This window comes from Miniopterus schreibersii, assembly GCF_964146895.1.
Source record: "Miniopterus schreibersii genome assembly, chromosome: 11".
Taxonomy (NCBI): Eukaryota; Metazoa; Chordata; class Mammalia; order Chiroptera; family Miniopteridae; genus Miniopterus; species Miniopterus schreibersii.
In genome coordinates, this window is record NC_138111.1 from 5,210,371 (window position 1) to 5,331,798 (window position 121,428).

The 121,428-nt window shown below is 55.9% G+C and overlaps 3 protein-coding genes across 12 annotated transcripts; all 3 read left to right on the plus strand.

Moving 5' to 3' along the window:
* Nucleotides 1-23,936: 23,936 nt before the first annotated feature.
* NOTCH1 (notch receptor 1) lies at nucleotides 23,937-68,691 on the plus strand. The gene is made up of 34 exons (XM_081152367.1): nucleotides 23,937-24,242; nucleotides 25,980-26,061; nucleotides 42,787-43,049; nucleotides 43,628-43,966; nucleotides 45,919-46,041; nucleotides 46,594-46,827; nucleotides 47,207-47,362; nucleotides 47,530-47,715; nucleotides 47,977-48,090; nucleotides 48,790-48,903; nucleotides 49,212-49,445; nucleotides 49,569-49,679; nucleotides 50,337-50,529; nucleotides 51,853-51,998; nucleotides 52,155-52,268; nucleotides 53,888-54,007; nucleotides 54,316-54,468; nucleotides 54,894-55,122; nucleotides 55,768-55,969; nucleotides 56,580-56,733; nucleotides 56,832-57,016; nucleotides 57,537-57,669; nucleotides 57,962-58,219; nucleotides 58,293-58,405; nucleotides 59,065-59,636; nucleotides 59,819-60,247; nucleotides 60,798-60,946; nucleotides 61,631-61,847; nucleotides 61,995-62,082; nucleotides 62,185-62,350; nucleotides 62,888-63,183; nucleotides 64,290-64,437; nucleotides 64,520-64,617; nucleotides 65,583-68,691. The coding sequence occupies exons 1-34, from the start codon at nucleotides 24,182-24,184 to the stop codon at nucleotides 67,065-67,067; spliced, it is 7,665 nt and encodes a 2,554-aa protein (XP_081008493.1). The 5' UTR covers nucleotides 23,937-24,181; the 3' UTR covers nucleotides 67,068-68,691.
* Nucleotides 68,692-75,814: 7,123 nt separating this feature from the next.
* On the plus strand, nucleotides 75,815-110,999 carry SEC16A (SEC16 homolog A, endoplasmic reticulum export factor). 8 transcript variants are annotated; one of them, XM_081150697.1, is made up of 32 exons: nucleotides 75,815-75,904; nucleotides 79,398-82,540; nucleotides 82,658-83,047; nucleotides 84,822-84,958; nucleotides 90,501-90,595; nucleotides 91,889-92,015; nucleotides 92,476-92,674; nucleotides 92,809-92,983; nucleotides 94,297-94,439; nucleotides 94,947-95,008; nucleotides 95,113-95,251; nucleotides 95,621-95,866; nucleotides 97,136-97,233; nucleotides 97,604-97,685; nucleotides 97,868-97,985; nucleotides 98,176-98,287; nucleotides 98,456-98,561; nucleotides 99,296-99,436; nucleotides 100,428-100,541; nucleotides 100,769-100,961; nucleotides 101,425-101,658; nucleotides 102,165-102,247; nucleotides 103,185-103,334; nucleotides 104,849-104,929; nucleotides 105,134-105,190; nucleotides 105,314-105,425; nucleotides 105,782-105,919; nucleotides 106,116-106,210; nucleotides 106,821-106,886; nucleotides 107,386-107,445; nucleotides 108,273-108,350; nucleotides 109,339-110,999. In XM_081150697.1, the coding sequence occupies exons 2-32, from the start codon at nucleotides 79,469-79,471 to the stop codon at nucleotides 109,405-109,407; spliced, it is 6,972 nt and encodes a 2,323-aa protein (XP_081006823.1). In that variant the 5' UTR covers nucleotides 75,815-75,904; nucleotides 79,398-79,468; the 3' UTR covers nucleotides 109,408-110,999. The 8 variants fall into 8 exon arrangements, with proteins under 8 accessions (XP_081006823.1, XP_081006825.1, XP_081006818.1 ...); XM_081150699.1 differs by having other exon boundaries at nucleotides 79,398-81,943; XM_081150692.1 differs by having other exon boundaries at nucleotides 79,398-83,047.
* A 505-nt stretch (nucleotides 111,000-111,504) lies between these two features.
* INPP5E (inositol polyphosphate-5-phosphatase E) lies at nucleotides 111,505-120,236 on the plus strand. 3 transcript variants are annotated; one of them, XM_081151437.1, is made up of 11 exons: nucleotides 111,505-111,577; nucleotides 112,367-113,445; nucleotides 114,343-114,466; nucleotides 115,896-115,993; nucleotides 116,773-116,897; nucleotides 117,024-117,143; nucleotides 117,441-117,548; nucleotides 117,726-117,887; nucleotides 118,007-118,122; nucleotides 118,714-118,850; nucleotides 119,194-120,236. In XM_081151437.1, the coding sequence occupies exons 2-11, from the start codon at nucleotides 112,595-112,597 to the stop codon at nucleotides 119,324-119,326; spliced, it is 1,974 nt and encodes a 657-aa protein (XP_081007563.1). In that variant the 5' UTR covers nucleotides 111,505-111,577; nucleotides 112,367-112,594; the 3' UTR covers nucleotides 119,327-120,236. The 3 variants fall into 3 exon arrangements, with proteins under 3 accessions (XP_081007563.1, XP_081007564.1, XP_081007565.1); XM_081151438.1 differs by having other exon boundaries at nucleotides 111,573-111,643; XM_081151439.1 differs by lacking the exons at nucleotides 111,505-111,577; nucleotides 117,024-117,143 and having other exon boundaries at nucleotides 112,503-113,445.
* Nucleotides 120,237-121,428: the final 1,192 nt, after the last annotated feature.

Below are 121,428 nucleotides of genomic sequence, written 5' to 3' on the forward strand. Positions count from 1 at the left end.
TTCCCCCCTCAGTTCTTCTGGCTGGCGGAATAATTCATGACACGCAGCAGATGAACAGGAGAAAGTCAGAATTTAACGCGTGCTCGCCGGGATTCACGTAAGCGTGGAGATTCCCAAGACAGTGGGGCAAAGCGAGCGTCCCTGTCATTTTGGACTAAGGATGGGGAAGTGGGAAGTCACAGGCAGAGGAAAAAGCAAACGTTCAGCAGACAAATTCTACAGGCCACCTAGAAACAGCGGGACGCAGCTGGGAATCCAGGGAAGAGATTTTTGCTGGGCTCTGGCGGCCACACTTCATTCATAAGCGCAGGTGCCCAGGTCGTGCCCGCTCCTTCCTGGAGCAGGTTTCCGTCTGAATCTCTGCGGGCGGCGCAGGGGAGGCAGCAAACTCCTCCCGAGAGTGTGGGCCTTTCATTGTTTCCAGCTGGCCAGGGGGCCAGTCCGGGGGAGACCCGCTGCCACCCCTGTTATACATTATAGACTTCAGTGCCAGGGGATATGACTTCTGTCACCGAGAAGGAGTCCTTTAGAATCTTTATTTTACTTGTCCCCAAAACAGTGTTTATACAGAGCGCGGCCCCTGCCTCCTAGGCAGTAAGGGTGCCCCCGGCGCTCGGCCTGCGGCGGCGGGATGCCCAGCATTGCAGCCCACGGTGAAGGTGGCTCAGGCGTGTGCTGTGACTTCACAGAGCTTCCCCGAGCAATCCCCAGAGGGTGGGGTGGCAGAGGGCCCTGAGCCTGGCTCGGTGCCCGGGGGCCCCCAGACCCAGCAGGGATCAGTGGAAGGGTGCTGTGCAGGTGCGTGGTACCTGGGAGGCCGCTGTGCCAAAGCAACGGTGTCATTATTCTGATTTATAGAGAGAAACACTCACCCTGCCACGACACCCCTGTCTTCGCCCAAGCCCCTTGGTTCCACTCTGGGTTGGAACCCTCAGAAGTGGCTGGTGTCACCTGCTGTCCTAAAACCCCCCAGCATAGCCTTTGTTCCTCTGTGGGTTTCCGCTTGGTTTGTGATCATTTCTTTAGGTGCACTCTGAACTGGTCCACTTGTCTTCTGGGAGACTGTGGACATTTTTATGAATATTGAAACCTAACAGACCTGACGGGATGCCACCAGCTTCCTCTAGCCTCTTCAGCCCTGGGTCATCAGCTCATTGGGTATCTTTGTTTTAATCTTACCCTTCATGTATTCGCCCATTGATTGTGTTTGTGTCCTGCAAACGTTATGAAGAGAGCGCCCACCGATGGCCAGGCGCCATTCTGGGCAGTGGGGACAGCAGTGAGAGAGAGAAAAGGCCGAAGGTCTCTGCCTGCGTGGGGCCTGGCAGGGCAGGCAGGGCACAGGGAGAAACTCGAGCTTCAGGTGGAGCTTGTGCTCAGGAAGTGGCATCTGGCAGGGCCACATGTGAAGGCGGTTAGGGGACCAGTCAGGCAGGCGTGTAGGAAAGGGCATTCTAGTCAAAGGGAACAGCAAGTGCAAAGTGCAGAGGCAGGACTGGAGCAGAGTGAGGGTGGGGGTGGAGGGAGTGAGGTCCGAGGGGGAGTGGGCTTATGGAGCCCGGGGGCCACGGACACGACTCTGCTGCTCCTCAGAGTGCAATGGGACTGCCCAAGGCACTACACTTGGCACCCAGTAGGTGCTCAGTAAATGCTGGTGCCCACGGTGGTTGTATTGACTCCTCTGTCTTCTGTGCACACCGATCACTCTGTCACTCTGTGCCTCCATTTCCCCATCTGCACCACCGAATATTCTCAGGTCGTTCTGGGACAGCAAAGCTCTGCAGTTGGTGCTCATCAGCAGCTGGATTGTGCATGAGACGCTCAGTGGAGGCCTGGCATGACATCCTCCAACAGGCCCAACACACCACTTAGCTGGGTCTTTGGAAAAGTAGGAAGGTGCAAAGACCCCAAATAAATAGTGAGATGTGGGGACCAAGCACATGCAGAGGAAATCTTAGCACCACTTTGCTCAGTTATGTGCAAATGGATTTGAAAAACTTGGATAAAGTGGACTATTTTAACCAAACGTACACTAAAAGACACCGAAAATCTAAGCATATCAATGACCAGAGAAGAAAGTGACCAGTGCTTCTCGCCTGCCTCCCACCACAGCCCTGGGCACAAGTGGAAAGCTGCCAAAAAATGGTCAGGGAGGAGGTCCCCAAATCTCACACCCACTGAAGCTGCTGCAGCCACGAGGGGAGGGGGAACGAGGGGAGAAACGTTTTCCATTTTGTGTTATGAAAATAGCACAGTATAAATACCAAACCCAATGAAAATCGCACTAAAATAGACAAAAACTGCAAAGTTCCCTTTTGAAAGTCAGTGCAAATGTCCTAGGAACACATTGGCTGGCAGAACCCAGCAGTGCGGGGGTGGGGGGTGGGGGTGAAGACCTTCCTCTCTTACTCTCACTGGGCTTTGGGAGGTGTGACTCTGGCTCCCAATCCCACGGACTCTGCCACCAAGGCATAGGCAGGCAGGGCTGGGGCGTTGGCTCTGTCACCTCCTCTCCTGCGGGCAGGGGGCTCAGCCAAGGGTCTTGACCAAGGGTCATACCTGTGGGGCATCATCTCTTCAGGTTCCCACACTCACCTGTCCTCCCACTTCAGGCCTGGGGCTCATATGGCCCTGGGCCTGCACTCCCCTTGATGTCCCTAATCCCTGCCCACACCTTTGTAAACAGTCCCTTTACTAAATCTCCAATTACCTCGTTTGAGTAGACCATCTGTGCTTTTTGCACCCTGAGTTATAGGATTATACTCTACCTTTATTAGCTCAAAAGAAAAAAACCCAAATATTCATCTCCATGGATGCCCAAAAGGCATTTGACAAAATTTGACAAAATTCTTGATTAAAGAAAAGTCATAATAAAATATGAGAAGATAAATACTTCCTTAACTTGATAAAATATCTATCTTAACCCCAAAACAACTTAATGTGAAAGTTCTAGAAGCATATCTACTAAAGTCAGTGACAGGACAGCGGTGTCCACCAGTAGCTTACATTGATTGTTCTGGAGGTACAACCAGTGCAATCAAACAAGAGAAAGAAATAAAGATATAACTTCTGGGAAAAGAAGAGATAATATCGGCAGACGATTTTATTAAATACCTGAAAAACTGAAAGTGTCACACAATAAAACAATTCCTTAAGATGGCTGGGAGCAAAATAAATACAGGAATCTCCATGTATAAAGCTGGATCTCACACTTCATACCAAAATAAACTCCAGAGAGGTGAGAGATGTCAAGGTGAAAATAAAACCACAAGGGCTAGAAAAAAGACATAGAGGAAATTTCTTTGTAAACTTGAGGTGAGACCTTCCCAAGCATGACACAGAATATAAAAACCAAATACACACAAAAATTTTTTGACAAGTGTCTAATCACCATATTGTGCACCTGAAACTAATATAGCGTATGGCGCCCGTAATTGAAAAATAAAAATTAAAAAACAATCTTTTTTGATAAAGTCAAAAACATAAAATAAAATTTCTGCATCACAAAAACCACCTGAAGCCAAGTCATGGTCTGCTGCTCAGCAACGTGGGGAACATACCTGCCAAGGATATCACACAGACACAGGGCTTGTTCCTCTCATATATAAAGAGTGCCAACAAATCAATGTAAAAGGTTAATAAGTCAGTCAGGGGGACAAAGGAAAAAGCAAAAGAAATGAACAGGGAGTTCATGCTGGAGGAAATGCCATTGGTTCGTGAGCACTCACTCCTAGTAACAGAAACACAGATGAAACAGCTAATGGCATGGACGCCTATCAGTCTACCAGCGCCATCGACCACACATTGTTGGCAGCACTGTGAGGACAAGGGGACGCACACATATTATTGTAAAGGGTCACCACCCCAGCAGGGGGCAATTTGGTAAAATCTCTCAGAGTTACGAACCCACATCCTTTGAACCAGCAGTTGGTCCCCCTTCTAGGAAGGCTTCCTGCTCAGGGCCCAGGTCACTGCAGCAGGTTCCCGAGCCAGCCAGAAAAATCCCGAATGAATGTGCATCAGTAGAGTGTACACCCCACAGCACAGCCAAGGCGAGGAAGGGGGCTTTCGGGATCAGCCATTTCTAAGAGGTGTGAGTGAAGACGCGATGCCCAGCGGTGTGTGGAGTGAGCGCTGATCCTGTCAGAGCACAGAGAGGTAAAGAAATCCTGTCTGGGGAAGGACGCACAGGAACGGCTGCCCGGTTGCCTTCGGGCCGGGGTAGCGGGGAGCTTTCCTCACACACTCTGGGTCCTGGTGACTTGTGAACACGCGGCCGAATTCCTACTCAGAGCACAAGGGCAGGCGGAAGGGGAGGGGGCGAACGACCAGCTGGGATCCCGCCAAAGCCAGGCCACCTGCTCCAGGCCTGGGTCAGGGCTCGGGTGTGTGGGAGCAGGTGGGGAAGGATACCTCGCTCATCAAACACAGCTGTGCTGGCCCCCGAGCTTGGCCCTGACCGAGTAGGCCCTGTCCTCTCAAATCTGACCTTGGCAGAGGCCACTGGGTGGCAGCATGGGTGGGATGACAACCTATTGTGACGAGGACCATGCTGTGGAGGGGCACCTACTAGGCTGGGGTCCCAGACAGAGGGCAGGGAATGAGGGAGGCCAAGGCGGAGGGAGGACCGATGAGATGAGCGATGAGCTGCCCTCTCAGTTCTCAGCCCAGAGATGGGCGTGGGGGCGAGGGGGCAGGTCAGCCCCTCCCTCTGGGCTTTGGTGGGGGCAGCTCACTGGACCCGCTTTCTGGGGAGTCCTGGCCTGGGTTCATCAGCATCTCATTTGCATGGCCATTCATCTTCGACCAGCATTCCCAGCACCCCCCAGAAACCCCCTCCTGCCCTGGAGAAAGGGATCGGCCTGGGTCCCCCTCTCCGTGGCCCCCCCACGGTCCCCCCCAGAGGGAAGGACAATGGGGGTGGGAGGAGGTGGAGGAGGGGTCTGGCTGGGCCGGACGGGCTGGCGGGAACCATGTGTGTGAGGCCCTGAGTGTTTGCATAGCAAGTGCCTTGGCTGCTGAATGGAGCGGAAGCATCCCAAGAATGCTGCCCGAGCCCCTGAGGGGCCTGCTCCCCAGCACTCGGCCAGCCCCACATCCTTGCTAAGATTCTGAGTCCTCCTGTCGTTCACACCTGGTGGCAGAGTGTGGAGAGGGATGAGACTGGCCAGGCACCAGGAGGGAGTGACCAAGGGCTGCCAAGCACAGCAGCGCAGGCTGTGCACCAAACATCAGGTGCGCCATGCACCTGGGCAGCCGCCACTCCCGGTAACCCTGCAGCCTCCCCGCTGACCTCAGTGGTCTCAGCAGTAAAATGGGGCAGGAGACCCCTGCCCTGAGAGGGTGTCTGCTCTCAGCCCAAGGCAGCAAGGGGCACTGGGACAATGGGAAGAGGAGATGGGGCAGAGGAGAGGGAGGGAGGGAGGAGACCTACTAAGGCTGTGAGAAGGGAAAGGCTTCTTGTCTGACAGGCTGTGGGTCACGCAGAGTGTGAGAGGCTGCTGTAGGCGTCATGGGGTCCCAGACACTGGGGGAGTCCATTCTGCAGACCCAGGGTGACTGGCAGCTCGGAGGTTACCACATGTGTCCCTGCAGGCCGAGATCTTGCCCCTGCTCATATCTGTGAAATGGGATGCAGGAGGCTGGTGGAGTCAGCACCCCAGAAATCACAGCCAGTCTGATTGCCACTGTCCCAGACAAGGTCCTGGGCTGTGCTTTCAGGAGCAGGGAGGGGATAGGAAGGGTGCACCTGGCAGGGGAACTTCCCTGGCAAAGGCCAGGAGGCTTGCAGGCCAAAGGAGGACAAGGGAAGAGGCCACTGAAGAGGCCATTGAGGGGAAAGGAGGCAGGGAGGGCAGCCAGGAGGCCCAGGGGGCAGTGGGCCCGTCCCTCTCTCTGCCCCAGCTGTGGGACATCACACTGTCCCCAAAGCAGTGGAAGCCATAGAGAGGTTGAGGGGTTTGCAGGGCCCTGACTGGCCCTGACCTGGCTTTTATGGCCCCAGCAAGGGGACACTGACAGGCAGCATGCCAGCCAGGACCAGGATGTCTATCAGGCTAGGATCCCTGGGTGGCTGAGCTTGGGGCAGCTCTTCCTTCGTTTTTCAGTGTGAGGCAGGGCTGGGCCTGGCTGGCTTCCTGGGGACTGGACAGAGAGAGGACATTCTCATCTACCTTGAGAGGCACGACTACTGTTCTCACCGTAGGGCTGAGTGAGGCTCTGGGTCTCTGGCTCCATGGAGTTGGCGCACTGGTTCCTGTCAGTGTCAAAACAAACAAGGAGGGTTCCCTGACAGAGGCAGCACTGGGAGTGGAAATGTGGCCAAGGGCAAGTGGGACAGGGTCCCTGGTGCTGGGAGGGCCAAGTTCTCATTGCGAGGATGGGGAAACTGAGGTGCAAGGAGGGGCAGGGGCTTGCCACGTACACTGATTGAGGGAGGGAGGACCCTCTGGGGGATAATATAGGGCCTGAGCTGTGTGGAGGTGGGGGCAGGTAGGGGCCCCAGCTCTTCCCAGGTTTCCAGCAAGTGGCTAGAACACTCAGAGTCAGCACAGAGAGGGATCTGTGCCAGGCCCCCCACATGCCCTGCTAAGGTGAGCCCCACCGTGGGCAGCGGTGCTGGGCACCTATCTTCCCATTTTGGGGCCTGATAGAAAGTCAGCTCTGGCCCCTGACGTGGGGCCCTGGCTCAGCTCCTGGGCTCCAGCTGGGCCCTGGGTGACAGCAGGGTGAAGGGGAGGCCTGGTTGGGTGAAGGGCCGGAGGGACAGGAAGGGCAGGGGTAGGAGCTGTATATTCACAGGGTCAGACCCAGATTCAGGCCATCTGCCACCCCGGATGTGGAGCAGAGGGCTGACCATGAGGGCCTGCTCCCCTACCTGTCCTCAGGCCTGGCCCAGCCTTTTCCTGCCTCCAATGATGCCTCTAGGGACAGAGGCCCTTGGCCCCAGAACTGGACCTCCCCTTCCCCATATCCCAGGTCTGCTTCTGAAGGAGAAACTGAGTCAGGCTGCTTCCTCTGCACATCTGCTTTGCAGTCAGAGACCTGGGTTCGTACCCCACCCACCACGTGTGCTCTTGGCCAGGTCACCTCCCCTCCTGAGTAGAGCCCGCTCACCTGGGAAGGTGGACAGCGCCAGGGGGGGCCTGCTACCTGGATCCCACCCCCTACTCATTCTTTTATTTTATTCTGTTGAAGTGAAATTCACACAACGTCAACTTGGGCACATTAAAGTGGGTAATTCAGTGGCGTTTAGCACTTCCCTGCGCAGTGCAAGCGTTGCCTCTGTCTAGTCCCAGGACACCCTCCTCCCCCAGAGGAAACTGTACCTGTGAGTGCTCACTCCAGGCAGCCACTCATCTCCTCGCCTTAGATAAGTCTCTGTGGACATCTCAGCAGACATTTCATGTCAATGGGATCCCGGGACATGCGCCCTTCCTGTCTTGTTTCTTTCATGGACACAATGTTTGAGGCTTATCACATTGTAGCACATGTCAGGTCTCCATTCCCTTCATTCATCCATTCATTCATTCATTCATTCATTCATTCATGCTGAGGGAGGAGCCTCAGCCTGTCCCCACGAGGTCACGTGTCCCTATGAAGACCCTAATGTCCCATCCCCCTCACACAGCTTCAAGGAAGGGAGCCCTGCCCCATTTTCAGGTGCAAAAGCCAAGGCCCAGGGAGGTTAGACATCTAAAGTCACAGAGCAGGTCCCTGGGGCTTTTCCCCCTCTGGGAGGTGGAGGGTGTGCATCCAGACTGGGACATGGCAGAGGGACCAGGCTGCGGCTCCCGTGTGGGAGCCAAGCTTCCTTACCTCCCGGAGGGGGTGGGGGGCCTGCACCCCCGCGTGAGGCTTGTTTGGGCCCAACCCAACTGCACTCTCCAGCAGGGCAAAAGAAATCGCCCACTTAGCCTGGTAATTACGTGTGTCTCGTTCCAGTATCGAGATGATTAATGGTGAGAGAGCCGGCTGTGCTGTCCTGGTGCGTTGGTCCCCGAGGTGCCCGGTCTTTTCCAGCCTGGTTGCCTTCCCAATCGCTCTGAAACCGCCAGGTTGCTCCCAGCCACTCATCAGGTCTCGGGGCCATTTTCCAGACCAGTGGGGGTGGGGATTGGCCCAACCTCCAGGCCCTGGGGCTCTGCTTCCACTTCTCCTTGGGAGACTAAGGGACAAGGGACCCTCAAGTCCAAGGCTCCTCTGGGTAAGGGGAGCCCCAGCTCTGTGTGTGGGACCCTGAGCCTGGCCCTTCACCTCTGCGTGGTCCCAAGGGCTTTGGGGGTCTGGTGGAGGCTCAGGCCCTCTCCCCAGGAAAACCGAAGCTCAAAATTGTGCATAAAACTCGAGTGGCCTCAGAACTAGAAACAGGCACTCTGGCGGCAGCAGGTGGCCTGGATCCAATCATGCCTCTGCCTTTCCCTCACCACATGACTCCGTTTCCCCATCTTTAAATGGACCTACCTCACGGGGTTATGATAACACATTAGAAAAAATACCAGTGGTGTCCACTGAGATAAACATGGGCTATTGTTGTCCATCACCCCACCCCCAACACCTACAAGAGCCCTACCTGCCCAGCCCCTAGGATCCCCTGCCACCTGGGGAAAGACGGACTGTCCACGGTCACCTGAATGTGAGGTGAGGAGCATGGTGCCCACTACACTGAGGCTGGAGCTGCTGAGGGCAGCCTTCCGGCCCTGGCAGGCCCAGGTGCAGCTGGCCAGAGGGGGCTGTTCCCCAGACCTGGTGTCCTTGGGTATCCCCCTAAGGTCCTGTGCTCCCTTGGACCCAGGTTTTTGACCCCACACACTCCCCATGAGGGTGTCTCACCCCAGGGTCTGCACTTGGTTTTGGGTGGGATGTGTTCACCCTCCCACTGTTGAATTCCTGACTATCCATCCTCTATTCGTGAGACCCGCTGTGCCCAGTCCCGCAGCAGCCCTGTACCCGGCCAGGCGGACAGAGGCTAAAACTCGCTGCCAGGAGCTCAAGGCAGTGCCCGAGGTGCCCCCACCAGGGCTTGGAATTCGTGCTTCTTCCCCTGGGGGTCAGCCCAGCCCTGGTATCTTCGTCCTCAGAGAAGCCCTCTCTGATTCTCCAGGGGCAGGGAAGCCAGCTAAATCCAGTCCATACCCTCTTTAAGACCCCCCATAGTCGTGGGGAAGAGGTGGCAGCTGGTGGTGGGGCACCAGTGTAGACTCGCTGGGAAGGAACCCCTTATTCGGTGCATCCCAATGGTCTGGGGCTCAAAAACCACTCCTGGGGGTGCAGATCCCAAAGGGGGTAACGCAGCAGTGAGAACTGGCCTGTCCTCTAGCACCCATTCACCCCAACCTACGCAGGGGCCCCCCTGTAGGACAGGGAGGTGGTCCAGCACATTCCCTCCCAATGCCCCTCCCGAGGCCCCACTGCAGATGCTGACCCAAGGACAGACCCTGGGTCCCAGGCCCAGGGGCCGGGCAGAGGCTCTCTGAGCTGCCGGAGGGTTGAGCCGTGACACACGGTTTTGTAAGCAGGTCCCCGCCATAGACCATTACCCAGAGCAGAAAAACGCAGGAACCAAACCACCACTGTTCTCAACCACCCGGAACCTGGCAAACGTTGGGGTGCGGTTCCTCCCGCGTGCGTGCATCTCAAATTCAAGGCTTTGGTCCGCTTTGCCCGGCTGAAATCCTGGCGAAGACAACACCGTTTCCTGCCTTTCCCCCTCCCATTCCATAACAAGCATTTCCCACGTTGTTGGAACTTCCACAGACATGACTTTACCAACTGCATATTATTCAATTAGACAGACGTGCGCTGGTTTCTGAGCGGCCTCCCTGTGCATTTGGGCTGTGTCCAGGTTCCCGTTGTAAATAACTCGGCCCGAGGGATGTCCAAGCAGCAGGCCATCTGGGCTCCACATTATTTCCTCTGCATAAATTCCCAGAAGTAGAATCGGGTCAAAAATATGAACATTGGATGAGTCTAGTCTCGCTGCACACTGACATCAGGATGAACCTGGATTCCGTCTGAGATGGAGACGGACCCTCTGCTGAGCCATGGCTCCCACCACATCCCAGAGGCTCTGGCCACGCAGGACCACCTCACGCTGTGCGGGGCCGTACACTGTGTGGCTTACCTAATTTCAAATAGTTCTCACACTCAGAAATGCACAGGGCCAGGCTTCCATTTGGGGGGTTGACTCAGAAGGTCCTGGAGCGTCTTCACAAGGCTCTACTGATGGAGATGCTCTTGTCTGAGAGAGGCAGCCTGCAACCAAGGTCAGGCCACCAGACTTGGAGGCAGAGACTGGCTACTGACTCTCAGGCTGACCTTAGGCCACCTCTTCCCCCCAGGTCTCAGTTTCCCAGGCATAGCTCCAGCTGGGGAGCCCAGGCCGGCCGTCCAAAGTCACAGCTGAGGTAGCAGACCAGAGGACCTGGAGGGATGGGGTGGGAGGGTTAAGCCGCAGAGGGCCTCACCAGCGGGCTGGGGAGCCTGGGCTTCATCTGGGACGTTGAGCAGGCACCAATCTCAGCCCAGGCTGTGAGCTCCCTGAAAGTCACACATGTGGGGGCCCTGGTGACGAGACTTTAGCCTGAGAGCTGGCTCAGCAATGCGGGGGGTGAGGGGGGTGGACACAGACACTGAGAAGTCATCATTTCCTGCCCATTCCAAACATTCTGCAAAGCTCTTTGACCCGGCCCTTTCCTCTCTCACTGGGGCTCCAGCCCCCCGTGGATTTTCCTGTTTACTGCACCCCAGAGGCTGGCCTTGACCTGGCTCTGCTGGGGATAGTTCCCAAAAGGACTGTCAGATTCCATTTATAGCCTCAGGCCCCAGGTTCTGGGCAGCTGGTGGGGCGGGGTCTGCACCCCACAGCCAGGTCTGACTCCAGGCCCTGTTTGTTGCCCCGCACTAACCCTGTCCTTTAAGTCCCTCCCTGCTTTTCCAGTTGGCCAATCCTGCTCTGGTCCCTCCTGCAGGAAGTTGTCCCCAGGCCCCACAGAGACAGCAGAAGAGGGACCTCCTTCTGTCATGGGCCTTCCCCTGAAGTGTGACTGGTTGTCTACCTGTACTTGCCCATAAGGCCAAAACACAGTGCCCAGATCCCTGGTGGGGTTGAGCTCAGGGTGCATTCACTAAATGCTAAGTCTGAATCTAATCCAAAGACCTTGGAGCCTGGAACCCTAGGAGGACCCACTCACATTTCCAAGTGGTCAGGTTGGTTTGGGAGCAGGGTAGTGACCCTCACCTTCCAAATTCCAGGAAGATCCCAGACTAGGGGATGGTGCTGAGGAGGAGCCACTCAGTGTCTTGGGGATAGAGTGCTGCAGGGAAGGGTTCCATGCAATAGTATAAACAGACTGTAAAGTGTCTCCCTTGCTTTGTGAATTACCTTAAGCCCAATGCACCTTCCGGCTGATGCTTCCCAAGGTGGTCTGGGGTCCTGAGCAGTGCAGATAGCTTGACTGGGAAGAGTCTAAACTTTTCATAATTCACCCAGCATTTTCACTCCATGTTACCTTTTCCATCCCTGGCCAACCTGAAGGGTGAGTGGGTAGCAAGAAATATCCCCATTTTCTGGAGGAGAAAAGTAAGGCTCAGAAAGTCAGGTGGCTTGTCCATGATCACAAAGCTGGTGAGTTACAGAATGAAGCCCAAACCCAGGCCTTTCCTGTCAATAAAGGAGGGGGACAGTCGCTGCAGGGGCGGACATTACCCACCCTGGCAGGTCTGGCCTTCTTGGGGTGAGGCAGGAGGCTCAAGGGACCCCCTGTGGACAGCTGGCCCAAGACCCCAGTACCTGGCCAGGCTCCTACTCAGGAGCAGGGTGCTCCTCCCAGGTGAGACCCCCAGACGATGCCCCACCTCCTCAGCCTGCGTCAGCAGTGGCACCTTCTGCTGTAACCTGAGTGTGTTCCTGCTCTAAACTGCCTGCTGGGCTGATGCTGGGGGCAGGGTCTGGGCCACTCCTCTAACGTTGTCCCTGTCTCCCTCCCCTGCGTGTCTCACTGCAGCTTTGTGTGTTGGGGGGGTCTTGGGCCCCACTTTACAGGTGGGAAGGAGAGCTGGACCTGCCTGAGAAATAGTGAGGATGTGTGGCTCCCAGCCAGACACCGAACCCCTCGTGAGCTCAGAATGGAAAGGAGACTTGCCCCACTAGGGCCAGGCTGGTCTGGCCGGTTCCTGGTTGGCTCGTGGGCTGAACCCAGGGCTGGGCAGAACCCCAGGTGGTCTCAGGAGTACACATTGCAGCTCAGCTCCTGCCAAGGTGGATGGAAACCTTTTTCTAAAGTAAACTGTGGCCTGGTGCGGGGGTGGTCTCTGGGAGCCTCTGATTCCCGCTGCGAGGCTCTGAGGTCCCCTGAGCACCTGGGTGCGGAAACACCTGCTCAACCCTGGGATGAGAGCAGCGGGTGCAACTTAGCACACTGAGAACATCAGGGCCGGGCCACTTCCCAAGTGGAGCTGACGCCTCCCCTCCATGGTTACCTGGCCAGATGGCCCCCCTGGGATCTGTTTGAGGAAGTGGGCATGGGGACAAACGGAGGGGCCTCGGCTGGAGGGAGAGTGCCCATTGCTGGGTCCAAGTGGGAAGGGGGCTCTGGGACCCAGGTGGCAGGTGGTGCCACCTCAACTGGGCAGCAGAGACCTGGGAAGGAAGTGAGTGGATCAGCATGTGCTGTGACAGGCTTTGGGCCAAGGGGTCTGATCCAAACCCTGAGGTCGCCAGCCACAGGGGCTTTTCTCAGGCTGGCTTGGCAGCCGCACAAGAAAAGTGAGGGTGGCAGGCAGGCGTCTTGGAGGGGTTGCCTGCTGCTGTTTGGCAGCCAGGACTCCGCAGCCTGGACTTCTCAGCCTGGGAAGCCCTGTGCGATCATTCACACACCAGCTCAGGCAGGCAGCAACTTGCCCCAGCCCGGGGGCTTGCGGAGGGGTCTGGGGAGGGAGACAGGCCTGGGCTCTCATCCTGGTTCTGCCTACAACTCCCTCTGCACCCTGAATGCTGTCTTTCCCTCTCAGGCCTCAGTGTCCCGATGGTCCCCTTCAATCCTCTCCTTCTCCCCTAGCTGAGCATCTACATTGCACCCTGGTGAGAGATTGTCCGCCCTGTGGCTTCTACTAAAGAGAAGGGAAGTCCTCTGTTTCACATAAAACTTGGCCTTTGCTGGGATTACAGGCGATGTGACTTCCTCCTCTGCACTTTGGTTCTGCTTGAATGTTTGTTTTTTTAAATCTTCACCCGAGGATATTTTTTCCATTGCTTTTCAGAGAGAGTAGAAGGGAGAGAGAGAGGGAGAGAGGGAGGGAAACATCTATGTGAAAGAGACACATCGATTGCTTGCCTCCCGCACGTGCCCCGACTTGGGCTGGGGAACGAGCCTGCAACTGAGGTTCATGCCCTTGGCAGGAACCGAACATGGGACCCTTCAGTCCACAGGCCGACGCTCTAACCACTGAGCAAACCAGCTAGGGTTCTGTTTGAATGTTTATAATAGGGGTTGGGGAGCTAAAAATAAAGACTTTTCCTTCCATCTTCTAAGTTCTAGCTGGGCTAACAGAGACAGGCTAACAGGAGAAAATAAAAATTTAATACACCCACATGGGAAATTCACGTACGCACAATTCCAAAGACAGTGAGGCAGCATTGGGTATATGAGACTTTTTGGACAAAGGAGAAAGGAGGTAGGGCATTAGATTTCAGAAGTGAAAGTGGGCCATTTACAGGGAGTTGAGGAGGAGCGGAACTTACTAGCAGGAGAATCCTTGTGGAGACAGAGGAGCCGCAGAGACAATGGGACACAGGGGGTGCCTAGCTAACACCCAGTCTGAAGCCCTCTACTTACCATACTTAATTCAAATTAGGCTAAGGTGACATCCCAAGCTTCCCTTCCTGGAGGAGGTTTCTGTGTCTGAATCTCTTGGGCAGGAAGGGGGAAGGTCAAATGCTCTTTCTGAGTCTTTTGTCTCTTAATAAAGAGCTTAGAATCAATATCCCAAAAAAGCAGCTTCAGGTGGCAAAACTTTGGTTCCCTTGGGGGAGGGAGAGAGGGAGGGAGGGAGGGAGGGAGGGGGAAAGCCATTTTTATTTGGGTAAAAAAATGTAACCAGTAAACACAAACTTGTTTGTTTTTCCTAAATTCGCCTTGATGTAAAAAAAAATAAGCGCTGCTCCCTGAATCTCACAGCACCTTCCTTCCTGAGGGCCTCTTAGGACACAGGCCACATCTGTGTCACCCCAGGGCCTAGCTCGGGGCTGGGCCAAACGTGTGGGTGTGGGTGTGGGGTGGGGGTAGACCAGTGGTGTGGAGGGTTGACCAGTGCCCCCGGGAAACCAGTCTGGCTCCTCCCCATCTGTCTAGTGGGCAGCTGGTCTGAGCCTTCTGCCTGCCTGCCCTGGTGTCCTTGGAGCTGTTGCCAATCTTGATTGTGTGTGGCAGGGGCTGAGGGTCCAGAAACATGATTCACCACCCCTGAGTCCTGTCCACCTTTCTTCCAGAACCTGCTCTTTGTGGGGCCACCCCCTACCCAAGGGTGTCCTCAGTGGCCCTGAACACAGGCACCATTCTGACATAGAAGGGAACCTTGGAATGCTGCGACTGCTCGGCCAAGGCCCAAGGTCTCCTTGTGCCCGTCTCCCGTCCCGCCCGCTCACTGGGCTGGGAGACTGGTCTCAGCAGGGCAAGCCCGTGGCCTTCCCACCTGGAGTCTAACTGAGGAATCAACTAGGAACGCACAGATATCAGATCAGCCTGGGGGCAGGGCAGAGTAGGGGGGTACAGCTGCATGGCCCAGGTTGCATTTTCAGGGACCTGGGTCACGAACACTCAAGAAAGCGACATCCATGGTTGCTGTCACCTTTGTTCCATGTGTTTTCCGGAAGCCTGGACTTCCTGCCTCAATCCCAGGGTTGGGCCAGTTGGAGTCTGTTTGGGGAGAGAGCACATTCAAGTGGAGTCTCATCATGGTCGCATTCTTGCAGAATGTTGGCCCTGACGGGGATGGGCATGTCATCTCTTGTCCCTCTGTGTGGCCTGAAGCAGATCAGTTCGGCTCCATGGACCAGCCAGGACACAGAACATGAGCCCTTTAGCCACTGGAGAGTCTGGGGCCAGAGCGGCAGTCTCTCCGTTCCCTGTGACAAGCTGAGTCCCACTTTATAATTTAACAGACAGAAAGGCATCTCATTGTGTGGTTCCATCCAAAGAGGGGCCTGATGTAGCCACGTGCCAGCAGGTGGGCCAGAGGCAAGTGACCGCACCTCTGTTCTCTCCACCCCTGCAGGGAACAGGCTCTTGCCCCTCAGGACCTGACCTCCTGTGAATTCCTCACTTACTCTTGCCACCCCCTAGTCTTGTAAAAAGCTCCTGAAATTAAAAACCAGCTTTTTTTTGCATTAAAATACCTCTACCTCTGTGTTAGTCTCTTGGGGCCACACTAATAGTGACCATAAACTCAGAAGCTTCAGACAACAGAACTTCGTCCCTTCCCAGCTATGAGGCCAAAAGTCTGAAATCCAGGTGTCTACAGGGCATGCTCCCTCCAGAGGCTCCAGGGAGCATCGCTCCTGCCTCCCCCAGCTTCTGTCAGTTGTTGCAATCCTGGCTTTCCTGGGCCTGTGGCCACAGCACCCCCATCTCTGCCTCTGTATCAGTGTCCAAATGTCCTTCTTCTCAGGACATCAGTCACTGGATGAGAGCTCACCCTACCCCAGTCTGACCTCATCTTAACTTGATCACATCTGCAAAGACCCTATTTCCAAATAAGGTCACATTTCATAGGTTCCAGGGAACCCATCTAACATATCTTTGGGGGACATAATTCAACTCATAACACCCCATGGGCAACACATGACACAGCTAGAATCACTTCCTGGCAGGCAGTCAAGCACGGTGAGGGAAATAGGGTGTGTGGACAGAGTTGAATTCGACCCAATTTTAATGGAAGGACCCACCCACACAGCTAAAGGCACGGCCAGGGCTGGCAGTGATGGAGGCCTGGCCTCCGGGCTCAGTCCCTGTGGAAGCAGAGATGCAGGGCGAGGCCACAGAGGAGAGTGCTGGCCGCCTCTGCAGGAAGGTTCTTCCCAGATACCTGCAGGGCCCACTCTATCACTCCCTTGGGTCTCACCTCCTGAGGGAAGGCTCCTATGCTGACTCCCAGTGTGCTGACTCCCATCTGAATGACGCCCAGCACTCTGCAACCCGGCCCGGCCCAGCCCGATCACCCCCAGACACAGTGCCACCAAGAAGGCCCTAGTCTTGGTCACTGTCCTATCCCAGCACCTAGCACAGCCCCAGCCAGGGCACCCTGTGACTCCTAGCACACCGCATCAGGTTCCCGGGGACCTGTGGGCCCTCTGCAGCAGCCTGGGTCTGGGCGTTGGAGGGACGAGGTGCCTCCCGCTCCCGGGCGGTGCGGAGTGGAGCGAGGGCGACTCGACGCTGACCCGTTGGCTTTGCTTCAGGTTCTTCTGCAGTTAACTCTGAGGCTCGAGGTTCGGAGTGAGGAGGAGCCGTTAGTACAACCACACTCAGGATCCAGCGTGGGGAAAGGAAAACAGACACCCCCACCAGTGAGGGCCCCGGGGCAGGGGGAGGGGCGCGTGTCACATCTGTACCAGGCAGTTAGACGTGAGCAGAGCAAGGAGGATGGGCCAGGTACAGAAGGTCACCGGGACACAAAGCCCTGGGTGCCTAGCAAAGGGAAAAACGGGGAAAACAAGGCCCTGGCCCCCAGGGTGACCTCTCCTCCCCTAGCATATCACTGGTCATGCGGTTTAGACCCCAGTGACCTTTCATATCGCTGGTCACGTGGCCCGGACCCTTCCCTGACCTTTCCTCCCCTGGCATGTTGCTAGCCATGCAATAGACCCCTTTGAAAGAGGGACAAGGGGCCGAAGAGTGGCCTCATGCGACTCCCATGCAGGCCCTTGCATCACCACCCCCTTAGGCCATTAACCCTTAGGGATAACATCTAGGCCTCAGTTGGGTTTCAGCTGCAGGCCCAGAAAAGCGGCAAAACCAGACAAGCGACACCATGGCTGACATTAGGACCCACTGCACTGACTAACGACCCCCTGCCCTGGCGCTGACCAACCAGTGGAGACCACGACCCTGAAAGGACGCACCTGGAAAGCTGCTGAATATTCTATTGAGACCCTCCCCTGAGACTCCCACCTGCTACCCTCAACCCAAAGGACCCCACTCGAGTGTGCTCTCCCCCAGGGCAGCACGCCCACACCATCTCTTTCACCCCCTCTTCTTCCCCCTAAGGGACCCCATGAGACTTGCAATGGGCAGCGGCAGCTCATCCCAGGCGTACCCCCTGAAGCTGTCTCCGAGGCCCTCTTTTCTCTGACTTCCCAGTGAGCCAGAGCAGCCTGGCTTAGGCTCTCCCGTTACCTCTGTGCCCTTCTACGCCCAAGGGGTAGTGGCAGAGGGGGAACTCCCCATACCTGCACACCCGCCCGGCACCAGCAGAGCCCTGGCCAGGCACCCCTTCCCAGCCCCGCCCTCAGGCAATGGGAACCAGCTTTCCTTGGATGCCTGGGAACCACAGAGTGAAAAAAACAGTGAGGCCCTTCCCCCCCCCAGCTTCATGGGTCAGCCGTGGGAGTGAGGTGCCTGCAGGGTGGGTGCTCAGCCCACAGCCATCACCCCCGGCTCAGGACACCACCTTAAATGTGGGTCTCGCGTGTGGGTCACTTGGCTGAGCACCAGCATCCTGGGCAAGGAGGCGTAGTGACAGTAGGTCCCCATGTCTGCCAGCCACAGAGTGGGTCCTCTGGGGCCGGCCTCCTCCTGAGAGCCCCTGGGAACATGCAACCTAATCCCATACGGCCCACTGGCTTTCACATCCCTCACTGCAAGTATTTCTACCCTCCACCCCAGTGATAGCCCGTCTGATTTATGTTGTGCAAAGACCCTCGAGTGGCTGAAGCACCCTCCGAGCCAGGCCTTTCCTCCAGCTGCAGCGCCGCAGTCCTGGCCACGTGAAAGACCTGACCTTCCTTGCTGATTTTTAAAAATTATTGCACCAAATGTTTCCCAGGGAGACGTTGATTGCGATGATAAGGAGGCTGAAGAGGCCAAGAAAAAAGAGATGAGGAAGGGAGATTACGAACCCGGTTCCCGGCTGCAGAAGCTCCGAGGGCAGGCATGTCCCACTGGCAGTAGCCACCAAAGTGCCTGTTTTTATTTAAATGGCCCAGAGCAAGTCTCTGACTAAACTAACATTCCCACGCTAACACTCAGCAGCGCCTCTGGTTTTTGGCAAATTTTTTCCTGAGCTGTCAAGGCAGAAATATAGAAGAATGCTGGTCTTACTTAAGGGTTGCTGGGATTTTTTTCCCTTCCCCCTGGAGACATGAAAATAGCTCGCAGATGTGCCGTACCTGCTGGCGCTCGCGATCGCAACTTCAGGAACAGAATTCCCTGGGCTCCCTGTAACCCAAACCCCGCTTCCAGGCCCGGTTTCTTTCTCACAGTGGGCCTGGCGGGGTGGGGGGACCGAAGTTCTGAACATGTTTAAATGTGTCTGGAGCAAATGGGAGAGCCCCGTGAGGGCTCAGAGTTCCTGCAGGCGGATGGCGGAGGCCAAGGACAGCAAGCCTCACCTGGGGGACAGGCAGGGGACATGGGGGGGGGGCAGCGACCGGAGCTCCTGGACCCTCTTCTGCAATTCCCGCTGGCGCAGAAGGGTTCTGCTGTGGGGAGCCTATTATCTTCCCTGGGAAAATAAAAGTGGACTTTTTTTAAAAAAAGGAAATTTCCAGCTATTTTTAACCCCAGAAAGGAGAAAAAGGAAGGAAGATAGAGAAGGAGGGAGGGAGGAGGAAGGGAGGAGATAGACAGAGGAGGAGAGACTCAGCCGGGCTGGCTTTTCCGTGAGTGACTCAGGCCTATGGAGGCTTGGTTTGTACCAAAGCCCAGGGGGTGGGGCCCAGCAGTTTCGTCCCCTGAGGCCCTTTCTTTTTGGAGAAAGTTCTGAGCTACAGCTTGGAGGGCCAGACGGGTGGAAGCTCCCCAGAGCCATCCAGATCCTCCCTGGAGGGCCAACCCCCAGCAGGCTCTGCAGGGGTCCCAGTATCTGTGGGGCTGGGGGCTGGTGTGGGCAGACCCTGGTGCCAGGCTGGCCTCCACAATCCCACTGGGAGCATCACTGACCAGTCCATAAAATGGGCATGGTGACATCGTCCCCGTTGTCGGGGGTAGGACTGTGGGGGGATTCAGCCTGGAGGAGTCAGCTCTGAGCTCTGAGCTCCAACAACATCTCTGAGCCCACACCCCCACCATGTCCCTCCTCCATGCAGCCCCCCGATTTGTTCAGGCCCAGCCCACTTCTCAGCACCTCCCAAACACCCCCAACTGGCAAGGTGCCCTGGAGTCCCCAGTCAGGCCTTTCCTCTTCTGAGGCTGCCTGTCTCCCTGGGGCACCCAGAGGTGACCACTGAACCCCGAGTGACCCAACCCCAGGCCCAACTTAGCCCAAGCTCTGTGGGCAGCTGAGGAGATCTGAGGGACTAAATAGGGGCCCTTCCTTCTCAGGACTTGGGAGGCCTATCCAGGGCCACCTGATGTTGGGGTCTGTACACTGAATAGTCCAGGGGCTGCTGGGAAGAGGCAGGTGGTCTCTGAGCCCTGAGCTGCCAAGAAAGGACGGGCAGGTGGTCTCTCTCAGGGACTGCACTGCTCTGGCCACCCCTCAGCCATTTTCTCAAAAGACAAGTACCAGGTTGGCCCCATGGGCCAGCTTTGCGTCCCTCGGAGCCCGTACCAGCCAGGCCTCATCAACTTACCTAATGGGGAGGTAGGCTACCTGTCGGGGACTTGCCCGGGCAACACACTCCCCAGGCTCCGTGCCTGCTTCTGGGGTGCTGACCTTCCTTCACGGGCCTTGTGGGCAGCAGGGGAACTCACGTCAACTCCTGCCAAGGCCCTGAGCTGCCGAGAAGCCTTGGGACTCCCAGGTAGTGACTGCTGTGGGACATAGGTGAACAGGATCCCCAGCAGGGCCAGGGACATAGGTAGAGTCCCACATTTGTTGAGCCCTCCATTAGTCACAGGTCAGTCTGCATTGTGGGGTAGGCAGGAACACACAATGACAGGTTCCTGCATCAGGGACTGCACGCCCCTCTGGAATACCATATGACCAGTGTTGGGAGTGGAGAGGCCCAGAGCTCTGCATGGCTTCCTGAGGAGGTGAAGGCTGAGGAGGTGGGGGACGTTTCAGCAGAGGGCAAAACGCACAGAAAGTAGAGCAGGAAACTGACCCAACGCAGACGGCCTGAGGTTCAGGGCACGAGGGGGCCTCCTCCATCAGGCCTGATGCTGGCTCAGGGTACACACTGGGCCTGGGTGACAGTGGATCCTTGCATGGGGGGCGAGGGGCAGACAGGAAAGCAAGCTGGAGACCCCAGCCTCCTACTGAGAATGAGGGGGAGTCCTAGAGCCTGAGCCCCCCATGCCTGTCCTGCTTGGAGGCACTATGCTCACAGCTGAGTGGCCAGCACAGGGGATGGATACCAGCCTGGCCAGTCCACCTGAAACAACACACAGCCATTAAAACCACGTCTCAGAAAAATGCTCAAGCCTCTGAGAATTGATCCAGGTTGGTTGTAAGTGCGGAAAAGGCAGAGAGGACTTTAGAAATCACTTCACAGAGGGGGAAACTGAGGCCCAGGAGGCAGCGATGGTCCCTCGGTGCTGGGCTGGGTCCGGCTGTGGTGGACAGGGGTGAGGTTAAGAGGCTGGACACTCTCAGGCTCTAGGTTCTCTCTTTGCAAACAGGTCAGATCTGTTTTACAATCAACTTCAAAAGGTGGAAGAGCACTATACCCTTGTCTGTGTTCTGGGGTCTTCCCGCAGCTGCCCCAGCTGACACCCCCCACCCAGGCCAGGCCATTGCACCCTCATAGGCCACCCCCACCCTCAGCCCAGCCACCAGCCCTTGTCCCTGCCCCAACACCCTGCCCTTGCTCCAGGGCCACTGTAACCTACATGCAGCAGACCTGTGCCTGCACCCTAAGTCCAGCCTGCTCCCCAGCACTTTGTGAAGCAGTGAGGCAGCAGCACATCCAGCCCTGCTGTGCGCACACACCACCCACCCCGGCCTTCAGGGGCCCACCTGCCTGATAAAGACCCACACCCAGGCTGGCCTGGCCTGAGTCAGGAAGATTGGGAGCCTTGTGCTATCCCCACCCTTGGTCTGTGGGGTCAGGGCAGCACCTACAGTGCCATGAGGAATCCGTACAGGAAGAAGGGGACAGAGCCCCAGGACTGGGATTCTCAGGCCTGGCTGCGCCTGAGACTCCTGGGACCTTTAAACACATTGTCCCCTCTAAGAGGACAAGTCATGCTGGACACCCCCACCCCCCGCAGGAGGGGGCTGGGATGGGTTTTATTTGGGGAATGGGAATGGACCAATGTCAGCATGGCCTCCCCAGCCCACCCTGACCATGGCACCTCGGTATCTGTGGAGGCAAGAGAAAGGGGAACTGACCCCAGGGCAGTGGGCCTGGGGGTGGGGGGCAGAGCGTGAGGACTTTCTCCCCTTCGGGGCCTGGGGAAATGTCCCGTACCTGAGGTGGCCCCTAGAGAAGAAAGTGGCTGCTGGACGCTTGTCCCTCTCCTCTGCAAGCCGGGCCTGCAGCCTCACCGCCACTGGTTCCAGGTTCCTCAGCCTTCACTGAGCGGCCTGTGCAGGGACTGCTCTGCCAACCTTGTCTCAGCCCCCACATAAGCAGGGAAGGCAGCCCAAAGTGACTGCACATTGCTGTCCCCCAATTCAGCTTCTTGCCGTCCACCATCCAAGGCTCCCTACCCCCTAAGAGAACGTCTCCAGGTCCTAGGCCATCAGAACCCCCATTCCTCCTCCCCCTCAAGACCCCTGGCCTGGAACAGTTCAGAAAGAGAGACCAGAAGGGGAGCCAGAAATCTCCCCTCATTTGTGAATGAAAAAATGCTTCTTCTCACCCACTTGCCAGACCCCTTCCCCAGCCTGTCCTAGCCCCAGCCACTTCTGGCTTTCCTGGGGTCTCCTCCTTGGCCCCAGTTGCCCCAGGTGGCACAGGGGTTGGAAGCCTGGGAGGCCTGGTTGCCTTGTCTGTTATGTAGGTTAATGAGAGCACCCATCTCTTAGGTGGAGGCCCAGAATAGAGTTGGCACAGCAGGGCAGACCCCAGTATACTCCCCCTTTCCTCTTCCAGTGCCCCACCTCTTGTGCCCCCCATCCTCCCAGTTCTGCTCCTTGGCGGAAGGGTAAGAACTTGCTCCCACACCAGAGCTGGACAGTGTTTACTTTGGGTCTGGGGCCTGTTGGCAGAGACACCAGGCTCCAGTGGAGGGTACACAGGCAGTGGCTCCCAGAGGAGGGCTGGCTTGAGGCCTTCAGACCCTGCCCTGGAGAAGAGGGGCATGTGGTGGGCAGAGCCCTGAGTCTGTGAGCTGGGGTGGGGGCAGGGGAGGGACTTTGCAGCCCCTTCTTCCTTCTATAAAATCTGTTCCTCGGGGCTGCTGCTATTGTATAAACATCTCTGCTGCCTCCAGGCGCCTGGTCTCCCAGCACTGACCCAGAGACAAGCTACCCCAGACTCGGAGAAGTGCTGCCAGCTTCTGGGAGGAGGCAGGCGAGGGAGGCTCCCTGAAGCAGCTGCCCAGGGCCTGGACTAGCTGTCCCTCTAGTGCTCACAACAGCATCCCAGCTGCTACCAGAGCCCGCAACACGTGGGCCAAGGAGGGCTGGCCCGGGTCAGGTGTGCATTCTGCTGCTACTGCCCCGGACTCTGCCCACCTCTCAGGGCCTCCTTGGTAAGGGCTGCTTCTCTGTCAGCCTCCGGGTTTTCTGCACCTGGCTAGGTCCCTCTCCATCTTTAAGGGTCCCCTCTGGCATCCGCCTACTCCGGGAAGGCCTCCAGGATGCCAGACTGGTAGACACTCCTCCTGTCGCTGTGCTCAGCGCCCTGTGTTGGGATGGGGCAGGCTGTCTGTCCCCAGTGAGAGACCGTGAACTCTCATTTCCTAGGGCTATGGTAGGCATTTTGGTCGCTCAGAGCTTTGCCCGCTTTGGCACAGGCTACCGAAATCTGGCATGGGCGCGGAGAAATAAATCATCCGGAAGGAGCACGTGGGAGGACCCAAGGCTGCACGGGCGCTAGCAGCGGGTCTGCTTGACCCGCACGCTTTGCGGGGCATCAGCGGCGGGGAGGCGCCAGAAGGGGAAGGACAGTGAAGTAGCCAAGGAGAGACTAGAAGCGGGTCCCTCCTGGGGGAGCGGGTGCGCAATCCGTCCAGCCAGGCGTTGGCCATAGTCTGTTCCCTTGGGGCACTCGGAGCCTCCTTTCCAGAGGCTGCCGCCGAGGCGCCACCATCTCTCTGGGTCAAGTGCCCCAGCAGTCAAAGCCAGGGGTGTCTAGCCTTGGTCTCCCGGAAACTTAAAGCTGTGACCATGGGGCTCCTCTCCACGAGGCCCTGGGCCAGGGTCTCCCAAACTTGGCTTCGGCCGCTCCTCCCCCCTTTCGGGGCTCAGCTCCCCGCCGGGCACAGATCCCCGCAGGCTTCCCCTTTCCCTAAACCCTCGCCTCCTCTGCCATTGAGATGCAAATGGTTGCCAATTGTCGCTGAACCCAGCACAGCCAGAGCTGGATCCTTCCGCAGCCTAGACCAAACTTTTGGCCTCTGAAAACTTTTCGAACGAGAAATAGTCCCTAGGGCCGATCCCCGAGCCCCCGCACCTCTGCGGTCTCAACCCCGTAGGATCCGGGCTCCGGACGCGCGCCCTGGCCCGAGAAGGTGCAAAGCTGGTGGCCGCGCGCGGAGGGGCGCGGCCAGGCGGGGACGGGGGAGGGCTGCGGAGGGATCGGCGGGGGCGGGGCCCTGAGGGGCGGGACCCTGGGGGCGGGGGCGGAGAGCGCGGCCGCCTTGCACCTCACTAGTGCCTCGGCCGCGGGAGGGAACGCAGGGGCGTGGGTAGCGGGCGCCGGCTCGGCTCAGCGAAGGGACCAGCCGGGGCGCAGAGCCCGGGCCGAGTGGCCGCGAGAGCCCAACGCCAAGCACCAGCCAAGAAGGAGAGGGCAGTAGCGGGCCTGCGCCCCCACCCGTGGGATCTCCTGGTGCGCGCGCGTGTGCGCCCGAACCCCGCCGGCCGGTGCAGGAGGCCGCCACCGGACGCAGCGGGCAGCGGGCGGGCAGGCATGCCACCGCTCCCGGCGTCCCTGCTCTGCCTGGTGCTGCTGCCCGCTCTAGGCGCACGAGGTAGGCGCCCTCCCACCGCGAGCCCGCAACTTTCCGCGCCCTGCGGAAACTTTGGCTGCGCCCTACGCGCGCGCCCCGGCTGTCTGGGAGCGGGCGGCCAGGGTGGGAAGAAAGGGGGACCGGGCGCGCTGGCGCGGGGGTGGAAGGAGGGGGAACAACGGGAGTCTGGGGCTGGGGAAGAAGGACTGACTCTCCGCCGCGCTGCCCCCCCACCCCCGTCGGGGTGGACTCGCGCCGCCTGCTTCTGGAACCGGGTTTGAAGTCGGCTTTGAAGCCCGGCGTGGGGCGCGGGGAGTCCCCGGAGGCCCAGTCCTGGGCTCGCGCCCTTCGCTAGCTGCGCGTGGGGCTCGCCGCCGGGGCGGGTGAACTGCCTACCACTTTTCGATTTGAATCGAGTCGGTTTTGGTTTCCTGTTGCTTCGGGGGCCATTTATCTTTTTTCTTCGTCTCTGGCCCGCGCCACGGGCGGATGTTGGGGCACGGAGTGTGGGGTCCGGGGTGAGGCATTCGCCTTTATCGAGCCGCGCGGCCCGGCCGGGTTCGGGGCGTGGTGGGCAGCAGGCGTGAAATGGGCCGGGTCTACCCACCCAGTTAACAGAGTTCGCGCAAAGCCGGGGAAAGGGGCGCTGACCCAGGACCCAAGGGCCCCTGGGCTCCTGGCCACCCTGCCCCCCAATGTCCCCTCCCCACTCCAGGTCGCTACTCCTATCCTGGTTCACAGTTTGGGGGTGTGTGAAAGACTCAGCTGCTGCTGGGGGGACTTTCACATTTTGGAGTTCAAGTTTGGAAATCTTGCCGGAGTGGGGAGGGGGCGCTCATTCCTCTCTCCACTTCACTTGGAGGGGATCTCTGAGGAATCTTGTGGTGATTAATTGAGTTCCCTTAAAAATTGGAGGAAAGACTTAGCTCCCCACTTCCAGAAGTTAGGGTTCAACGTCTCTCCCCGTCCCAGCTTCGGTGAGGGGCTTAATTTACACAGCCCTGGTAAGATGGGGAGGGAGGGGCTTGATTAATTAATCTCTTCTCGGGAATGGCGTCAGATTCCTTCCAAATGGGGCATCTTCATCTTCCCTGGGTATGTAGGGGGTGCAGCCCTGAAGATACCCAAGGGAGCCGGTATTGGGTGTCCTTGGAGGCGGGGCCAGGTCCCCAGGGTACAGTCCTGGTGCCCCAGGAGGCGGCCCTGGCACGACAATGGGCTGCTCTGATTCCTCGGCCGGCGGGCGCTTTGTTGGCGGGCGGGGCGGCTGGCCTTGCAGCTGTCGCATTTTCCCACGATCGGGGTAGCCCAGTGTGGCCACCCCCCAGCGCCGCCCCCTCGCAGAACGTGTTTGAACAGCAAGACAATCCTGGTGGCTGGATAGGGGCCCCAGCCCAGCCAGGCTTCCCAGTGAAGGTGGTGTGGGAGTGTAAAGTTTGGGATAGTGCCCAGGGCCCTCTCAGCTTTTCTCCACTGCTCTCCAGGTGGCATTTCAGGCCACTCTGCCCCACTTTGAGCATGACCTGTACACCTGCCACCTAGCCAACCTGTTCCCCCTGCCCCCCATTTCAACATTCTGGGCAGAATATTGAAGTCCCTTGGGATCATTCAAGGGCTTGCTGGGGCCTCCTGCCCCCAGCAACCCCATTATACCAGCAGATGAGGTTAGGGGTGGGTGATGCTCCTTGGGGTGGGTCCTTCCCAGGGCCCACAGCTCTGGTGCCTGGGAGGCTGACCTCTCCTCTTGCCCCTCCCCAGGCCTGCGATGTTCCCAGCCCGGCGAGACCTGCTTGAATGGCGGGAAGTGTGAAGTGTTCCTCAACGGCACGGAGGCCTGTGTGTGAGTACGACTGTGCGCCCCTGCGGGACCTGTTGCTTTGTGGGAGCAGAGCCCCTGCCTCTGCAGCAGGGCGGGCAGGGACAGAACACTAGGCCATTGTCTTCTGGAGATGGCCCAGAAGGCTGGGCATAGTCACGTGCTACTTTTATTGGACAAAGTCTGGCAATTACTTAATCACCCGCAATTATGCTGCGTGTGGAGCTGGTCTGGCCTCTGGAGGTTTGAGCACTCTTTTGTGGGCTACCTCAGGCTCCTGGGGTGCTAAGTGGGAATTCCTAGTACCCGATTTCTTCCTAAAGTCCCTGAGACACAATTGACCTGCCAGGGAGGGTATCGACCATTTATAGAGAAGCCCAGTCCCCACCACCCTGCCAACCCAGGAGCACCTCTTCTGGGCAGGTGAGCATCTCCAGGGAGGTGAGCACCTCCTCCAGGCAGGCTAGCACCTCCTCTAGGCAGGCCATGGCTCTCAGCAAGAAATAGATTACTTCAAAGCCAAACCCACCCTTCTTGGCCCAGCTTGCTCTTCTGGCGTCAGGTGAGGCTGGGGGATAAAAGTTGGAACCAGTCATATTGGCTGTGCCCATTTCTTCAGGTTTGGGGGTGGGTGAATGGGAAGAGCTGCTGAAAGTTTGGTTTCTGTCCAGGCATCTGCAGCTCTGATCTGTCCCCTAACTGCCTGGCCCTTCACCCTCCCAAGCCTTGGGTTCTCAGCTGTGAAATGGGCATGTGTTGGGGAGGGGGGTGCACGCCTGCAATCTGCCCGCCTAGGAGTCCCAGTCAGTCTCGGGAAGTTTTTCTTCTGTGGCAGATGCCCTTCAACTTGAAATCATCCCTAATGGGAATAATGAGGAGGTGCTTGCTGGGTGGAGGGAGGCCCCCTCCTCCCCCTGGAGGCTTCCGAGGAAGAAGCCGCTCCCCAGCCCCGCCATCCGGCGCACCCTCATTCCAAGTGCTGAGGGCCCATTCCCTTGACAACCCTCAGCCAGTGGGCAAGCAGCCCCCTCCTCCCAGCTCCCACCCTGCCCACACTGAAGCCAATTAAGCAGGCCTGTGAGCAGTTTAATGGACAAAGCGGATTGTGTCTTTGTCAGATGCTAATGAATGCACACTACTTTTTTTTTTTCTTTTTTGGGGGCCTTTTTCTCCTCCTGCAGAAGCCTCACCGACGCTTGATGCCCTAAATCTTGTTTCCTTTCATTCAGAGACCGACAGCTGGGACTCAGTGGAAGTGCAATGGCTATTGTTGGGGGAGGCGGATTAATGCTGTGTGATTAATTATGCGTGGCTTCCCAGAATGCACAGCTCCTCCCGCCAGCCCGCTCCTGTGTTGGTGGGGGTGGTATAGTGAGAGTCTCCATGCGTCTGGGGAAGGTTTGGGGAAGACAGGAGGGGTGCTGTGCTGGGGAAGGTGGGGGTAGTGTCTTCTCAGTGCCACCAGGCAGAAGGGACAGCCTGGCCCAGAGGAAGCTGAGGTCACCCTGGGCCGAAGTTTGTGCTGCATGCTGCCTGGGCCAAAAAGGGGGTGCCTTGGGATACAGGCTGCTGCATCCCCTCATTGACATCAGGATGAGACATTGGGGACAAAGCCATAGTGCAGTGTGCCCTCCCATCCCCAAGCCTGGGCTCCTTGGGAACCCTGCCAACCCAAGCCAGGCCACTGATCAGGGTGCCGGCCTTGTCTCTGCCCTGGGGCCTGCTCCCCCCCCCCTTTGGCGGGAAGCCTGCCTCAGTCTGGCCTGGCAATCAGCCGAGCTCAGCCCACAGAGACCCTATTGTGCACACCCCACAGATCCACTTGGAAGATGAACGGAAGCGGCGTCCTCAGAGGCCCCACCTCTGGGCAGCACAGTATTGGAGGTGAGGGACCAGAGCAGGGTCGGGCTCCCAGCCAGGTCCAGGTGTGGAGAGGCACAGGTCCAGACTCACTGTGCAGTTTGGGGGTGTTGCGGCCACTCGGGAGCAGGCCCTGGACTCTTTCCACTTCTGGGACCTGTGCCTTCCCACTTGCCCCCATGCCCCACTGTTTCCCAGAGACCCCAGGAGGTCTGCTAGTGTGGGAGAGGCCCATCTTGTGTGGCTGAAGGGGAAATTGCCCACTTTCCTTGAAGCTGCCAGGGTGCAGGCTTCCAGAGCCTGCCGACCTAGGACCCTCTGAAAATTCTTTGTGCCGGTTTGCTGGCTCCCTTATGGACAGTGCGTGGGAATCAGTGATGTGTCAGTGCCAGACATGTCAGTACCTGGTGAATCATCTATTTCCACCCCAAAGAGGAGGAACCTTCCCCAGAAGCCACTGTCAGGTGGCTGCAGGGCTCAGGGTCGGAAAAAGAGGTGCAAATGTCTTCCCAGGAAGTCCTAGCGGCCCCTGGGCCAGTCGCCAGGAGGAAAAGCTTTGCACGTCCCTGTGTATCCCTATGTGTCCCTGTGTGTGGAGCTGTCTCTGCACAGCTGCTGTGTGCTGTGGCCACAGGGGCTGTGGTGGAAGGCCGGTGGCCTGTTGGCAGGCCAAGAGAAGGTCATGGCAGCTATCTACCCTTCTCCAGCCTCTTAGCTGGCCCCCTGAGGGGGGATACTGTAGTGGGGATACTGAAGTGGGCTCCTCTCTTCTTTTGTTTGGGGCAGGAAGAAGATCTGTAGGAACTGTTGTCCTTTGGGTGGGCATGCTTTCTTGGTCTAAAAGGCTTATGGGGGCTGCCCAGTTCCAGTCTGGGAGCTGAGGCCCCAGGATGATGAAGATACTCCCCCTGCCTGTGAGAAAGTCAGAATTTTGCTGGGTGGCTTCCAGGTGATCACAGAGGTGGGGTGAGCTGCCATGCCCAGAGTCCTGGGAGGAGAGTCCAGCTGGCTGACAAGTGGCGGGCTTTAGCTTTGGACCCTTCTGTATTTGATGCCTGGCCCCACTGCCCCAGTTCTGTGACCTTGGGTCACTGGGCCACCTGAACTCAGATGGCCCGTCTGTAACATGGGTCTCATACATGATCTCTCAGTGGTGTGTAAGGGTTGTGTAAGGGCTGCACGCAGCAGACACGGGGTGGGTCTGTTTTCTCCTGCCTTCTCCTTTTGAGCTGACAGAGCTGGTTTCAGGATCCTCATTCTCAAGTGTTTAGTTGGCTAATGAGTTAATTCAGAGAACCCAAGAGGTGCTGCCTGGTAGGTCCAGCCAGGGAGCAGCCTGGGAAGGGTTTTTGTCACCCATGATGGCTTTACTCAGAAGCCCTCTGTGCTTCCTTCTGCAGACACTTTGGGGCGCCTGCTGTGTGCTGGGTTCTGCTCTAGGCATTGGCACGGCGGGCTCAGGTCAGGCAGCTTCTGCCTGCATGGAGTTGACTTTCTCATGTAGGGACAGGAGAGGCGAGAGCATGGGCGTGACTGTCCGGCAGAGGTGAGCGCCGAGGGTGGGGCAGCTCCCAGCCACCCCCCAGCACCCGTGGATCAGGCAGGGGAAAGTGGGCGGGGCAAGGAGAAGCCTGTGCTTGGCCCCTGGTCACACGGTGCAGACAAGTGTCTGGCCCTGCCTCTCTTTTCTGTGTTCCTAACCACTGCCTCATCCTGCCCCGCTGCCCTGGTCCTCCCTGGCCACTCCTCGAGGAAGCAGGGCTGAGACCACGACTTCCCTTTAGAAGAGGAGGTTCGGAGGTTCAGGCAGGAAGTGGCTTGGGTGGGAAGGGACTGGGCCAACCACCTGGCTTCGAGGGATGAACGTTATGCATCTCTGTCACCTGGTCTGGCTGTTTCCATTGAGTCACTTGCAAGTCTTGGGCGAGGCCCGGGGGAGGCACAGGTTAATGCTCATGCTCACCCTTAGCCTGCGAGCAGAAAGGCTGCTGCTATAGGACTTCCTCTGTTTACAAGTGCCTGCGCTTCAAGGACGGACACAGGGTTAGAAAAACACCTTAGCGCACAGCGTCAACTAGAAAGTCTCACTGACTTCCACTGTGGGGAGACATCAAAGAACACGCCTTCATTAAAGAAAGGTACCTTCCTGGGCCAGGCCCCGCCTCTGAACAGCGGCCAACATTTTTTCCATTGAAAAGATCATTATAATATTTTTTAGAAAGAGAAAGAGAACTGCTCTTAGCAGGAAGGGGATGGGGGCAGGGCAAACAGTTGACCAAGGGGCAGCTCAACAGGGTGGAGAAGCTGGGTGCTGGGGCCCCAGAAGCTAGGGTGGCAGAGGAGGGGGTCCCAGGGAGTGACTGCTCCGCTCCCCAAGTGCCAGGTCACAGCCCAAAGGCCCTCATTTGCTGTACCTTTGATGGGCAGCAGTGGCCATCACCAGCAGATGGGGCCACTGGGCAGTGCCAGGCTGGGCCTAGGGGTTTCGCCCTCCTGGGGTGGGAAGGACACCTTTCCTGTTTCAAGTCTTGTCTATAAATAGTGAAAGGATGTGGCTTTGCAAAGTTGATTGAGTGTCTGAATTGCTTTCCTTAATAATGGGACCATAACAACTCCACGCACAGACAGTGGCTTTTATCTGGCATCATAAAACCCCTGGCAGACATGGTGTTCAACTGGCTCCCACCCCTTCAGGTGGTGGCTGTCTCTGCCTTTTTTTATGCCCAGTTTACAGGTGGGAAAAACTGAGGCTAAGCATGGGTGGGGACCCGAGGCCAGCTTGTGGCAGCCTTGGCCTGTCTGTGCAGGCATATTCAGAACTTTCCAGCACCTTCCCAGAGGCTTTAACGAGCGACTGGCTTCGGGGCATCCTGTGGGTCAGGATGTGCTTGGTCCTGATGGATCCTGGCAGGACTGGGGCTTGGCTGTCTCTGGGGGGCCATGTAGGCCCCAGCCCATTCCCCAACATGGAGGGTCTAGAATATTCAAAGCCAGCCTGGCTCTGCTTAGCTGCGCTCCACCTCAGACATGTGTCTCTTCCCTGGGCCTCAGTTTCCCCCTCTGAATGTGAGGTGCTTGGGTTAGGTAGTCCCCGAAGCTCCCATCCAGCTGCATCCCGGCAGGACCATGGAATGGGCCTGAAGATGCCTGGGTGGTGGCAATGGGCAACAGAGTCATGGGAGCAGAGGTGCCAGGGAGTCAGGTCTGGCCATGTGGCAAGGCAGGTTCTGCCAGTCTGGGGCCAGCTTTGGCCTCTGGTGTTCTCACCACCTGGCCTGCTGGGGAGCAGGCAGTGATTGACAGGCACTCTGGAGGAGGGGGGGCCAGCAGAGGAGTGTCCTTTCCCCGAAGTGGCCTTCTCTTCCTGGCACCTCCTCTAGGCCTCCCCCCACCCTGCCCCATCCTCACAACTGGATTTGGGGGAGAATGGATATACAGATAGGTAGGTGCCTTTGTGGCACAGTACACATATAAATTTTTCCATTTTAGCCATTTAAAGTGTACAATTCAGTGGCATTTGGTACGTTCACAAGGTTGTGCAACCATCACATTACCTAGTTCCAGGACTTTCCTTACCCGAGACAGACCTCACCCCCACTGGGCGGGCACTCCCGTTTTCTGTCCCTCTGGCCAGCCCTCCTCTGCTTTCTGCCTCAGTTGCTTGTTCTGGACAGTTCGTATGGATGGGCTCATACAACGTGGCTGCTTGTGTTCGGCTTCCTCACTCAGCATGTATCAAAGGCTCATCCGTGCTCTAGTGGGTGTTAGGGCTTCACTCCAAAGCACGGGCTTTTCCTGCCTTTACCCACCTGAGACCAGCAGGGATTGGCCTGTGGCGGGCACCAGCATACAGTCTTGGACATAAGTCCAGAGGAGGTGGGTATTGGGGGTGGCAGATGCCTGGAAGGCTTCCTAGAAGAATTGGTGCTCATTTCTGGGCCTCTGTGGCTGCCTACCCGGCAGGCACAGAGCTCCCTTGAGTGGGGCCTGATGTGTCCCAGGGTGAGTCAGGATGGCCTGCCCCTGGACTGCTCAGGGCTCCATGCCATCTCAAGGGCATGAGACAGTTGGGAGCTGGGGAGCTGGCCCCTTCTGCTTGGACATAGACGGGGTCCCCTCCAAGCTGCCCTTAGACTCAGGGAGGCTCCTTGTCTCCTGTAGGGCAGCAAAGTGGCCTAGGGACCCTTGACAGTGATCCCTCTGGTCAGGTAGCCACTGAATGTTAGCATTAGGGGGTTAGATGGTCCCCCAGCACAGGTTGCTTTCTGTGCATCTGTGACCTGTGGAATCCTGGGAACAGAAACACCCCCTCCCTGATGTTTTACCCGAGTGGTCCCTTCTAGCTGTGGGCCTCCCCCGCTGCCCCTGCTGCCCTGGGACAGAAGTATGCAGGGGAATGCAGCCCCCTAACCCTCCTCCTCCATGTCCCCCATGCTCAGGGAACATTGTGACTTCTGAGTGAATGAGGTAAAGTGTTGCCTTCTCCCTGCTGCAAAGCTGCTGCTTTGAGTGGGTGCCTACCCATCGGGTGGGCCTGGCCCTTCCTGCCAGGAGGCCCACCGTCCCTGAGCCGCAGCGGTTGGGCTCTCCTGAGGTGGGGTTGTGGCGGGAAGCCCCTTCCACCTGAGCAGTGGAGGCAGCCTTGGGCTCAAACCTTCCTGGAAGGAGTACCTGGGGTCCTGGTTTTACGTGGACCTTGGGGGGTACACTGGGGAGGCCTGGCCTCTGATATCCATACCTGCGGTTCCCAAATCTGAGAACGGCTGCCAGGCCCCACCTGGTCTCTGTCTGCGGGTCTCATGCAGCAAGCGCCTGGGTGTCTCAAAATCAGGCCAGGCCCTGGTGCTGCTCATCCCCAAGGTGGAGCCCCTGACCACAGGGCACTCTCGACTCACCTGGCCCTACCTGCGCAGGGCTGCCCAGGGGTAGGTGGGCACAGGTGGGAGCTGCTCTCACCAGTGGAAGGTCAGGCTGAATCCTAGGTTGGTCATTAAGATTTTCCCCAAACAAGTGACCGTGTTATGACTTGCACAGTGCCAGGTCTGAGGCTGTGACACAGGCTGGCCTTGCTCCAGTTAGTGGATGAGAGAGTTCGTCCCCGGCCTGTGCTGCTCGTCCTGTCACTGGGCTAGGTGTCTGTGTCTCTGAAGTGCTTGAATCGGTTGTGCTTTTAAGCTGCTTTAAAACGGTCCCCTTGTCACTCTGTTGACACTGTTGATTTGCTGAGCAAACTCTTGGGCCACAGGTAGCTCCAAAGGCAGCCTTACCCAGCCCACGCCAGAACCTCCGGCAGGCAGGTCCTGCGTCGTCAGATCTGTCTTAGTGTTAAGTGCAGCAGGCCCAGGAGAGGGCTGAGGTTTGAGAGGTGGCCACTAAACATCTGAGACACCCTGCCTTGGACCAAGGGGGCCACGCAGCTAGAGGCTGTGGAAACCTGACTATGGTCCTTGTGCCAAGCTGACACTTGGGCACTTGGCTGTGGAATGAGGTAGCATCTCGGCTCCTGAGTCACAGCTGAGCCACAGGTGTCTGCCCTGGGGGCCACAGCAGGAGTGGGGCAGCTAGACCTGTTATAGATCTGGAGGTGCCTAGAGTTACTGAGTGTGCTCAGAGGTCCAGGCTCCCGGGAGGTGCTATCACCCCATTTGCCAGCAGACACTCACCTGGCCAACTCTCCCAGGCCACTGCGCGCCCCGGCAGGGCCAAGGCTGCTGCAGGATGGATTCATGTGAGAGAAGGTGGGCGGCCTCTGGAAAGATCTGTCCCTGTCTGAGCAGCAGGGATGGGGGACAGGTCGTGGGCCTTGGGGACCTACCTCCCACCATTTCCTCTCGGTTTCGGTTGCTAATGAACGGAAACTACAGTTACTGGAAATGAGAGGTTTGGGGGAGAAGCCAGAGTTTTGAGAATGTGTTTTTCCCTGACAGCTTTTCAGTAAGAGGTGCTGAGCTAAGGCTGGGCCGCGGGGAGGGTGCTCAGGCCCACGGAGAACACAGGTGGGGGCTGTGGCCACACTTCCGCCCCTAGGGGCCTCTGTCTCTTCCTCCTTCCACAGAAGGCCTGGGTGATATGAGTACCTCTGGGCCTTCTGGGTCAACCTGAAGGTCCCTCCACCCTACCAGCCAGGCTGGTCCTCCTGGGGGTGGCCCCAATGGTCAGAATGAGGGAGGTCTCAGCCGTCTGAGAGCCAGATGGAGGAGGCCAGGTAGAACTGTATGTCCTGTCCACATGTGGCAGGGGCTCAGACCTTGGTGGCTTTCTGGACCCAGGGTCTAGCACAGCATAGGTGCTCAGCAGGTGTCTCTGGTGTGCACACCTGTGCCTAGGGCAGTGATGGGGAAAGGCTGGCTTCCAGCCCACAGGGAGACACAGTCCAGGCCAGTAGTGCTCCAGGCTTTCCCTGTTCCAGGACGCTGCTTCTGCCAGGCCCAGATGGTGCCGTGGTCAATGGCACAGGCTGTGGAATCCACCCTTCCTTCCACTTGGTATGTGACCTCTCTGAGCTCCCCTTGCTCCTGAGAGGATGGTGACCCAGCATGGGAAGCACCCCTCAGCATCCTGATAGACAAAGGTGTGTCCTCACTGCCTGTATTGTTATTTTTAACTCTGCGTCTTATTTTGAGATGACTGTTGATTCACACTGATGTAGAAGTAAGACAGATTGATCCCCTGTGCCTCACTCTCCATTTCTCCTGAGTAACATCCAAGTTTTACTCCTAGAGCTCCTTCTTGCTCCCCGGCCTCATCCAGAAAGCTCTTCCAGAGACCAGACCAGCTCCTGGATTTGGGCAAAGTCATGCAAGGGCAGAGGGTGAAGTCCAGCCCAAGAACCTTTCACTTTCCCTATATGGAAAAGCCCCCAGATAGCCCTCGACCCATGCCTACTGGCCTACCCCCCAGGGTGTGACATGTAGGCCCCTCCTTCATTGGGCCCACCCCAGCCTGGGTGCAGATGGCTGGATTCTGCCTTCTAGCATTTGCTTTGTTCATAGGCACCTTGGTGGCTATGCAGGGCCTGGGGTGAGATAGAGGGCTGGGTGTGGATAGCTAGTTATGTAGTGGGCTATATGCAAGCCTAGGGGGTGCAGGGGCCTGGTGGTTTGCCCAGCAGGGGGTGGGGGGTGGGGGTGGGGGTGGGGGGTGGGGGCTGGGGAGGACTTGGCTGGTGTAAGCTGGAAGAGAAGGCCAGAGAGAAAATGGGGCTGGTGACCCCAGCAGGGTGCTGGTGATTTCAGGCACCACCACTGAAGCCTGTGGCCCATGCAGTTGGCCCTGCCAGGGTCCCGCTGCCCAAAGTTAGGGGGTGTCCTGGGAGCAATGGAGGAATGCCCAGTGGACTGCCAGGTGTGGGTTCCATCCCCTCGTCCCCAGTGCCAGCAGACAGCGCTGGCACTGGGGATGAGGGTGGTGACAGGTGTCCAGCGCTGGTGTGACCCTCCTGTTGGATAGAAGGGGTATGGAAGAGCTGAGGCCTAGAGAAGCTGGCTGGGAGGCTCCCCAATTCCCAGGCCTCTCACCAAGAACACCCCCACCCGGGTTTTGTATTTCAGCCAAGCTTGTGAGGATGTAAGAATGCATTGTCTGCTCAGCCCTCCCCGCAGGTCTGGGAGATCAGGTGGTGAGGGGAAAGAGCCAGGTGCCCAGGCAGGGCAGTTGGGGTGCACACCCTCCCTTTGCCCATGGAGCTCTTGCTGGCCCCTTAGCTGCCTCTGGGGGGCGGCCCTCTTCTGATTGTCCAGTCCCCCCCACCCCCCAAAACCCCATTTACTCCCCTCCAAGTCTGGCCACCATCGGGGACAGGAAAGGTTAAGGGATGCATTCAAATCCAGGAGGTACCATGGGCATAACTTGTGTGGGCCCAGTTTTCTCGTCTAAAATGGGCCCAGTATGTACCTGCAGGGCTGCTGCGAGAATCCAATGAGATAAAGCGTCTCAGTGCAGGTGGGGGTGGCCTCCATCTCTTCATTCTGGGACCCATGTAAGGGAGTCCTTGGTGTCCTCACCCTGAGTTCTTAAGACACTGGACCCGGAGCCAGGGCTGCCCCTGAATGCCTGCCTGCCTGGCCAGGGAGGACAGACCTCCCCCCCCCCCCCCCCACGGCATCTGCTCTTGGGAGCAGAGGCAGGAAATTGCCAGAATTGTTTCTGGCTTTGGAGCAGAGCTCAGCCAGCAATTGCCGACTTAATTAATTGAGTTTGGGATTGAGTCCTCCCTGCGCGCCTGGCCTCAGAGCCCATCGATCCTGCACTACATCGGGCTCCACTCTACTGGGGAACAGAGACCCTTGGCAGTTCTAGGGGTTCCTGGCCTCCCTGGCACTGGGGGCTCCACAGGCTCTTCTGTGTGGCTCTCAAGGGGCCATTTGGGGTGGTGGGTGTTCAGGAGAGCCCAAGGGTGGACACACATTCCAACCTTGTCTCCAGCTTGGGGCTCTCTGTCTTTTGGGAACCAGGTAGAAGTTCCTCCCAGTGAAAGGGACAGCAGGCTTTGCTCCCTCAGCCCACAGCCCATGGGGTTCCCTTATGACAGTGGTTCACGGGAGACCCTGTGCTTGCTGCCTTGTGTGGCACCGGAAGGGGCCGCCCACCAGCGGCCCTGCGCACCCCATGGGCGGCCTGTGTTGCTCTGGCTGTTGCAGCTGGGCCATGTCCGGGAAGCTGCTTGACCTCTGCATCGGTCTTTCTGTCCCTTCACACGGCACAGCACTTCCCACGTCGGGGGGTGGGGCAGCTGCGGGACAATGAGCGGCGGGGCCATTGTTTTCCCTGCAGTGGGAAAGCTAGCTTGCAGGGAGGACAGGACAGGCCCGACCCCTACACAAAGGGCTTCCCCGGAGCCAGGACGGAAGACGTTGCTTTTCCTGCTCTTCCTCTTTCCAGCATATTTCAAACCATCCAAAGACACAGCTTGGGAAAAAGAGTCAAGACAAGAGCAGAGCGCTGTGAACAGCTGTTAGGGCTGGCAAGCAGGGCCCATGGGCACGCTCCACACCCCTGCCCCGCCCCAGACCATGTCCCCCGCTGCCGTTCTGGTCTGAGGGGCAACTGATGTTTAGGTTTGGGGTCTGTCAGCATCAGATCTGGCTGTCCCCTTTTCTGGGCCCCCAGCCTTCCTGCCCCTTCCCTCCTTCCTGAGGCCCGAGGCAGCCTTGAAAGCCCCTTGGCTGCAAAGACCGGTAGGCGGCAGCAGCCCTCGAACCCCTGCTGGGCTGCCCCAGGAACACCCACCTGACCCCCACCCTGTGCCCCTCAGTGCTTGTCCAGGTGGGGAAGGGGGCTGGAAGCAGAAAAGGTAGAAGACTAGGAATTCCAGGCCTCGGAGCACGGCAGTCACTGGTCTGGGGCCTGGCCCATCCCTCAGACAGGTGTCTGGACAAAGGCTCCTGCAAGTTTGAAAGGAACCTGGGATCTTCTGTGCTGTGGCTCTTTGTCCTGGGGACTTTGAGAGGTGAGGGTAAGGGTCCAGGAGCAGTTAATTACCTGGCACCATTCACCCCGGTTCTCACGTCTCCCTGGGCCTTTGTTCCAGAGGAGCTGAGCTGTCCTGCTTTTCCCATCGGGAGGTGGTGGGAGGCCAGCAGAGGTCCCCAAGACCCTGCCTAGCCTGCCCCTGTGTCCAGCCTTCCCTGAGCACATCACCCCTTAGCAGTCCTTCCTTTTTGGAAGGCTGTGTGTGCATGTGTGTGCTAGGATGTGGGACCACTGGACGCTCTGCCCAGGGACCGGCCAAGGTCCTAGGTCCTCAGCCTTGGCCAGGGACAGAGTTGGGCTTGTTGACCACCACTTCTAGAGCAGGAGTCTAGGGACCCAGAGTCTGGTGCCCTTCAGTCCTTTGCTTCCCTGGCCTCAGTCTCCCACAGGTGCCCCATTTTCTGGGCTGGGACAGGGGCTGTTCTGTTCCCCTAGGACACGGGTTTCAGAACCTCCTGAACAAGCTGTCCAGGGGCAGGTGGCCTGCGTGCAGGTGGCCTACCTGCCTGGCGTGGCCCCTGGTTTTGTGCCCATCTCCGTGGTTTGGGTGGGGAGCTGAGGGCCTTTGTGGGTCTTTGCTTAGCACCACAGGATAGGGAGGGCTGCATCAAGCCATCCATGCTCCCCAGCCTCTCATCAGCAGTGGGTTCTGATGATGCTGAGTTGGTTGGAGCACACAGAGCAGGAGCCCAAGGACCCCAGACTCCTTCCTGGGCAGAAAGCCTGTGAGGGGAGGCAGTGCTGGTGTGGGGAGGGGTTAGGGGCTTTGAGGCAGGCACCCTGTAGGCAGAGCCCTGCCAGGTGGGGCTTAGGGAGTGTATGGGGTGGGAGGGGCCTCTGGCTGCGGAAAAGCAGGACCGCCAGGCAGGCAGGACCTTTATTGCCCATGAATAACTGCAGTCAAGGGTGACTTTGGACTTTGAGGGTGGCGGGAAGATGGGCTGAGGGGGAGGCCAGTGGGGTGGAATCTGGCCTTCACTGCTACACCTGGGGCAGTTCTGCTCAGGACAGGTGGAGCTGGTTAAGGACAGGAAGGTGGCAGCCAGGACTGGACGGCTAATTATAGCCAAGTGGCTCCTTCCATAGTTACCCATGCAGGCTGCCCGGCTCAGTGTGCGAGGGTCCAGGGACCTGCAGGGCTGTCCCTTATTGCAATTGGAGTCTTGGCTCCTGCCACCTTTGGGGTAGAGGCCCCAGGCCCTGCAGACATGACCTCTAGCCAGTGTTCTGCTGCAGGTCCTTGTCCCCGGGTAGGGCGGGGCTCTGTGCCAGGAAAGCCCTTGTGACCCCCATGCTGCCCATGAGCAGATGTGCCTCCCCTGGTGCAGTTGGTAAATGCAGAGAATCAAGTTCAGCGTTGGCCAGAGCATGAGTCCCCTCTGCCTCAGTGGTCAGGTCACCTGTGGATAACTCAGATGTGCAGGAGGGCCTTCTGAGCACATGCACTTCCCCCGATCCCCCACTGGTAAACTAAATCCCAGGCAGGCAGTGCCATATAGTAGGTGGCCCCCCAAAAGTTCCCCCGGCGGTGCTACATGTCACCCACCCATCAGTGGAGCCCCCAGGAAGCACCTCCCCTGGGTGTCTCTGGTTCCTCCTGTGGATGGCTCCCACCTGGCCAGGGAACAGGGTCCTCCTCACCTCTGGACCAGAAACTCCTTGAGGGCAGAACTGAATCTGTGGGCTCCATACTCCTTAGTGGCTCCCCCTTTACTCGTTTGGGATAGAGGGAGCTGTCATCTGTTCCCTGGGGATGGCAGATGGCCGCTTAGCTTAGAAAGGAAAACAGCACAATTTAGAATTAGTCCCGGGTGAAAGGTCGCGGCAACATCTGCCTCCGGATGCTTTCTGGGGTCGCATTTCTGTGGAGTGCGGAGTACGCCGGGGAGGAGGGGGGCCTCGCACAGTGGAAACATTGAGGCCGGGAACAAAGCGCTGGCCGGGCTGTGGGACAACAGGCACGGCAGCCATTTGGCACTCCTCTGGGTGGGCAGGCAGGCGGCTGCCGGAAGCCCAGCCCCTCCAAAGCCCGGATTCCGGAGCCCCCAGCCCCACCTGTCACTCACCTGCTGCCTGCCAGGAAGAGTCACCCGGGCCAGGGCTGCGTGTGGGATGGGAGAGAAGGCGAGTGGAGGAGCAGACGCTGGAGTGACTTCCTTCAGGAGGGAGCAAGGAAGGGACAGCTGTGCAAGGCCACCCAGCGTGGGCCCCAGGGTGCCGGGAGCTGGGCAGTACGGTGGACTGGGCTGTTCTCCAGGCTGTGCCCAACAGGAGAGGCCTGGGCCAGCAGGAGGTGTGGTTTGGGTCACTGAAGCTCTGGCGTGGGCCACTCTTGGAAGTCCCTGAATCTAGGCATGCATTGCGTATAATTTCCCTTGCTAACCCTGGGCATCTGTCCCCCCACAAGGAACTTACACTGACCCACTAGAATAGGCATCGAGGAAAGAATGGCCACAAGGGGCTTGGTCACCCGCTCTGTGGCCTTGGCTGTGTCTGAGTAGGGGCCTTGCAGTCCCTCCCACCTTCTTAGGGAAGTCGTCACTGTGGGCAAAGGAGGTGACAGGTGTTTGTCCCTGGGAATATCAGCATTATGGCCAGGCTGGGAGACAGGTGCAGAGGAGAGAGCTGGCACAGGCTGGAGGCCACCCAGAGCTGGAGTCCAGGGGTCAGGGCAGGAGTGGCCCTTGTGACTGGCCCATGCCTGGGCCCAGACCCTGCTCACCTAGCATCCTACCTCCCTGGCTGCACCTCGCACCCAGCCCTTCCCCACAAAGCACCTGCCTCGGCTGTCCAGGGGCTGCTTCTCCCTTGTGGCCCTGCCTGCCCCATAGCTGGGGTGCTGGTGGTGGATGGGGGCTGTGCCCAGCCCCAGCCCCAGGATGGGCAACATGCCTTCACTGCGTGTCCGGCAGGCCTGGGCAGGAGTGGAGAGACAATGGGCTCCCTCAGCTGCTGTTCCCCCAAGGAGGAGCCTCCCTGGCTCCTGCCCCGCCCGTGAGGGTTGGCTGCCCACTGAGCCTGGCTGGGAGCAGCTGCCGCCTGCGTCCCCTGCCACAGGCACACCTGCTCCCCAGCCGCCCTTTGTCCATGCTGCTGACGCCTGATTTATTGGGCATATTCTCCCTCTCACCAGCCCAGCATAATACTGACTGTGATGTGCCCGGTCCGATGCATTTCCCCACAGTACTCCACCTTGGGTCCCCATTCGGGATGGGGTGGCAAGAAGGCTGAGGAGGAGAGGCGTTCAGTAGGACACTGCCCCGGGGCTAGAGGGTTCAGAGTCATATCTAGGCAGGGCTTTCTGGTTCATTTGGGGACACCCAATGTCCTGACACATTAGGGTGCTGAGCAGGGGATTGCCTTAGTGGCAGGGGTCCCCAAGGTGTCCTGGCCTAGCTAACACAAAGTAGGGCACCGGGCAGCCTGCCTTCCCCTTGGAGCTGGTGAGGCAGGAGCGCAGAGAGCGAGAGGGAGGCGTGGACTGGGCAGCCTCCCACCCTGCTTTGATGAGCAATGCCCTCTGTCCAGTGCCCACCGCCTGCCCACTCTGTCAGCCGCTGGGAAAGAAAAAAGAGCCTTTTCTCCAAGTGGGGACTGTAGCCAGCTCCTGCTTGACAATGGAGGGCATTGAATGGGTTGGGGGAGGTGCTGCCTCTGCCCCCCCCAACCCTGCTCTGTTCCCAGTGAGCTCTGGCCAGGACCAGGCGGCCTGTAACTGGATCCACGTGCAGTAGGGGCCTGAGCTGCCTTCCCCAGACCCGGGGAGTGTGGCCTTGCAGGAGCCCCAGCACTGGGTGCCTGAGCACAGGAGCTCCCCCCCCCCCCCCCCCCCGGGTCTGTGCCCCGGAGGAGGAGCCAGCTCCATCCCACCCCCAATCCGGAGGAGCGGGAGCCATGGCCCAGGCCTGAGTTAGCTCTGCGCCCTCTCAGAGAGGGCAGCTTGTTTTCTTTAAGCCAGTTGGTTTGGGACTTTGGGCTTCTGGCAACAGATGGTTGGCTGGAGTGGCCATTTTGTGTCCTCCCTGTCCTGTCCGCTCTGCCCAAGCCCAAGCTGCAGCCACAGATAAAAGCCTTCAGGGAGACAGATGCCTCTGGGCCTCGGGGACAGGGGAAGAGCCCAGTTGCTGACGCCTCGGCCCCCAAACCATCCCTGTTGCCTCTCTAAGATAGAGCTTCTCCTGGGGCCACCCTGCTCATTTGGGGGGGGCGGGTCAGGGGACTAGAAGGGGAGGGAGTGAGGACTGGACAGCTGGCATTTATGTGGCCACAGCTTCAGGTGCTGGTACCGGGGGCAGCCCCCTCCTGGGTGGTCTCTGGAAGGCAGACGGTTCAGTGCCCAGGAGAGCTGAGAGCCCCGTTTATCCAGGGGACTCCCTGGCTACCTGCCAACTCCCCCACCCCATATAAGGCCCCACCTACCCAGTGCCCAGAGCTGTGGGTGCAGCACCGGGGCTGCCTTCCCAGGCCGCCGCGGGCGGGCACGTTCTGCCTCAGAGGCTTTGCCTCTGGGAAGAGCAATGCCTGACTGGTCCCAGAGCCTCTGCTGAGCTTTCCTGCAAGAGCAAGGCCATGAGGTGACCTCGGCTGGCAGTTTATGGCCCAAGCTCTAGAAGCTGGGTCAACAGGTGGAGGGAGGCAGGACACCCCCTCCCAGCTCCCTTGCTCCTGAGGTGCCTGCACAGTGTGTTCTGGGGGTGGGGCACAGATCTACACACGAGGCAGCCTGATCCTGGCTAATGTTGCCTGGACATCGTGTGAAAACTGGATCCCGAAAGGAATAAGCCCTGCCTGGTGCTAGGTGGTGCAGGTGGGAGTGAAGCGCCAACCGGAGTCCCAGCAAAATCCCCGTCAGGGAAGGACGGCCCCTGACAAGAAGAAGTCCAGGTCACACTTGCTGTTGTGTGGATACTGAAAGAAGAAAAAACTGAGCTTTTTATTACTCAAGGCATACTCATCGTAGAACTTTATAGAGCTCTCCTTCCCTCTCCACAGTGGCTGTGACTGGTCTGCGTGGCCCCTTCTTGGTGGTTTGCAGAGGTGCAGCCACAGACGCTTGCATGTGTTTTGAAATCTAAGCCAGGCCCTGCCGAAGCTTCTGGTCTCTAGTGTGTTCCCCCGGTTAACATAATTTTTTTTTATGGAGGTGAAATTCACGTAATGTAAAATTAGCTACTTTACAGTGTACAGTTCAGTGGCATTTGGCACATTCACGATGTTGTGCAGTCACACCCCTGGTCCCAGAACACATCCACGGCCCCTGGAGGAGCCCTGGTTGCAGCCTGCTCCGTTGTGCCCGCTGCTTGCGTGAGGCTGGCAGCTGCTGGTGCTCCCCTAGGGGCAGCAGTGGCCCTGACAGACGTGGTGCTGGGGGGTGCAGCTGGTGCAACTGACCGCTCTGGTGTGTCTTGTCTGTCACAGCTGCAGTGGGGCCTTTGTGGGCCAGCGATGCCAGGCGCAAAGCCCCTGTCTCAGCGCCCCCTGCAAGAATGGCGGGACATGCCACATGGTGGATCACGGCGGCGTGGCAGACTACACCTGCAGCTGCCGCCTGGGATTCTCCGGACCCCTCTGCCTGACGCCCCAAGACAACGCCTGCCTTTCCAACCCCTGCCGCAACGGTGGCACCTGCAACCTGCTCACACTCACAGACTACAAGTGTCTCTGTCCTCCAGGCTGGTCAGGTGAGAGTGGTTGCAGCTGGGCCCCGAGGACCCTTGGTCCTCATGAGGGGTGGTCTGACCCTGCCCTGCCCCAGCCCAGCCCAGCCCATCTGTGTGGCTGGAGGAGAGCCCTGGGCTTTCCTTGGGCCTTTGGGGTCTGTGATCCAGAAACAGCTCCAAGCCTCCACCCTAGATAGAGTCCCCATTCCAGCCCTGGACTCGTCAGGTTCTGGCTGCCCTGCTCCAGGGTCCCCACCCTTCCCTGCCTCCTGCAGCCCAGGGATGCAGGGGCCCTTGATCAGGAGCTCTGGTGCTAGAATGAAGTTTCTAGGAGTGTGGGCTCTGAAGGCACAGACCCCATCAGATCTGGGAGCTGCCTCTGGTGCCTGTGTCCTGGGATGGTGACTCAGCCTCTGGAACCTTGGTCCCTCCTCTGCAGAAAGATGGCTGTGTTGTGCAGAGGGGGGTGGGGGGGTCCTCGGGGTTAAAGAGATGATGCCATTGGGTCCATCCCAGGCCATCACCTCCGTGGTGCTGGGGGAGGCCCCGGTGGGGAGCAGGGCGACAAGAGTGACCCTCTTACCCTCCTCACCCACCAGGGAAGATGTGCCAGCAGGCTGATCCATGTGCCTCCAACCCCTGTGCCAACGGTGGCCAGTGTCTGCCCTTTGAGGCCTCATACATCTGTGGCTGCCCACCTGGCTTCCATGGCTCCACCTGCAGGCAGGACGTGAATGAGTGCAGCCAGAACCCTGGGCTCTGCCACAACGGCGGCACCTGTCTCAACGAAGTCGGCTCCTACCGCTGCGCATGCCGCGCCACCCACACTGGCCCCCACTGCGAGCTGCCCTATGTGCCCTGCAGCCCCTCCCCTTGCCAGAATGGGGGCACCTGCCGCCCCACGGGGGACACCACCCACGAGTGCGCCTGCCTGCCAGGTACTGCTTGCTGGTCGCAGGCACGTGTTCTCCTTTGCCAGGAGAGTGGGGCTCGCAGGAATGGGGTGCCCAGTGTGAAAGGGGGCGGGCCAGGTTGGACAGGGTGTGTGCCCTTGAGTACAAATTAGAAGGCGGCCCTGGGTGTGGCACGGGGGTAGGTCTGGAATAAGGATATTGTTAGGACTGTGTAGGGTTCAGGTGCCACCCCAGTTCCCCACCTGCCTATTTCTGACTAGGGTAGGGTTTGCTGTGACTGGACAGCTGGGCCCAGCACCCCCCCCATGCCAGGGACCCAGGACCCCTGCAGCCCCCAGGAGGGGCTTCTTGGTGAGGCCTGGCTGGGTGCCTTCTTGGCCATTCCCTTCCAAGGCACCTGGTCCCTGCTCTGAGCCTCCTGGGGCAGCGGACACAAGCCACTCACAAGTCCCCCTCATCTTGGGTTCCCTGGAGCCCATGTGCAAGTTGCAGAACTCTCACCTCTGCAGAGAGCACCTTTCCTGTGTAACTCCGGGGCTTCCCCTGGTTCCCGGGGGTGGGGCCGGCCCCGGACTGGCATCATCACTCACCCCCCCACCCCACCCTTAGTGGCCCTTCCCTTCCTCCTGTCTCTGCCTGTCTCCCATGGGTTGGGTGGGGGCAACAGCAGGCACAGCTCCCTCCCGCACCCCGTCCCCCCAGCAGCCCCACTGCACCAGTTGTTCATACTGGTCTTTCCATTATAGGTTTTGTTTAAATCTTGTTGCTGATGACCTAAAAATAATAACGACGCGGAAGTTTCAAACCCCTCCGTCTGTCAGCTGCACACCGGCGGGGAGTGGGAATGATGGGGAGTGAGCGGGGTATGGGTGCTGGAGGACACAGCACCTGGCTGACCCGAAGGTGACCTGGGGGTTGTCCCAGCCCCCACGCCACCTGGCTCGGCCCAGCCCCTGCAAAGAGGAAGTGTTCTCTTGGCCATCGAGCCCAGGCCGTCACTGTCACCGTCACCGCAGCGCTGCCTCTGCGTGCAGACGCGAGGCTTGTGCACTTCCTGCATGTCACTGGGTTCTCCCGCTGCCCGCCTGCCTTCCTGGCTGCTCTGCAGTCTCTGGGGAGCTGAGGACTGAGCCCTCTGGCCAGGCCTGCCCCCAGGCTCTCAGTTCAAATGTCTTCTTGGTAGCTATGTGGCCTGGAGCCTGGGACCGGTGGGGTGAGCCCCTGGCGAGGGTGAGCCCAGCTCTCCAGCCGCACCCACTTTAGAAGGAGATCCTGTGAGGCACAGGGGGGACCCCAACATAGTGGGAAGTGGAACACGGGCCCCTGACTCTGAGGTGCTCCCCAAACCACTCTGATTTTCATTTGGCTTTTCCTAGCCACCTGCTTTTGCTCCAGGGCGGCTGCGGGAGGGGGTCTCCAAGGGCAAGGGGATGTTCAAAGGCGCCCGAGAGGAACGTTAATTAGTAACTGGTTGCAGGTTTGGCTGTTGCCAGACACACCTCTCTGGGCTGATCATTGAACCAGCGGGAGTTGAATGGATTAATAGCTGATTGGCAAGGAGGCCGAAGCAGAGGTTGGCCCTGGGCGGGGGAGGAGCTGGGCACAAGTCTGTTCCTGGGAAGAGGAGAGCTGCAGCTCTGCACTCTCCCAGGACTGCCCACCTGGTCCTCCCTTCACCGCTGCCCAGCTTGGAGACGCCCCAGCCCTGTGCAGCCCCTGTCAGATGGGATATCCGTGGCCGAGCACCCCCAGTATAGCTCCTGGCCTGGAGGCAGTGCCCAGTTACTGGAGCCACTGGGAGCTCCGTGCCACAGAAGGGTTTCTGTGACGTCCTCGGAACCTGTGTGCATGAGTCTGTTCCTTGGAGAGAAACATGTTTCTTGGTCACAGGAATGGGGAGGGGAGGGGTACGGCCCCCAAGGCAGTGGGCCTTGAAGGGCAAGGGCTGACCAGGCCCTTGGCTCCTCCTGTCTCAGGCTTTACCGGCCAGAACTGCGAAGAAAATATTGATGACTGTCCAGGAAACAGCTGCCAGAACGGGGGCACCTGTGTGGACGGCGTGAACACCTACAACTGCCGCTGCCCACCGGAGTGGACAGGCACGTACTCAGGGAAGCAGCCGGGCCGGGCCACCACCCACTTGTCACACTGCTCCCCCAGAGGGGGGGTGAGGGGCCCGAGGGCCTGGGCCAAGTCAGGAAGGATGGTATGACCTGGGGCAGCCCCTCTGCCCACAACCAGAGTCTGAGGCCCCACCCCAGGGGTCAGCACAGACATGGGCCTTTGGCAGCCTGGGGCCATGCAGCCCTGTGCCAGAATCAGGTCCCTAGTTTGAGCCTAGCTTGTTGGGTAAGACAGGGACGCTGATCAGCTGGATGCAGTCCCTGCCGTCAGGGCTCACTCACTGGTGGAGATGACAGACAAGTGTGGATCCCAATTCACCTGTGTCCACAGTCAGGGCAGAAACAAAAGCCCCCTCTGGTGCTGGTGGTGAAGGGGAAAATGTGATTCAGGCTGGTGTTGAGTGGAAGAGTACTCCCAGGAAGGCTTCCTGGTGGAGGCAGACCCTGCATCTGTAGGATTGTGGTCTCAACCTGTGACTGAGGGGTCTGGAGGCAGCCGCTCAACCCAATAGTCCTGTTGCCCCACAGGTCAGTACTGCACCAAGGACATGGACGAGTGCCAGCTCATGCCCAATGCCTGCCAGAATGGTGGGACCTGCCACAACACCCTCGGCGGCTACAACTGCGTGTGTGTCAATGGCTGGACGGGTGAGGACTGCAGCGAAAACATTGACGACTGCGCCAGTGCTGCCTGCTTCCACGGTGCCACCTGCCATGACCGAGTGGCCTCCTTCTACTGCGAGTGTCCCCATGGCCGCACAGGTGAGGGCAGGGGTGCCCCGAGGGGGTGAGTTCTAATGGTTTTCACTGCCCTTGACTGAGGGTCCCCAGGGCCATGCGGGAACTTAAGTGCCACCTGCCTCAGTGGCCTCTCTCAGGCCAGGCCTGGCACAGGTCACCTCAGATGCACAGGCTGGTTTTTCAGGGTCCCCGAGGACAACCCCAAGGGGCCTTTCTGGGGTGAAGAGGAGCATGGGGTGCCCATGGTCAGGCCAGCTGGTGATTGGCCTCCTGGAATAACTTGAGTGTCCTGGTCACTCAATAGCATCACAGTGTGAGGCCCCTTCTCGATGCATCTGGATGGGATGGGGCCAGGCTGGGGAGGGGCAGTGCCCACTGACTGCTAACGCTTTCTGCCCAGGTCTTCTGTGTCACCTCAATGACGCCTGCATCAGCAACCCCTGCAATGAGGGCTCCAACTGTGACACCAACCCTGTCAATGGCAAGGCCATCTGCACCTGTCCCTCGGGGTACACAGGGCCAGCCTGCAGCCAGGATGTGGATGAGTGCTCTCTGGGTATGTCCCAGGCAGGGCATGCAGCGATGGGGGGACAGCCAGGGGCTGGGGAAGCTGGTGGAAATGTACCCTCGTAGGGTCCCCAATCTGATGGGGGAGGCAGGCAGGTCCCAGACGGTTCAAGGCTGGGGTGCTGGGAGCAGCCCCTTACCATGCTGCACCCCCAGGTGCCAACCCCTGCGAGCACAAGGGCAAGTGCATCAACACACAGGGCTCCTTCGAGTGCCGGTGTCTGCAGGGCTACACTGGCCCGCGCTGCGAGATTGACGTCAATGAATGTGTCTCGAACCCGTGTCAGAATGATGCCACCTGCCTGGACCAGATCGGGGAGTTCCAGTGTATCTGCATGCCTGGTGCGTGGGGACCGGCTAGGGAAACCAAGTTGGGGCAGACAGACCCCAGCCTCCATGCCCACCAGGTGACAGACTCTGTCAGCATCTGAGGAAACAGAAGGAGGCCCAGCCCACAAGGCATAGCCGAGAATGGGGTTACCGTGGGTGGGTGGGTCAGCCCTGGGAGGCCAGTGGGCTGCAGATCAGGTGTGGAAGTTGCTGGGCACCTCTTTCTGGGCAAAGACCTTTCATGGCCCCTGCTCTCCCCCGGCCCCCACCCAGGCTACGAGGGTGTACACTGTGAAGTGAACAGAGACGAGTGTGCCAGCAGCCCCTGCCTGCAGAACGGCCGCTGCCTGGACAAGATCAACGAGTTCGTGTGCGAGTGTCCCACAGGTGCGGCCCAGCCCAGCCTGCAGGGCTGTTCCCCAGCCCCCCACACGCTCCATCCCTCCGGTTCAGGCACAGAACCCTAACTTTTCACTATGGGTGTGTCCAGGCTGGGCAGGGTGTACTGGCCCCTTGCCTTGCTTGCCCTGGCTGGGGGAGCCCAGGGCCCAGAGATGCTCTTCCTTGTTGCTGGGGTTTTCTGGAGGAGAGGGCACCCTGGGAGCAGCAGTAGGCTCCTGGGACCCCTGAAGGTTTGGGTGGAGGAAGGCACCGGCCTGGCTCTTTGAGAGCTGCTCATAGCTGGGGTGGGGCGGGGAGCCGGCCTGCGGTGAACATGAGAGCTTGGGGAGCTCCCTGGGGGGCCGAGTCTGTCCCATGGAGGCGTTGTAGGTCAGAGCCTTGGGCTCCTGAGATGTAAATCAGCTACCCCGGACACTAAGGGGAACCCCAATCTCACCCTGACTGGGCTGTAGCCAAGTCAACCACGGTCACTCGGGAAAGGCCCTTCTGTGAGGGCGCCGGCAGAGGCTGACCTAAAGGTTGGGAGTTGAAATGAGAGAAATCTGGGTGGGGTATGCCCAGCGCCCGCCGAAACACACTAGGGGAAAGCCTATTTCGGGAACCCCTGCTGTGGTCTAGCCGAGGCTCGGCCACGGGGCCATGGGGCCTGTCTCATGTAACAGCCGCCCTTCTGTTGGGCCGCAGGCTTCACTGGGAACCTGTGCCAGTATGACGTGGACGAGTGCGCGAGCACTCCCTGCAAAAACGGCGCCAAGTGTCTGGACGGGCCCAATACCTACACCTGCGTGTGCACGGAAGGTGAGGGGCCGCCACTGGCAGGCTGAGTGGAGGGAGGAAAGGCAGGCCTGCAGGGTTCAGCAGAGGGGACAGTAAGAGCTGAGGTGGGGAAGGTGACAGGTCCCCTCAGTATGGGACCTCTAGTCCAGGGGCTGAGAGTGAGACTCAGCTCTGACCCTGGCAGTGGGAGTGTCACTCGATAAAAGACAAACCCCCAGTCCTCTCCTGCCGGGACACAAGTGACCTGGGTCTGGTTGCAGAGTCCCAGGGCGGGGGATGGCCTCGTGCTTAGGGAGCAGCCACCCTGAGCCCCATCCCCCACCCTGTAGGCTACACGGGGCCTCACTGTGAGGTGGACATCGATGAGTGTGACCCCGACCCCTGCCACTACGGGTCCTGCAAGGATGGTGTCGCCGCCTTCACCTGCCTGTGCCGGCCAGGCTACACGGGCCACCACTGTGAGACCAACATCAACGAGTGCCACAGCCAGCCCTGCCGCCACGGAGGCACCTGCCAGGACCGAGACAACGCCTACCTCTGTATCTGCCTCAAGGGGACCACAGGTGCCTGACCGGGGCTCTGCAGGGGGTGGGGTTGGGGGGCTCACAGGTGCCTGACTGGGGCTCTGCAGGGGGCGGGGTTGGGGAGGCTCAGGAGCTAACCACTATGTGCCACCCACCCTCCAGGACCCAACTGTGAAATCAACCTAGACGATTGTGCCAGCAACCCCTGCGACTCTGGCACTTGTTTGGACAAGATTGATGGCTACGAGTGTGCATGCGAGCCAGGCTATACAGGTGAGCAGCCCTAGAGGTCAGGAACCCCACAGGCTTGCCACAGGCTAAGGCTGTGCTCAGAGGTCAAAGTCATCAATGGCCTCTGGGCCCTGAATGGGCCAGGTCTGGGCAAGCCCCAGGGTAGGATGGTGCAGGTCGCTGCCTAGGGCCCAGCTATCAGGCTGCTAGCCTTGGCCAACTGCACCAGAGACCACGGGGGGACTGAGGCCCCAGCCAGCACCAGGTATCCTCAGGCATCCTCAGCCAGCCCAGCAGGCCAAGAACAGAGCCAGGGTCCAGGGCACCATCTGCCTCTGCTGCCACTGTCTGTCCCCAAGCAAGTGCTGACTCTCTGGGCTTCAGGTGCTCCCTCAGCCACGGGATAGTGCAAGCTCTGCCCCGGGGCCGCTGGGAAAGGGACTTTCAAGTGCCCATGAGTGCCCAGCACAGAGCACTGGGCCAGGCTGGCTGGTGACGCATGTGACACTCATGTAAAACGCCTGCTTGGCCGATACACACCGGAAGTACCCAGGTGGAGGGGTTGGTTATCATTCCTGGTTTAATGCAGAAACTGAGGCTCAGGCCAGAACCTGCTTACCAAGAACCCCCCCCTCCTCATCTTCTGGGGAGCCCTGGCATGGGAGCTAAACCCCTTCTCCCCCCAACCCCTGCCTGCAGGGAGCATGTGCAACATCAACATCGACGAGTGTGCCAGCAGCCCCTGTCATAACGGGGGCACCTGTGAGGATGGCATCAACAGCTTCACCTGCCGCTGCCCCGAGGGCTACCATGACCCCACGTGCCTGTCCGAGGTCAACGAGTGCAACAGCAACCCCTGCATCCATGGCGCCTGCCGGGACAGCCTCAATGGGTACGGGGCGCAGGGCAGGGTTATGGGGGCACGTCCACCCCACATTCTGTAGCAACATGAGCTGTGCCACCAGGCCGGGAAGGTGCCCGTGCAAAGCTCCAGACAAGCCAAATGTTGGCGCTGGGCTGGGTGGGTGGGTGGCTGGCAATGCCCCCAAGGACAGATATGCTGTCTATGCCCCATGTAGGCACCTGCTTAGCCCTGGTCTGTGCCCAGCACTTACCCCAGCCATGTGTCACAGTGGGCCACATGTCATCACAGGCCACAATACTGGCTCAGGAGGCAGGTCTTCAGTGATCCCCGAGACACGATGTAGCAGCAGCATTTCTGTGGTTATTGAGATGTAATAAGAAGTGAATACTTTGGCTTTTGTCCTGGCTCCTGAAGCGGCTCCTCAGGTCTATAAAAGTGGAAGGAGCATCTTTTATTATTCATAACAAGCCCCTTTCAACCACACCTGAGTTTATGTTGATGAGGTGGCTAAGGTAACCTAAGGGTGGGGGCTGGGTGCCAGGAACCAAGCCTGTCATTAGAGGGTGGGACCTTTCAGTCCCAACCTGCAGAGTGTGGAGAGGAGCCAGTGAAAGAGCCTGTGCAGCGGAGCCTCTCACTGCTCCCTGAGGGGTTCAGAGGGCTTCCAGGCTGGGAACACATCCCGGCACAGGGAGAGTGGCCCCCCACAGAGGGTGTGGAAGCTCCTCGCCCTTCCCCAGCCCTTGCCCTGTGCGTCTCTTCTATCTGGCTGTTCTGAGTTTAATCTTTTATAACAAGCCACTAATCTAATAAGTAAACTCTCCCTGAGTTCTAAGAGCTGTTCTAGCAAATTACCAAACTTGAGAGGAATGAACCCCTATTTATGGATGGTTGGTCAGAAACACAGGTGACACTCTGGGACTTGTGATTGGTGTCTGATGTGGGGGCAGTCTTGTAGGACCAAGCCCTTCACCCCCCTTTGGTGTCAGAAGTATTAAGGTGTAGAAAGGAAGAGGAAACTCTGATATCCATTATATACCCGCACCGCTGTCCAGATGGGGCCATTGACGTGGGCAGGGGCCCTGTGCTCTCATTTTGCACAAAGGGGGTAAGCACTGTTCAAGGCCACACAGCCAGCGGTGGAAAACCTTCTGATCACTGCCCTGTAACCAAACTGTTGCCAGTCTGTCAGGTAGGGTGGGTGCCATTGCCCCACTTCAAAGGACTGAGGGTCAGAGGGGATTGCCACCTCATGCCATCAGACTAGGAGAGTGTTAATGCCGGGAATGCCCACAGCCCAGGGCCGCACATCTTGGCCACCCCTGAGCTACAGTGTGGTCACTTCTGCAGGTACAAATGTGACTGTGACCCTGGGTGGAGTGGGGCAAACTGTGACATCAACAACAATGAGTGTGAGTCGAACCCCTGTGTCAATGGTGGTACCTGCAAGGACATGACCAGTGGCTACGTGTGCACCTGCCGGGAAGGTTTCAGTGGTGAGTGTATGGGGGGGGGCACTCCTGGTGCAGAGTGGGCCTCCAGGGGGACGTGGGACCAGTGGTGCAGACCTGCAGGGGTTGGCTTCAGGCCTGCAGCCCAGTGCAGGGCACAACGCAGTGATGGATTCACTCGCTGCTGTCCCCTCTCTCCAGGCCCCAACTGCCAGACCAACATCAATGAGTGCGCGTCCAACCCGTGTCTGAACCAGGGCACTTGTATTGATGATGTGGCAGGGTACAAGTGCAACTGCCTGCTGCCCTACACAGGTGAGGGCTCTGTGAGCGTGGGGCCTGGGCGGCTGGAGGGATGAGGTGGCCGAGGGTGCAGTGGGGGCCATGGGGCTGGTCTTGTCTGCTCGACAGCCATTCTCAAAGGTTCTGCTCTGTACTTAGAGCCTTAGGCCGGCTGTATTTGGGCCTCGCCCTGCGGATACCATTGCCAGATGAGCACACAAAAAATACAGGATGCCTGGGAGAAAATTTTAGTATAAGTATGTCCCAAATATTTCATCTGGCAAGCCTGTTCAGGAGGTGAGAATATAGTACCCTCGGCAGCAGAAGCAGGGGCTGGGCCTGGGTTGTCGGCCTCCAGGGGCCCGGGTGCACGCTGCCGAGGGCCCTGGGGGCCAGGCTGCCTTTCCCATCCGCAGGCCAGGCGCGGGATTCCTTTGACGGGAGGCCTTCTTTGTGTAGGCGAACAAGGAGCCTCTGTTCCCGCTGAGCAGGGACGGGAGACGGTTCCCTGGGTGTCCTAGTCTCTGTTCTTGTCCCAGCCAAGGGGATCACAGGGACTGTCCCCTGCCTAGAAGAGTTATGCAAAGAGTTAAAAATCAAAAGTCCACAACCACTGGGCTTCTGAGGGTGGGGTGGGCCGAGGGTACTGTCCCTGGAAGTCCTGAGATGGCCCTGCCTGGCGGGCGGGCAGAGGCGGGGCCATGCCTGTGGTTCCCATGACATCGGGCGGCCCGAGGCCAGAGCAGTGTTTTCTTTGACCAGAGCTAGGGACCTGGATTTTCTCTCCTGAATCAGTGAGGAAGGCCGGTGGCCGCCCAGGCCTCCACACCCTGGCGCGCCCAGCCCCTTTCAGCAGGTTGCTATCGGAGCCGGAGGCCTGGCGGGAGGAGCGGCCTGTGCTGCCCCGCTTCCCGCCTGCCCGCTTCCTGCTTCCCTTCGCACAATTGTCGGAAACTCTGGCGAATTTCCTGCCTGCCCAGGTCACCGTGGAAACCGAAAGAAAGAAAGGCCCTGGAAAATCGCAGCGGCAGGCCAGGGAGATAATGGGGAACGAGGAAGATTACGCTTCCTTGCTTCCTCGGGAATCGGCCTTACTGGCCGTAAACAGGAAGACTCTCCCTGGGCCCGGCGTGCACCAAGCTCTAGCCAGGCTCCCTGCTTTGTCCCAGAGGTCCTGATGCCGCCCAGGGCTCCCCTGATAAGTAGGGCTGGGGCAGGCACGTTCCGCCGACCGTGGATGGCTTATTCCCTGCTGTCACAGCCTCTGTTCAGTGGCCTACCTTGATGGGCGCTTCCTGCCTGTGACATGAGAGGCTGGGAGCAGGCCTGTGGCCCCTGTGATGTTGTGGAGGGGTCCCAGTCCTTACTGCCAGGCGCTCCTCGTGGGGTGAGGCCCAGGCTGTCCTGTAGCCCGTGGGGGAGCCAGGCATTCATGTGGCTTGTGTTCAGTCCCCAGTTCGGGTCCTGACTCAGCCAGAAGCTCACACGGGGCCTTAAGTACAGCCCCATTTGCCCCCCTCGGGGCCAGCCCTGTGTGCTCTGATAGTGGAAGGACCAGCAGGTAGTGGCCACAATGGGCTGTTGATGCTGTGGGGTGTTGACCCTCTGGGCCAGGGCTCCCTGGGCCTCATCATCTAACCCTCTTCCCTCAGGAGCCACATGTGAGGTGGTGCTGGCCCCGTGTGCCCCTAGTCCCTGCAGAAACGGTGGCGAGTGCAAGGCGTCCGAGGACTATGAGAGCTTTTCCTGCGTCTGCCCCACAGGCTGGCAGGGTGAGGACAGCCTGCTCCCTGCATCCCTGGCTTGGCAGAGTTCTAGGAGGGACTGGGACTGGGAAGGAGGGAGGTCCCCAGGGCTCCGGCAGCTCCAAGATGGTAGGGAGTGAGCTCCCCATCTTTGGAGATGAGCTAGGGGGTTCTGAGCCACCTGCAAGGGGTGCATGAATTGAAGCATGAATTGACCTCGCCCTTCCTGGGCATCCCCAAGGACCACCCTGGGGCTGAGGAGACCCCATACCTGGGTGGACAGGGGAGAAGCCTAGAGTTGGGCTGAAGTGACAGTTTCCTGCTCCTCCCCCCAGGGCAGACCTGCGAGGTTGACATCAACGAGTGCGTGAAGAGCCCGTGCCGCCACAGCGCCTCCTGCCAGAACACCAACGGTAGCTACCGCTGCCACTGCCAGGCAGGCTACACGGGGCGCAACTGCGAGACGGACATCGATGACTGCCGGCCGAGTGAGTGGGCCAGCCAGCGTGTTCACGTCTGAGATGGGCGGGGAGCTTGTTGAGGTCTAAGGGGAGAATGGATGTGGAGGTGGCTGGGTGCAGGAGCAGCACTGGTCATACCAACTGTCACTCCCAGAGAGACCAACCTTGCCCAGTCCATCTGGGCATGGTCGGAGGGAGCCAGGTTGGTCCTGCAGGAAGTGTTCAGGCGTTGCACAGACTGAGCTGATGTGCTTTCGGTTGGTTCCAGAAGGCTCTGGAGCAAGACTGCCTGGCTACAAGCCCATCCAACATCTCCCGGTTGGTTTCCAGCAGCTCCTCCAGTGAAAGCACCTGGCCCCGTGGCCTTATTAGCCCTTGTCGTGACTCACGAAGAACAGTCTTAGGCCCCCACCCTGCCTGCCTCTCAGGCCTGCTCTCCTGTCCCTCCCCAGACCCGTGCCACAATGGTGGCTCCTGCACAGATGGCATCAACGCGGCCTTCTGCGACTGCCTGCCTGGCTTCCAGGGTGCCTTCTGCGAGGAGGACATCAATGAGTGTGCCAGCAACCCCTGCCGCCATGGTGGCAACTGTACCGACTGCGTAGCCAGCTACACGTGCACCTGCCCCACAGGCTTCAGTGGGATCCACTGTGAGAACAACACACCCGACTGCACAGAGAGGTGGGTGGGGCCACGGCCCACAGGCGGGGACGCTGTACCGGGGCTAAAGTGGGAAGGGAAATGGGCCATGTGGGTCATGTCCAGTGTCTGGCAACCTGGCCCACCAAGCAGGTGTCCACCTGGTCAGACTCAGAGCTAGCTGAGTGGAGTAAGACGTTCATTGTAGTGTGGTGTTTCTCCTAGGAGGGCCATTGTCAGTTGACAAGGAGGGAACCGGGAACCCTGGTAGTTTAAGAACTGGTGTGCCTTGTAACCCAAGGAGAACTTGTAACCCATCTTGTTACCTTTTTTGCCTTGGCTGCCAGGAAGCTCAGCATTATATATCCTCATCCCTATTTTCTGACGTGATTATCTTCGACATTATCTATACAAGTTCACGTGTCTCCCTTGTTTTCATAGCCTATGTGCATTAGAAAGCTCCTCTCAGGATCAGTTACAAGGAAAGACAGAGGAAAGGGAGGGAGTGTGATGTGGTTTGAGAATCTGAGGCCCGGCCTGTGTTGGGGGGGCCGTTGGTCTCCCTGAGGTCGGTCAGGCTACTTTGGCCACAGTCTGAGCCGAGGAGGAGGTGCCAGTGTGGAGGTGCCTGCTTGTCAGGGTCCTGCGCTCCCACTCACCCTGTCCCCTGCTGCCTGCTGCCTCCAGCTCCTGCTTCAATGGCGGCACCTGCGTGGATGGCATCAACTCCTTCACCTGTCTGTGTCCACCTGGCTTCACGGGCAGCTACTGCGAGCACGACATCAATGAGTGTGACTCACGACCCTGTCTGCACGGCGGCACCTGCCAAGACAGCTACGGCACCTACAAGTGCACCTGCCCGCTGGGCTACACTGGCCTCAACTGCCAGGTGAGTTAGTGAGCTGCAGGGCCTGGCTGGAGGTGGTCTCGGTGGTACACCAGCCTGTGGCACATCATAGCAGTCTCCTGCTGGTCCCACTTCAGTTGACCCGGAGTAGAGAAGAGCCAGGCTCAGAGGGTGGGGGTGGCCTCAGTCACATGCTCCTGGGGGTCTGGATGGCCAGCCTGGCCCCAGCCTGGGCTGTGCTGCCACCTGAGGAGTCAGTTGCTGGACGGGACAGCCATCCAGGTCCAGTAGCAGAGGTTCACGGAATAAGAGCAAAGACTAGGTAATTTGGGCGAAGATTGTTACAAACTGATGTTTTTACAGGAAGTATACAAAAGTATTAAAGATTGATCTTCCTGGGAGATGTTCACATAAAACATCAATTACAAACACTTCCAACGAAATTGTTTACTTCTGAAGAAAGATCCTTTGAGAAAAGGTGGTCTGGATTTGCTGAGGGCCCAGAGAGAGATTCCTGCCCAGCCACAGGCTGCTCCAGGCAGTGGGAGCCCACGGACCCGTTTCCACCCATGCGGGGTGGGTGGGCGAGGTTCTTAGGTGTATGTTCTGCGTGGCCGGGTGGGGAGTGTGAGGGCTCATCTGCTTTCCCCAGAACCTTGTGCGCTGGTGTGACTCGTCTCCCTGTAAGAACGGCGGCAAGTGCTGGCAGACCAATATCCTGTACCGCTGCGAGTGCCACAGCGGCTGGACTGGCCTCTACTGTGACGTGCCCAGCGTGTCCTGCGAGGCGGCCGCACGTCAGCGAGGTAACCAGCATGTCCCTCCCTAGCCCAGGCTTTCCTAGCAGTCGTCCCCCAAGAGGGACGCCCAGGCCTCACACTCCCTGCCCCGTCGTCCTCTGCAGGCATCGACGTGACCCACCTGTGCCGGAACGGAGGGCTCTGCATGGACGCGGGCAACACACACCACTGCCGCTGCCAGCCGGGGTACACGGGCAGCTACTGCGAGGACCAGGTGGATGAGTGCTCGCCCAGCCCCTGCCAGAACGGGGCCACGTGCACGGACTATCCTGGCGGCTACTCCTGCGAGGTGGGGACCCGTCCTGAGTTGGGGTGTGTGTATCTGGCGTGTCACTGAGTTCTGGGCTCTGGACTGGGAGCCAGTAGAGTAGGGAAGACTAAGCCCGGCAGATGCAGACACCTTTCAGTCCCATTAAGGGAGAGCCAGGATAATCAGGGGAGACCGCCTGGAGGAGGTATCCTGTGGGGGAGCCTGCAAGAATAATAATACACTGAGAAATTGGACAGGGTCTCCCCTCCCGTAGGGTTTATTTCTCTTGCTCATCTGATACCCACCCTGAGACCCCCACATCTATCTCAGGAGATAGGGTCTGGCTCCTGCTCTGGGCAGTGACTCTTAGCTTATTAGGGCCCCTCTCAGGGTTGGCTCAACAAGAGTCTCCCTCTGGGTCAGCCAAATGTGAGGAACCCAAGGCTTCGCTAGGCAAGAGGTTCAGGTTGTGTGACTCTGTCAGCAGAGGGGTGGCAGGTGGCACCATGGTTCCCCACCGAGCCACAGCCCCCTACCTCTTCTCTGTCTCCCTGCACAGTGTGTGGCCGGCTACCATGGAGTGAACTGCTCCGAGGAGATCAATGAGTGCCTGTCCCACCCGTGCCAAAATGGGGGCACCTGCATCGACCTCACCAACACGTACAAGTGTTCCTGTCCCCGGGGCACACAGGGTAAGGCTTGCCATACCCAGGGCTGAGATCCAGGAGAAAGTGGGCAGTCGGGTACCCTGTGACCAACCAGAGGCATCCTGGACCCAGCCAGAACCTCGTGAGGGCAAAAAGCAGGTGCAGGGCTAAGGGAGCCTGGCCAGGCGACTGGCACATGGCAGCCACCCTATGCCAGCTTCCTGTCCTGAGCATCTGTATGGTCCCCATCCTCACCGTTTGTCCAGGGGCACCTCGGGAGGGAACGGGGACCAGCGCGCAGCCAGCACAAGTCCCTGACTTGCCCGTGCCCCTGTAGGGGTACACTGTGAAATCAACATGGATGACTGCAACCCCCCTATTGACCCCGTCTCCCGCGGCCCCAAGTGCTTTAACAATGGCACCTGCGTGGACCAGGTGGGTGGCTACAGCTGCACCTGCTTGCCCGGCTTTGTGGGCGAGCGCTGCGAGGGTGACGTCAACGAATGCCTCTCCAACCCTTGCGACTCCCGTGGCACCCAGAACTGTGTGCAGCGCATCAATGACTTCCACTGCGAGTGTCGCCCTGGCCACACTGGTGGGTGCAGCAGGCCTGATGGGCGGGGACTGGGTCTGGGCTGGGCAGGCCTCACACCTACTCTCGTCCCCAGGGCGCCGCTGTGAGTCAGTCATCAATGGCTGCAAAGGGAAGCCCTGCAAGAACGGTGGCACGTGTGCCGTGGCCTCCAACACTGCCCGCGGATTCATCTGCAAATGCCCAGCGGTAGGTGCAGCTGCTAGGGTGGGCGTGGGAGGGCTCCTTGGTCTGAAGGTGGCAGCTGAACCCCCCCTGTACCGCAGGCCTGGCCCTGCACACGTCTGCCAGAGGGCTCCACCGTCCCCATGCCCCTCGAGATCATCTTTTGTATCAGTACACTTTATTTTTAGAGCAGTTTTAGATTTATAGAAAAATTGTGGGGAAAGTAGAGTTCCCATCTCTCTCCTCCCAGCCACATTCCCAGGTTCCCTTATTAGCGTCTTGTTTTCCTGTGGTCCATTGTTACTATTGACATTACTATTGACTCGCTGACATCAATACATTGTTATTAAGTCAGGTCTGTAGTAGTGTTATTTCCCAAGGGTGTTGGGGTTGCTCCTGGCGTTGTGCTGCATGCTTTGGGTTCCGACAATGCATATAGTGTGACAGGTCCGCTCACAGCATCATGTGGAGTTTTTTAGTGCCCTGAAAACACCGTGTTCAACCTATGCATCCTCTCTCCCTCCCTGCCAACCCCTGAGCTTTTTATGTTCACAAAATATCTAAAGGGTTCTGCTGCTCAGGGAAAGGCAGCCGGCCCCTCTCCTGGGTGGGGGCCCGGCCGGGCCTCGTGGTGTCTGGGGAACCAGCCCATTCTGATTCTCCCGTCTACCCTCTCCTGGCAGGGCTTCGAGGGCGCCACGTGTGAGAATGACGCGCGCACCTGCGGCAGCCTGCGATGCCTGAATGGCGGCACCTGCATCTCAGGTCCACGCAGCCCCACCTGCCTGTGCCTGGGCCCCTTCACGGGCCCTGAGTGCCAGTTCCCGGCCAGCAGCCCCTGTGTGGGTGGCAACCCCTGCTACAACCAGGGCACCTGCGAGCCCACGTCCGAGAGCCCGTACTACCGCTGCCTGTGTCCTGCCAAGTTCAACGGGCTCCTGTGCCACATCCTGGACTACAGCTTCAGGGGTGGTGTGGGCCTGGACATCACCCCACCGCAGATTGAGGAGGCCTGTGAGCTCCCCGAGTGCCGCGAGGAGGCCGGTAACAAGGTCTGCAGCCTGCGGTGCAACAACCACGCGTGTGGCTGGGACGGTGGCGACTGCTCCCTCAACTTCAACGACCCGTGGCAGAACTGCACGCAGTCACTGGAGTGCTGGAAGTACTTCAGCAACGGCCACTGTGACAGCCAGTGCAACTCGGCTGGCTGCCTCTTCGACGGCTTCGACTGCCAGCGTGCAGACGGCCAGTGCAAGTAAGCCAGTGGGGTGGCTGCCCCTCAGTGCCATGCCCGGGCTCCCGGTGCAGGCAGAGTGGGCAGAGGACCCCCAAGCTCAAATGCTGAGCAGCGTGGGGCCAGACACTAGTGAGGGGTTCCCCCTATGGGCAGGGTGGGCCTCAGATAGAGGGAGGCTTGAGTGCACCTTGTGCCCACAGCCCCCTGTATGACCAGTACTGCAAGGACCACTTCAGCGACGGGCACTGCGACCAGGGCTGCAACAGAGCGGAGTGCGAGTGGGACGGGCTGGACTGTGCGGAGCACGTGCCAGAGCGGCTGGCAGCCGGCACGCTGGTGGTGGTGGTGCTCATGCCACCTGAGCAGCTGCGCAACGACTCGTTTCACTTCCTGCGGGAGCTCAGCCGCCTGCTCCACACCAACGTGGTCTTTAAGCGAGATGCCAATGGCCAGCAGATGATCTTCCCCTACTATGGCCGAGAAGAGGAGCTGCGCAAGCACCCCATCAAACGCTCTGTGGATGCCTGGGCTGCCCCCGGGGCCCTGCTCGGCCAGGTGAAGGCCACACTGCTCCCGGGCAGCGGGGGCGGGCGCTGGCGCAGGGAGCTGGACCCCATGGACATCCGCGGGTGAGTGAGCTGCAACGCACCAGTCAAGCCCTGCATGACCCTCAGGGTTATCCCTAGAGCACTATTCCCCCCACTTGATGGTAAAAGAGACCGAGGTTCCGGGGGCATTGAGGACCTGGGATATTCAGGGCCTGCCACAGGCAAGGGGCAGAGGCAGCATTCCCACCTATGGCTCTTGACCCCTAGGCTCATGCCCTGGGTTCTGGGGTTAGCTCCCTGGAGGGGACCGGGCTTGAGACTCTGTTCTGCTGAGATGAGGAAAAGAGGTACTTTTGGCACCCAAGGGAACCACAGTGGGTGGCAGACCTGAGGTGGGCGGGCACTTTGAGGGGTGTCTGTGAGAGACACCGTTTTCCTCCAGAGTTGTTCCTGTCCAGACCCGGCTCCCTGTCACCCCAGACTGGCCCATCCTTGAGTTCTGGGAGCACCTGTCTCCCCAGGGACCCATTGGGGTGATACCACTAGGGCCACATCTAGTCCCCAGAGTCCACTTGCTGGGCAGGCATGGGGAGAAAGCCTGTGACCGAGCCCTGACCCTCGTTTTCCCCAGGTCCATCGTATACCTGGAGATAGACAATCGGCAGTGCGTCCAGTCGTCCTCACAGTGCTTCCAGAGTGCCACCGACGTGGCCGCCTTCTTGGGGGCGCTCGCCTCACTGGGCAGCCTGAACATCCCCTACAAGATCGAGGCCGTGCAGAGTGAGTGCTCACCCGCCGTCGAGCTCGAGGCCCCCCGGGAGGGGTCAGGTCCCAGCTTCCCCCCCCAAGATGCGCTTGCTCTTTGTGTCAGTTGCCACCCATGGGCTTGTGCCGTGCCATCCAGAGTTTGGGGAGCACTTTTCTGGAAATTTCTGCCTGGCACATCCTTTCTACCATAGTGACAGCTGCCGGGGGAGCTTGCCCTGGGGACAAGCCCATCCGCTAGAAAGTGGGAGCTTTTTTCTCTCCCCACCCCTTCCCCCCGATTTTTCTTTGTTGGGTATTATTTCAAAATCATTACAGCTTTTTAAAAAGGAGAGAGAGAGAGAGAAGAATTGATCGATGTCATGTGAAGAGTTGAAGTTTGTATCTCGAAAATCCCCGTAAATCCTTTGTCTTAACAGCTCAGTGTGAGCGCAGCGATTTCAAGTTGGCTAATCCTCCTTAAAGGAGAGAAAAGTAAAAGCCGCCTCCAGATACTCAGCTGGTGCAGGAGAGAATTTAGCGATAGTTTGCAATTCTGATTAATCGCGTAGAAATGACCTTATTTTGGGGGGCGGGATGGAGGAGAGCGGGTGAGGAGGCTCCCGGCCGAGGAACCAGTCCACTGCCCCCCGGCCGCCAGCCTGCCACGTAGCCACAGCCTGATGCCCGGGTGCCCACCACCGGCCCCTGTGCCCGCAGGTGAGACGGTGGAGCCGCCCCCGCCTCCTCCGCTGCACTTCATGTATGTGGCCTTGGCCGCCTTTGTCCTGCTCTTCTTCGGGGGCTGCGGGGTGCTCCTGTCCCGCAGGCGCCGGCGGCAGCATGGCCAGCTCTGGTTCCCTGAGGGCTTCAAGGTGTCAGAGGCCAGCAAGAAGAAGCGGCGGGAGCCCCTCGGCGAGGACTCTGTGGGTCTCAGGTTAGTGGATGCTGCTGTGGCCTCCTGGGGGTTTGCGGGAGGCGGGGCCCCTGCAGACCCGCCGAGCACGGTCAGGGCATCAAAGGCCGCCTCGGGGGTCTCCTGGGGAACCCTGTTCAATCTTTCTCTCTCCCCTCCTTCCCCCAGGCCCCTGAAGAACTCCTCGGATGGCGCCCTTATGGATGACAATCAGAATGAGTGGGGCGACGAGGACCTGGAGACCAAGAAGTTCCGGGTGAGTCTGGGGCTCCAGGGCTTCCCCGGGTGTCCCCTGCTCCCTGCTCCCCCACTTGCCTGACATGACATGCATGGCTCTCTGCTTGGTCCCCTTCTTCAGTTCGAGGAGCCAGTGGTCCTTCCTGACCCGGATGACCAGACAGACCACCGGCAGTGGACCCAACAACACCTGGACGCCGCCGACCTGCGAGTGTCTGCCATGGCCCCCACCCCACCCCAGGGCGAGGCTGACACCGACTGCATGGACGTCAACGTCCGCGGGCCTGGTAAGCGTGCACGGGCCCACAGGGGCCCTCTGGCCAGGGTCGCTCTCATTTGGAAGCCTGTGCTTCCCTGACCCCGTAGCCCACCTGCCTTGCCTCCCCGAGCCTAGGGGTCACTATTCTGAGAGCTGAGTAGGGGTGGGGGCATTCCCTGGCTTCCTCCTGGCTGGTTCCCCCAGCCTGCTCTGTCCTGTAAATTGATTTCTTCTCCCACAATGCTTCCTTTGAGGTATCTGAAGTGTTGGTTTCCTGACTGCATTTTACATCATCTTTTTTCCGGGGGTGGAGGGTAGTCGGCGAAGATCTCACAGGGTTTTAGGTCTTATTGCCCATGGGTCCGTTGGCCACTGGACTTAGCTCTGTCCCTTGGGAAGCTTAGATTGATTTTGGTGGCCCCCAGTCCTGGTGTTCAGGACCACAACGGGCTGGGCCACGTGTTCTCACAGGCTGTCCACCAAGTCAGGGCCGTTGTCACACTGCCCAGAGCTGCTGCTGGGGGCCGGCCTTCCTGACTGTGCCCCGCCCCTGTCCTCACTGCAGACGGCTTCACACCCCTCATGATCGCCTCCTGCAGCGGAGGGGGCCTGGAGACGGGCAACAGCGAAGAGGAGGAAGATGCACCAGCCGTCATCTCAGACTTCATCTACCAGGGCGCCAGCCTGCACAACCAGACGGACCGCACAGGGGAGACTGCCCTGCACCTGGCTGCTCGCTACTCACGTTCGGACGCAGCCAAGCGCCTGCTGGAGGCCAGCGCTGACGCCAACATCCAGGACAACATGGGACGCACTCCGCTGCACGCGGCTGTGTCTGCTGATGCACAGGGTGTCTTCCAGGTGGGCAGCTGCTGCCAGGCCCCGACTCGCCTACCGTCCTGGTCTGGGCCAATGCTACACGTGGACACTGGAGCCCTGATCCCAAGCATAGCCTAAGCAGGGACAGCTGGTGTCTTTATCCCAAGCAAGGCACCAGGCTGGGAAGGGCTCCAAACCCCACAAGTTGTCCTCGTAGGGAAGCCAGGCTGGAAAAAGTCCAGCAGGAGCCCTGAGGGGCCTGCTGCGGGCAGGGCCTTTTCACCCCAACCCAGACAGGCTCCCATCCCACTGTGGTGGCCCCTCACACCTCACTCCTCCCTCTCAGCCATGGCCAGAGGTGTAGCAGGTGGCACAGTGTGAAGGGTTTAGAGACTACTGCTTGCTGCCTGCAAACCTGGAAGGTGGCCTTGCTGGGGAGCCCAAGATGGGTGGATTTAGGGATTTGGATGCCTGGGTGTCTGGGGAATGTCCCTGACAGAGGCTCCTTCTATAAGTTGCTCGCTGGTCTCCCTGCTGCAAGGCCCCAGGCTCTGGGCAGCCCTGCCCTGCATGGATGGGCAGGTGAGATGGGCAGAACCCAGGGGAATCACTATAGAGCTTCTGATTTCGTAATTTTTAGCGTATTTCTCTATGGAAATCAGAAATGCAGAATTGAGGTTAGTTGAAAGAAGACAATGTAAATGAGCCCTGGAGGCAGGCTCTGGCCGCAGGTGCAGTGGCAGCCTTTCTGGCAGATAGAGACAAAATTTCACAGGTACTTTGCAGGAATGAGGTTGGTCCTGCACATTGCTTGGTGCCCAGCTTTTTTCACCTACTAGCAAACAGTGATCACCCTTCTGGCCTGTGACCCAGGGTTAGCAGCATCTAAAGGGCTGCCTGCACTGTCCTATGTGCCTGGCTGGATGCAGCAGAGCTCGGCAGTTTGGAGTGTGGCTCTAGCCTCTGGAGCCAGGGCCAAGGGGCTGGCTGGTCTTTGGGCAGCATGCTCTCTGGCCTGGCTGTCCCCAGCAGCAGCTGGCAGAGTCCTGCCCTCCCTGCCTTTCACTCCAGTCTTGCTGGGGCCACTCAGACCCCAGGAGGGTGTTGGGCTCCGTTTTGCCAAGCCTGAGACCTTCCCTGTCACCCAGATCCTGATCCGGAACCGAGCCACAGACCTGGACGCCCGCATGCATGATGGCACGACTCCGCTGATCCTGGCTGCCCGCCTGGCTGTGGAAGGCATGCTGGAAGACCTCATCAACTCGCACGCCGACGTCAACGCCGTTGATGACCTAGGTAAGCTGGGCCACAGCTCAGTCCACGGGGGACGGGCCGCTGCCACCCGCTCTGCCCAACCAACCCTCTGCCTACCACACAGGCAAATCTGCCTTGCACTGGGCCGCCGCCGTGAACAACGTGGAGGCTGCTGTTGTGCTCCTGAAGAACGGTGCCAACAAGGACATGCAGAACAACAAGGTGGGACCCTGGGCCGGGCCACAGGCCCCTCCTCTAGTGCCACTCATTTCTGACCGTGGGCCCCCAAACCAGTAACCTACATTCCAGGGCCTTGGCTTCCTGACCGGTGGAGTGCCGCTTAGAACTGGGCACACGGATGGATGCAGACCCTGCAGCTTGGTGCCCGTGTGTTGTTAGCAGCCCTTCCTTCATCCAACCTGTGCTTATTGGTCCCTTCCCAAGAATAGGGCTGCTACCGCAACAGGACATTCCTCCTAGTATAGGGAGTGACCTGGACCTTACAGGTCTCTCTCCCTCCTGGGTGAGGGGACCCAGCTGTGTTGGGCGCTAGGGGGCACTGTTGGACACAGCTCCTGAGTCCCTGAGGGGGCATTGGGCCAACTGGGCCTCAGACACAGGGACTGGTCAAGGCATTAAGGCATTAAGTCATTGCCAATGCCTTATGTGAGCCAGGTTGGCATCATCAGGCCTCACCCCCAGTGTGGCAGCCTGGCAGGACATGTGGCATGTCAACTGTACTGATGAGAAAACCAAGGCTCAGAGAACGAGCTGAAATGTCAGAGCAATTTGGGGACCATCAGGATGCGGACTCCCACCCTGGTGCTCATGCATACACTTCAGGGATCCGCAAGCCCCTGAATTTGCTGCCACGTTTATATCTGTACAGCTTTCGGGGAAGAGAGGCCATAGTTCGTTAGATTTCCCGTGGGGTCCATGACCCCACGAAGGTAAATCCTCCTGATTCAGAATATAGAATCCCGTAGACCACCTGAGGCGGGTCTCAGAAGATGCATTTAACGCTTTTGTTTTTAAGAAGACTTGGTGAGGTTAGGTCATTGTGGGATGCTGGGTCAGGTCAAAGGCACTTTATCCTGTGGCGGGGTTGGTGGAGTCAAACCGCTGGTCCCTCTGGTGATCGGGCGTTGGTGAGGGTGACCCTACCTGTCCCTTGCCTGTGTCCTCAGGAGGAGACACCTCTGTTCCTGGCCGCCCGGGAGGGCAGCTACGAGACCGCCAAGGTACTGCTGGACCACTTTGCCAACCGGGACATCACGGACCACATGGACCGCCTGCCCCGGGACATCGCGCAGGAGCGTATGCATCATGACATTGTGCGGCTGCTGGACGAGTACAGCCTGGTGCGCAGCCCCCAGCTGCACGGCACCGCCCTGACCGGTACACCCACCCTATCACCCCCGCTGTGTTCGCCCAATGGCTACCTGGGCAATCTCAAGCCTACCGTGCAGGGCAAGAAGGCCCGCAAGCCCAGCACCAAGGGCCTTGCTGGTGGTGGCAAGGAGGCCAGGGACCTCAAAGCACGGAGGAAGAAGTCGCAGGACGGCAAGGGCTGCCTGCTGGACAGCGCGAGTGTGCTGTCGCCCGTGGACTCCCTCGAGTCACCCCACGGCTACCTGTCAGATGTGGCCTCACCGCCCCTCCTGCCTTCTCCGTTCCAGCAGTCTCCATCTGTGCCCCTCAACCACCTGCCTGGCATGCCTGACGCCCACCTTGGCATCAGCCACTTAAGTGTGGCGGCCAAGCCCGAGATGGCAGCGCTGGGCGGGGGTGGCCGGCTGGCTTTCGAGGCGGGGCCGCCACGCCTCTCCCACCTGCCTGTGGCCTCCAGCACCGGCACAGTCCTGGGCACCGGCAGTGGCAGCGGGGCTGTGAATTTCACCGTGGGTGGGACCACGGGCTTGAACGGCCAGTGCGAGTGGCTGTCCAGGCTGCAGAACGGCCTGGTGCCAAATCAGTACAACCCTCTGCGGGGGAACGTGGCGCCAGGCGCACTGAGCACACAGGCCTCGGCCCTCCAGCACGGCATGATGGGCCCGCTGCATGGTGGCCTCTCTGCCACCACCCTGTCCCAGATGCTGAGCTACCAGGCCCTGCCCAACACCCGGCTGGCCACCCAGCCTCACCTGGTGCAGACCCAGCAGGTGCAGCAGCCGCCGCAGCAAAACTTACAGATGCAACAGCAGCCAAGCATCCAGCAGCAGCAGAACCTACAGCCGCCGCCGCCCCAGCCACACCTCGGCGTGGGCTCGGCCACCAGTGGCCACCTGGGCCGGAGCTTCCTGGGCGGAGAGCCAAGCCAGGCAGACGTGCAGCCGCTGGGCCCCAGCAGCCTGGCAGTGCACACCATCTTGCCGCAGGACAGCCAGGTCCTGCCCACGTCCCTGCCATCCTCCCTGGTCCCTCCCATGACCACTGCCCAGTTCCTTACGCCACCTTCACAGCACAGCTGCTCCTCCTCGCCTGTGGACAACACCCCCAGCCACCAGCTGCAGGTGCCCGAGCACCCCTTCCTCACCCCGTCCCCCGAGTCTCCCGACCAGTGGTCCAGCTCGTCCCCACATTCCAACATCTCTGATTGGTCCGAGGGCATCTCCAGCCCGCCCACCAGCATGCAGTCCCAGATCGCCCACATTCCAGAGGCCTTCAAGTAGCCGCTGGCCGCGGGACCACACTTCCTTCCCCAGGCCTTGCCGGGGTGTTCACCCCGGCACTCCATGGATGCCAGGCCGACCAAAGGAGGTTTTTTTTTTTTTAAAGAAACATGTTTTTATACAAAATAAGAGGACACATTTGGGATTTTTTTTTTTAGTATTTATTTATGTACTTTTATTTTACATGAAAACACTGCCTTTTTATTTATATGTACTGTTTTCTATGGCACCAGGTAGAAAATTTTCTGTTCCAGGAAACTAAGTAGTTCTCAACCATGACTTTTTTACTTAGGATAAAGATTGTTACATATTTGTAAAAAATATAAACAAAGATTCATGATTTATAAATGTCATTTATTTATTATTTTTTGTCAAAATCCAAAAAGAAATAATGTTGGAGAAGGGAGGTTTGAGCCAGCGTTGTCCAAAAAGCTCTCCCGGGTGCCCGGGCTGGCTGCAATTTCCCCAAAACCCCCCACACCCCCCAGCATCTAGAGATAAAGAGGCAAAACCTCCACACCTTTGGCACGTGGATTAATTTGCATCTAAACAGGAAAGTGAAAAGATGTGGGTTATACGTTTGGGTGTTTTTGAGTGGTTTTTTGAGCAAGTGCTTCTGACAGTGTGTTCTCGGGGTGTCAAGTGCATTTGGGGTACCGATCATGAATCTTTGTTTCAGGGTCAGTGTTATGTAGTCATTCATTGGTCTTGCCAGGTCTTGTTCCTTCTGGAAGCTCCTCTGCCCCCACCCTGGCCTTGATATTTCAGCATTGTATAGCGTGAGAAATCAGGTGTGGCTGTGTGACACCCACCTTGACCCACGTGGGAATCCTACCCTTTTCTGGGGAAAGACACTGCCTGGGTTGCCCCGCCGGATGCCCCAGCACCTCAACTTGCACAGAGTCTTCCAAGTTCAGCAGAAGGTGGGCTAGTGCTCGGATCACAGGCCGTTTTTTATAGACTTGCCAGAGCCCTACATCAAGGTTTTGGAAAATCATGGCTGGGTCTGGCCTTGATGTGCAGAGGCCTTTGGTCCTGGGGCCTGGTGGAATGAAGCTGAGGCAGTGGCCATTGGGATGGTAGGAGCTTACTCTTGGGACACTCCTCCTAATTTGGGGGGGTTTCATGTGCCCAGGGAAGGAACAGATTCTTGCAATATCAAGTATAAGCCTGTGGCAAAATAAATGTCTGTAAATACATTTTTAAAGGTGGATTTTGTTTAAAAAATCTGAATGAACACGTCTGTCAGAGGTCATGCTGATGGGGGGGTGTCAGAATGGGTCCCACTCACAAGCCTGGCCTCGGGACCTACAGCTGCCACCGCAGCTCCTAAGCGAACCCAGGAAGGGTCTGCCCGCGTGCTCGGGCAGTATCCGCCTCCTTGGCAGCTTCTCCGGCCTCGCCAGGGGCGATGTTGTACCATCCCTTGTGGGTATGACCGGACACATCCTAAGATGTTGATTCTTACTGTGTTTTATAAAATAGAGTGTAGTTTACAGAAAAACCTTTTGTAAAAGTTAACTACATGCGAAACTGTAGGTAATGAAAATTATGTATTTTTCCCCCATCTTTTTTGTTAACTGATTTGCAATAAAAATGATACTGATGCCATCCAGGTTTTGCTAAACTTGGCCATAGTGTTGACTCCCTTTTAGGAAGGGAGGGAGGAAGGGAGGGACAGGAACCAGGAATCCCTCTGCGTCTTCTGACAGGAGAGTGATGGAGAGACCACCCAGCCCTGGCCTGTGTCCCTGCTATCTCCAGAAGTCCCACAGGTGTCACTGCATCTGCCAGGCCAACCCCCTCCCCCCCACCAGGGAGAGCGGGGACATGGCAGAGAGCATGGCACTTGCAGCCCCATCGAGGGGGACTGGGGTGACATTAGGCTGTAGGTTCTCCCGTCCTTCTGAGCCACAGAGGAGCGAAGGCACCGCTTACCCAGCCTAGGGACAGCAGGCAGGAAACACTGTGGGGTGACGCAGTGAGCTGGGAAGGTTCTGTGAACCCAAGAGGGTGCTGACTCAGTAGCACTGTTTACTTGGGAATACTAAGCAGGACCATGGGCCTCCCCTTCTTCCTCTCCACCTGGCCCTAGCCCCAGGTAGGTGGATTCAAACCAGATTAGCAGCATGTGATGGCCCCTCCTGCTGAGTGGCCTGCCTCCTGTCCCCTGCCTACCTACCCAAGCGCAAGTGTGAGCCCAGGGTTTCCTGACTGCATTTGGATGGCACTGAGATACGTGGATGGGACAAGAGTTTCCAGGAAATGAAATATGGTTACATGGCTCACCTTTCAGAGAGAAAGGCTCAGCCTGAATTCTGCCCAAAGCACTCTCAGCACCCAGTAATTCCACTGCTAGGTATACACCCGAAAGAAGTGAAAATGGACTCAAGTCCATGGTCATCCACGTTCACAGCAGCACCATTCACATGGGCCAGGAGGTGGGACCAGCCTTAGTGCCCATCAGCTGATGGTGGATGAACAGAATGTGATCCATCCACACAGTGAGGGTTAATTTTGTGTCAACTTGGCTGGGCCATTTGATCGAACGTGAGGGAGTCTCTGGATGAGATTCACATTTGAACGGGTGGACTGAGCAAAGCAGATGGCCCTCCCCAGTGTGGGTGGGCTTTGTCCAATCAGGTGAAGATCTAAATAGAACAAAAAGGCTAAGTAAGAGGGGGTTCCTCCGGCCGGATCACTTGAGCTTGACATCAGATCAGCCTTTCCTGCCTCTGGATTTGGACTGAAACATCAGCTCTCCTGGGTCTCCAGCTGCTGCCACAGATCTTGGGACTTCTCAGTGTCCATCATTGCGTGGGCCAATTCCTTATAATAAACCTCTTTAATGTATATATTATGTATACATCCTGTTGGTTCTGTTTCTCTGCAGAACCCAGACTAATACAAAGCAATGTTTTTCAGCCATGAAAAGGCTCCACCTCGAAAACCTTTACATTGTACTATAGCTCTCATCACTCCATTTTAGAGGACAAGTCCCAGAAAAGGGAGTGATTCTCGGTAAGTTACTCACCATTTCCTCATCTGAAAAATGAAGGAGAAAAGGACACTGACACTCTCCCTGGCCACACCTGGCTGAGGACCTCACAGTCACCAGAGCCCCTGGTGGGTGCAGGGTGAGGCTGACTGGCTATCCTTACCAGCCCTCATAGTGGAGCATTAAATCACTGAGCACAGAGCTTGAAAAGTACCCGTTCTCTGTTCCAGTAAATCAACTTGGAGCATTTATGGAGCACTGGCTTTCAGCAGACCCCCTGCCCCCCATCCCCAGAGAGTCCAGAGATGAATGCTCCCCCAGAGGGCGCAGTTAGGAGGTAATGGGGGAAGGTAAAAACCTTCCTCTGCTGCACTGGGGCCTGATCCTGAACAAGCCTGGGTGTTCCTGATGCCAGCACCCCAGAGCCGCCAACAGCTCGCCCACTCGGAGGTAGTGCTCTGCCTCCCCCTGCTGGCAGTGCCCAGCAAGTGCCCCTCTGGCAAGCAGGTGGTCCTTCCACCTAACCAGGTGAGTCTCCACCTCCTGCAACAGCACTGTTATCCCATTGGACAGATGAGGAAACTGAGGCTCAGAGAGGTAGGTGACTTCCCCAAATTCACCCAATTCAAGCCAGGGCCCAGTGACTCCCAGGTTCATATTCTCACAATCATTTGAGGGGTCACCTCCCCTTGGAGGACTGGGAGGGGGGCTATGCCACTCAGCCTGTCACTTTTCAGACAAGAAAACATGCTCAGGGAGGGACTTGCCAAGGTTACTGCCAGGAGTTAATGTCACAGCCAGCCTGGCACTTGGCAACCCGCAGATGTTGGCGTTATTCCAGCTCCAACCAGGCCCTTTCCTCTTCCCAAATAAACCACAGCCTCCAAGTCCATGCCTATAACTTAAGTCTCCACTGATGCTCAGGACTCAGCTTCCTCTCCTATTTGTCCTCTGGGCCGATGCGTGTGGAGCACCTGTGCTGGGCTGGGCTGGGGGCTGCGGATGTAGCTGGCAGTAGAGTCCTCCAGGATTTGGTCTCCCCACCAGTCTGGCCTCTGCAGCCTTGCCACTTGTCGAGGGGCCTCAAGGCCCCTGGCTCCTGGCTCTTGCTAGTGCCTTGCAGAGAGCCTGGGGGAGGCCTAGCTGATGGTGGCAGTCCTGGTTGAAAAACCTCCGAAAACTTCCTTTGCTTTCAGAAGTCAAATCCCCTTGCAGGCCTGCAGGGCTCCCGCAGTGCAAACCCATCAGCCATGTCCCACTTTCTGGGTTTCTGCCTCTTGCCACTGCAGAAACTTCTGTTTGCTTTGGCCACAAATGCTCCTCTTCCATCACTGCCCCTATCCCACATGCACAGCAAGTGGGATCCAGGCATTTGCAGCTGTCTGGTGTCCATGCTCCTCAAATATAAAGGCCAGGGCTGTCTGTCCCACAGCCACAGCACCAGTTCTAGGAGTACCTGGCACATGAATGTCTACATAGTTTGGGGAAAGAGCTCTCCGGAGACCCCACTGCAGCTACGAGGCCACCAAGCAGTTTTCCTGCAGCTCCCTGTGGGTGCAGAATCAGCATCTTCCTTCTGCCTCCACTTCATCCCACTGCTTATTTATCTACTTAGATGCTGAGTCCTCAGCACAGTGATTCAGAAAGTAAGTCCCCTCAGATGGCTAGGTGCCAGGCCCATTTCCGGAAGAGAGGCTGCAAAGGAGACAGTGCCATGCTCGCACTAATGGCAACATGGGTGATGGTGACATTTGTCAAGCCTGGCTGTGTCCGAGCTTGCTTGCCCAGTGTGGATTTGCTCTGGCAAGCCCCCAGGAGCCGCGATAGCTTCACGGTGCTGGCCTTCCACCCTGGTCTGCACACTCCTCTCACAGTCAGCCTGGATGCGCACCACATGTGTCCACACACTGACAGGCCAATGCACGGATCCACAAAACACACTACCCCTAACCCACCTCCACCTCCAGACCAGGGGTCCTAGCTCCCACTCCTGCCTCTCCAACCATTCCTGTCCTCAGCTCTTACCGCCTCCTCCAAAGCCCTCCCTGCCAGCTCACCCACTCTGAAACCTACACGTTTCCGCCTGGACCATTCAGCCTGCCCTGTCTCAGGGAAGCTGCCCCTTCCTCTCCAGGCAGGCCTCCCTCCCACCCCACAGCCTCAGTGCCCAGGACTGAAGGTACATGTCAGGGGCTGAAGAGAATGCCTGGCATGGAGCAGGCCTGCCTCACAAACATCTACAAACCACACTTAATGCAGCTACTTTATGCCAGGAGAGTGAAGGGCAGAAGTGTATGGCCTCTGAGGCTATAGCTCCACCCCTGAGGGCTTCTTGGAGGACTGCCAGGCTGGTGGGTGGTCAAGAGAGAGCCAGCTCCACAACTGAAAGGCTACAAGCCACAGGCTAGGATGCTGAGTGGGGGTCCCTGACCCCCTTCCCCAATGTGCTTGCCATCTAGACCCGCACTGTCCAGTGGAACTACAATGCCAGCCACTATGGAACTTTTAACTTTCAAGTAGCTACATTTTAAGTCAATATATCCAAAATATTATCATTTCAACATGTAATCAAAATTTATTGATGAGATAATGGCACACCAGCATGTGCTCTGTGCTTGGAACCCATCACGGTTCTGGTCAGCCCCGTCAAGTGCTCAGTGGCAGTCTCTTTGGACAGATGGACCAATGGGAGAGGCTGGCTGGTGTAATCATGGAAAGGACAGCCGGGTTCTCTGACATGGCCTCTGCCTGTTTTACTGGCAAGTGTGCAGCCCTGTGTGCTCTGGGTAATGTGACAATAACTGTGTCATGGAATTTTGCATGAGGAGCTACAACTTTGCCCCGATTCAGCTACAACTTTGCAGCTGATTCTAGCCCAGCTAGGAGAGCTTCAGGGAGGTGGTGACATTTCTATTGAGGAATGGACATTGCAGGCAAAGGGAAGGAAGCCTGGTCAAGAATAACAATGGCTCTCATGGCAGCACACCTCCTAGGCACAGGTCCGGGTGTTCTGCATCCATAGTCACCCTACATCCCAGTCTGCCCAAACAGTTCCAGTTCCTGCCTATTGTCCCAGGATATGTATCAACATATCAACAGCACCCCTTTCCAGTTCCCAAATTGTCCACATGCTCACCTTGCCTGAACTCCAGCCTTTCCTGAGCCCCAGGTTGATGATGAGGGAGGTTAAGGAAGCTGACAAAGGGCACACAGCATCTAGGTAGCAGGCTGGGCTTTAAAATAGAGGCTCTGTGACTCAGAGCCCTGGCCTTCATGGTCCAGAGGCTTTACGGCTAGGCCTTGAGCCCCAGAGCCCTCTCCCCCACACAAGGCTACAAACAGCTGAGAAACTGAGAAGGCCTCCATTCAGAGGCTCAGCAGGAAGAAGGGGGGAGGGGAAGAAAGCCCAAGTAAGGCCCTTGCATGTCAACTTTGGGTCACAGCTTTCCTTAAAGTGACCATGTAGGAGTCAACACAATGCTGCCTCTAACATCCCTGCCTCAGGGTCCTGATGTCTTTCATTTGCCCAGGATGGGTTGGTTTCAGCAGCTTATGGTCTCTCCCAGTTAGATTTTGCCAATGCCAACCACTGGGCTCCTAAGAACACCAGAGGGGCAAGTCTGGGCTCCAGCTCTTGGGCTTTTTGAATTCAAGAGCAAAGAGCAGCCAGCCCAGAGCCTGGGATAGTCAGTGCTTTTCCCTCTGCTTTCCCCTTTCAGGAGGAGGTCTAACAATGACATCTCTCTCTGCCAAGTGGTTTATAGGGACAAAGTCACTGCAGTAACCACCAGGAAGAAGTAGATGTATCAAGGGCATAAGGCCCAAGGCTGAGTTCTACCAGGAGTTCCCCAACTCTGTGTTGAAATAGGCTGGGAACCCAATTTCTGCAAGGCAAATGTTAGCTTAGCAAAGTGGCCACGTCAGATGGGCTGAAACTCTCCCTGCACCCACCTGGGGCTCTGACAGCGTGGCTGCTCCCTTGCCAGCGACACAGCAAACAAATAGCCAAACCACACTCCTTCCTTCTTCCCTGGCCTCTAGGTCCCACTAGTGACGAGGGTGCCTTCCCATCCCAGGTCGTGCACCTCAGCCACTGTGGCAGTAGCAGCAGCCGCCACTGAGAGCTTGGCTACCAGGCGAGGTCAGACAGGTATACTTGCCTCCCTTCCTGCCTTCTGGAAGAAGTGGTCAAGTGGGGCGGACTGCTGCTCTTACCCATCCCTGCCAGGCAAGTGCGCAGGTGAGTGGGCCCGGCCTTCCTTTTCTCATCGGGAAAAGGAAGATACAAATGGCAGCACCCCCTTCGTCCCTAAGATCCTCCATGGGAGGGCTCAGTGGGTGCCTACCGGGTGGGTGCCAGGACGAGGCAGCAGCCATGGGGAGGAGCAGGAGACAGGCCCAGCAGCCTAACCTGTCACACGGTATCTCGGGGGTCCTGCTTATTCAACACAAATATCCATTCAACAAAGGTTGGAGCCTCCGTCCACGGTGCTCCGCGGTTTAGGGGACCCGAATGGGCCCTTGAGCGGTATTAGGGCAGACAAGAGAGGAGCTGAGGACTGCGTGTCCCATGCCCGGCGGAGGGAAAGGACCGGACGGAATGCGTGCATTGGGGCCGGCGCAGAGCAGCTGCCGGAGGTGACCGCCGCGCGGGGAGGACGCGCTGTGGGCGAAGCGGGCGGCGCGGCTGGGAGCGGACAGGACGACCTCCAGGGCACGCACAGGTCGGCAGTGGGGCTTCCACGACACCTGTGGACGGGGGGCCGGAGGCGCCTGCCCCCTCCAGGGCTCTGTGGAGCAGACGAGCACTGCTTCCCGGGAGCTAGGCGTGGACAGAAACCAACTTCCCAGGCAGAACTGGAAAAGGGAGACGCGAAGAGCCGTAACCAGGCAACTGGAGGGCGCCTCGCTGTGCGCACGCGCACTCAGCCGGGCGAGCGGCGCATGCGCAGTCGCCTCCCGCCCGTCTATCAGCCTTCGAGTACAACGATCGAATGGGAGGAATGCGCCTGCGCCTGAGTGCCGCTCGGGTTCTCAGCTCAGCAGTAGCAGTTCTCGGCGGGGGCACCTGCTGGCATCGGTCATTCAGGACTGGTACTTCCCTTGAGTCTGATTGATGAATCCCTACGCTTCTCACATCCTCAAACGAAAAACGGCTGCGAGAAAGAGCCAGCGTAACCGAGGCGACGTATAGAGGCGTCTCCCCGCGCGTCCTGCGGGGCAGGTGGGCTAGGGGCGGAGCCAAGGGATAGGCGTTGAAGGACTGGACGAGGCGGGGGGCGGGGCCAAGGGATGGGACTAAGGGATGAGGCGTTGAAGGATTGGACCCCGGCGGGGGTGGGGCTAAGGATGCGGCAGTGAAGGATTGGACGAAGGTAGGGCGGGGCCAAGGATGGGCCTAAGAAGGTTGCGAGTAAGGGGCGGGGTTTTAGCACAGGGCGGGGCCAAGGGGTGGGCGGGACAAGGAGCCGAACGAAGAGACTGGGAGCGGTGAAGGACTGAAGGCGGAGAGGGGCGGGCCAGAAGGCGGAGCGGAACGTCACCTGAGCAGCTTCTAGGGGCGGGGTGGGGCGCCCGGGGAACAGCTGTGAGGGGCGGGGCTGGCTGGCGTGGAGGGCAGGCGTGGCGCGCGCTGACGTCGTGGCCGGACACGTCGGCGGCGCGGCCGCCGCGGCGACCGGAGCCGGATGTGCCAAGATGGCTGCAGCGGCTGCCGCATCTAATCTCGTTTTAACTGCCGGGCCGGCTTCCGCCCGCGGCTCCTGAGGGGCTGGCACCCGGGATTGCGGAGGGGCCGGGCGGGAACCGGCGCGGGCTTCGGCCGCCCTGAGCGGTGCCGGTGAGGACAGAGATCGGGGTGGAGGGAGGCGGGCGGGCGAGCGGGCCGGGCCCAGCCCCGAGCGGGCGGTGCGTCTCCGGGGTGCTGCGGGAGGGTTGGCGGGGCGCCGGGGCCGGTGGGCCGGGGAGTCGCGCGCCTGCAGCCCTGCGCACCTCGTTGCCCGCCTGTCAGACTGACGCGGACCCCACAGGTTTGGCCGGGTGCTTGGCAAGTGCCTGTGGACTCAGCTGCGTTGACACTTGGCTCAGCTGTGGCGGCCTTGGTTTGGGGTCTTATTCGAATGGAAGATAGGCCAGACCTGCAACTTTTTAAAGAGTACACGTAGGAAATTTCTTAGGGTGCCCTTGGCTTCGAAGGTCCTGAAGTTGTTTTGTCCTCATTGGTTGAAAGATTCGTACCGAGCCACGCAGGTTATGAGATAGATTTACATTTGAACTGCGGAGCAGCATTGCTGTTCGGTAACTTCGTGGCAAGGTGACTAAGATGTTGCAACGAAGGTCGAGCGCTTGTGTTTCATATCAAGGGTTAGAGGTTATGTGTAAACCAGCTTTGCCCTTTTTGTGATGGAAGTATTACAGTACAGAGTCTGGACACATCACAGCCATTTAAAATCAGATTCTGCCGCTTCACTTTTAAATGGCTTGGAGATTGGGCATGAGTTGCTTGTTAAGATTTTGTTTTCAGTATATGTGATGGCAGGTGTTAACTAGAGAGGTATTTCGTACCCCCCCACCCCGCATATGGCAAGAAGCAAACTGAGTCACAAACCATTCCTAAGTGACACTTTTGTAAGTTTGAGCACAGCCACCCTCCCTGCAGTTGTTTTTTTACCCCCATGCCCTTTCTTAGGGTTATGGGTGCTGTTATCTTACAAAGATAAGACAAGAGGCAAAATAGCTTATTTCTTATTCCTTGTGACTCATTCACCTTTAGTAGCAGTTTAAAATTGTACTGAGAGTTTTCTTTAGGGCATTGTGTAAACTTTAACACGATTCCTTCTTGCTTCCGTAAACATCTTTCCTTAGTGTCCTTTTGGATCTTCTGTCATTTTTAGCAATGTTTAGACTCCCCCCCCCCTTTTTTTTTTTTTTTTTTTACCATCTAAATGTCTTTGATTCTGTACTTAGAAAAGTTGGAGTCTATGGTGTTTTGGGGTCAAGTGTTCTACAGCTTGGCAGGGAGTTCGTAGCAGGTGAGACTGTAGGCAGAGGAGTAGACTCAGGTGCTCCTTGGCACTCCTGTTGGTTTACACACTCGGCTGGAGGCAGCAGCTCTGGAAGGGGAGGGGTGTGCTTTAGCTATCTCAGTTCCTGGTCTCGCCAGGAATCTACGTTGAAAATACATTGTGCTTAAGTATTTCACATAAATACAGGCAGTTTAATTGAAGAGCTAGGTTTACAAATAATGCATCTTTAAGATCTGCTGGTCTCTTTGAAACAGTCTTAGATGATTTGAGGCTACAGAATGATTTTCTGGACAGAATAAAATTCCCTATAGTCATGAGATAAATATATGCAGCTGCATTGTTTTTTCCTGGTAAATAGAGAAAAAAGATCAAAAGGATAAGATTCTTCAGGATTGTTTCAAATGAAATTTGTGTATTGCTAGAAAATTCTCAATATATGTGAGGGAAGTAGGCGATGCTACTTTATGAGGAAGTGATAGTGTTTGTTTCTAAAACAGTTCTTAGTCCAGGAGTTGAGAAGATAATTTTAAGAGTTTCTGCAAGGAAAATGTTTAAATACAAACCTGTGAAATTTAAGGTGTGATAAGATTTCCCTATTAAACAGTGGTAGGGGTTAGGGTATCCCAGAATCCACTTCAAGTAGAATTTCATAAGATTAAGCCCAGAAGGGACCCGAGAAATCACCATATTAATTCTCTCACTTTATAGATAAAGAAACTGAGTTGCAAAAAGTAGTGTGCCTGAGCCACTCAGCTGGATGCCAGTCTTGCTCTCACAGTGACACCTGACCAACAGATCCCCTAAGCCTGTGTTCTGTACTTTTTTTTTTTAAAGCTACTTAGAATGGTTGAGGGTCTTCTGCTGAAGCCTTACAAGGAGGAAGTTGTGTCCTGGAGGACGTCCTGAGTGCCTTTTTCACAGATAAGGGGAAAAGGCTCTGAATATTCTACCCTCAGTCCACATAAAGCTGAGCTGTAAATGTTCTTTGTTTTAAAATGACAGCTTAGAACCAAATGAAGTCTCTGATGCTGTTCCTAATATACAGTCCATTAAATTTGAGGTTCAAAGTGCTTGTCAGTCAGAAAGGGCGTCCTGTTGACCTAGGACAGCATGTGTGGGCAGTAATGGTAGTGAATTAATGGATTCATAGGACTAGTTTTCAGGTAGGGATAGGAACTTTCATTTGTAAGTTGCTTTACTTAAAATACACTCATAAGTGTTTTCTTTTATCTGCATATTAGAAAAATTTCCAAGAACAAAAATATTACATGTCTGCAAAAGCGTGGCTGAAACTCCAGAGTCCTTATGCTATTTTTCTCCCCATGTTCACTTTTCTCTGTGATTGCTAAACTTAATCTGTTTGTGATGATGAGAAGAACTGATTCACAGAACAGGGCTTTCTAAAGAGAGAGAACTTGGATTTTTGTCTTAAAAGTAGAAGTTAACTATTCAAGATTATACTTAATGTATTTTATTTTAAAACAACAGAAAACACTATGAAGAGGATTTTTGCCCCTTTGTTTTTTATGAGAGGTTTGTTGGCGCTTTGCCTGTTATTGAAAAGGTTTGAATCTAGTCATTTGGTCACTTTTACAGCTGCTGTAGGGATTTACCAGGTATGGCTCTTATAGCCCCAGCACTCAGAGGACCTGGTTTTCCTGTTGGTGTGTAACCAGTCCCAGTGCAAAAAAAATGGAACATTTTACGTGGTGGGGTAAAGGCCCTCTGGATGAGTACATGTCTCATGTTTATTTTGCACCTTGTCTTACTGTGTACTTGATAACCCTCTTTCATGAAAGAAAACAGAAGAGCCAATTTTAAACTTTGGTTTTCCTTTTGAGATTTAAAGGAACCTATAGGGAAAGTATGATACACAGTCTTGGTAGGGGAGCTGGCTCTCTCGGGATCTGGTGATAGGTTATAGGAAAAGTGACCACATTCCTGGTAGTAATTCAGACTGGCAGGTTCTGCTCATCCCTGCCAGCTTGGTGAGGGCATCATGGAGGCAGCGGCCATTCCAATGGGTCCTTCGCTGGGTAATATAACTGAGTCCCAGAAGAGGGCAGTGACTTGTCTGAAGTCACTCAGCAGGTCACGGCACAGCCAATATCTGTGCTCCCGTCCAGTGTTCTTGCTCCGGACCAGGGCTGCAGTTCTGAACGGGACTGGGGTGGGAGAGATGCGCCCCTCAGGACTTACATGACACGAAATCATTGTCCATCATGTTTTTTTTTCTTAGTTTTCCTGATTGCAACCAGGTCTTTGAATATATGAATTCTATGCCAATTTTATCTTTTTCTTTTTCAGTTCAAATTAAGGATAACCTAGATCCTGCTACTCTCTGTAAACGGCATCTAATTGTGTACAAGAGCTCAGCCATGCAACCGCCGCCACAGGCTGCCCCACCCAGCGTGGTAGGGCCGCCTCCAGCTGGGAGCCCTCCAAGCATGTTCTGGTCTGGCAGTTCATACAGGAGACAGGCAGTCGCTAATGCACCAGTGGCTGCGGTAACTTGCCCACTGCAACCGGTAACGGATCCATTTGCTTTTAGTAGACAGGTGCTTCAAAACACCTCGCTGGGCAGTTCATCCAAAAGCAGCCCACCCGTTTTGCCAGGTTCGGCCCCACCAGCGTTTCTTCAGCACCCTGGTCTGCCTGTGCCTCACACGAATGCTGGGGATAGCTCCCAAGGACCCTGTGAGCCTTTGCCGAGACCTCTTTCACAGCCCAGGCCAGCAACAAGTCCATTTTCCAGTGTGTTGGCCTCTTCAGCACCACCCGGGAGTGCCGAAATGAGCAGGAGTGCCGAGGTCACTTCCAGCTCCGAACGTGAAGTTCATGCTCAGTACATTCCAGGAACGGGTTCTGACAGTTCTTATGGGGGCCACCTGCATGGGAACCTGCCTGGGCCTGATAGACCCCTGAGTGGGCAGAGCCCTCATGACAGTTCTGTGGCACCAACAACGTCCTATTTCTTCTCTCAGCCTCGTCAGCAAATGCCAGGGCAGTGGGGGCTGGTGCAGGGAGGCCCACAACCCTCAGGTCAGCATTATTGGCCCCGCCCAGAAGGACCTGTTCCAAACGTGGTGCCACAGGCCTCCAGTGTCTCCCACGTCCCTGCTCTGTCCAGCCCGCCTCAGGGGCCTGATCATGAGCAGCACAACCCTTCCATCACAGGACCCTTGACCAGTGGTGGAAGAGATGAGGCAGCCTGCCTACAAAGTGGAAACCACTCAGCAAGTCACTTTGATCTTGAAAACTCATTCAGGCAAAATTTGAGAGTTGGGAATACTGGGGCTGGCCAGGAGTTGAGGCCGAATCCAGGAGTGAATAAAGAGCAGTTGCCAAACCCTGCTCTTGTTAATCCATTCGCTCAGGGAAATAGCCCAGAAAGCCATTTGCACCACCCCTTGGGGACTGGGACCAGCCAGGCCCTGCCAGAAGCAGACTCAGGTACGCTCTGCATGTTTTTCCGAGGGGGAGAGACGGAGAATGAGGAGACCCTCTCATCTGAAAAAACAGCCTCTGCTGGCCAGTCTGACTTTGACGGTTTCTCCCCCAGCCCTGGCCTGGCCCCTCCTGCGCACGGGGGAGCAGGCAGTGTTTACCAGGCCTTTCTCAGAGCCACCGGCAGTGAGGCCACGCAGCAGGGAGGAGACACACAACCTTACTTTCCTCATTCTACAGGCACCGAGCATGATAAACCAACCACTAAAAACGCTGCTGTTGATCTGTGGGGCGACACGGCAGGTGCAGGGACTCATGACACTGGTGGCTCACACTACGAGAATGTGGAGAACTTAGAGTTCACTCAGAACCAAGAGGTTCTGCCAAGTGAGCCCCCAAATTTGGATGCCTCCTCCCCAGCCGATCAGCTCAGATACGGGCCTCTTCCAGGGCCTGTGGTCCCCAGGCTCAGTGTCGCAGGCCATGCTGGAGGTGGGGGCTCAAACCTCGAGGCCCTGGACACACCACTGCACCCTGTGCGGTCTGATAGCGTGTCTTCTAGTTATAGCAGCAAGAGCCACAGGAGTGTTTCCAGTGCAGCCAGGCCCCAAGACTTGGGCACCTTCATACAGCAGGAAGTCGGAAAACCTGAGGAGGAGGCTTCAGGGAGCTTTTTCAAGCAAATTGATTCTTCTCCTGTGGGAGGCGAGACGGATGAGACCACTGTGAGCCAGAATTACCACCACAGCCTGTCCCAGCCCTTGACCCCAAGCCCCCCTAAACCTACAGGGATATTTCAGACAAGTGCAAATAGTTCTTTTGAACCAGTGAAATCCCACTTAGTTGGAGTAAAACCAATTGAGGCAGATCGTGCCAATGTGGTAGGTGAGGTGAGGGGGACCCATGCCCACCAGAAGTGCAGAACAGCGGCTGCACCACCCGATGCCTGCCCTGGCAACCTGGAGCAGCCACCAGACAACATGGAGACCCTCCTCCCACCCCAGGTCTGTCCTCTGTCACTTACCACACCTGCAGAAGTCAGTCACAGGCTTCCACACACTATGGGGCCATCCTTGGAGACTATGCTTCCAACACCTGAGAAGAGGCCCTCGACCCGGGCCCAGGGAGCCATGAAGTGTGAGAGCCCAGCAACGACTCTGTGGGCACAGAATGAGCTGCCAGACTTTGGGGGCAATGTCCTTCTAGCCCCTGCTGCTCCTGTACTTCACATGCCCGGGAAACCTCAGCCATCTGAAGTGGTTCAGCCTCCAGACGAGGGAGTGTCTGGTCAGCTGCCCCAGCAGTCAGGCTGCCTCCCCCCTCTGCAGAGCGGGGTCAGCATTGGTGCTTCTGAGAACCTCGAGAACCCTCCCAAGATGGGAGAAGAGGAGGCCCTTCTGTCACAGGCAGGTTCTGGTTATGCCAGTTTGTTGTCCTCACCGCCCACTGAATCTTTGCAAAATCAACCAGTCTTGATTGCTCAGCCTGATCAGAGCTCTAATCTGGCTCCGCCCATTCATTTTTCTGTGTCCTTGTCGAATCCTAATGAGAAGACTCAGTCCTGGAGAGAAGCTCGGGTTGGGGACAGATCTGCCACGAGTAGTCGTGCTGTTGGGGGTGATTCTGGAGAAACTGCTTCTCTTTCTGGGGTTCCAGCCAGCTCTCTCATCTGCTCACCTCTGCCTAACAACCTTGCCCAAAGTAATTTTCCACAAATTTCTGGTATTTCTGAAATGGTTTCCACTCAACCTGCTAATTTGCTAGTTCAACCACCATCTCATCCAGCTCCAAAGAACTTGCTTCCAGAAGGTCAGAAGATTCACAGTGCAGAGAATGCTCTTCCGGAGTTGGTTAATAGCCCTGCTGGGAGCACAGGCATCATGTTGGTGTCGCCCACAAACACTGCCTTGGGACCTCATAGTAATAAGGCAAATCACCCCAGTAATCGGGAAGAGACTTCGGAAGCCTTAGACTTCACATTAAATAGGACTTTGGAAAATCCCGTAAGAATGTATAGTTTGTCCCATTCTGATAACCCAGACTCTTATCAACAAACCATCCCCAATCATCCCAGACAACCTGGGCCTGGGGTGTATAACCCAGACCATTTCTACCAACAGGTGAGAAAAGGTGCTCAGGACCAGCGTGGCCTGGAGAGAGCGCAGCAGGAGCCAGCTCCTTCAACCCCACAAGGGCCCAAAGCAGCATCTTCAGAACCCTCAAACCCAGAAAGTCCACCAGCACAAGGGCAGCTCCAAAACTCAGCCCAGCCACCTGCAAGTCCAGCTCCAGCTGACCCGGGCCAGCCTCAGCCACCCCGGTCCTCCAATGCATCGGTTGTGTCCAGCAACTCAAGCCAGGCAGCCATGCCGCCAGGCCAGCAGTGGATGCAGCCGCAGCCCCTGGACTTGGCAGCCTACTACTATTACAGACCCCCGTACGATGGCTTCCAGGCCCAGTACCCCTCACCATTCCCTCCAGAGCCTGGCACAGCCCCACTCTGCTACCAGGTAGGGTTGAGCTCTGACAGTTGAACCGTTTGACCAGTGGTCTTTTCTCTTGTGCTCTCTGGCAGGTTTCTGTCGGTTCATAAGTAACCTGTCGTGCGCTGCCGTGCAGGACACCGGTTCTGTGCGTTGCTCATGAGAAAAGTGCTCCTGGCCACCGCTGCTCTGCCACGCATGGCCCCCCTCATGGAATCCCACACTATGTAGTAGCACATTTGTGGAGATACCTGCTTAATGTTTGTGTAATGCAGCACCCCCAACTTATGGGACAGAAAAGCCCTTTGCTTCCCTGTTGCACCTGTTGGCCGTCTACAGAGCCCGAGTTCTGAGTTGCAGGTTTTGGGAAACTGGAGGGCCACTTGTAGCTTGCATGTGGTTGTGACATCAGAAACCTACCTAAGAAGCAGCAGGAAAACTAGTCTTTTAAATCTCTCCTTCAGAATAGAAGTATTTAGAGAAAAAAGTTAGGTTTGACATGTAATGCAAATGAAACGGGTGAAATTCCATCAGCTTCTCCCAGGTGCCTGGTGAGTCCAGCAGCAGAGTGAGGTCCCTGCTGCTACACAGAAGGTTCTTTTTGCCTCTTTCACAGTGCTGCAAGCTCACAAATGTTTAAATTAGGTTCTGTTTAATCCTGCATGGAAAAGTGGGATTCAAGTGGACACGTTTCATTATTATCTGCTTTTCGTCGCCTCTAGTGTAGGCCCAGTGTCTTTCGAGGTCAGCCAAGGCAGCGGTATAGTGGACCAGAGAGGTTGAAACTGCTGACTCACAGAGGCAGGGCAGGGGCAGAGGCAGGTGGCTGAGCTGGGGGCCTTGTGGTCAGAAGAGGTTGTGTCAGGACTAGACTGGTCTGGGCTGGGCCAGGTTGGTTTGGGTGATGGGAGGCCTGTGCCAAGCTGTGGGCCCTCAGCATCTTTGTGTGTGTGTGAGCAGTTACACCTCCGACCACTGAGACCTAGGTTCCCAAAGGAGCCACGTGGACTTTATTCCCATAGCAGGAAGCTAAGCTCTGCTGGGAGCCCAGAGAAGCCAAGGGAGTGCCTGCTTTGGGTTCTTTGTGCAGCACTACCTCAGCTCCTCGAGAGTTCAGCATCACAGGAGCCCGGCATCACTTCTGTGGGAGCCTGTGCCCCTCTGCCTTTTCTCTGTGTCACCTTAGCTTCCAGCGCCAGTCAAGAAGTCCATGTGACATGTTTCTCATCCTCTGCCAGGTGATGGTGGAGAGTCAGGTTCTCAGACACACAGGACTGATTCCGGCTGGTGCCTGGATCACCTCTCTGCTTCAGGTCCTCATGTGGCTGCCCCTTAGAGGCAGAGCTGTGTTGATTCAGTGATTTGTAATAGGGCTAGAATCCTCTAAGAATAAAATATCCTCTTTTTGAGGCTGCTTGTAGCTTCAGGACCCATCACATGGAACCCTGCTTCTGTGGCTTACCTGAGATGGCATCTGATGCAGGAAACAGTTTTGATTCTGGTACTGCAGGAAGCAGAAGCCTAACAGAGCTCTCAAGAGTTGCCATGGCTCCTTAGGGTGCCTACTGACATGCTGGCTTCTCCTGAGCAGGGCCAGGGCAGTGGGCTTTAGGACAGTCAGCTGCCTGCCTGGGGCTGTCATCCTGTAAGTTTTCTATTTTGCATGGAGATGTGTGTGTGTGTGTGTCGTGTCTAGTGCCCCTGGGAGAGCGGCATCTGTACTGCTTAGAGCTGGTGCTCCTTGCTGGATGGGCTGGCTCTTTATTGGTGTCTAATGCTGCACAAATCTGTCTTCCCACAGGACGTCTATGGCCTATACGAGTCCAGATACAGGCCCTACGATAGTGCAGCTTCCACTTACGCTGAGAACTACCGCTATCCTGAGCCCGAGCGGCCCAGCTCCCGGGCAAGTCACTGCTCAGATCGGCCATCTGCCAGGTGACTGATATTTGTGTTGCTGGGTCTGTGAGTAATGTCATGATTTGAAAAGACTGTACGTTTAAAGAATTATACAACCCTGTTGTGTTTCCGTTTTGTCAATGTAGATAGGTTGCAAGATGCATTTTTTTAAATCTTCATTGTTGAAAATATTACAGATGTCCCCTTTTTTTCCTCCATTGACCCCCTCCTCCCCACTCCTGCCCTGTCCCCAGGCCTTCACTGCACTGTTGTCTGTGTCTGTGGGTTATGCATATATGCATTTAAATTCTTTGGTTAATCTCTTCCCACCACCCCCCCCTCCCTCTGAGAATCGTCAGTCTGTTGCACATTTACAGGTCTTTGGATCTGTTTTGTTTGTCAGTTTCTTTTGTTCATTAGATTCCACGTATAAATGAGATCATGTGATACTTGTCTTTCTCTGACTGGCTTATTTCACTTAGCATAATACTTTCCAGGTCTCTCCATGTTGTCTCAAAGGGTAAGAGATCCTTCTTTTTTATAGCTGCGGAGGATTCCATGGTGTAAATATACCACAGCTTTTTTATCCACTCATCTACTGATGGACACTTGGGCTGTTTCCAAATCTTAGCTTAGCTATTATAAATAACACTGCTATGAACATAGGGGTGCATATTTTCTTTCTGTTTAGTGTTTCAGGCTTCTTAGGATATAGTCCTAGAAATGGGATCACTGGGTCAAATTGCAGTTCCATTTTTAATTTTTTGAGGAAACTCCACACTGTTTTCCATAGTGGTTGTACCAGTCTGCATTCCCACCGGCAGGGTACTAGGGTTCCTTTTCCTCCTCATTCTCTCCAGCACTTGTTGTTTGTTGAGTTATTGATAGTAGCCATTCTGGCAGGTGTGAGGTGGTACCTTATTGTCATTTTAATTTGCATCTCTCTGATGATTGGTGACATTGAACATTCTTTCATATCTCTCTTGGCCATTTGTCCTCTTTGGAGAAGTGTCCATTTAGGTCCTCTGCCCATTTTTTAATTGGATTGTTTGTCTTCCTTTTGTTGAGTTTCATGAGTACTTTATATATTTTGGAAATTAACCCCTTATCAGATGTATCATTGGCAAATATGTTCTCCCATACAGTAGGTTGGTTCCCTTTTCATTTTGATACTGGTTACGTTAGCTGTGCAAAAGCTTTTTTTTTTACGTAGTCCCATTTGTTAACTTTTTCCTTTGTTTCTCTTGTCCTAGGTGTTGTATTAATAAAAATTCTACTATGTGAGATGGCTGAGATTTTGCTGCCTATGTTTTCTTATAGGATTTTTATGATTTCACAACTTACATTTAAGTTTTTATCCATTTTGAGTTTATTCTTGTGTTTGGTGTAAGTTGGTGGTCTAGTTTCATTTTTTTGCATGTACCTGTCCAATTATCCCAACACCATTTATTGAAGAGAGTGTCTTTACTCCATTGTATGCTCTTGCCTCCTCTTTCAAATATTAATTGAGCATATGGCTTGGATCTATTTCTGGGTTTTCTGTTCTGTTCCATTGATCTATATGCCTGTTCTTTTGCCACTACGAGCCTATTTTAATTACAGTGGCTTTGTAGTATAGCTTGGTATCTGGTATTGTGATCCCTCCAACTTTGTTCTTTCTCAAGATTGCTGCTGCTCTTCAGGGTCTTTTTTGGTTTCATATAAATTTTTGGAGTATTTGTTCAAGATCTGTGAAATATGCCGTTGATATTTTAATAGGGATTGTATTGAACCTGTAGATTGCTTTGGGTAGTATGGACATTTTAATTATGTTAATTCTACCAATCTGTGAACACGATATAGTCTTCCACTTGCTTATATCTTACTCTACCTCTTTTTTCAACATTCTGTAGTTTTCCAAGTACAGGTCTTTTACCCCCTTGGTTAAGTTTATTCCTAAGTATTTTAATTTTTTTGTTACAGTGGTACATGGGATTGTTTTTTTAGTTTCTCTTTCTGAGAGTTCATTATTGGTGTATAAAAATGTCATCGATTTCTGGGTGTTAATTTTGTATCCTGCTACATTGCCGAATTCGTTTATTAAATCTAGCATTTTTTTGGTGGAGCCTTTAGGGTTTTTTATGTACAATATCACATCATCTGCAAATAATGACAGTTTTGTTTCCTTCTTTCCAATTTGGGTGCCTTTTACTTTTTCTTTTTGTCTGATCGTTGTGTCTAGGACTTCCAGTGCTATGTTGAATAAAAGTAGTGAAAGCAGGCAACCTTGTCTTGTTCCTGTTCTTAGGGGAAATAGTTCTAGTTTTTGCCCATTGAGTACGATGTTGGCTGTAGGTTTGTCATACATGGCCTTTATTATATTGAGGTATGATCCCTCTATTCCCACTTTGCTGAGAATTTTTGTCAAAAATGGGTGTTGGATTTTTTCCAATACTTTTTCTGCATTTATTGATATGATCAAGTGATTTTTGTCTTTCAATTTGTTTATGTGATGTATCACATCTATTGATTTGCAAATATTGTACCAATCTTACATCTCTGGAATAAATTCCTCTTGGTCATGGTGTATGATCTTTTTAATATATTGCTAGATCCGGTTTGCTAATATTTTTGAGGGTTTTAGCATCTATGTTCATCAGGGATGTTGGCCTGTAATTCTCTTTCTTTGTAGTGTCTTTATCTGATTTTGGAATTAGGCTAATGCTGGCCTTGTGGAAAGAGCTTAGAAGTGTTCCTTCCTCTTGGATTTTTTGGAATAGTTTGAGGAGGATAGGTCTTAGTTCTTCTTTGAATATTTCGTAAAACTCTCCTATGAAATGGTTCAGGCCAGGGCTTTTGTTTGCTGGGAGTTTTTTTATTACTGCTTCCATTTCATCAGTTGTTATCAGCCTATTCAGGTTTTTTGCTTCTTCCTGATTCAGTTTTGGAAGATTGTATTTTTCTAGGAGTTTGTCCATTTCATCCAGGTTTTCCAGCCTGTTGGCTTATAGTTGTTCATAGTACAAGATGCATTTTTATTTTTATTTTTTTAAATATCTTTATTGTTTTCAGAGAGAGGGAGAGAGAGAGAGAATCATCAATGATGAGAGAGTCATTGATCGGCTGCGTCCTGCATGCTCCCCACTTGGGGTTAAGCCTGCAACCTGGGCATGTGCCCTGGCCAGGAATAGAACCTCGTTCTCCTGGATCGTAGGTCGATGCTCAACCACTGAGCCACGCCAGTCGGGCACAAGATGCATTTTTAAATGGCGATTAGCACACCGGCATGCAGCCATGGCCATGTGTCAGCCAGCATTTGGTCAGAGGCACCACTGTCCTCGTGGAGTTTCTCCCCGGCCTAGGTGGTGGTCTCATTGCTAGGGCACGTGTGTGCTCTGGAGGCTTGGTGACTGAATGCTCAGGTCCTAGACTGCAGCAGCTTTTACCTTGCAGGCTGTTCCCCACCACAGGTCACAGAGAGTCCATGGTGTTTAGCCAGGCAGACTTGGGCCAGAATGCAGCTGGCCTCTTGGCCTAGAATCCTATGTTTTTCCCCAATACCGCCTGTTGTTCCGGAGACCCGATGTTGCCATCCTGCTTCTTTCTCACACTGACCCTGGTTCAGTTTTATGATTACAAATGAGGGATGTTGAAACAGCCCTGGCACTGTGCCTCCAGCCAAGTGAGAACTTGAGCCTGTCAGAGGCATCCCGCTCAGGTGCTGGAGGAGTTGGAACAAAGGAAGGGTGGCTGTCGGGTGTGCCCAGCTCTGCCCACCTTCCAAAGCCTTCACCTGGCGAAGTAACGTCTCACAGGTGTAGCTTTTGCTACAAGGGTATGTGGTTCCTTAAACTTGAGACAGAGAAAACCTGGTCACTGATACAGACTTGGTACACGCAGTGCCTTTCAGAACTGTGGGCTCCTTTTCGCTGGCTCTTCAGGTGTCTGGTAGCTTGACTGTCCAGTGCCACAGAGGGACATGTAGCCCAGTGTACTAGGTGCTTTATGTGAGAAGGTTCTGGGTCTTAGCACCTGGATACCACCCTGTCACCTGGGAAGCAGTGTTCTGATTCAGTGAGAGCAGTGGGCCTGTATTTTCTAGAACCCCTGGGAGGCAAGGGATTGCAGAGGCAGGTGGTGCCAGGGTACATCTGACTGTTCCAGTTTCCCTTCGCTTGCCTACCTGCAGATTAATGTGGCAACTCATTTCAGAGGCCAGAGCTGGCTCAGTGTAGAGAGGCACCTAACTACGGGCTGGGTGGTTACGTGGGAGGTTTGTCCCCTTATCTGTCGTGTCTGCACCATTTTCTGACAGCACAGGAGGGTAGTCTCCGTCCTCCCCTACTTTGCTTGAGGGGGGCGGTGCATGTACATGCATGCATGTGTGCATGCGTGCGTGTGTTTCCATGTTATGTTTAGCATTAGCTCATCTTTCTTGTGCCACTGTGATCCCATCCCAGTGGGGACTGCTTGAGGTAAGCATGGACCTTCTGTTTCTGTGATTGTCTTTCCCAAAGGATGCAGGGTTCATGGGGGTCAGGAGGTGCATGTTCCTGGTTCTGTGCTGCATCAGGTCATTTCTCGGGATCCCCCCATGTGTGGACAGGTACTCTCACCCTAAAGTGTTGAGAGTGGGTGCTGGGCTGAGGCCCCAGCTCTCCCTCCCAGGAGCTGCACCCACCAATTCCCAGGCTCAGCTGAGTGAGACATGAGAGAAGTCGATTTTAAAAATCAAATATTAACCTGGCCAGCCATGGCTCAGCAGTTGAGCATTCACCTAGGATCTAGGAGATTGCAGTTCGATTTCCCCGTCAGGGCACATGCCCGGGTTGCTGGCTCGATCCCTAGCAGGGGACGTGCAGGAGGCAGCCAATCAATGATGACTCTCTCGTCATTGATGTTTCTCTCTCTCTCTCTCCCTCTCCCTTCCTCTCTCTGAAATCAATAAAGATATGTTAAAAGAAAAAAACTTTTTAAATAAGTAAATAAAGGTAAAATATTTTCTAAAACTTGCTATTAAAGAACAAAAATGTCATTAAGCCCTTTCAGGAATCTTACTGCCCCAGGTCAGATACCTGTCTTCCTGCTAAGTTCCCTCTTTTCTTTAACTCAAGTCACAGGCAGACTTGTTCTGTGAGGCCAGCCTGCCAGTCACGTGGCGAGGCCCATGCTCGTCAACTCTGAGGGCCACTAGGGCCGGATGCACCTTGACCCACTCAGAGGACACTCGGCGCAGTCTGTGTAGTAGATCTGGAAGTCAGCATTCAGCTCATTTTCATACCTCAGTGCGTTTTGCTTCTGTTAAGTCTGATATCCATACCTCGAGAACCCCATTTCAGCCCTGGCTTTATGGGCGACAGCACTGAGAACACAAAGTTCTGTGTTAAAGTGCTCACATAGTTATTGTAAGAGAGAAATTTTAATTTGCTGTGTGATAAGGAACCCTTAAGCTCGTCTTTGTGTGGTTTTGGGACTTCTGATTAGAATTGTCCACGACCAAGTGCTTTAACAAATGCCTGTCGCCCTGGGTACAATCTATACTGATATCCTGTCGCGCTTTTCAAAAGTAGGTGCCTTGTTGGTAACCACTATATGATTTCAGACAAGGGCATCCTGAAGGTTACTACAGTTCCAAACGTGGATGGAGCAGCCAGAGTGATTATGCCGGCTACTACGGCGGCCAGTATGACTATGGAGGTACGTGGAGCAGCCAGCAAGTTGTGCTTTGCGGGCCTTAGGCAAAGGCCCTTCTGTTAGTCTCTGCCCTCATCCAAGAGCCCAGGTAATCTGCATCTGGAGGTAATTTCTGTTGCTACTTTTTTTAAATGAAGAGATTGCCTTCTTTGCCTTTCTTTTTTTTAAATATATTTTTACTGATTTCAGAGAAAGGAAGCGAGAGGGAGAGAGAAATAGAAACATCAATGATGAGAGTCATTGATCGGCTGCCTTCTGCACGCCCCCTGCTGGGGATCGAGCCAGCAACCCGGGCACGTGCCCTGACCGGGAATCGAACCATGACCTCCTGGTTCATAAGTCGATGCTCAACCAACCACTGAGCAACACTAGCCATGCTCTATTACTACTTTTAGCAGTTGTATTTTAATCACAGCATGAATGTGTCTTTATCATATTAGCAGTTTTCTTTGATTTTCCAGCAGAACACAGTTATCAGTAGCTCTAGAGCTGCCTTATCCCTGTGTGACTGTTTACATTGATCAAAAGAAATAAAATGAGAGAGCAGCTAGCTCTTCAGTGGCACTAGCCATGTCTGCCATGCTCTGTGGCCATGCATGTCCAGGGCTCTGGCATTGGAGGCTGTTTCTCCAGGGAAGGCCGGGCAAACATGTCCCCTCACTGTCAGTAAGGGTGTGCCTCTTGGCCACGTGTCCCTGAGCCCTGCTTCTCCCTCTGTTGTGCTCGGTGCAGAGGAGGGCCCCAGGCCTGCAGCCTTTGTTTATCCCTACACGGCCACCTGCCTTTTGCTCTGTTTCCCCTTTCATATCTGCATTACTTTAAACATAAAATCTGCACACAGTTGCCAAAAATGGTACATCTGGTTTGCTTTAATGTTACTGGTCTTTTTAAAAACAGTTCTTTAGTTTTGAGAGTATTTCTTAAACCTTTCCAGACCACATTAGAAGAGATATGAGTAAAATTTGTAGTTATGGGATTAACTTTTTAAAAGTAGTAACTGTGGGCAAGAATTTAATCAAGATGTTATGTAGCAGGTTTTTTTTTCTTTTTAATTGTGTGTATTGAGAGAAAAAAGCCAGTGGCCTTTAGGTATTAGACACTCAGGCAGGACTCGGCCGGTTACCTCTGGTATCTCAGTTAATATACCAGGGTCATGCTGACTTTCTCGGGAGGAAAGTTTGGTTCTGCAGGGAGTCTGGAAGCATTCTTCAGTACTGGGCGGCACCGTTTCTCCGGGGAAGGCCACACATTGTCTTCCGTGCTTGTTGTTTTAGCCTGTTAATCTCTTGCTTACAGATCCAGGTCGCTGGGACCGGTACCCCTATGCTTCTGGGTTCAGGGATCCTCGCCCCTATGACCGCAGGTATTGGTATGACACGGAATTCGACCTGTACAGGAAAGAAAACTACACTTATGCTGACAGGTAGGTGAGACACACTTTGCTGAGGGGTGGACGGAAATCAGAGCTGTGCTTTGTAAATGACCCATGAACTGCAGCTGTGTGTGGGCTCCTGGTGAGCAGCTGGCATCATAGTCACTGCCTAAAAGATGCGGACAGACTGGACCCTCTTACTTTGGGCCTCAGAACAAGTGCCTGGGTGCTGGTTTGCCCTTGTCTCCTTAGTGTCTGTGAGCAGTGTGACCGCTGGCATGAACTTGCAGCATACTTCTGAATCTTCACCCAGGGCCTGAGCTTGGACTTGGGTTACAGGGACTCCACTCAGGAGTGCGTTCTGACCAGCCCTGAGAGTCAGGACTCGTAATGATGGGAGGACGGCAAGGCAGTGAGGACCTGGTGGGGGCTTGAGTGTTGCGTAGCAGTGCGCATTGTGCCCAGGTGGCCCCCAGTGCCCACTGTTGTCTCTGCCCCATTGGTCCTCTAGGCCTGAGAGGTATGATGACCCCTGGAGGTATGACCCTCGCTTCACAGGGAGTTTTGATGACGACCCTGAGCCCCACAGGGACCCTTATGGGGAAGACGTGGATCGGCGCAGCGTGCACAGTGAGCACTCAGGGCAGAGCCTGCGCAGTGCCCCCAGTGTACACAGTCGCCACAGCAGCTTCAGTGCTCACTCACAGCAGGTGGGTGGGTGGGCGCTCCGTCCACACAGTTCTGTTTAGACCCAGTTCCCCGCCCTGTTCTCTGACAGCATGCTCCAAGTTTGACTGATGTTCATGGTGAACTGACTTTATCTGCTGGCTTTGTGTTTCCTAAGAGTCAGGTTTACAGAAGTTGCAATGTGACTGTGGGTCCTTATGAGGCCCCACCTCCACCAGGCTCCTTCCACGGGGACTATGCCTACGACACCTATGTTAGCAATTTCACCAGTGCCCAGGGCTTCCCAGAGTACGGCTATCCTGCTGACGCCGGCTGGCCCGCTGTGGATCAAGGTGTGTGCGGTCAAGGCCCTGCGTGCCCACAGGTGCGGGGGGGTGCCCAGTCACACCAGGGGTAGCTTCACAAGCCTGGGACAAGAAACAGGGAGTGAATTGTAACTATGATGAGAATTCACGATGGCCTAATCTTCCCCGCAGAGTCAGGACAACTGGAGCATGCCCATCCGTCTGAGAGACAGAACTTGTCATGATGGGCTGATAGCATCCCTCTGTACTTTGGCTCACAAGCCTGAGAGCTGCCCTACCTGTCTGTCACGTGTACTCATGTGACTCTGAGTGCAGGCTCACTGTCAGGTTCTTGGGTGGGGCCTCATGTTCCCATGCTGACCACATGGGTAAGCAGCTTTTGGAGGAAACTTCTAGTTCCCCTAGAAAAACTGGCTTGTCACATGTGCCACATTCTTAGTCCCCTCTGAAATGTTTGATTAAATGCTGTATCTTGAAAACTGTAAAAACGTGTAAAGTTCTGAACTATAACAGTAGACTTTCCTTCTTGAAGTAGTATTTCAATTGAAAATTTTTTTTTGTTTAATCCTCACCTGAAGACGTGCTTAGAGAGAGGAAGGGAAGGAGAGAAACATTGATGCGAGAGAGAAATATTGACTGTGGCCTCCCACATGCACCCAGACTGGGAATCAAACCTGCAACCTTTCCATGCACAGGACGGTGCTCAACCAACTGAGCCGCCCTGCTGGGTGGAAACCCTCCTTTTTGTTTTTTGTCTTATCCTTACCTGAGGATGTTTTCTCCATTGATTTTTCAGAGAGGGGAGAGAGAGAGAAAAACACCAACTGGTTGCCTCTCACTTGTACCCCATCCAGGGCAGGGCTCGAACCTGCAACCAAGGTACATGCCCTTGATCGGGAATCGAACCTTCAACTCTTAGGTCCACAGACCGACTCTCTAACCACTGAGCCAAATCGGCCAGGGCTGAAAATCCTCCTTTTTAACTGGAGGTGTCACACCTTCACTTTCACTCAGCTCTGAAGTTGAGAACAAAAGCTAAGGCACAAAGGGTCTAGAGAGTTCTGCTTCCTGTGACACCTGCTTTGGGGCAGTTTTTAAAGGTGTTTTTTTTTTTTTATTTAGAGGAGAGTATTTCTCATTTTTAATGCCTTAAACATTTTTCTAAAAAGTATTTCTACTTTTTAATGGGCAATTAAATAGCAATTATTAACTTCTAGTTGAAAGTAAGTTAATCTGAGGTCCCTTTGTGTGGGCACCTTGACATCTGAGCTGTTGGTCTGGTTCTGAAGCACCCAGAACTGACAAGCCGGCTGTTTCCCGTTCATGCCCTGTAACTGCAGCTCCATCGAGACCCACTTCTCCTGAGAAGTTCTCAGTGCCTCACGTCTGTGCCAGGTTTGGCCCTGGGGGTCAGCTCATCCGAGTAATCCCCAATCTGCCTTCTGAAGGACAGCCTGCCTTGGTGGAAGTGCACAGCATGGAGGTGAGGCTGGGGTGCAGCTGCAGGCCAGTGGGCTGCCCGTGCACTCATCCTTGTTTCTGAAAAACAGCCTTGCAAAGTGTTGATTCCTATGAATCCTCAGTTGATAGGTTTTTATTTGTTCTGTTTGGTTATACATCTCTTTACTTGCATTTCTGATTTTGAGGGGAGGACATTGTTGGTGTTCATTTACTGGTGATTTTCGATAACGAGTAGAGGTCCTTCATGCTGTAAAAGTCCTTGTGGCTGGCTGGTGGGGGATGGGGTGCCCCACTCTTTTTCAGCCCCACAGACCTCTGTCACATGTATCAGTTCAGAGTTTAGGGGGGAATGGATCTCACTGCTAAAAGTGTTAAAGTCACTGTTGCCTACCAGACACGGTCGTGCCCCATGATGGAGCACCTTTGCCTTCCTGGGGACAGGCCGTCCTCAGGTCAGCAGACACAGGTGGGCAGTGGCGGTGCCCACCCCTGAGCTGCCTTCTCCCCGTCCCTCACCTATTCTTCACAGACACTGCTGCAGCACATGCCAGAGCAGGAGGAGATGCGCGCATTCCCGGGGCCGCTGGGCAAGTATGTCCCACCTGAGCACCTGGGGCAGCTGTTGGGCAGCTGTGGCTGAGTGTGGCCTCGCCACTGTGCTTGTTGCAGTTCACTGAATGTTGTTCTTTTTTCAGAGACGACACCCATAAAGTGGATGTTATTAATTTTGCACAGAGCAAAGCCACAAAATGTTTGCACAACGAAAACTTAATTGACAAAGAGTCTGCAAATCTTCTTTGGAACTTTATCGTTCTGTTGTGCAGACAGAACGGGGTATGTGCCTTCTTACCTTTAAAATGCTTCTTCTTGTTGGCCTGGGGTCTCAGGGTTCCTGGGTCCCCCCAAGGAGTGGGGCGGGATTTTTGTGCTGGGCTGAGCAACCAGAGCCATCTTAGCAGTGACTTGGAGAAGTGTAAGACAAGCAGGTTGTGCAGTTGGGGCAAAGGGAGTTTCAGACCCACCAGGTCGATCTGTGTGTCTGGCTCCTGGGCATGTGGGGAGTGGTGGTTTGTGCTGTGGTAGCCTGGCATGCTCATCCAAGGAGACCTGTTGGCGGTCCTCACCTGAGCAGGACAGGAGGACCTATGGTAAGTCCTGTCCGTAGTGAAGCCCCTCATTCTTTCTGTCCTTGCCACCCTGCAGACCGTGGTGGGAACAGACATTGCTGAACTGTTGTTACAAGACCACAAAACTGTGTGGCTTCCTGGGAAGTCACCCAATGAGGCCAACCTGATTGATTTTACAAATGAAGCCTTGGATCAAGCAGAGGAGGAGGAGTCAGTGGAGGCCCAGCTCTCGTTTCTCACTGACAATCAGGCTGCTACCACCAGCACTCTGGAAAAAGAGACGGAGAGGTTCAGAGAGCTGCTGCTGTATGGCCGTAAGAAGGTAAGTCCCTGAGCTCACGGATGCCCCGGGCATGTCCTAGCGTCCACTGAGTGTGGCTTAAGTGCCAGGAAGCAGGCTTGGGAGGGACAGAGTCCTGCCTCAAGAGCAACGGGCCTTGACGGTGACATTCCTAAAGAATCATCTGGCACCCTGTGTTATCTCTCTGAAGGTATCACAGTGATTTTCCTCTACATATTGCCAATATCGAAGACTCACAGTTTCAGTTTTCAGTCTTGCAAGAAATAAACGCACTTATCGAGCTCAGGCTGTGCCCTGCCCTGTACAGTGAGTGTCAGGGATGAGACAGACATGCAACCTGTTGTCACAGGTGCATGGGCTCAGGGTCTCTGAGGTGTGGTAGGTACTAGTGGGAGCTGGTGCCTAGCGGGAGTGAGTCAGGCACAGCACATGCAGAGGCCTACAGGGAGGGAGAGCGCCTAGAAGCCTTGTACAGGTGTTAGCGCTGTGGAAGTTCTCTCTGGTTGTGTGGAGTGGAGAGGAGGGTCTAGGGTGGTTGGGTGCCCTGTGTGCTGTGTGCACATGCCCAGCATGTACATGGCTGCAGTGGCAGGGGGCTGACTGGCCCCAGGTCCTTGGGACTTCTACATCATGATAAGCTCAGGTCATAGAAGTTTTCTAAATTATACCCCAGGTTATTAGGCTAAGGGGAGGCTCTGTCCATGTTGACAGGACATCACTCTGGCACTGGGGAGTGAACACATACATGGAGTTTCTCAGCGGATCCCAGTGGGAAGAGCCCTTTGGGAATGGCAGCACTGCCTCTCCGTCATCCTGTGTCTGACTGGCCTGCTCATTCTTTTTATTAAAAAAAATTTTTAATTTACTGGCTTTGGGGAAAGGAGAGAGACAGAGAGATAGAAACATTCATTTGCTGCTCCACTTATTCATGCATCATTGGTTGATTCTTGTATATGCCCTGCCTGGGGATGGAACCCGCAACCTTGGCACATCAGGATGACACTTCAGCCAACTGAGGCACCCAGCCAAGACTGCTTATTCTTTATGCTGCAGTTTGTAAAAGCAGTGTGTGTGTGCAGCAAGACCTACAACCACAGGGACTTTGGACAGGGGAAAGTAATGGCAGTGGACTTGTCTTTGATTTCTGAGCTATGCACAGGTGTGTTTTGGGGGCCGTTGAGGCACATGTGTCTCACCATAGTCAAGTCCTTTCTCCTTTCCTGGCAGTGCGGATGACACACGTCATGTGAGTATCGTGCCAACTCAGCTCACCACTATACTGCTTTGCAGGATGCTTTGGAGTCTGCAATGAAAAACGGCTTGTGGGGTCATGCTCTGTTACTTGCAAGTAAGATGGACAGCCGGACACATGCCAGAGTCATGACCAGGTAAAGAATCTCATGAGGCTGATGGCTTCTGGGCTCAACCAGCTGGTCTAGTGGCAGTGTCTTGGCAGCTCTTTGAAGCATGCAGGTGTCTAGCTCTCATCACAGCTGGGGAACATCGCCTGCACTGTGGTGCTGTCACAGGGATGTGGGCTGCCGTGCCCTGTTCACTGCCTGATTTTTAACTCTTTCAAATCTCAGTGAGCTCCTTAGTCTTTATCTTTTACAGCGTTTTTAATACTGAGCCATGTGCACCGCCAAGGTGAAGCATCAGAACCGATCATTAATGGGGCTGAAATGAGACCAGACTTGTGTCTTGTATCTTTTTTTAAGCTGGGTCAAGTTAGGTTTTCCTGTCATTTTGTCTCCCCAGGTTCGCTAACAGTCTTCCCATCAATGACCCCTTGCAGACTGTCTACCAACTGATGTCTGGGCGGATGCCTGCAGCGTCCACGGTCAGTGGGGAGCTCTCCCCGTCGCTCCCATGGCCCCGCTGTCTGTGGAAAAGGTTTCATCACAGGATGAGACCTTTCTGCCCTTGCCTCCTCATGCTCCCTGAGCCCAACCATTGCAAAGCTACACTGACTCTCCCTTCCCAGGATAAGGGTGTGTTCTGCTTCCTTTCTTGTGATTTTAGTGTTGCGGAGATGAGAAGTGGGGAGACTGGAGGCCGCATCTTGCTATGGTTTTGTCCAACTTGAACAACAACATGGATGTGGAATCTAGGACAATGGCCACAATGGGCGACACTCTAGGTGGGTCAGGTGCAGACAGAGAAGGCCCCATAGGTGGAGCATGGGAGATGTGCCTGTGCCAGCTGTAGTCCGGGTGGTAAGGGCCACAAGACTTTCGTTCCTCTGGCAGCCCTGCCATTTTCTGTTCATAATCTTTGATTTCTGGGAGAATCCCCCTGACTAAGACTTGGCCCACTTTATGTCTCTTCAGCTTCGAAAGGTCTCTTAGATGCTGCGCACTTCTGCTACCTCATGGCCGAGGTTGGATTTGGGGTTTATACAAAGAAAACCACAAAACTTGTCTTAATTGGATCAAACCACAGGTGAGGAATTGCATAATTGTGTGTTTTCCTTTAGAGGGAAATGCCCTCCCCTGCTCCCCCTTTAGCTAACCCAGAAACAGAGCCAGGATGGTGGCCTCACATCCTTATCATGCATGAACACTCCTGGGTTACTTGCTCAAAGATAAAAATAACTCATTTCCTCAACAGTTTGCCATTTTTAAAGTTTGCGACCAATGAAGCTATCCAGAGGACAGAGGCCTATGAGTATGCTCAGTCGCTGGGGACCCAATCTAGCCCCATGCCCAACTTCCAGGTGAGCTGCATCTGTGGCGCAGGGCTGACGAGTCTCTGCTGGCTTCTAGTTTTGGAGTTCTTAGCAAAAAGTGATGAAGTGTTTGCGGCAATCTTGGGGAGACATTTGATCTATATTGTGTGAGAATAAACCCTGTTGAATTGAGGATTTTGTTTATGTTTTGGGTCTTAATATTTAAAATATTAAAAACCTGGAGTATTGTTTCTGTTGGCTATTTTTAGTATGGTAGGAGTGTTATCTGACCCAGGAGTGAGTGTGTGAGTGTGCAAGTGTGTGTGTGAATGTGTGAGTGTAAGCAAGTGCGTATGTGTGTGCATGAATGTGTGAGCATGTGTGAATATGTGTGTGTGTGAGCGTGAGCATGTGTGTGAGCATGAGTGAGTGTGTGAGCATCTGTGTGTAAACACTTGCATAATCCAGAGCTAGGAGACAGTGGCTGTGGGACAGGCTATGGCTGTCTGTGGGTGGGGTTGGGGGGCTGTCCTGTGTGTGCTGAGTTATGGCTTCTGTACTTGGAGCCCTGGTGGCTCTCTGAGGATGTTGAAGAGAAAAAGTGGCCTTAGAAGCTCAATTGTTTCCTTTGATCTGAATTATCTCAGGGAATGGGGACTAGTGCTGTTTTGGGGCCACAGGGGTACACAAGATACACGAAACATCCAGAATAATTCTCAGCTTGTAGGGGGGCTGCAGGGAAAGGAGCCACAGTATGGCTGAGCTTTGTTTGTTTGTTTCAGGTGTTCAAGTTCATCTACTCCTGCCGCTTGGCCGACATGGGGCTGGCCACTCAGGCCTTTCACTACTGTGAAGTGATTGCCAAGAGCATCCTGCAGCAGCCCCATAGGCACTCCCCCGTGCTCATCAGCCAGCTGGTTCAGGTGCTGTCCTCTTGAGTCTCTGTCCCCAGCACAGGACTGATGGGCTAGCCTGGGGTCAGGATCCCCGAACTCGGGTTGAGCAGGGTTGGGACTGGCGGGCACTCGGGGCTGACCTCAAGGACAAGTTACAGTACTGAGATGTTCTCAGGCAGATGTTTGGTGTTTTTCATGTTATCATAGGAATCCTGCAGTCATCTTGTGCCAGTACAGAAACTTAGTAGTACTTCAAAATAAGGACTTCATCTCTAGAAATTATTATCCTGCAGTTTAGTCTGGCAGTTAACTGTAAGACTCCGGAGTCCGACAGCCTGGCTTTGGGTCCTCGCCGCCCCACTGCAGGCCTCGTTTCTCCACTCTTGAGAGTGGAGATAGTGTGACTGGGCTTAGAACTGTGTGAATCGTAAATGGGACAGGTGGACAGCACCCAGCCAGCATCACAGTGGTCACATCATTATGTCTCCCCTCCCTAAGGAGCGACATTTTTGAAAATGTGCTCATGTGATACCTAAAAGTTTTTTATTGAGATTTTTAGACAGCTTCAGCAGTTAGTAACACAAGGCCAAACTTGTTTTATCTGGACCCTCCCACTGCCCCCCCCCCCCGCTTCCCCCTCCGTCCCCCCCCCCCCCACCCACCACCCAATCAGAGTATGTACCTGTCTAGGTCAGTTCAACATTTGGCTTGGTCAGGTCCAGTCTGTGTCCTCAGGTGGTGGTGGCAGGCAAGTTCAGTTCCAGGGGGGTCTAGGTACAGCTGACCTCATGCAGATGACCAGAGGTTAGCTCTAGTGAGCTGTAACCTCCTAGGCTTGCTTTCTGATCACTCAGCATCACCATGAATGTGTAAGGCATGTCACATAGCACACTTCTGAAAAGTGTTGCAGCTGAGACTGTGTCTCCAATTTAACACTGAGGATGCATTTGTTCTAAGTTAGAATAGGTTTTGAAAACACTGGTAGTAACAGGGGCCTTTATTTCTCATGTGTCTCTAGATCGCTTCCCAGTTACGACTCTTCGACCCTCAGCTGAAAGAGAAGCCGGAGGAGGAATCCTTTGTGGAGCCCACCTGGCTGGTCCAGCTGCAGCGTGTGGAGAAGCAGGTCAAGGTGAGCTGTAGCTTTTAGTCATGGGACTGATGCTGGCTTGTGCCACTGTGGTTTTCAATTGTAGTGTTAGCTGTAAACAGACAGTTTGGGAGGTGTTTGTCAGAGGGCCTCTCTGCAGAATGGGAGGGTGGTGAGGGGGGGCTGCTGAAGCCCAGCATGCGCAGGGCAGTGGGGATGGGCACCCACAGCCTTGGCTGTTGGCGAGGCCTGAAGTATTTCTCCCTCAGGAGGGCGCTCTGGTGTGGCGTCAAGACCCAACTTTCCCCCAGCGCTGTCCCAGCACACCAAGCTCTGAGGTGGGACAGTATAACGGCCCAGGACTTGAGCAGCCCTTGAACCTGGGCACAGAGAACCCGCTGCTGGTGCCACCTGTGCCCAGCGCTGAGCACTCTGGCCAGGGCGTGTGGCTGCTGCCTTTAGGTGAGCCTGCATGCAGGGGAAGGGCCCGAGTACCTTTCTCTCGAGACTGCAGCTTCTAGATGTGGAGAACCCAGGGGACACTGTACCATCTCCATCTCCTCCTCTTAGCATGCTTATTTCCTTTCTGAGCCCAGCAGGGCTCATGGCCTTGATGACCTGGGGGTAGGGGGGTGGCCAGTTTGAACCCCAGAGGTGGAGGTTGGGTCATGCTAGGGTTAGAGCCATGCCTTATGTTGTCATTACCCTCAGCACTAAAAAGCGTATGTTCACCTTGTCCCAAGTCAGTGATGTCTTGGCCTCTTCAGCACTTTCTGCTTCAATGTTGGGCTGTCCTGTCTCTTAATAAGAAATACAGCCGTGCACGACACCGTGTAGTAATTGTATGATCGTCACCAGTGGACTTCTTCAGGCGATGGACTTGGCTGCAGTACCTTTGACTCTCTTCTCCACTGTCTCCGTGCAGCCCCGCCAGCGCTCCCTGATGGCCCGCCATCCATCCCTGCCACGGTGCCCATGTTTCCAGTGCCACCCGCAGGCCCTGTTGAGCTGGGGCCTGGCTGTGGAACCCCAGGGTCTGCGCTTGGCGTTGCAGAGCCCTCTGGGCCTGACCCTGCAGCCCTGTATCCAGGGCGTGGCCTGCCACCCAGCTCACCAGCTCTTCCGGAGAGTGAACACCTGCTCCGGACCCAGGACCCAGGTGGGTCTGCTGAGGTGTCATCCTGAGAGCAGAGCTGAATTGGGTTTTCTGTTCCAGGAGTTCATTGGTGGAAGAGATTGAAGTCATTTGTACTTGAAACAAGTTACATTGTTTAGTTTATACCAAAATCCTATATGTTTTAGGTTGAATGGGTTAATGGAATGTCAGTAGTAGTCTTTCTTGTGACTTTTGTTAGGATGTGAAATGTGGCTGTCTAGGGCATGATTACTGGCCTTGAGGTACGCCCAGGCTGTCGCCCTTGTCACGTGCCTGGGACCCTCTGCCTGGAGTTAGAATTGGTGGCTCTTATACCTGATCTGTGCCTTTCTATCTTTGTCTGCTTGGACAAAGCAAAGTGGAGACTTGAAAAAACTATTGGCCTGTTCCTCAGAGGATGCTTAGGCTTGGTTCTCATGAAGCACTGGGAGGACATGGCCCTCCGTGTGTCTTATCTATGTCCACGCCCCTCTGTCCTTTGCTCAGCTGCTCCTCTCTGCCATTGACAGGAATGATGCCACAGGACACCCGCCGGAGAAGCTCACTGGCGGAGCGAAGAGAAGAGGATTTTGGTGGCAAATTTGACAATGTGGTACTCCCCCACCTTTTCATTGAATAGGGACCCAGACTCCTTGTTCTTCAGTTGCAAGTAGACAGATGATACTGAAAATAGGAAATTATCTTTTAAGTTATTTCTTAAAGAGAAGACACTTCTTAAAAAGCTGGAATCCTTAAAGTATGGAGACTTGAGACTTGGTAAAAAACATGAATGGGAAAAAGATAGTTGTGTAAAAGTAGTTACTTTAAGGAGAAGAAAGAAACACCCACCTGGTGGAGCCACGCTGTTAATTGTAACTTTCCTAAGATCCCCCCCCCATGATTCCCCCTCCCCACCCCACCCAGGCGCCTGCACCTGCTCTGCGATGGGGTCCTTAGAATTGCCACTGGCTTTCTTGACATTGAGATTCATTTTATCAGACCTCTTTGGTATAAATACCACCTCTGTTTGTTCTGATCCCCAAGCAGGAGGGACAAGTGGTTTTTTATACAAGCCGCTTTCTGGAACCTTCTTTACGGATGCCCAGCACTGCATGGACACTCGTCAGTAGGCAATTACTATCATTTAAACTTAAATTACTGTCACTTAAACTTCACTGTGTGTTCTATCATTAAGACTTTCTGTCCCTGGAAAGATAAAATAAGAGTTTAACTGTTGAAAACAGACTCTTAACCCAGGGATGTTTTACTTTTAAAATGCCCATTGCTCTACTGACCAGTCTTTATGCTCTGTGTGTATAGAGTCTGTTTTTTCCAGCCCAGAGCCCACCTTTTGATTCCTGTGATGCCCCTTGATACAGTTGCTTGTTATGTGTAGGCTGGCTCTGCTCCAGTTGGTCCAGAGAGCCAGGGCTGCCCTCACCCATCCTCACCTTCTTCCTTCTCACTTTTGTCATCTGGCCTCTCGGAGCTGTTCTGAGGGCTCCTGGGAGGTGCCCCAGATGAACCAGTTCCCACGTTGCCTTGGACAGGGCTCCTCGAGGATGCTACAGGACTCTGAGGCCCCCCCAGGGTGGGGTGGTGCCAGCCTGGGTGCCCTGCAGCCTCCATCTCTGACACCCGCTCCTGAAGTGAAGGGCCCGGTACAGGCAGCCAAAAAAGAGACCAAGGAGCCTAAGAAGGTAATGCACAGCTCATCTCCAGCAGCCATCCCAAAGCTGCACCGACCATCCAGGTCTTGTCCCCGTGTGCAGGGTGGGCACTGTTGGTCCTTCGGTCAGCCATTCTGCTGGGTGGCGACGCTTGGCTGTGCTTTCATTGGCATTTCCCTGGTGAGGGGTGATACCTGTTTCCACTTCTCTGTCCTCTGCTGTGTGCACTGTCTTCCCCCATTGCTGTCAGTGACTCGCAGGAGGCCTTTCCATATTGCGGATACAAGCCCTCTATTAGAGCTCCTGACCTGTGGATTGCCTTTTCACCCTTGTAATGCCATCTGTGAAGAACATGGTACTTTGGGTTTTTGTTAATCTTCACCCAAGGATACTTTTTCCATTGATTTTTTTTAGAGAGATTGGAAGGGAGGGAAGGAGGTGGGGTGAGAGAGAGAGAGAAACATCGATGTGAGAGACACATTAATAGGTTGCCTCTCACATGAGCCCTGACCAGGGACAGGGATTGAACCTGCAACTCTTCAGTGTGCAGGCTGACGTTCTCACCACTGAACAGCACCAGCCAGGGCCTTGGTTCTTAGTTTTAATAAGATTGGTTTAGCCATAGCCTGTTTAGTTCAGTGGTTAGAGCTTTGGTCCATGGACTGAAGGGTCCCTGGTTCGATTCTGGCCAAGGGCATGTACCTCAGTTGTAGGCTCCACCCCAGTCAGGGTGTAAGCAGGAGGCAACCAATCAATGTGTCTCTCTCACGTCGATGTTTCACTCTCTCTCTCCCTTCCACTCTCTCTGAAAAGCAATGGAAAAAATATAAATATTCTCAGGTGGGGATTTAAAAAAAAAATAGGGTTGGTTTATCAAGATTTTCTTTAATGGCTGGTGTCTGCTGTGAGCAGTTTTCATTCAGAATGTGTGTGGAATCGTGAGCTAAATAAGTCATAAGCTTGCAGGTCACTGCACCGTTTCCAGGGCAGGTCATTCCCTACTGAGATTCAGAGAAGCAGCTTTGCCTGTGTGTGCAGCCACCACTGCTTTCTCTCTGTTTTTAGTAGAAGTGAGGTACAGTACTTGACAAATAAAGAAATTTCCCAGTGGGTAAATTCCCCCAGCTGGGAACACAAGGATTGGCTTTCCCAGACTGCCTGCCACTGCTCGGGGGAGAGTGTCAGAGGCTGTGCCTCTGTCGGCACTCAGACACGAGATGCTTCGAGAGGCACAGTACTGTTTGTGGTGAAGTACACATGGCGTTGACCGTCACCACCATGTCTAAGGGCACAGCTCAGTGGCATTAGGTGCATTCACACTGTTGTGCAGCCACCACCATGCTCTCCAGGACTTTCCCTCTTCCCCAGACTGACCCTCTGCCCATTGAGCACTCGCTCCCACCCCTCCCCTGGCCCTGCACCCACCGTCTATTTCCTGTCTCTGGATCCGAGTCCTCCAGGGGCCTCCTCTGAGTGGGACACACAGGATTGCTGTCATTTTGCTCGGCGTGCGGTCCTCAAGGTGCTGTCGTGGTTTTGTTTAGAGTGCCGAGTCCTGGTTCTCTCGCTGGCTGACTGGGAAGAAGAGGACAGAAGCGTATTTGCCAGACGACAAGAACAAATCGGTGAGTGTTGCTGAGTGTGGCACCTGAGGACTGGATAGGTGTCTTGGTGGCATGTCCGTCGTCGTGCCAGCATTGTTGGCACAGCGTGTTTCAGCTTCAGAATGAATCCACATGCATGCCTTCTCGAGTCTTTATGGCACGAGTAGTCAGACTAGTTCCCGCAGCTGCCCGCTGACAGTGTTCTTTGCTCTGCAATCATGGCAGATTGTCTGGGATGAAAAGAAGAACCGATGGGTGGACACCAACGAGCCGGAGGAGGAGGTTTGTTGAAAGGGGCCTTTGCTGTGCCTGGGAGGGGCCCTGCCTTCCAAGGCTTCTGTCTGTGGCGCGTCCTGGGCATTGGGGTTCATGAGCAGGTTTCTGAAGCCAGCTGTCCCTCTGCAGAAGAAGGCTCCACCTCCGCCTCCAATGTCACTTCCCAAGGCTCCACAAGCTGCTGCCCCTGGGCCTGGAGGGCCCCCCAGAGCCTCTGTGAACATGTTTTCTAGAAAAGCAGGTAACAAAGTCAAACTAGAAGTGAGAGCTGCTTTGGATAATCCTTTTGTCCTACAGATGTTCTCAAGTTCTGTGAGTAGAGCATGTGTAGTGGGTGGTAGTTGTCACACACAGAGGGGGACTGGTTCATGAGCAGGACTGCGTGGGGGGATGCCAGACCACCTACTATGAGTGAGGGCACAGCAGTGTGGAATGGCAGATGTTAAGCAGAGGGGCGCCGTAGAGGCATGCTATCCCGCAGCCACTGAGTGGGACTGGAGAGGGTCTCTGCTGGCTCTTCCCCTGCCGCCATGAGGAGCCAAGTGGAAGCTGGGTCAGTTGGAATGCCCGCCTGACTTGCCTCCTCTCCCGCCACAGCTGGAAGTCGAGCACGCTATGTGGACGTCTTAAACCCGGGTGGGCCCCAGCGCAGTGACCCGGCTCTTGCTCCCGCCGACCTTTTTGCCCCACTTGCCCCGCTGCCAATCCCGGCACAGTTGTTTGGACCAAACCCAGGTAGGCAGTACGGGGCGGCACGTCGGTGTTAGCCCACCTCCTGACCATTGATTCCCCAGGAGCCGCTGACCTTAATATCCCTGGAGAGGAATGACCGGCCCCGGTACAGAGGGCCTCATTTCCCTCCCCTCCGAGAGTGCACTGGTGGAACGTCCTCTAGGATGTGGTCAGCCCCTCCCTATTGTCTCCTTCACAGACCCAGAGGGAGCCCCACCTGCAGAAGGGTCTGGCAGGGGAGGGCAGGCACCAGCTGGGGGTCCAGCCCATCCAGAACCTTCCTCGGAACCCCAGGTGAGCAGGCGCAGTGGGACGGGGACACTGTGGGAATTTGCCTCCTCCTCAGCCAGGAACATCAGCTCTGACCTTCTGTGGTCTGTGTCCATCGTGTCCCCAGAGAACACCCACTTCTGTCTCAGGGCTCTATGTAGTGAATATCCTCTGGAGACTTACACATTATAAACTCCATATGTGTGATGCCCTGATTGTTTTACTGAAATGGTAGTAAAGATAATTTTTTTAATGTTTAGAAACTTTATGTGAAATAAAATGGTTCAGACTATAGTCTCTAAAGTTGGATCAACTGGGATTCAACCCTGGTTCCCCGTTAATTAGCTGTGTGAAATTTGGGAAAGTCACTTCTCCAGGCCTCAGTTTCCTGCTCCAAGAAATGGGATAAAAATAACCCCAGGTCACAGGCAGGTCTTTGGGAGGCACACAGTGGGACGGTGACATCTGGGTCCACACACAGTGGGCTCTTCCCCCCCTTCTCCAAAGGAGCACTTCCTGTGGAGTAGAGCAGTTTATAGCCTGGGCCAGAGGAAGGTTCCATGTCATCTGCCCCTTGTGGGAGTCTTGTTCACTAGAACTTGGTAGTTGCTGCATTTCATGTCCTTTCTGGCAGGTTATGAGTTCGGCAGCCTCGCTCCCTGCTTCTGACGGTCCAGTGGACAGTCCCCAGGGAGGAGAGGTAAGGGGCACTCACCACAGAGTCTCTGCCCAAAGTCCAGGCCAAGGAAGCTCGCTCTTATTGTCCAGTGGCTTCTTCCTTTAAAAATGAATGTTAATGGGTAGGAAAGGCAGTTTAAATACTTTTTACAACTTGAAAAGTTACTGTATTCTTAAAAATACAATCACACTTATGTGAGCAGGATCATTTGGGAGCTTGAACTAGTGAGGGGTTTGGGTTCACACAACTCAAGCTCTGCCCACAGCCTGGCACACCGGTTCCTGTTTCTCAAGGTCCTGAGGTCCAGTGACCCTGCTGAGGCCTGGACAGACCCCCCCCCCCCCACTAATGGTTGTTTCTTAACCAGAACTGTGCATTAAAATGGGCATGTGAGGCTCACTCTGGCTTTTCCCCATTGGAATTCTCGTGGCTTTTTAAAGCTCTTTGGAATTACACCGACGGCTTGGAGCGTGACGTGCACGTTGACTTCTCTGTCTGTTGTGTTCTCGCTGTTTTGTAGCTTTCGCGCTGTAGCTCAATGAGTTCACTGTCACGTGAAGTGAGCCAGCATTTTAACCAGGTACCTGTGGCTGGTGGTTCTCACTGAACACAGGGCTGAATTGGGTCACCTTTGTGTTCCTTTAAGGGTGCTATACTGGTTGGTCACTAACATCACCCATGGTGTCACCCAGCCATCACATGACTGGGGATGCAGTGTTCCTTTCTTTCAGTGTCTCAGAGGGTGTTCTACGTGCAGATGCACTGACAGTTGAGCAGACCCCAGATGTGCCAGGGGGTAGAAGATTTGTAACTGCGCTCTCTCTGAATTGGTTTTTCCAAATGACCGGTCTTGGGCGTAGCCTCACTGTGTGAGCACGTCAGTAGCTGCCGGGGTTGTTGTTCTCATTTGAAAGGAAGAATTCCTCTTTCTAATCAAGCTCAAGAAGGCTTATTTTTGGCCAGGCAAAGTGTAGCAGGACAGTTGTCCTTTGGTCAGTCTGTTGGGAAATAAAGGAATGCTTCATCTTTTCTGTGTCACGTGGAGCCAGGCTTTTCCCAGTGACTCAGCTTGAAAGGCTTCAATTTGCATATTAAAACATTGGATTCCGTAGCTGGACACTTTAGATCTGAAGTAACCAGACATGTCTACTAACTGCTCACCCTGCACTAACGTGACCTGCCGGTGCTATGCATGTCCAGGTCTCTGAAGCACTTTACTCTGCATGTTGCTGTGATTTTTACCACTTCTCTGTGAGCCATTAAGTAAGGAAACCCAGTGTTACGAGAAGCCTCTTGCCTCTGCTTCTGTGGCTTATTTCATAGTATTGTAAGTTCTTACTCAGAAATAATATCTGTATTTATAACTGTGACATTGTCTTGTTGAGCTGAGCTCTCTGTGGTTCTCAGGCTCCCAGTGACCACCACCAGGCAGGGGGCCCTCCAGGGGCATCTGTGCCCTTCTACAACCCTGCACAGTTTGCACAGGTAAGTGCCCACAGAGTCTCCTGGGGCGGGAAGTGGGAGAAGCCTTTCCCCCAACCCATGACCCAACTCCTGGCTCTGCCACTGCCTTGGATCCTGCCAGGTCCCACTGACGTGCCTCTCCCGTGGTTTACTGTGCTGCGCTGGCCTTGCTGCCATCACCTGGTAGCCGTGTCCTTCAGTCAGGAGTGTTCTTAACTGTCTCCTTCTATTTCTCCCCCTCCTCTCTTCCTTCCAGGCTCTTGCCTCTGAAGTACAGACTGGCTGCCAGGTTAGGGGAGCTGAGTGGAGGCAGGGGTCTGCAGGGGTCTTGGTATTCAGAATAGAAAACCTCACTTGACCCCAGGGTATCCTGATGCACACCCTGCCTCGCTTCCCTGTGGTGCCCCAGCTGCCCGGTGTGCCCTGGCCTCCTAACTCTGAGCCCATCCTGCTGCCCCAACCTTCCCTATCCCCCTGCTGCCCTCTGCTTTGGGTGCCTGCAGATGAGGCCCTTTCTTGGCCTCCTTTCCCCTCCCCCTGCCCAGGACCGAGGCTTCCCGTTACCTCCTGGCCGTCTGTCTACATTTCCACTTCAAGATTTGGTGGTGGTTTTCTTCCCTCCCTTTACCTTGATCTTGTAGTTCATGCCTCTACAAGAACCCCTTAAGCTTCATGTCAGTTAGAATTTGTGAGGAAGCAAGAGTCAGCGCCTGTTTTCATTTACTGTCCTTCCCTGTGCCCCTCCCTGCGGTCTTTAGACTCTCGGCTCTTGGAATTGGCCTCACTTTGAGCCCCTAACAAACTACCGCACCTTTAAAGCATCTGATACCACCTTGGCCAGTGGCTGTGGGCTGCAGAAACGGGACAAAGCAAACATGCCCCTTTGACATCACTGATGTGTGTTCTGGCTTGTTACCCAGGCCCACACTGCAGCATGCTGAGCCCTCACTGAGTGTCACCACCTCGGGGGGCAGGCTTGCGGAAGTCAGTGTTGTTCATGTCATTTCAGGCCTCTGCCACCTCGGGAAGTTCAAGGCCTGGGAGGATTGGCCAGAGGAAGTACCCAGCACTGAGGTAGACTGATCCCTATTCTGGATCAGCATCTGGAACCTGAAATTGCTCTCCACCGACACCCAGGCTGACTGCCTGCGACCTCCCTTCCGTCCCTAGATGGACAAGCAGTATTTCAGAGCCACGATGCTCCGCACCTGTCTAGGAAGTGTTGCCAAAGTTAATCCCACAGCTCCTCTAAGATCTGGAGAAAAGGAATGAACCTCTGACTCAGAACCTTTTACTTAAAGAATGAGTTCAGGATAAGTGTTCATAGTCACTTAAGAATGTTAAGCTAAGTGCAGCTGGGACTCCCTTTGCTGCGGGGAGACTTTGAACCGCAGTAACTAGAGCGTCTCTCCAGTGGTGAGTTACTGCCAGATTCGTCCCACGGTTCCTCTAAGACGCTGGGAGAAAAGAGTGAACCTGTGACTCAGGAGGGACGCTGATGCTGGCTCTGCAGCCAGTGTAGCCAGCTCCCTGCCCCAGCGTTTCAAACCGAGAACAGTGATTGATGGGCGGTACGTTCCTAATCAGTCTCCGAGGGAAGGCGGAGTTAACTTAGCAGTAGCTCAGTTAGGTCTGAGATGCCCTGGGCACCGCGGCGCATTTCTGTCCTGCAGCAAAGGTGTTTGCAGCAGCACTGAGTTTTCTGGCCCGATTAGGACCATGAGGGGTTTCCTGCAACCAGGGAACTGGCTTTTTCTGCCCATGAGGGGTGAAAGAGCCACAGAACAGAGCTTGTGCTCCAAGTGTGACTGGTCCTCACTGATCAGCCAGTGTCAAAGCTGTGACTGTAATTTATCAATTTGGGTCTTTTTAGTGAGTAGCCTGGTTAGACGCATCGTCAGAACAGCCATATGGTTGCTACACTCTGTACACTGGCCGATGCCGTGTTTCAGCTGGCTGGCTTCGGAGCACCATCCAGCCCACATGCTTCCTCTTACCTGAGTGACATCATTGGCAGCATCTTGAAGAAAGCAGCCTAAAATAATTTCTTGACAGAAGCTCTAGAAGTTGATATTTCTGCCCCTGAATTTTTTCCACACTGAGACCTTCAGTCGCTAATATGTTGACTCTCAGCCATATGAACCTGCAAAGAAAGACCTTCCTCCTACCGGCCTCAAAGCTTTAAGGCTTCATCGACTGTTCTTAAAACCATTCACATTCTTGTTAAGCCTAAAGAGACTGGGGAAAGATTTAAATATTTATAAAAATCATTAGGAACTAATTTCTGTAGTTCTGCTTGGTATTTTAAATCTCAGTGTAGGGTCCTATGAAAGTGGACTCAGCACAGGTCCTCCCATTTTCCTGGGTCACGTGATCATCTAGGAAAGACCCCCCCCAGAATGTTCCATAGACAAGTATGACTGGACCCATTTGTTCTTTCACTGGGAAAGGCTGACCTCGTTAGGGGCATCTCTTGTGTCCCAAGGTCAGTGGGGTGTGATTCCTGGGGCCTGAGACTCTCCTGCCCTTGGCTTCCTCCAGCCCATTGTTCTCTGTTAGTGTCTTTTGATTCAAGAAGCTTCCTTCAGGTGGGAGCTGCTATTTTTCCTAAATGCAAATTGTTACACTGCAAATTGTTAAATAAAATATTTTGGGCTCTGAGCGCTCACCTGTTGTTTGCTTTTGCTGATTGAAGCCAGTGAAGCCAGAACCCACGTCATCTCGTGTGTTCATGTTACATGCACATGTTACTGCACGTGCCATGTTGCAGGGGTGCCTGCGCCCAGCCTAGTGTGGGGTGACTGCCCCGCGGGCCTTCTCCTCCAGGACTCAGGGAGGAGGGGCTCCCCTCTGTGTGGGTGGTGGTGGGTTTGCTCTGAAACCCCTGCTGCCAACAGGTGAACGTGGGCAACAAGGGGAACAAGTGTGTGAGGATTCCATTTACAGGGAAGGTCCAGACTGTGCAAATATGTTAAGTGGAGAGGTGCAGGGGGACGGGCTGAGCAGGATGGGGCCGGCGTTGGCCCCACCCCTCTGGCCCGGCGGCTGGAAGAAAGCCGAGGATGAGGGCGGGGTCTCTGGAAAACCTGCCCCACCCCTTCCCCGCGCATCCCCGCTGTCCGGCAGCCTCTCGTCCTTGCTTTGCCGGTTGGGTCCTCCGGCCGCCAGAGGCCGCTGCAGGCCCCTGTTCGGGCTGTAGTAAGCGGCTGTGGGGACCCGTGGGCCTGGGGAGCCGGCGGTGCTGAGAGGTAGGGGTGCGGATCCCGGAAGGGCATGGGCATAGGGTTCTGGGCGCCAGGTGACTCCGAGCAGGGGTGCGTAGGTCCGGGGCTGGTGATCCCTGGGCCCGGGATTGGGGCGTGGGGTGAACCCTGGGTGCAGGTCCTGGTATGGGGTCGAGGCAGAGCGACCCCGAGTGGGGGGGCGGGGGTTTTGGGTAGGGTTCGGAGCTCGGGGGCCCCGGGGCGGATTCAGGGGTCCAGGGTGGGGCAACCCGTGGGCGCGAGATGACCTGTGGGCGGGGTCCGGGCAGAGCGACCCTGGGGCTCGCGTCTCGCCCCACCCCCGGCTCCGCTGTGGTCGTTGCCCTAGGAGCCGCCCGGCGGCATCGCAGGCCCGGAGTCGGGGCCTTCGGCAGTCGCGCCTGCAGAGCTGCTAAGGGTTGCAGGCTCTCAGGGCAGGGTCTGTGGGCCAGCAATGGGGGTGGGCTCCTGGTTGAGCCAGAGCCGGCGGGACCCTTATCCCAGGCTGTGCCTGTGAACTGGCCTCCATTGGCCTTCACCTTGGGCTTGGGAATTCTTACTGGGTCATGCCCCTAGCGCCCCCATGAGGAACAGGCCCCCCCATCAGGAAGGAGGCTTCCAGTCTTAGGAGGCAGAGCTTTCACCCACCCCCTAGGTTCTAGGAGGAGGCAGCAGGCCAGAATGCCTGAATGCTTGTTCCCCCTGAACTCCTGCTGGCCTGTCCACTGTCACCCTGCACCATAGCTGTCCTCCAGGAATGTTAAATTCGTGGAAGTAATAGTAGTTTCCCCTTAGGTCCCTGTGGGGAACTCTGGGATTTCTGGGCCTCCAACCATGCAGCATCTGGCCCTGCCCCTGCTGGACTGCCCCAGGCCTGACCAAGAGCCCCTGCCGGTCCTTTCTGAACCTCACTGGGGACATCTGACCTCGCATCCCTGACACTGGGCATCGCCGGCAGCCCTGGAAGAACCGTCTTCCAGGTTGGCTTGGCTGCCATTGTCGGTGAGGGCTGGCCCCTGGACTATGCCGTCCAAGTCAGCCTGCTTGGGGTGCTCAGAGGTGACTCCCAAGCAGCCCACTGCCCACGGCCAACTGCATCCTGAAGGCAGAATGCTCAAGGGGCAAGTTCTAAACACAGACAAAGACCTGGCTCCCTGCCCAGGGTCCCCTCCTACAGACAGCTGTCCCAGCCCTCAGAAGAGCCCAGTGGTCCCTCTGGACATTCCAGCAAAAATCAGCAATGAAGACCCACAGGCTAAGGCAAAACCCATCACCCCGAAGCCACCAACGAGGCCCAGGCTGGAGCGGGCACTGTCCCTGGATGAGAAGGGCTGGAGGAGGAGGCGTTTCCGAAACAGTCAGGAGGACCTGGCCCCTCGGAATGGGGCCAGCCCATCCAGGGGTTCCTTGCAGGACAAGGTTCCCGGGCCTTCCACCCACACTTGCTTCCCGCCTTGCCTGAGCACCTCCTTGCAGGAAATCCCCACGTCCCGCAGGGCTCCGGGCAACGGCGGCAGGAGCCCCTCCTCATGGGGTAACTGTGTCTCTGGAATGATTGGCACCTCCCTGGACCTCCTGCACCGGGACAGGGCCTTGGGTGGGAGCACCCCCAGGCTGGCCTGTGGGCTTCCCTCACGCCCACTGCCTGCCATGGAATGGAGCATCGCCTCTGACTCCCTGCGGACAGCACACAAGGTGGACGCGGATCACACGGACTACAAGCTCCGCTTGCAGGCCAGGCTGTCCCGGGCCCACAGCAGCCTGGGCCCCGGCCGGCCCCCAAGCCCCCTGGCCTGCGACGACTGTTCCCTGCGCTCGGCGAAATCCTCCTTCAGCCTCCTGGCACCCATTCGTGCCAAAGATGTCCGGAGCAGGTAGGGCCTCCCCGGGGCTGGGAGTGGGGTGCGGCTTCTGTGGCCTTTATTTTAGGGTTCAGAAGCAAGCTCCCCAAGGACCATGTGATGGTATTCTCATCAAAATGTGTCAGGGGCATAAAGGTAGAGACTAACCAGGTCTCTCTCAATAACCCTGTCTCCTTCCCAGGGGACTCCCCTGCCAGGACTGATAGCTAGACATGTGATTGTTGGACCAAGGGCCCAGCCACATGGAGGGAGGGTCCCAGGATCCACTGTGGCAGCGAGAGGACAGCAGACGAGGCCTGATTTCCTGCACTTTGCTTCCAGCAGGGGCCCATAATTTCTCTGGTGTTCTGGGACTCAGTTTGCTGAGCACCTACCGTCACTCGTGGAGAGGGAAGGGCTCACATCATGGAAGACACTGGGTTTCTGGGCTTTATGGGGCTTTAATATTTAATCCATATTGACATTTTTATGGCTTAAAAAGAACCTGGGTGCCATCCCTGTGTCTTCCCTTCTGCTCACAACTCCCAGACGCATGCTTCATTCTGGCTCATCTCTCCTGAGTGCAGAGCCATGAATTCACCAGACTGGGGGGCACAGAGACTTTGGAGCTCCCACCCCCACGCAGACCCGTGACTTCTTCCTGAGCTGGAGCCTCTGGGAGCTTGGTCGGGCCGTGCGGAGGTGCCCAGCTGTGACTCCACCCTCCCGAAGGCGTCTCCTGTGTCTCCCCACCCCGGTTCCCTCCTCATCGGCCAGGCCCCTCTCCCGGCCAGGGCTGCACTGGTTGTTGGATGCACACATCCAGCCGTGGCCCTGACTTGGGGGACCCCAGCGGCATGTCTCAGCAGCTGGCCCCTTCCTGGGTCCATCTGCTTGGACCCCAAGTTCAGTCTTCCCTCCTCTCTGCAGGAGCTACCTGGAGGGCAGTCTCCTGGCCAGCGGGGCCCTGATGGGGGCAGAGGAGTTGGCCCGGTACTTCCCGGACCGGAACGTGGCCCTCTTCGTGGCCACCTGGAACATGCAGGGCCAGAAGGTAAGTGGAGCGCCCCCCCTCTCAGGATGAGGCCAGGATTCCTCCTGTTCTTTCCAGGGCCTCTGAGCCACACCCGTTCCCTGACGTCCCCAGACACCTGCTGCCAACACCCCCACTGCCTTGGTGGCTAGGCAGCAGTGCGTTCTTTTTTCGCAGCCACTTTATCTAGAGCAGTTTTAGGTGGACGGCAAATTTGAAAGTGCGGCACGTTCCCGAGCCCCTCCCCCACCACAGCCGCCGCCCTCGCCACAGTTGAACCCACACTGGCTCGGCGTCGCCCAGAGCCCCCGTCTACCTTGGGGTCACTCCTGGATGTTTCGTGGGGCCTGACGAATGCGTGTGTGTCTCAGGCGGCGCCACCCGTGCTTCATGCTGTGCGTCCCCCACCAGCGGGAGCTGCACGCACCCTTGTTCCCCATGCCCTGCCTGGGGTCCTGCTGTGAGCTGGGGGCACCCGGGACATCTCTGTCGATGACAACGACACCTCCGGCCTGAGGGGTGCTTCGCATCCCGGCCTCCATGGCTGACCCAGAGCCGCAGGCCCGGCTTGCACACTGATTTCTGGGGAAGCCCACTGGCTGAGGTCCCCGCCTGCTTCCTTTGCTGCTAACCCCGTGTCTCCCTGGGACCCCTTCACACAGCGAGGTCTGTCCTCAGTTCAGCGGGCTCCGTCTTCCTGCCTGCGGGGCCCTGGTTTCTGGAGGTGGGCGGGGCCCCGTTCTGGGCTTTGGGTGATCCTGGCACCCATGGGGTGAGAGACAGGATTGTTGCCACAAGTGGCGTCTTGAGGCCACTTCCCGAATGCCTCCTGTTGCTGCAAGTCCAGCGCGTTTGATGAGGACGGAAGGACCTCCCTGTCATGGCTGCGTTCCAGCTGACATTCGGGTGACAGTCCCTGGGGAGAAAACAAGGCAGGGCAGCCTTCCGGGTGAGGTTTGGCTGACGTAACTGGAAGCCCGGACGAAACAGCCACCTGATGGAGACGGGAGTGATTTTCTGTGGAGCTGGAGGAGGAAGGGCCCAGGCTGGTGGCTCTGCTATCCTCAGGAAGCCACTCTCCCCGTCCACAGGGCATGGCCCTCGTCCTGGGCCTGCCAGACTTGCAGGGCCAAAGCCAGGTGGCGTTGCAGCCAAAGGATGGGGTGGAAAAGGGCAAGGGGTGCTCACTTCCCTGTGGGACCCACTGTACCCCAACTGTACCTGGCCCTGGGTGTGCATGTAGGGGTACACACTTAGGATCAGGCTCAGGGGCCAGGCTGAGGCCAGATGCAACTTACCAGCAGCTGTGGGGAGCACAGCCAGGGAATGGGTGCTGACTCGGCTGTGGCAATGACAGGCTGGGAGAGGGAAGGCCGGGGATCCCCGGGCAGAGCAGGAGCCCCGTGTGCTGGGCCCCTCCGGGCCCTTGCTAGGCGCTGCTGCTTCTTAGGAACTGCCTGCAAACCTGGACGAGCTCCTGCTGCCCGCCGAGGCTGACTACGTCCAGGACCTGTACGTTGTTGGCGTCCAGGAGGGTTGTTCCGACAGGTAGGGCCCCCCTCCCCGCCTGGCTTCCCCCCCCAGCCCGTCAGTCCCCACGGGTCCCTGTGAATAGCACTGCTGAGGTGACCCTTTGGGGCAGAAGCTGCTGTGACCCAAGACCCCATCACCAAGCTGAACATGCAAACTGCCTTATTCTAAAACGGTGACTCACAATTTAAAATAAATAAGATTTAACTTCTGGTTAATAATAGCTGATCTAAGAGATTATAAATGCAGCAAAGAGCAGCTCGGCCACTTGTTCCCTCCAGGCTCCCAGCCAGACCCCTAAATCATGCTGCTGACCCACTCGGGCTCACCTGTCCTCTGTCTCACCCTGCACATTCGGCATTGTTGAGGGTCACCTGGTGAGGGGTGCCAGCTCCAGGCAGCACATGAGTGTCCGGCTCCTCACACAACAGCAGGTGTCCTGCCCTCCCTCCTGCCTAGTCTGGGACTTCTCCTGGCGCCTCTTGCCAGGTGGCCTGGGAACTCTTGCTCAAGTCCTAGCAGGGTTGGGACCTGGCCCCATGTCACTGGAGCCTTTTCAAGGCAGCGGGTAACCAGGCCTGTGACATCTCTGCAGATATCCGAGAAAGCTGGTTTCACAGGGAGGCCCCAATCTCTGGTCCAGCAGACCCAGGACCCCTTGTGTTGCCCATGTCCGCCATTCTCCTTGCGAGATGAGGCTGGACGGTGGGGGGACCTCCAGCAACTCCTCCAGGGTCCCGGGGTGTGGAGCTGGGAGGCCCGGATTTCTCCCCAGGGCGCCTCTGCTTCCTCCTCAGGCGGGAGTGGGAGACGCGCCTACAGGAGACTCTGGGCCCGCACTATGTCATGCTGCACTCGGTGGCCCACGGGGCACTCTACATGTCCGTCCTCATACGCAGGGACCTCATTTGGTTCTGCTCAGGTAGGCCCCTCGCCCGCACCGCTCACCTCTGCCCCGGGGCACGTGCATGCAGATTACAGGCACTGCGCACCCTGCACCCTCAGGCTGCAGGGGGGCGTCTGGTCAGCTCTGCTTCCTCTCACGCAGAGGTGGAGACCTCCACGGTGACCACGCGCATCGTGTCCCAAATCAAGACCAAGGGGGCCCTGGGCGTCGGCTTTACTTTCTTCGGCACCTCCTTCCTCTTCATCACGTCCCATTTCACCTGTAAGTCACCTGCACCTGACTCCAGGCATTGTGGAAGGACAGCCTGGAAGGCAGGGTGCTGGGTCCCTCACCTTGGCCTCGCTTACTGCAGCCCCAGGTCCTAAAAGACCCTGATAGCTATGATGGTGGCCTCCTCCTGCGGGCTCCATTCGAGAGGGGTAGTGGGGTGGGTCACTGCAGGTCCTGCATGGTGACAGCATGCTGCTGCAGGGGGTTTCCACCCCGGACTGACCACCCAGGGCCCAGCCGAGTCAGAGACCTGCCCCTCGAGAGGCTCCCACCATTCTGTCCTTGTAGCTGGCGACGGGAAGGTCAGTGAGAGGCTGCTGGACTACAGCAAGACCATCCAAGGCCTGGCCCTGCCCAAGAACGTCCCGGACACCTGCCCCTACCGTTCTGACTCAGGTGAGCAGGCGGGTCTGTGTTGTCTACAGGTGCTTCCCTTCCCCGGGGCAGCCTCTCCTTGTTCTCTGGGTAGTTGAGTGGAGACTGATGGAGGCAGGGGACACAGACCAATCCCTGTAGCCAAGGCACAGCACGTGGGGAAGGCTGGGCTCACGCACTTTCTGGCTTGTGCCCCAGCGGATGTCACCACCCGCTTTGACGGGGTGTTCTGGTTTGGAGACTTCAACTTCCGCCTGAGCAGCAGGCGCGTGTCTGTGGAGGCCATCCTCAAGCAGGACCTGGGCGCAAGCGTGCCTGCCCTGCTGCAGCTTGACCAGCTCGCCCGTGAGATGAAGAAAGGTGAGGCTGGGGCAGGTGTCAGGGAGTGATGGCCCGGAAGGGGGGAGGCCCCAGGAGAGGGTGAAACCGGAGTGCCACACCATCGATCTGAGACATGCCTATGCCCACGCCCACCCCAGGGTCCATCTTCAAGGGCTTCCAGGAGCCAGACATCCACTTCCTGCCGTCGTACAAGTTTGACATTGGGAAGGACTCATATGATACCTCGTCCAAGCAGAGGACCCCGTCCTACACGGTGAGCGTGACTGGCCCTGCTGGCGACATTGGATGCGCTCATGCTCCAGAGCAGGGGACTCCTGAGCTACAGGGTCTGCACTCAGGTCACTGAGAGAGCAGTGCCTGGAACTGGGGGGCCCTAGGGGGCCGTCAAACATGACCCAGATGTGACACTTGGCTCCGGCCAGTGACTGCTCCCGAGTGCCCTTCTCCCAGGGTCGTCCTGAAGGTGGGTACCCGGCCCTCCGCTCTCGGAGGCCTGGTTCACAGCCCACACCACAATGCAATGTTAGTCACTCAGGCTGTTTGCTCTGTTGGGGCACCATACCAAGGGGGGTGGACCATGCCAGGCTGCGGGCAGCCCCTGCACTAGCTCTGGATAAGCACAGGAGGTGGGCTGTGGATCTGAACCTTATGCAGGCGGCTGTTGCATAAGGGCAGTGGGGGAAAGGCCTGGATGCCTGATGATAAAGTGGGTTTGGATGCGGGGCTCTGGGACGGGCTCCCATGGCAGGACTGACATGGGTCTCTGCTCACGTAGCTGGGAGGGGCAAGAAGGTCAGACCCTGCAGCAAACTGGGCATCATGTGCTTCTGGGCTCTTCCTGCAGGACCGGGTCATGTACCGAAGCCGCCACAAGGACGACATCTGTCCACTCAAATACTCCTCCTGTCCTGGGATCAAGACCTCTGACCACCGCCCCGTGTATGGCCTGTTCCGGGTGAAAGTGAGGCCGGGGAGAGACAAGTCAGTATCCTCCCAGTCTCTTCACTCGCAGGGCTTGGGGCCCAGATCGGGAGTGTCAGGGACAGGGTGGAACCCTTGCTCACTCCTGCAGGGGTGTCATCTTCAGACCTTTGTGCAGGCCTTTGTCTCAGGCCCTGACCCCCCAGGCAGGAGCAGGGTTCCACAGCCCCAGGAAGATTGCTGCCATGGGCGGATAGGAAGCGGCTGTCACTTGAGAGCCACTCCCATGGGGCTGGCCGGACCCCCAATTATTTTGGCATAGCTGTCCTGGCTCACAACTGCTCTGGGTACGTGCGGGCTGGGCACCCCCATCCTACCTTCCTGACAGCTCTTTCCTCCACAGCATTCCGCTAGCTGCTGGCAAGTTTGACCGGGAACTGTACTTAATAGGGATTAAAAGACGGATTTCCAAAGAAATTCAGAGACAGCAGGCCCTGAAGACACAGCACTCCAGTGCCATCTGCACCGTTTCCTGAGGTTTGCCTGAGGAGGGCTGTCACTTGCTGCCTGAATCCCAGGAAAGAATGAAAGAGGTTGCTGTTTGGAAGTTGCTCAGCCTCTGGGGACACTGATGACCCACTGCTAGAGGCCGTGCTACCTTGGCAAGAACCCGACAGGACTGTGAACCGCATTGCAAGCGGGCCCTCATCCCTGGACCAGAACCAGCTGCTTACTTACAAATTTTCCCCACAGACACCCCAGCTTCCTTCTCAGGGCAGGCGGAGCTTGGGCCCAAAGCTGCCACACCACACCTCTCAAGCTGGCAACAGAGCCCGCACTCGGGCCAACCTGCGCTGCCTCCTGCCTCCACGTTTGCACATCGCAGCCACTCTAGCCCTTCCTCATCTGAACACAGCTGGCCTGGTACCAGGGAGGCTGCTTGGTGTGGTGACCTGGGGCCCTGGAATCCATGGCACATTTTGGGACCAAGCTGAGGCAGAGTTGGTCACCAGGTTGAAGCCAGACAACATCCAGAGAGGGGGACCCCCAGTCACTGCTACTGGGTTGGGACAGAGGGTGTGGCCGATGTTTCAGGGCTGGTTGAGCCCTTCAGCCATGATGCCACATCCCTGTCCTCGTAGCTTTGCTGACTTCAGGCCATTTGCTCACATAACATCACCACGAATGGCATAAATATAAGCAGTGCACTTGCCAGCCAGAGCAACTGCTGGAAGCTTAGAATGTCACCACCCTAAGCTGGCACCTGCCACATCTGAGTTTTTCTCTCAAGGTGTTTAGAGACCATTCCTGTCTAATCCCATCTCTTAAAAAATGAGCAGGCTTTGAATGCAGGAAAACCTAGGGGCATTCAATCCAGTCGTTTCAATTATTTATTTTTCCATATTTATATTTTTAAATAAATGCATATATTAAATCTTTAACTTTTCTGGCCAAAGTGTGAGTCTTAGAAAGAACTTGTATGCAGGCTCTGTTCTCAATGTTCTTGTAAGAAAAGGCAGATTTGTTCTCAACTCTTGGCCAGCAGCAGTCCCCTCATTCACCTCTTGCTGGGTTTGCTCCATGCCCCGTCCATGTGTCCCATCCACATCCTGTCTACATCCCCATCCACTACCCTGACATGTTAGCTAGAAAGTGAATACTTCTGATGTGAGTGAATCATAATGAAACCAGTTTCAACAAATAGTATATTCAACTCCCATCAGCATCAGCCTCCAAAACAAGCTTTAAAAAGCAGTGCACACGCAATCTTCTGAGAAAAATGGAGAAATTCCATTGAGAAGGCACAGCCAATCCCATCTCATCTCAAGAGATTATTCAGGCTGTATAAAATTCTGCTGAAATGAATGTGCTGTGGAGTTTCAAATTAACTGAAAATCTTAAGAGGTTTTTGCCGCAATGGGGACTGAAATAATTACAATTTTATGGTTCTTTCTAGGCATTGTCTGACCCAAACCATGGAAAAGACTTTAACAATGACCCTGAAAATATCAGTTTGGCCAGAGACCAGGCCTTGTCTCTGAGGTGATCATTACAGACATCTGGTAAGATCACAGATCAAAAGTTAAGTGACTTACCACGAGCCATTAGGTTTGAGATGGATGGAATTTCACTGGGAAAGTTAAAAATTCAAATTAATGCAGATAAAAGTGGCCAGTCCCTGGAAAAGCAGCTTCATAAAGAACTGAGAGAGGACCATGTGAGGGCGGTTTCAGGAGCCTGCCTCTCACCCTGACAGGCTCTGCTGCTGCCTCATCAGCAGGGTGACAGCCAGCCCACTGGTCCCGGGAAGCATGGTGCTGACTAACGGGGGCAAGCAGACGGGACAATGGAGTACAGGAGTGCTATGCTGTGAAATGGGTTGGGAGCTGAAAAGGTGGTGGAGGAGCGGGGAGCACAGTGATGTCCAGGGCAGGGAGAGGATGGTCCCCACCGAGGGAACAAAGTGCCCAGGGCCCTGAAGGGAGCAGGGAAGCCCAGCATGCAAACAGAAAACTTATGGCCAGCTTCCAAAACAGACACCTGTCTGATTAGCAAGTTTCTAGAATGTTTGTAAAGATGTCAGGGCATTAAAAGTCCAACTCCAGCCCTACAGGATCTCTGACAGATGATGAGATTC

Bases quoted from the DNA above. Each gene is read 5' to 3' on its own strand.
- NOTCH1 (XM_081152367.1), top strand. From the start codon at position 24,182: ATGCCACCGCTCCCGGCGTCCCTGCTCTGCCTGGTGCTGCTGCCCGCT. The intron at 26,062-42,786 runs GTGAGTACGACT...TGTCTGTCACAG, and splicing joins AACGGCACGGAGGCCTGTGT to CTGCAGTGGGGCCTTTGTGG. The intron at 43,050-43,627 runs GTGAGAGTGGTT...CTCACCCACCAG, and splicing joins CTGTCCTCCAGGCTGGTCAG to GGAAGATGTGCCAGCAGGCT.
- SEC16A (XM_081150692.1), top strand. From the start codon at position 79,469: ATGCAACCGCCGCCACAGGCTGCCCCACCCAGCGTGGTAGGGCCGCCT. The intron at 92,984-94,296 runs GTGTGTGCGGTC...CTGTAACTGCAG, and splicing joins CTGGCCCGCTGTGGATCAAG to CTCCATCGAGACCCACTTCT. The intron at 95,252-95,620 runs GTATGTGCCTTC...GCCACCCTGCAG, and splicing joins TGTTGTGCAGACAGAACGGG to ACCGTGGTGGGAACAGACAT.
- INPP5E (XM_081151437.1), top strand. From the start codon at position 112,595: ATGCCGTCCAAGTCAGCCTGCTTGGGGTGCTCAGAGGTGACTCCCAAG. The intron at 115,994-116,772 runs GTAGGGCCCCCC...CTTCCTCCTCAG, and splicing joins CAGGAGGGTTGTTCCGACAG to GCGGGAGTGGGAGACGCGCC. The intron at 117,888-118,006 runs GTGAGGCTGGGG...CGCCCACCCCAG, and splicing joins CGCCCGTGAGATGAAGAAAG to GGTCCATCTTCAAGGGCTTC.